At 39.2% G+C, this 139,245-nt stretch overlaps 3 protein-coding genes and 2 long non-coding RNA genes across 28 annotated transcripts in view; 2 read left to right on the top strand and 3 right to left on the bottom strand.

The window, feature by feature from the left end:
- The first annotated feature begins 9,482 nt into the window (after positions 1-9,482).
- LOC18446367 (uncharacterized) lies at positions 9,483-19,883 on the top strand. 3 transcript variants are annotated; one of them, XM_088855669.1, is made up of 4 exons: positions 9,483-9,631; positions 18,493-18,662; positions 19,175-19,349; positions 19,491-19,883. In XM_088855669.1, the coding sequence occupies exons 2-4, from the start codon at positions 18,646-18,648 to the stop codon at positions 19,560-19,562; spliced, it is 264 nt and encodes an 87-aa protein (XP_088711795.1). In that variant the 5' UTR covers positions 9,483-9,631; positions 18,493-18,645; the 3' UTR covers positions 19,563-19,883. The 3 variants fall into 3 exon arrangements, with proteins under 3 accessions (XP_088711795.1, XP_011627865.1, XP_020530598.1); XM_011629563.3 differs by lacking the exon at positions 18,493-18,662 and having other exon boundaries at positions 9,483-9,620; XM_020674939.2 differs by lacking the exon at positions 18,493-18,662.
- A 25,012-nt stretch (positions 19,884-44,895) lies between these two features.
- Positions 44,896-47,797, top strand: LOC18446365 (peroxidase superfamily protein). The gene is made up of 4 exons (XM_006856485.4): positions 44,896-45,184; positions 45,297-45,488; positions 46,315-46,480; positions 47,061-47,797. Exons 1-4 carry the CDS (start codon positions 44,951-44,953, stop codon positions 47,450-47,452), a joined length of 984 nt encoding a protein of 327 aa, XP_006856547.3. The 5' UTR covers positions 44,896-44,950; the 3' UTR covers positions 47,453-47,797.
- A 1,554-nt stretch (positions 47,798-49,351) lies between these two features.
- MAK10 (MAK10 homolog) lies at positions 49,352-108,828 on the bottom strand. 20 transcript variants are annotated; one of them, XR_016047455.1, is made up of 18 exons: positions 108,480-108,802; positions 107,840-107,946; positions 103,390-103,457; positions 91,889-92,047; positions 91,636-91,803; positions 81,338-81,485; positions 79,065-79,144; positions 64,897-65,163; positions 64,672-64,815; positions 60,035-60,171; positions 59,788-59,886; positions 51,409-51,465; positions 51,173-51,306; positions 51,025-51,095; positions 50,460-50,578; positions 50,287-50,355; positions 50,091-50,189; positions 49,352-49,838 (listed from the first exon to the last, which is right to left on the bottom strand). XR_016047455.1 is itself a non-coding variant. In XM_006856482.4 (18 exons), the coding sequence occupies exons 1-18, from the start codon at positions 108,527-108,529 to the stop codon at positions 49,599-49,601; spliced, it is 2,211 nt and encodes a 736-aa protein (XP_006856544.3). In that variant the 5' UTR covers positions 108,530-108,828; the 3' UTR covers positions 49,352-49,598. The 20 variants fall into 20 exon arrangements, 15 of the variants coding, with proteins under 15 accessions (XP_006856544.3, XP_020530592.1, XP_088711789.1 ...); XR_016047456.1 differs by having other exon boundaries at positions 50,103-50,189; XR_016047457.1 differs by having other exon boundaries at positions 81,341-81,485.
- Positions 108,829-109,949: 1,121 nt separating this feature from the next.
- LOC148779203 (uncharacterized) lies at positions 109,950-110,788 on the bottom strand. Its single transcript, XR_016047452.1, has 2 exons — positions 110,453-110,788; positions 109,950-110,357 (listed from the first exon to the last, which is right to left on the bottom strand). It is a non-coding gene; the product is annotated as an uncharacterized LOC148779203 (long non-coding RNA).
- A 28,390-nt stretch (positions 110,789-139,178) lies between these two features.
- LOC110008296 (uncharacterized) overlaps positions 139,179-139,245 on the bottom strand; it is a 16,037-nt gene continuing 15,970 nt past the window's right edge. For all 3 annotated transcript variants that reach the window (XR_016047451.1, XR_002283086.2, XR_016047450.1), the window contains one exon: positions 139,179-139,245. This exon is cut by the window's right edge and continues 171 nt beyond it. This is a non-coding gene — a long non-coding RNA (uncharacterized LOC110008296).

Genomic DNA, 139,245 nt, shown 5'->3' with positions numbered 1-139,245 from the left:
AGCTAGTGACCCTCCCCTCCTCCCTAACACTGCCATCAAAGTTAACTTTTACCCAGCTTGGAGGTGGAGGGAATCACCGTTGTTTGTCACAAATTTCTTTTTCTTCACGGCCAGAAACATATGGAAGTTGGAGTCGAAAAATGCTTTCGAGAAGTTCTTGAAGGAATTGTTTGCTTGGGCCTATGCAATAGTAGTCTTGAGAATAGAGGCAACAATGACATCAAACTGTCGAGCCTTTCCTTCAAAGCAGCGAGCATTTCTCTCATTCCAGATGGTCCAAAGGATAGCAGCAATGTTTAGGCACCAAGGGATCAGGCAACATGAAGAGAAAGGGGGGGACCAGCCATGACGAAATAAACCCTCAATATTATTAGGCATCACCCAGTGCCAATTACTTTGGAGTAAGAGCCAGCCCTAACTCTGTTTCACATGAGGGCAATGGAGAAAAAAGTGATCCACAGACTCTCCATCCTGCTCACAAAGGATGCAAACATCCACAATTGAAACCCCCTAATCCGAAGATGATCCATGGTGAGGACTTGATCCCAACTAGGCAAGCTCTCACCTTGAGGGGAGCTTTGCATGACCACACCTTTATAGAGAAGTTATTTGTAGGCGTGAATCTGTCCATCCACAGGATGTTGTAGAGAGACTTAACTGTGAAAACACCAGAAGGTTCCAGTTCCCAAATGGCCTTGTCAACTCTGCATGGGGAAAGGCACAAGTCGTAAAGCCTAGGCATCAATTGCAAGGATTGTCGTTCCACTTCAAAGCTAATCTTTTTAGAAGAGCGGGTCAGATTCCAAGTGATGTTCTCCCCTTGCCATATTGTTACATGATTGATGAGAAGGTTCTTTACGATACAATTAAGAAACAAGTCAAGGTACATGGATTTTAAAAGGCCATCACTTAACCATTTGGCATGCCAAAACTGTGTTTTTGAGCCATTTCCAACAAGAACACGACTGTAGGCCAAGAACAAAAGTTTATTAGAAGAGATTCTTTTCCACACTGCAGAAGCATACCTATTTCTTGAAAGCTTTTTAGGAATCATGTAACATTGGTCCCACCCATATTGGCAATGACGACTAGTAACCATAACTGAACGTGTGAGCATGAGGCCCTCCACCACCATTTAGTGAGTAAAGCCTCATTAACTGGTCTGAGCCTCCTGATACCTAATCTACCTTCTTTTTTTGGCAAGCAAACAATCTGCCATTTAACTAAGTAGAATTTCTTTTTGTCTTGAGATCCACTCCATAAGAAGTTATTCATCAGTCTTTCAAGAATTTTTATAACTGCTTGTGGAGCTCTAAAAAGAGAAAAGAAATAGTTGGGCAGAATTGCCCTAGTGGCATTGATGAAGGTGACTGTTGCCCCCAAGGGATAGGGATCACTATTGAGCAATGGATAACCGGCAATTAGAAAGAGGAATTTAGAGCTAGTTAATTGGCAGGGAATCAACTTTACAACCCAGCCAAGAAGCCAAGTCCAATATCTCCTCTTCCAGACAGTTAATACCCATAAGAGAAGTTTTGTGCACATTCACCTTAGTACCAAACACCACTTCAAAGCATTCAAGGAAAAGGTATACGACTCTGATTTGGGAAAAGTGTCTTTCAACCACCAAAAGAGTATCAGCAACATACTGAAGATGAGAAATAGAAACAGCCATCAGGAGAGACCGGAAGACCAGTGATCAAGTTAGATTGAACAACCCCGGCAAGCATTAGGTTGAAAGATTTAGCAACAAGCGTGTAGAGGAATGGGGAAAGTTGGTCTCCTTGTCGTGGGACTCTAGTGGCTTTGAAGTAACGACATGCTTTCTCATTTACAAGCATTGAAAAATGAGCAGAAGATAGGCACCCCAAAATCCATCTTCTCCACTTACAGGTAAAACCCATTGTTTCATGACTTTATCCAGGAAATCCCACTCCATTGTATCATAGGTTTTTTCAAAGTCAATTTTAAGAAAGACACTTTTATTCCCAAAGGACCGGGTAGAGTGTATGACCTCTTGGGCTACAAGAATACGATCCATGATATATCTACCCTAGACAGAGGCTGTTTAGGGGCCTGAAATAACTTCTCCCAAGACCTTCTTTAGTCTCTATTGGCCAAAACCTTGGCCAAAAGTTTGTATGAAGAAGAAAGCAGGCTTATGGGCTGGATATCCTGCAAAGAGTTCACGTTTTGCTTCTTGGGGACGAGAGCCAGGAAGGTAGAGTTCAAAGATTTTGGGACCACACTATCATCATAGAATTCCTGAAAGAAACTCATAAAGTCGTCTTTAAAAATATCCCTCTGTTCTTGGAAAAAAGCCATATGAAATCCATCTGGACCCGAAGCCTTGTCTATGGGGAGGCCAAAAACGATAGCCTCAATTTCCTCGGAGGAGAAAGGGAGATTAAGACCTGAGGCAATTTTTGCGGGTAGTCTTATAAAAGGCAATCGATCAAAGGAGCAAGCGATCCTAGCTTCAGAAATGAAAGCACTTTGAAAAAAAGGCAACCATTGCATTTTCAACACGAGTAGATCTCTTCTTCTTTGAGCAAACCATGCAATCTCAATTTCAAACATTCTATGTTGGCCAATTATGCAACATCCAATCCACCTTGCACTTGTTCCAGATTGTTTAGGTCCTCTAGCTGGCTTGTGACTTCCCTTTAGCGTGGCTGAATATTGCCACAATTGAACTGGACCACGTCTTAATTCTATGTTTTAGAATTTTAAGTTTTCATGCAATTCTAAAACCACTACAACCCAATCTCTCCATCTTCTAATATGGAGATCAATAAATAATGTAGTACTTTAACCAGTATTGGAAAAATTGAATCGGAATAGTTAATTGGACATGGGCCGGAAGCAGTTACTCGGTACTAACCGGGCTAGTTCTGGACGGTCAAACAAGTGTTAAAAAAATAATTAAAAAAAAGACAAAAAAAATCTAATAAAATAAGAAAAATATATTTAAAGCAAGATTAAACAAAGAAAATCCAAATGAAGTTGAAAATTAATGAAAAAAAAATAGATTTTTAAAAATTTATTTGTACCTAGGGGTAGTTTTGAACTTTTTCAAAAAAGATGAGAAAAATGTAAAAATAAATATTAATAGCCAATTTTTTTTTCAATCTTTGCCAAAATAACGAAAGGCATTAAAAAATTCTTTATAAGTAATATATATATATATATATATATATATATATATATATATATATATATATATATTGGATTTTATATAATTTGTTTTGAACTTTTTTAAAATACCCAGCTTGTTCACTATAATTGGAAGAAATCAATTGTTTGTTAGGTATTCAGGCTATGAAAGTGGAGTTCAGAGCATTGTTTTCTCCCGCTATTGTAAAATTCTTAGAACATTGACAACCAATTGTTTTATATCAAGTTCCAGAAATGTTGAGAAAATGCCATGGGTAATATGTTATGGTTCCATCTTCGTGTTGTTCTAAAACCATTGCACAGACTTGAGCACCTGAATTGTATTTGATCATCTTCTTGAATTTTTAACAGCATGAAAAATTTCCTATCACAAGTCCCCCACTTATGCCATCTCGACCGACCGCCATTATATCTGTATCACAATGCCATCTTGTATTAAATTTCATAGATTCGCTCCTTTGACCTGTGTCTCTTGTGTGTGGGATCCCTATCTTTGTTGTTTCCTCAATCGACAAAATCTAGGGCTTTTGTCGTTAGGTCCCCCAAAAAGCTCATTTTCTCAAATCATAAGTTTCTTAAACACCTGCAGTTTTCTATAGAGTTGTAGCCTTGCCTAGTATCTTCTGACTTGGCCCAGTTTCTCGGCCTCACCAGGGGACGCAAGGTGGGACCGGATAGTGTACACCTCCTTGTAAACAAGGTGGTGTACACCACACGGATGAGTGCAAAGTGTACTCACCCATTTAGTTAAAGACTCGACCGGTTAGTGATATACTCATCCGAGTTATAACAAGTAGAATGGGAATCAAAGTGATTCAGTTTTGATTCCCATTAATTATGGAGCCTACTATGTCTTGGCATCTTTCCAGCTGCATTTTTTGAGACTTTAACCTAATAATTTTGTTTTGAATAATTTTTCTTCCTTAAAAACATGCTCGGATTTGGTTTGAATCTGTTGATTTTATGACATCTTGCTTCAAAAACCCTGTGTTATGAAGCCAGACCCAACTTTTTCATGATTTCTTTTCATTTTCTCCTCCAAATTTCTTCAAATCAGATCCATTTTTTAAGGTAGTTATATCTTCTAAATAACCTTTAGCTTGACTTATTCGGTTCTAGCCTAAAACGAGATAGATCTGGCCCAAAAGCTTGGATCTATTAATGAACATTGTGTTCTTGAACTAAACCCTTCTTTTGTCATGATTTCTTTTCATTTTCTCAGCCAATATTTTTTTCGAATCAGATCCATATTTTAAGGTGATTGTATCGTCTACGAAATCCCTAGCTTGTTTCATTTTATTCTAGCCCAAAACTTGACAGCTCTGGCCCTGAAAGTTCAAATCCATTGAAGAAACATGTGTTCTTCATCCCGGCCCCATTTTTTTCACGATTCTCTTCATTTCTTAGCCAAATATCTAATCCATTTTTAAGGTGATTATATCTTCCACATAAGCATAGCTTGATTTATTCGATTTCGGTCCAATACTTAGTAAATCTGGCCCTAAAATATCTAGTTATTGAAGAATCTTGTGTTCTTGACTCAACCTGCCTTTTCTTTTTTGTGTGTGATTTCTAATTGTTTTGTCAACCAAATTTCTTAAAATCCGATCCATTTTTTAAGTTGGTTTAATCTTCTACAAAAGCCTTAGCCTAATTTATTCGTTTATATGCATTAATATATATATATATATATATATATATAATATTTTTTAAAAATAGTTTGGATCTGGATTGGATGTACCTATACTTAGATCCAAGCCAAATTACTAATCGGATCTATATTTTGAATCCAGATCATTTCGGATCCAAATCTTGGATCGACACCCGGATCTGGATAGGATCTAAATTTTGGGTTTCGGATCTAGGTTGGGTAAATTCTCAACCCTAGTCAAGATCATGCTTGGTCTCTAGGTTGTGCTTGGACTTTGCTTCGTCCCGTGTCACATTGTTGCCTTCCCCTATATACTATACGGGATTCTATACAATGAGACCATTTACCTTTGATACAAGGTGGTCACAATTACTTACAACCATCCGATATGAAGTTTTATAGCTTGGATGTGTCACAAAGTTCGAGAATTTTTTTTTAAAGATTGAGCTTGGTCAATGAAATAATTGTAGCCACCCAATTTCACATCCAATGGTCAAGATTAATATCTCACATTGTATCAAAGGTAAATTGTTTCATTCTATACATTCCCTATACTAAATCCACCCATTGGTCAATCAAATAATTGTTTCATTCTATACTTTCCGTATACTATTTACTCTTTTATGGTGAACAAGTCACATGAAATCAAGTGACGAAGAAACCTATAAAGAGATTCCAAACAATCAAATGCAAATATTTGGATAAATAGAAGAGATATGAACCATAGAAAGAGTTCCAAAATTCAAGAGTAATAATAACAAAAAATGGGAAAAAAAAATCCTCGAGATGTTTCCACAATTACCATGCAATTTTCCATCTAAATTACGTACACATGAGTCAATAGTAACCAAGCAAATGAAAAAGTAAATAAATGAATGAATAAACCCAATCCAGAACAAATTAATAAGAATAATTGACAGATTTTACAAATGTTTTGAGACTATTTTCTTCCTGAAATCAGAGGTATACAAATGCTATCGTTTGTAACAAATTTAAACATGTAGTAATTTCTCCCTTTCAAATACCCTAAAAAAAAAAAAAAAAAGGTTTGCACATTGCATTGAAGCACCAGCTCTCACTTCGAAAGATGTACATTTGAACCAGGTTTAAGATGAGAATAAAAAACTAAGTATTTTTATCCTCAACATAAAAAAGGGACTATTTTTTAAAAAATGTATATGATGTGACCGTTTATTTTTTATATGAGAAGGTCACAATCATTGCAAACCGTTCAATGTGAAATTGGATGGGTCGTGATGTGTCACTAATTAAGCACAAAAATCCAAAACAAATTTTCCCGAATGCTGTGGTATATTTTAATATATTAGATTTCACATCCATAACTAAAAAACAAGTGTGAATAAGCAAAAGTTTTCTGGTTCCTATACATGTGAAATGACAAGAATGGAGTACCAATCTTCAGACTTAATTTGTAAAGTTTCTAGGTATTGGAAGTCTCTCATCTATGTCGTTTAAGGGAAGTACTTGAATTAAGGCGTACATGTCCAATTGAATAGACTTCTTTATAACTATTATACCGATGCAATAGCATGACAACGATATATTCAGCATGTACCTCAGCCGTCCACAACAAACAACGGAGGGTTGAGATGAACAACCACTAAGAGGGCTGCATTTCCTCAAATAAACGCGAATATATATTAGGAATCTGGTATGGGCTTTGTAGTTTATAGGGTTGACATTTGCAATAATACATCTCAAGTTCGATTCCTACCATTAAACTAGCACCAAGTATCCGTTACTTGCACCAAGTAGATCTCAAGTATCCAATGACGGACAAATATCCATTACTTGCACCAAGTAGATCTCAAGTATTCCTATTGAATATTTATTTTTCTATCATAAAAAAAATCTTAACTTTCAAGGCAAAGTTTGTTCGATCTGAATCATTTTATGACATTAAGAGAATCCCTTTATACAATCAAATGACTCCCAAATGCCCACACTCAGATTTTTGACTTTGTGTGTCTTGGACACTTGTTGCTAACCGTGTGGCCAGTGTTAGAAAGGTTTACTCGGCCCGAGTACTCGGTTCAGGCCTGAGCTGAGTAGTCGGAATAGCAGCAAAAAAAAGGTTAAAAAAATGTAAAAAATTTCAAAAAATAGGAAATTTATATTTAAAGTAAGCTTAAGAAAAAGGGCGTGGTTTCTATAAGGTCGCAACTTTGAACAATCCAATTAAGGCGCACCTCTAAATTTTATCATAACATATAACTTTGGTATAAAAACTTATTAAGATTATCTGAAAATCTATGTTTATATCTACTTATCAAATTTTAAACTTCAAAACTTGTTAAAATCAAGTAGATCTATAAATATATGAAAATCTTGAAAATGGACGATCTAGATAATATGTTGCAAGATGTATTATTTTTGGGACTCAAAATCTTTTTTTTTCATATCATACATCTCAATGTCATGATGATCAATTAGAGAGGTTCTCAACATTAAAACAACCTTTTTTGATAGATTTTTGAGGTGCATATGTGATTCTATAATTTAAGGTTGCGACCTTATATAAACTTTTTCCTAAGAAAAATGCTTCAAAATGAGGTTAAAAAAGTAGTTAAAAGAATAAATTTTTTGATGGGATATTTTCGAAATAATACAAAAAATGAAAAAAATATAAAAATAAGTATTTATGGCCAAAGCACTTTCCACTCTTACCCAAAATAATAGAAAACATACAAAAAATCACGATTAATTTGACTTTCTCAGAGTTAGAACTTGTCAGAGTTATCCATTTTTTTGACTTGGTAAAAAATATCCATTTTTTTGACTAGTTAAAGGAAGTTTAATGGTGACATTCTCAAACTTCTCGTGATAGAAAATGTGAACTTATAAGAGAGAATTGTTACAAGCAGTGCTTGACTACTCGGTTCGGTCTGAGTGCCGGGTAACCAGGCCCCCTACTAGGGCTCGGCACCTTGGCGAGCCTGAGTTACCCCTAGTTGGGTGTCCCATTGGTCGATATTAAACTACTTAAATATTTTTCACCAAGTAAAAAAAAATATAACGAGAATGTCACAAAAAAACATCACGATTAATATAAGAATGTTCAAATAAAATTTTTTTTTTTTCAAGTTTTGGAAATAGTACATCCTCTAACGTATTTTGGGACCATCAATTTTCAAGATTTTCAAGATTTCATAAATTTGTTTGATCTACACTATTTTTTATGCTTTAAATTTTATAACTAAAGATGAAAATATATTTTAAGGCTATCACTAGGATTTTGAGTAGTGAAACCATATTTATCGACACTATTTGAAGGTGCGCTTGATTTTGATTGTTTAGAGCCTTGGCTGTATACAAACCACCCCTTTTATATAATTTTTATGCCATTTATATAATTTTTATTATATTTATATTTTAGAAAAATCCTATGTACAGCCGAGGCTCTAAAAAATCAAATTAGAACCCACCTCAAAAATTTCACTAGAAGAGGTTGTTTTGATGCCCAAATATCCTCAAATTGATCATCTCGACATCAAGATGCGTGGATATGAAAAAAATGGATTTCAAGTTTTGGATATAGGGCATCTTGCAATGTATTTTTAGACTGTCAATTTTCAAAGATTTCAAGTTTTCATAGGATCTACACTATTTTCTAAGTTTTAAATTTTATAATTAGAAATGAAAGTATATTCTAAAGCTATGTCAAGTATTTCTAATATTAAAATCACATTTCTAGATACTATTCGCTTTTTTTAGGGCCTCGGCTATACAAACCGCACCCTTAGTGCTTTTAGATATGTATGGCGCTTTTGAATTGCCAAAAGATATTCTACTCCCTCCGGAGTATACTATTGATTTACTCTTTTAGGCAAAACCCCATGTAGGATTAGTTTTAGAACTCAGATGGGGGATATAACTTCTTTACCACATAGATTAACCTCAATAAAATTTTTTCTAATTGCACTCTTTAAGAACTTAAAAAAATAACGGCTCGGATGTAAATCGTCCAATTTTTAGAGAGTGAGATCTAAGTACTAGAAAACTCAAAATTTCATATATTTTCTTTGAAAAATAATCACATAATGATTATAAGGTGGTTAACAAAATTTCATATGGAAAAAGAAATCCTCCCAAATAGCTCATCTGGAAATAAACTATGCTCCTGAGGGAGCATCCTATATGTGTTTTAAATTCATATTTAGGAGTGCTTTTTTTTGGTAAGTTATTTAGGCGTGGTTGATAACTAAAAGATACTCACCGGATGGAACTTACTTGCTCATGTTGGATAAAAACAAGTAAGTTAAAAGGAAAAAGTTTATATAAAGATGATATGTTATAATGTAGTACTACATATGCCTCTCAAAAGTCCATTAGAAAAGGTAGTTTTAATGTTGAAAAGCCTTTTGATTGATCATCTTGGTATTGAGATGTATGACTATTAAAAATAAAAAGATTAGTGCATTTTGTAATATATTATCTACCGTCTATTTTCAAGATTTTCATATGTTTATAAATCTATTTGATTTTAACGGTTTTTAAAATTTAAAATTTTCTAATTAGATATAAAAATAGATTTTGAAAATTCTAAAATTTGATGGGCACCGTACCTCTACACCAACGGACTCCACCCTTCTCTTAGCTATTTTGAAGCTTAGAAAAAGCTCCGTGTAAAAACACGGAGCTTGAAAAGGCATCCTAGCTGAAGGGTAGCACCTCGCGAAGAAGAGGGCATTTGCTTGCCCCCGATTGCCCTAACTACGGAGCAGAGACCATCTCGCGCCTTCTCTTTGCGCTTACGAGCCTCCTCACAAAGGTATATCTCTGGTTTTTCTCTCTCCCCTGATTTATTTTCTCTCTCTAGTTTTTTCTCTATCGCATGGTTTTTTTTTTTTTTTGCTCTCTCTGATTTTTTCTCTAGGTTCCGAACATGGTGAAAATTTCTCTATCGCATGGTTTTATTTTTTTTGCTCTGTCTTATTTTTTCTCTAGGTTCCGAACATGGTGAAAATGGATCTACGGTATTCTTTGAATATTTTTGTAATGGTAAATTGTTCTCTGTAGGGAAAAAAATAATTTGTTTTTTTGGTAAACAGTTCTCTGTAGAAACCTTGCCCCTCATCCCTCCCGTCAAACTTTCTTAGCTAAATTTCACAGTTCTCTCATTTTCCAATTCTTCTTTTCATCTGGTTACACAATCATAACCATTTGGTGTCCCCTTTTCTTTTTTTCTTTTTTTTTGTGACTGCAATCATCTGAAAATGAGATAGTCAATTAGATTGCTTAAATTTGATTCACTGTTAGCGTATTTTTTTCTTCATTGATAGTTCTTTTGTTGGTCGTGAAGAAAACAAAGAAAAGAAATTGCAGTAGGTTTAGATTAAGCTTACTTTTAAATTTTCAATATCAAGCATAGGGTTTTATCTGACCATTGAGAATGTAGTTATAGAATCGGCGAACAAGAAAACAACAACTTGTTATAGATTGACTGGAATTTTTGCAAATAACAACATTTCTCAAGGAAATCAGCAGGAAATTTGTTGAGTTTGTTGTGGAATTTTAGTTAAGGAAATGGTTGAAGAATCCAATATTCAATTTAATTAATCCTGACTATTTGATGTATAGAATAGTTTCTCTAGGAAAAACAGAACAAATCATTGCCATGAAGTTTGAATGAGAGAAAATTGATTATCTTTGATGCTTGAGGTGAATTTTAGTTATGATTGTGATTGGGGTAATTGTGAAATATTTAAAGTTTTATTGCTTCTAAAGTTTGTATAACTCTTTCATATGACTGAACTATCCAAAAAAGAATGTCAATGTTGCTCACCATTATAATGTCAATGCTGCTCACGATTATACGGTTTATAGTTTGTTATCAGTTGAAAACTGGCCCTTCATGTAGCTGTATTGGACTTATTTTCCTCACGAATGAATATATCGATAGTAACATAGCTTTAGATGTTTGATACTCTCTTTTGGTCTTTTCTAACAATGTTTTATAAACACATAATAATAATAATATGGTTATTCTGTCTGTGTGTGTAGACTACATAGTAAGGCCTGTTATGTAACTGATTAAAGAGTATTTTGTCTGTGTGTGTAGACTACATCGTTACTTTGTCTGTGTGTGTAGTCTACAGTGTAAGGCCCGTTATGTAACATAGAACTTCCTTATATTCCAAGCAGATTATCAAAGACAGAGACCCATAACTTCTTTAATGTTCCAACAGGTTATCAAACACAGAAACCCAGAACTTCTTTAACATTCCAGCAGGTTATCAAACACAGAAACCCAGAACTTCTTACAGTAACTTCTTTCTTCTCAGCAAAGAAGAACTTCCAATTTTTAAGAAACATTTACCTTCCTGTTGTCAAACACGGAGTCTCATGTATTTCATATTTTACATTCAAGTCTATTTTTATAGAACATAAAATGTATTTTAATTTTGTGCATTTTTCAAAATATTAAATTAAACTCAATTTTAGTATCTATATATTTCTCACTATTATAAAATATTAGAAAAATAATTCAAAATAAATAAATTACCAAAATTCCCAATACTTTTTTTTTGACAACTATTAAGGATCTTTATTAAAAACTAACCAATGGGGATTACATCATCAGAAACAGAGAGATAAGGTAGCGAAGAACCAAAACAACATTTGGGTAAACAATATATATATAAAAAAAAAATGCCCAATACTATTCGAGCATAGTTTGATAGTTTTATTTTTAAATTGTTTGTTAATATTTTTATAAGATTATAGTGGTGAGAAGTATGTACATACCAAATTTAAGCTTAACTCAATATATAGAAAAAGAGACAAAATCAAAATACAACTTATGTTCTAAAAAAATAGGACTCAATTTAAAATATGAAATGTGTACGACAATTTAAATATCAAAAGGAAAATAGGACTTATAAGTAAATTTCCTAAAAATACTACCAATGTACTTCCACAAAACATATTTTCCCAAAACAGTCGTATATTTCAATATAATAGGTAGAGTTAGATGAAGAGTAACCTAACGAAAAAACTTTCTTTTCTCTAAACCAATTGCATCATTACAAAAGCAAGAAAGAGACTCGGATGCATATACAGATTTTGGCAACTAGAAATTCAAAATGTCAAATATTTGGGTTTGTTTACACACATTGTTCAATTCATATATGCACTTTCTTGCTTTTGTTCTTTCTATGGAAGTTTTGTTAACTTCACTCGTTTTTTGGACTTTTTTTTATTTTATTGGTAAATACAACACAACAATTTGGATGGACCATTGTTTCACTTTTTTTAGTTTTTTGCATTTTTATTAATTGTATGCTCGTTTCTTCTTCTAATAATAATAATATTCTTATGCATTGGGTTACAATTGTTGTTATCTGTTGTCTTTAGCATTGTTGTTGTTGTTTCATTATGCACTCCTAATAAAGTCATCGTATGTTTTGTGTCGTGATAACAGAGTAAGCATTGTCATTGTATTCAACGAAAACTTAGGAAAAAATTTGTCATGCAATACCGTAAATAATATCAAGTAAGAACATTAAATTGTTGTTAATGACTAATATTTCCTAACAATAAATCATAATTTTATTTAATGTCATCTTTACATATTTGATTTTTTTACCCCATTTTTTGAGCTAAATTCATATATTCACTATTTTTAGCTTACATAATTTTGTCGATCTATGTTTTTCACCTGATTCCTTGCCTCTGATTTTTGAGATAAAACCAATTTATTACTAATATTTCGATTTGCCAATATATTGCTATTGCCAACTTGCTAACTATGGTAATATATCGTGGCGGCCCTTAGACATTATTGACCGCAACACGCTAGTCTGATCCCAGACTAGCGATGTCCCAACCCCATTCCCCTTGGTACACCTCAAAAATCCTCTAGAAGATAATACTGATTAGACTACCAAACGTTCGATCTGTCTATGATCGTGTCTAAAGTTTTTAAAGATTGGAAGAGGTCGGTTCTATCAAATTACAATTTATGATTAGATCTGCCTAGAATGAGCTCTCTTCTCACAAGTCATCGGTCTAACTGGCTTAGGTTTGTATAAAATCCAAAATAAAAGACAGAAATTGAAAGGAAAACATGAGGAACTGATTAAAAGAGAATTTTCCAAAGAAGTGAACAATAATAATAGAAATATAGGAAAATAATACAGAAAAGAAAATAAAGTGAGAACACACTCACAATCCGGGCCCTAAGGCCTAGCACCAGAAGTTGGGGTCCGGACTAGATGGAAGAACGTGAATCTGTCTCTTGATCTTCATAATTGTGATTCAGATGAATGATTCGCACTCCCGGGAAAAGAGGTCCGTAAAAAATTACATCTAGGGCTTTTGATTGAATAAATGTTGTTTTATTTACTCTGAGATTGGCTGGAAATGGTGTCCTAGATCTAGGGTTTGAGTTACCAAGGTCTAGGTTTAGGGTTTGCAAAACATTAATAGGGTTAAGGTTTGGAGGTTAGGGTTCTCGATCTCTGAATGGTAAACAATGGTTTGGAAGTCACCTATTTATAAGAAAATTCACCCCAAAATAAGTCAATGGCGGTCTAGATTAAATCTTAGTTGTCTACATGTCAGTGGCATCGAGACGCGTCACTGAGCCTTATAGATCCAGTGACGCGCTCCACATTGCTTACAACAATCCTTCTCCAATTCACATAAAATTTGCGGGCGTGCTTATTTTCAGATATTTTTGGACATATTTGACTCATGTCGTAGTTTTCATTCATTTTGAATATCGTCTTTCATTTATACACTTGGACTTACCTATTTGGATTATTTGGCTTCCTAACATAGGATATCTGGTATTTTTAATAATATTTAGGAAGATTCTGGGATGGAATATGGTCTGTGGCATAGCCTTGGTTTGGTGTATCTTTTTCTTTGACAAGGTTGCATAGGAATGGAATTTGACACGTTAGGCTATGGAAACCCAGCCTCTACCGTCTTGACCCAAGCCCGATTCCTATTGGTGTACTGAGACAATATGCTCCATTGGTTTAGCATTCAAAAATAAAATTCAATTAAGAGGGGATGTCTGCCCCTCCCCTATGTAATTTCCTCACGCTATACCGAGTAGTGTACCGTTTGCCAATCAAAAAAGAAACCAAGCAACAAGAATGAACATGAACTTCATTACTGGGTTAGAACCACTGTATCTCGAAGGGTTGGGGATGTTTCTCTTTCTTTAATTTCAATTTTTCCCACCGTCTCTTGGGAATGTAGCTCCTTCTGTCAGCAATGACCATACCTACCTTGCCTTGCACCATGCATCTTGCACAAAAGATGTTAGTGTGCAGCCATAACTCATCAACAACCTTGGGTGTAGGTCGAATCACTAGGAGATCGCTGTCATCAGGGTATGTCTCCTCTTCAACTCCCCCAATATCAGCCTCCCTCATTTCATCGGTGTGCATGTTTTCCTCCTTATTACGCTCCACGAATTCCCCTTGTAAGTGTACTCTAGCTTGATGCTTCGGGCAATCATAAGACTTGTGTCCCAGCTCACCACACTTGAAGCAAGTTGTTTGTTTACTGTTGTTGTCAGACCGTTGCTCTGTGATAGGCCTGCATTGGTAGGTTTGGCTTCCTTTCTCACCACGACTTATTAGATCTTTGCCCCACTACCTCCTTGGAGTTTGTATTAGTTGGTCGCTTATCTAATAAGTGATTCGACCTAGATCTGTGCAATCTGGTCTCGGCTTTCAAAGTGTCCTGATATACCAATCCAAAGTAAAAATTTGATGCATAGACAGCTCATCAACACTCAGCCCATTGGTATATCTTGCAATCAGCTGGTCATCAGTCTCCCGAATATCATTTGTACTCAGCTAATAGAAGGCTTCCTTATAAACTTGTATCAACCCGTTTTCTGCCATATTATGATGGAGTCGTTAGTAAAATCTTGCATAAAATCTGTGGCAGAAATTTTCCCTTCAAATGCCTCTTCATCTTCTTCCAACTGCTGGCCTCATGCTTTCGTTATACAATCAACTTGTTTTTTCTGCCACCACAACAAAGCATGGCATTTTAATCTAATACCAACAAATCATACCTTTTCATGCTCTGCCATATCCTTCCATTGAAAAAATTGTTTGACACTTGTAAACCAGTCAAGGAAGTCATCTAGATGTAATCTCCCTGTAAAATAGGCAGATCAACCCTAATACTTTGTTTAGAGCCTTCCAGCGCCCGAACCAACCACTCTTCAAACGTGATAGGTTTTCTTGCATGTGATTCCTTGTTTAGATCTGGTCTGTGCCCAAAACCCTGGGGACAAATATCATCATCTTTGCATTCACCCCTTTCTAATGCAATTCTAGGGTGATGTCTCTAATTTAGCACATCTTGGCAGCCAATGTGTCGGATCTTTAAAGAATAGCTTCAAATCCACCATCGTGGGTCTAACTCCGGCACCTCGACTGCTGCCTCCTCATACACAGCCTCTTCCTCACAACCTTTGTGCAGCCATCTTCGCATTCTCAAATAAACTTAATGCCGTGGCGCATGGAGAAAATCGATATGCTCTGATACTAATTGATGCAGCATGGAATATTGGTGCACAATAATAATCAGCAATTAGGTCTGGAATTCAATAGATTCAGCAAACGTTAAGCTCAAGATGCTTCAATGGAGAAAAATTTCTCGAAAATGATAAAATTAGCTTGCTGGGGGAGCCTCAGGCTGGCCAATCTAGCCTTGCTGGGGAAGTGGTGGTGCTGCTGCTTCGCTACTTAACCCAACCCATCTCTGGCAGGCTATCTTGAGGCATAAATACTGTATTGATCCCCCTCTGCTCTGCTCCCTACTTCCCAAACCTTCACTAGACCTCGGAGCTTGGTGGGCCATGTTGACAAACCTCAGTCACTTCGTGCCTGACATTAGGGTTAGTGTTGGGGAGGGGAGGAGGGGCAAATTTTGAGAACAATACCTGTATCCGCAATACTAGCTTACAAATTCAAATACCCCTGTCTTCCCATAGGCAATAAACCCAGAGGCCACCATAGACCAATTCGTTGAGTTGATGGAAGAAACAAGAGTTTGGGGACCCTGTCTTCAGAAGGTCACTGCAGGACCACGGACTTACTGCCGTTGCCTCTATCAGCTCTTCTCCAAAATTCTTTCCTCCCATCTTCAGGCCCAGATCACTGTATCTGGTCTCCATTAGCCTCTTGCTATTTCTCAGTCTCCTCCTTTTATGGTATTCTACATCAGCCCACTAACACCCTTCCTCCCCTCCTTGCAGTGGCAAGAAGGCTTGGCTGAACCCAATACCACCAAAGATCCAAACCTTTTACTGGATCACCATCCTCATGAAGGTCCTCACAGCGGACAAGTTGTCGTGCAGAGGGTTGCCCATTCCTGATAGGTGCCCCATATGACAGTGAGCTGAAGAGACTAATGCTCACCTGTTTCTACATTGTGAGGTTGCCACACTACTCTGGACTCAGTTGCTTCAAAGTTTTGGGTGGCGTTGGGTGGTCCCCCAGTCAATCCCTTAACTCTTCCAAGCCTTCTACTCGCTTCCTTTCCTGGCAGCAGGCATTTTTGTGTGTTCTGCATCCACAGCATCTACCATTTGGATTCTTTGGACCAAGGGAAATGGCAGAATATGCAAGGGCAGGGAGGCCAACCCCAATACCCTAATTGATTGCATCAAAACTATGCTGTTCTCTTGGACCCAAAAGCATAACAACCTCAGCAGCAGATTGGCCCCTGACTTCCTTAATTGGCAAAGCATTTTGGTTTCTATGCCTGCCTGTGTCTCTTGCTCCGTCCTATGGAGACCTCCGAAAGTCAATCGCACAAAGCTGAATCTCGATGGGTGCTCCTTAGGCAACTCGGGCCCCATGGGATTTGAAGGCTTATTTAGAGACCACATTGGTAAGACGCTCCTGTTGTACTTCCGTGACAATGGCACACTGCTGATTCGACCTTGGTGGAAGTGCTTGCACTTTTAGAAGGCATCAAGAAATACAATCATGATTGGGGGGAATCCTTGGTCATAGAAGGAGATTCGAAAAACGTCATGGCTGGGCCGGGCCTCAGGAGCCTCTCCCTCTCTATGCCCTTGGCGTGTCGAGCACATCTTTGAGCACCTTTCTTTCCTTGGCAGGCATATTCGAGTCTCCTTTCGATGTATGTTGCATGAAGCAATTCCAGAACAGACGTGCTCATAAGAGGAGCTTCTACTGAACTCAACAGGGAACCAACACAAGTTTTTTGAGCTCGATTCAGTAATTTGGGCATTTTGGTTTTCTTTTTATTTTTTGGTCTCTTATATGATGTATAGCATGCTCCTCCTGAGCACCATTTTTTGTGCATGCTCTTAAAGTTGGCCCTAGTGTGTTGGCCTATCTCGTAATTTGTCATTCTTTGATATAGTAGTACAAACTTATTTTCAACATTTCCTCAAGAAAAAGAAAAAGAAAAAGCTGAAATAAGCAAAACTACTCTCTAACTTTAAAATTTTTTAAATAGCTACTCTTCTAAGCCCTAAATTGTAATAAAACACCAAATTATCCCCCTACGAATTAATAAATACCCAAAAAATCTCAAAATTTCCATGCCCACCCTAAACAAAATTAAAAATCCCAAGAATTCCCTTGTCAACAGTAACCCGTGAACAATAGTAATTAAATCAAACAGAAATTAAATGTTGGATATTATGTCAGCATGACGTTAGCTGGATTACATCAGAAATGGACATTGACTGCAAGATAAGATGTTCTTTAGTCACATCACATGAATCATGTAATACATAATTATTGTGATGTTTGTCTTAATTCTGCAGACCTATAGCTGGCGGCCAAGCGACTGTTGTGGAAGCAGTTGTTGTTTATCTGCTTCTATTCTTGCACACACAGCATTTTACTCCTTTTACTCCTTGCTAATATTTGGCTCATAAATTCACAATATTTTATGCTTTATATTCAGTTCATTTGGATAATCTATTGAATTAGCATGTAAGAAGGTGCTTTATATTCAGTTCATTTGGATAATCCATTGAATTAACATGTAAGAAGGAAACAAGGTACAGTGCGTCATGCTAAGTAAAGAAGTTGATCATAGCATTCGATACCCTCTTAACTGCTACATTATTAATTCTTTGTTTTCGAATGTATCAACAACTTTGGTATTATCCCACAATTCCTATATCCGCTCTCATGAAAGTCGAGTGCCATAAGACTCCAACTTGGGGTTTAAAATCATTTCTTCTTAGTCCTGTTTTTCTTATTATTTTCTCTTGTGTTGGTTTGCTTATGACCCTGCAGTCCAAATTTACAAGATCCCGAAAGGGCCTCATATCATCTCTTTTTGTACTAGTGTCAGCTCCAAGAATGTATCAGTCTATCATCTCAAAAATGCTTTTAAGAACATGTTCTCTCCATAGTTTCTTTCTGAACTTGCTGAAGATGATCATCATGGCATCCACATATATATGAAGAGCCAGTGTGTTAAGGAAAACATTTGATGAAGAGTGAATTATTTGTTGGATTCCATCATTAACATGAACCCTAAGAATGTTGTCAAACCTACATCGAATTTTTCTTTGGGTACTAATGCATGGCTGACCTTTTTCTTCCTTGCTCATCTTCTTCTTTCTAGTTTTTAGTGCATGACCTCTAGTGAGTTGCTTCTCCAAAAATTGCCAGGCCCTCAACCTCTTGGTTGCTGCCTGTGGAATTTGCTTTTCACATAACCTGTAAAAAAGCCCTTCTACATTCATTTGATTATCCGACCACTTCCCATAAGCAGAGGTATAAAATGGCCATTATGCACAAAAGCATTGTGTCATTTGCTGATCTATGCTGGACAAGAAATGGTGCGTACCCCTTGTTTTCCTTCCTTTTCATTCTATTTCATCTTTTGTAAAGACATAGATGTAAAGCATATTGCACAGTACCTATGGAACACTGTTCTGTGTATTTTTTTATATGATTGAGTGTACTGTACAATAATCAATGTTCAGGGGATCATAAGAGCTAGTAATAGACCTTATTGAATACTTGTTATTATTCCATGATTCCATCTGCCTTGTACTTGACTTTATATACCCATTTCATTCCAATTACAAACTTGTCACATTATGCATTGCTAACTCTCATGTTTAAACTGTTGTGAGAAAATCTGTTAACATATAGACTTTTTCTATTGGTATCTAGTTTGCTTTCTGTGTGAAAAGTTTTTCATTGGCAAGGGCCCCCTATTGGCACGGTGGTATTGTACCATGGAATGCAGACTGGAGCATGGAATCTCTCGTGCCTTTTACCCAAAGCAATTCCCAGTCTGCAATTTGGAATTGAGGAATTAATAAAACCATTTTTTGTTATGCAGGAGTATGGGCCGGAAGGGCGGGAGTTTGTTCATAAACCCTAAGAAGTTTGCTGCTGGTTCAAAACCATGTATGAAGGAAATGCTTTCCTTCTTGAACTGCTTGAGTCTCAACCAAATGCACGATGATAAGTGTGTTCACCAGAAGGAACTTCTGAGTGCCTGCATGGATGCTCAGGTGCTCTATTCTTTTTTTTAAAAAATAGAGATTATTCCCAGTTTTCTTCGCTAATAATGCAAATGAGCTAATTAGTCGTTTGAAATTAATTAATTGGGGCTGCATATTTAAATTTCACATTGCCTGTTCTTGCTTGTGCAGAGTGGTAAACGTAAGAAGCCATTTGGCAGCATTAATTATCACCTTCAGAGGCTGAGCCGAGGCAGAAGGTAAAAGGTGTATACTCATTACCCTCCTTTTGATGCGCACTTAAAGGATGGGTTCTTGAACTTTTGTAGTATGTTATCCATAGGAAAGGATAAAATGCTCTTCCAGTTCCATTTTGTTGAATGTTCATCTTGAAACTGAGATAAGGTCTGATTTTCTGTTTTCGAACGATGTCCTTACCTTGTTTTCGAGATTGGCAAAAGAAGAGTTTGCCTCAGTGTCCAAGATGTTCTCGAGTATGAACATAAAACCATGAAGTGCATGTTGGCCCATTTTGAGTTGAAAATAGTTTGAGGTACTACTAAATATAAATCAATTTTTGCTAAATCTTCATTTAGTATGTTATATTTTGATATTGGCAAAAGATCATTGTGAGAAAGTGAAGATGATTAAAAAAGACGACGGTTAATTAGTTTGAACTTTGTGATGAATTTGTTTGGAAAATACAAAATAGGAATGGAGGTCTCTGTCTGTACAATTTTAGTGGAAATCATTTTGGGCGACTACCTAAATAAATTATTGGAAAATTTATCAAAATACACCGCACTTTAAATTATTGGAAAATTTATCAAAATAGACCGCAATTTTCAACTATTTAATATTTGGCCTTTTTTTTATTATTTTAAGTCAAAATCATGTGTATTTTGATATGCATTTTGAAATTAAATCAAAATATAGGTGTATTTTGACAGTTCTATAAATTACATGTTGCTGATTTCTTGACTGAAATGTGGTGATTGTTCTTTTGTTCTCTAATCAATCAACAGGAAGAAGAACATGTATTATAAAAAAAAAGGAAAAAAAAGGAAGAGGAGCATACGGTTTGGTTGTAATGATTAGTTTTAATTAGGGCTGGCAATGGGCCGGGCCATGCTAGCCCTAGCCTAGCCTAGCATTGGTCCCCAAAGGGCGGGCCCAGGCCCAATCTTGGCCCTATTAGGGCCAAGCTGGGCCAAATAGAAACACAGAAAACAGAACAGAAGCATAAAGAAAAAGGTTTGAGTGGCCCCTTCATGGCTTAGGCCTGGCCTGGCTTTCCGGCCACTTTTTGTGGCTTTGGCCTTAGTTTTTCAGGGCCAGGCCTACCACGCTAGGACCCCTAGTTTCAGTACAAATTTCTATAGATGCACGTGGATCTTTTCACATGTGAGACTGCGTTTCTATGATGAACTTCCTTCCACCTCGAGTTCTGGAAAATGATGAACCACATGAAAATATAAAGGAAACAAGTGAGAGAGAGAGAGAGAGAGAGAGAGAGAGAGAGAGAGAGACTTGAGCTTTAAATTCTGCATTTCAGAGTCAGATCAGGAGGAAAGAAGAGTAGATTGGGCTGTCATTGATTGTCAGGAAACAAGTCAATACCCCGCGTGATTCATGATGGTCCATGGATAGAGAGAATCAAGGGAGGAAGTTAAAGAGTCCCCGTGAGGGATTTTGTCCACGAAGGCTGGCTATTGCGGGAATGTTACAAGCAAAAATTCTTTTTAAGCCAACAAAATTTGAGCAGGAATTTGAGTTCCGAGTGCTTGAAATTTTTGAGTAAGTGGTTTTTGGGACGAAAGGGGCCAACAAAATTTAGAGTTCCGAGTGCTTGAAATTTTTGACTTGCGGTAAAGTGAGTTGTTGGGACGAGGGAAAATTTTGTAAAGCTTTCCAACAATTCAGAGCGCCCATCTCGAATTCTCAACTTTTTTCTCTTGGCAATCCAAAAACAAATTTGAGTACATCCAGAATGTCGCTAAAGTTCCATGATGGTATCAACTTCAAAAAAACATCTGCGCTAAAGTTCCATGATGGATCCCCTGCCCATTTTGGTCCGTTATGATCCCTGCCCATTTTGGTCCGTTACGAAGGGCTTCAGAATATTGCAACGTAGGCAGCCTTTCAGTCATCTAAGGCCCGAAAGAACATGTGTTGGCTAGTATTGTGTGCATTCACCATAGGCATGGCCATCGGTTCTCCACATATGAACGCTTGAAAGACAAAAAAAATGCAACTCTAATCAGAAATTTTCCGGTACAATGGAGTAACAGCTCTCCATAATACCTTATGAAATTTTTTGATCCATGCCGGCCTATAACGTCTTTCTGGAGTGTCCGTTCGAGCTGATATTTGACCCTTAGGGGTTTTCAACTGTGTCGCTTCCAATGGTGGTGGTCTCACAACAAATTGAGACACTGAAAATGTAGTTCTAGTTATATGATCCATTTCCCTCTCTCTCTTTCTCAATTTAATTCATCGGGTTTACACCTTCATGTTCATCGTTGTAAGAGATCATTTGGCAGCCGTGGAGTTTTGCTTACCAGAAAATTTTGAAGAACACGAGAGGCTGAGGCATACCCAGTTCAAAACAAAGTGGTACAAGGCCAGGCTTTTGCAACAAGCTGAACGCACAAACACCATAATAGGAATGATTGAGATCTGAATTTTGAAGAACACGAGAGGCTGAGGCATACCCAGTTCAAAACAAAGTGGTACAAGGCCAGGCTTTTGCAACAAGCTGAACGCACAAACACCATAATAGGAATGATTGAGATCTGGGAAGTCCAACAGATACTTACTGAACCCCCAAACTGAAGGCATGAAAAAGCTATTGGTAAAAAGGATAAAACCCAAAAAGAATTGCAGCATAAACTAGTAACATACTACAGGGCAACAGTACTCATAACAAGAATAAAAGAATAGTCTCCAGTCTTATCAATGAACATAAGCATAGGGTCACCAAAATTAAGCTGAACATAAGCATAGGGTCACTTAATTTGAAAGAGCAAAATTAAGCATCTTGGATTGACAAGTAAGCAGAAACTCTCGTAAAGAAATCTTGTCAAAGTGGTCAGCCCCCAACATCCTCAAAACCGCGCCAACCCTGCAATATTTTAACACAATGATCACATGTTGTTCAGCACACCGAGACCAAATTGCGCAGAACTAGGTCAAATCACTTCTTAAATAGGCGACCAACTAATACAAACTCCAAGGAGGTAGTGGGGCAAAGATCTAATAAGTCGCGGCGAGAAACCTACAAACGCAGGCCTAACACAGAGCAACAGTCTGACAACAAGTTGATTCAAGTATGGTGAGCTGGGACACAAGTCTTATGATTGCCCGAAGCATCAAGCTAGTGTACACTTACAAGGGGAATTCGTGGGGGTGTAATAAGGAGGAAAACATGCACACCGATGAGGTGGCGGAGGCTGATATTGGGGGAGTTGAAGAGGAGACATACCCTGATGACAGCGATCTACTAGTGATTCGACCTACACCAAGGTTGTTGATGAGTTATGGCTGCAAAATAACATCTTTTGTTCAAGATGCGTGGTGCAAGGCGAGGTAGGCATGGTCATTGTTGTAGAAAGAGCTACATGAACATGGTTTCCCAAGAGATGGTGAAAAATTGAAATCAACGAAAGAGAAACATCCCCAAGCCTACGAGATACAGTGATTCTAACCAGGTAACGAAGTTCCTGTTGATTCTTGTTGCTTGGTTTCTGTTTTTTATTGGCAAACGGTATACTAATGCGTATTGCTTATCACCTGTTACTGGGCAGTAGAACTGTTTTATGGTTCATGATAGCTGAAATAAAACGTGGTCATTTACCAAAGATGGTGTGAATGCGAAATTACACCATTTGAACGTGGTCATTTACCAAAGATGGTGTGAATGCGAAATTACACCATTTGAACGTGGTCATTTACCAAAGATGGTGTGAATGCGAAATTACACCATTTGAGCGATGAAGATAAAGAGAGAGTTATGCAAATCAAGTTTGGAAGATGGGCTGATTGAACATTATTTTACCTTATTTATTAATTTCTTATTGACTGAATTGAGGACTTGAAGCACGAAGGAGACCGACGCATTTTTTTTAAGAACAGACGTGATTGTTTTTTTTTCGTTAGTTAGGACTCTTTATGTCTAAAGAAACCACAAGGAAAGGGACATGATGAGGGTGAAGCGCGGGTTGAAGGGGAAGTCCTAGATTTATGGGAGTTACGTGATTTAGACAACAATAAATTTTTGGGTTTTTATTTTTGGTTTGTATTTAAGGAGGATGATAAGACGAGAGAGTAGATTTATTTTTGGGTTTTTATTTTTGGTTTGTATTTAAGGAGGATGATAAGACGAGAGAGTAGACTTAGGTGAGCTGGTCATGTGTGGCGCCGACCAAGTACAATACCTGTTAGGAAGTGCGAGTTAGTTTAAGTGGAAAGACTTAAAAAGACAAGGGGTAAATCTAAAAGAACGTGGTTGGAAGAAGTTTAAAAAGATATGAGGACTTATGACATTTAATAGAGCAGAATGGTGGACTAAGATTCGTGTAGCCGACTTCAATTATTGAGAAAAAAGCTATGATGATGATGATGTAAAGAAGACGTTCCCCATGAGACTTCAGACGAGTTTCTCCTTCTTGACTTATAGCCAAAATGAGGTCAATGAGAGTGATGATCAGCTTGTTGCATGGTGTGTGAGTGACCAGAGACTTCAAGATTTAAAATAGTTGATTTTAGCATCAAATTTTCAGTTTTGCGAATGCGCGCCGAAAGCAAGAAAAGGCCCAATAGCAAACAATCCTCTTCAGATTCGAGAACGTGCTGAAATGCTTTAAATATGGCGGGCCGGGCCTGGGCATCAATACTTGAGTGCGGCCGAGATATATCCATATGAGGTGATAAAGAATATGAGGGAGAGGTCGATGCATGACCTATTCATGATGATAGAAAACCGAAGGTCGCAACACAGAATTTGTATTGTAATGAAGCTGACTTTCTTATGATCAGGCAGTTATTATCAACCTTGAATATTGAAAGAACCATGTATTTGAACCAATATTATCTGCACAATATCTACAATCTAGGGAAAAATTTGCATGATTATTAATGGGAAAAAGTTTACATAAGGATATAACCTTATAATGTAGAACTATGGATGCACCTCAAAAATCCATCGGAAAAGATAGTTTTAATGTTGAAAATTGATTGATCATCTCGACATCGAGATGTATGACCATGAAAAATAAAAAGATTTTAAGTCTCAGAAATAATGCATTTTACAACATATTATCTACACCGTTCGTTTTCAAGATTTTCATATGTTGTTTATAGATCTACTTGATTTTAACTAATTTTGAAATTTAAAATTTTATAATTAAATATAAAAATAAGTTTTGAGATAATCCTAAGAACATTTTGCATCAAAATTATGATAAAATTTGAAGGTGCACCTTACCTCTACAGTTAGGAATGCATCCGTATGCCAACTGCATCCTTATTAATGACAGCTGGGGGTGCAACAAAATGGTGTCATAAAGAAGCTGAAATTGAAGTGCGAGAAACATCCTCAGCCATACAAGACTTCATGATTCAAAAGAGGCAACGAAACCCTAGTTAATTATCATTGCTTGGTTAATTTTTCTATTGAAAGAACGTATGAAGATAATAATTGGCGTGGATACAAGTCATGCAATTTTTGAAAAATAACTAGCACGAAGTCATGTATATATTAGTTGCTAAGGATGACGCTTATCTTAATCATATTCCTACCCTTGTTACCGAATTGATTTAGGAGTTTAAGGATGTTATGCCTAGGGATTTTCCTTACGAGTTAAACTCCTATGAGATATATTCAACATTGCATCGACTTGATCGCTAGTCCTGCTCTTCCTGACCTGCTGTACTATCTTATGTGCCCAAGAGAGCATGAATTGTATGGGAAGGTAACTGTATGAGAAGGTAACTGGTTTGTAGAATAAAGGGTGTTTACATGTGATTCTGATACTGATTAGAGTACCAAACGTTCAATCTATCTATGATCGTGCCCAAAATTTTTAAAGATTGGAAGAGGTCGGTTCTATCAAATTACAATTTATGAGTAGATCTTCCTTGAATTACATCTCTTCTCACAAGTCATTAGAGTACCAAACGTTCGATCTATCTATGATCGTGCCCAAACTTTTTAAAGATTGGAAGAGGCCGGTTCTATCAAATTACAATTTATGAGTAAATCTTCCTTGAATGACAACTCTTCTCACAAGTCATCGACCTAACTGGCTTAGGTTTGTATAAAATCCAAAATGAAAGTCAGAAATTGAAAGGAAACAGGAGGAGCATATTGAAAGAGAATTTTCCAAAGAAGTGTACAATATAATAGAAATATTGAAAAAAAAATAAAGTGAGAACACACTCACAATCCGGGCCCTAAGGCCCATCACCAGAAGTTGGGGTCTAGACAAGATGGAAGAACGTGAATCTGTCTCTTGATCATCAAGATTGTATTCAGATGAATGATTCGCACTCCCGGGAAAAGAGGTCCCTAAAAATTTACATCTAGGGCTTTTGATTGAATAAAATGTTGTTTTATTTACTCTGAGATTGGCTGGAAATGGTGTCCTTGATCTAGGGTTTGAGTTACCAAGGTCTAGGTTTAGGGTTTGCAAAACATGAATAGGGTTAAGGTTTGGAGGCTAGGGTTCTCGATCTCTGAATGGTAAAAAATGGTCCGGAAGTCACCTATTCATAAGAAAACTCACGCCAAAATAAGTCAATGGCAGTCTAGATTAAATCTGGGTTATCCACATGTCAGTGGCACCAAGAGGCGTCACTGAGTTTTCTAGATCCAGGGACACTCCACATTTCTAACAACAATCATGCTCCAATTCACACAAAATTTATGGGCATGCCTATTTTGAGATACTTGGACATATTTGACACATATCATTCTAGTTTTCATTTATTTTGAATATCTTCTTTCATTTGTACTCTTGAACTTGCCTATTTGGATTATTTGGCTTCCTAACATAGGATATCTGGGATTTTTAATAATATTTAGGAAGATTCTAGGATGGAATATGGTTTGTGGCATAGCCTTGGTTCGTCTGTGGCATAGCCTGGGTTCAATGTATCTTTTTTTTGACCAGGTTACATAGTAATGAAATTCGACATGTTAGGCAATGGAAACCCAGTCTCTACCATCTTGACCCAAGCCCGATTCCTATTGATGTACTGGGACAATATGCTCCATGTGTTTAGAATTCAAAAATAAAATTTAATTAAGAAAGGATGTCTACAAGGGGTTAATTCAAAAAATAATTCCATGTGTTGCCCCTCCCCTATCAACTCCAAAGAAATAGATGATATGTCCAGTCAAACAACACAGTTCTCACACAATTGATGATATGTGTATATTATTGTTTAGATTTTTGATAAACCTCTTATAAGAAGTAGCCAGAACTTGAAAACTTCTCACCTTTCCTATATTTCTAGGTGTAAGCTAATCCACAATTGCTTGTACTTAGATGGTGCACCCCTCATTAATTTTGCATGGAACATACGATTCTTATAAACTTCGTTCTGAGATATCTTAAAAATTAAATGAGAAGGGACATAAATAGCAATAGTTACATTCTTATTTTCAAATTAAATGAGAGAAAAAGGGCTGAAGCAAACAAACATTGTAATGTTGTTGAGAGAAATTGTAGATTGCGAATGCTAGTACACAATGAGTAAATCATTCACCCATGAGTGTCTAAAGGATGGAAGTAAAAGTATATATATCTTTAGAAATTAAGGCTCTACAATGCACAAATCTCTCTCTACCTCTAAGAAGAATATGTACAATCTCACACATCAATACTCTAAAACATAATGAAAATAATAATTATAACAATGGATATGAGAATGGCCCATGCCTATTACTCTATGCATTGCAAGGGTTATACAGTGTAAAATGACATTACGGGAAAAATAACATAGGTTTTAGAAAGGGTGAGGTTTGTATAGGCCCCTGCGCACACTGTCGAAGTAAAGCTCACCTTTAAGTTTTGATTGGAGATGTAGTTCTGGTGTCAAAGACCTTATAATGTCTTGAAAATCAGTTCTCATCCCTAGTTTTGAAATTCAAAATTTAAAAAATGGTACATATCAAGCAGATCCATAAACACTTGAAATTCTTGAAAATAGGCAGTCCAGATAATTTGCTACAAGATGCTCTATTTTTAAGACTAAAAATTCTTTTTTTTCTTCAAGTCCACATATTTTGAAGTTGGGATGATCAAATTAGAGAGTTTCCTAATGTCAAATTAGAGAGTTTCCTAATAGGGGTTCTAGAGAGAGAGAGAGAGAGAGAGAGAGGAGGGGAGAAAGAGAGATTTCATAACTGGAGCAGTAAGCTTATAGAAAGAGAGGAATGGCATGGGGGAGCAGCTGCGTAAGTTAAAAAAGGAGAGAGATGGGTGTTCTCGGATGGGTTATAGTCCCTTCGGCATTTTCACAAAAAGTTGCGGCGCAGGGACAATAATATGGGGAAATAAATTTGTATAGAGCCAAGGCTCTAACTGTCAAATAGTATCAAGAAATATGGTTTACTACTCGAAATCTTTGTGATAGCCTTAAAATATAGGGAAAATATCTCCATATCTCTTATTTTTAAGTTTTATTTCTTGATAAACTTAAGGTTTCAAAATATATCTTCTAACACCCTGGCCACTTTAAACCTTTTTTCTAACCTAAACAAATGTGAGAAAGATATACTCTTTCTATACCCAATCATTTCTCTCTTTTCACTTATATACCCCAAACTTCTATCTTTCTCTGTCTTCTTGCGTCTCTTAGTCTCTCTCTCTCTCTCTCTCTCTCTCATCCTGTATTTCTCCAAACACATCTCTCTCTCCTCTCAGTAACCTCTCACCTCTATGAAGCCCTTCTCTCTCTCTAGAAGTAAGGGAGGATGGCTTTTAGAAAAGACATGTCTTTTTAGATTTGTTTGGCTTAAACCTTGAGTCTATTGTGAAATGAAACCTAAAAATAAGGGATATGGAGATATTTTCCATATCTTTTAAGGCTAACACAAAGATTTCGAATATTACACCACATTTCTAGACACTATTTGACGGTTAGAGCCTTAGCTTTATACAAATTTAATTTTCCCATATTATTGTCCACGCGCCGCAACTTTTCGTGAAAATGCCGAAGGGGCTATAACCCCTCTGAGAACAGTCACCTTTCTCCTTTTTTTAACTTACACAGCTGCTCTCCCATGCCATTCTTCTCTCTCTATAAGCTTACTGCTCCAGGTACGCAATCTCTCTTTCCCCGGTCCTCTCTCTATCTAGAACCCCTACTTCTACTTCCACACCTCCATCAAGCCTTAGTTTTCAGCTCTCAAATGCTTTCCAAAACTAGGGTTGGTTTCATGATGAGAAAGACGCCAATTAATTATTGTAGAGAGAATTGGAACTGAAAAGGCAGAAGTTTTTCTCTTTAGCAAGCTTGGTTATCTTGTTGTGTCTGCTAGCTCAGAAGAAGATAGAGAGGCGGTGCTTTCATCAATGCTTTTCGTCTCTGATGTTGGCAATTTTGTGGAGGTTGATTATGCATCCTCTTCCTTTTAGACTAGCAGTAGCCAAAGGTGTGGGAAATAAGTCTAGAAGTCGCTTAGACCCCTTACTGATTGTTCCTCTCGCCATTATGATTGTAGAAGATGATGATGTTGCTGCAAATCCTAAGCCCCTTTCAGAAGAACGTTCCATTAGTGCTGATTCAGCGGAGGGGGACCTGGTTGTCTTAGAATCTGCGGTGGCTGTTCCCCTGAATTTCTTACCTCAGGAACTGAATCAGCCTTTACTCATGGATGCCAAGGAGTCCCCTTTGGTGGAAAAGTTGTTGGAGGATATGGGGATGGATGATGTGCCCCTTAGAGTGGTGATGGAGGAGATAAAAGAACGTCCTCGAGTGAGGATTGCTGTGGATAACGAAAAAAGGGTAGTAAAAAATAATGCAAATGAGGTTAATCTGTATATGGTAGCTGTTTCGAAGATCCCTGCGAAAGACATTATCAGAGGAAAGAAGAACAAGACCGTTGTGAAGGGCACTCATTCCTCAGCAAGACTTCAAGCTCAGGGGATTATCAAAGGTGGCTCGTCGACGACTGCGGTTGCTTTCCGTGACCTTATTGTGGTAGAGGTGGGCTCTTCTTCTTACTCCTCTTCCAATGATGAAGGACGGGATGTTACACTGAAGACGGAAGATCTTTACTTTGGCAGTGCTTCTGATGGACTAGGTTCGTCTTCTAACCCTCCCCCTTCTTCTCTCTAATGAATGTGTTATCTTGGAATATAATGGATTTAGGGCACCATAGTAGGAAAATGGATGTTTTGTTCATGGTTTTTAAGTATAAACCAGTGATTTTGGTTTTGAAAGAAACAAAATTCCCTAGCCGCAATGTTTCAGGGGTTCAAGAGATTTGGGGTTCTAGCTCTGTTGACTTTTGTAGTATTGATACGTGTGGTGCTTCTGGTGGGCTGTAGGTCCTCTGGGATCTTGTGGTTCTCCAAAAAATTGAAACTATTAAAAGGGATAACTTTGCTTTGGTGGGCTTTCGTGGTCCAAAAGCGGGTTTTCAATAGGGTTTTGTGAATGTGTATGGACCCTCGGTCCGGACTTTAAAAGAAACCGTTCTTTTTGAGTTGCACTCTGTCATTGAATCCTTTTCTTTTCCGATTGTTGTTGGTGGAGATTTTAATTTTATTCATTGGCCAGATGAATACTTAGCTGGTACGTCTATTAACAACTCTATGAGGTTGTTTAATAGGTTTATTGAGAGTAATTCCTTTGTAGACCCTCCTATTACTGGTGCAAAATTCACTTGGCCAAACAATAGTGTCAATAATCTATCTATGTCCAAGCTAGATCGATTTTTATTATCTTTGGAATGGTTGGAAGAATTTCCGTTAGCTACTATTAAAGCTTTGCCTAGATTGTCTTCTGATCATTGCCCTATTATGCTTAATACGAGAGTATAAAAAAGGGGGCCGAAACCTTTCAGGTTAAATATGGGATGGTTGGAGGAGAAGGAGGTTGTCGATTTAATTAAAGGCACATGGTAAACACTGTGGTGGAAGGAACTTTGGATTTCCAATTACATAGTAAATTGCTCAATATCAAACATAAATTGATTGTGTGGAAGAGAGATAATAAATTTGACATTAAGGCCAAAATTGATGGGGTATTATCTAATATTGAATTATTAGATCATAATATCCAATTGTCTAGAGTGCTTTCTGAGCAATTAGTTATGGACCGCAGTCAGAAACTTAAAGAATTAGAGGACTTGCGAAGATCAGAGGAAGTTTATTGGAAGCAAAGATCCAGAACTAAGTGGTTAAAAGAAAGGGATATTAATACAAAGTACTTTCATGCGATTGCAAGTGTTAGAAGAAGACAAAATGACCTTTCAGGACTATCCATTTCTGAGATTGATCCTGAAAATGATGCTGCTATTGAAGGTGCAGTGATAATCATTTCAAAAAGGCATTTTCTAAAGAAGTAAGAGTTACCCCTTCTTTAAATAGAGTCCCCTTTAAAGTTCTGACTGCAGAGATGAAGAATATGTTGGAAAGAGAGGTTATTAGTGAGGAGTTACAAAAGGCAGTATTTGCATTGCCTAGGGATAAGGCCCCAGAACCTGACGGTTTCCCTCTTGCCTTCTTTCATAGATTTTGGAATTTGGTTAAGGAATAATTATTGGAGTTGATAAAAAGTTTTATGTTAAGGGGAAAATTTTTTAAAGGGATAAATTCTACTTATTTGGCTTTGATTCCTAAGAAGTCTGTGATCTTTGAGCTTTCAGACATGCGACCGATTAACTTACTTATTAGCTTTTATAAGATCATTGCAAAAGTTTTGGCAGAAAGGTTGAAAGTAGTAATTCATGTTCTTCTCTCTAGTACTCAGTCAGCATTTATCCAAGATTGCCAAATTATTGACAGTGTGCTGATTGCCCTAGAATGTATCCATTCTAGAGTCTTGAGTAAGAAGCTGAGTATTTGACTCAAGTTGGATTTGAAAAAAGCCTATGATCGAGTCGAATGTGGTATTCTTTTAGAAATTCTCGATGTTATGGGGTTTGGTGATAGATAGAGAAGATGAATTTATGGATGTCTTTCTTCTGCGCACTTCTCGGTCTTATTTAAGGGAAGCCCCAATGGTTTCTTCAGTACTTCTAGAGGTTTGTGTCATGGAGATCCTCTTTCTCTTTTTTTATTCACTATTCTACGCAGAATGTTTTAGCTTGATGTTAAGCAAGGTGGGAATTTTGGGTCATTTTGCGAGCTTTAATATTTCTGACTCTGATATTGTTATCTCCCATATTCAATATGCTGATAATACTGTAATTTTTTGTGATGCGAACCCCTCCCAGGTTTCAAATATTTATATTCTTTGAAATTTGTGAAGTTACACTTGGCCTAAAAGTTAACTTTCACAAATCGTCCATGGTGGATATTAATTGTACAGAGGATCTGGTGCTAGATATGGAAAATAGGTTGGGTTGTAAGGTTGGATCATTCTCTCTCACTTATCTTGACCTACGTATCTCCGATTCCAGGCTATCCATTGCAGTTTGGAATATTGTACTTGAAACATGTTCCTGGCTTACAGTCGCCTTAACAATGTATAGCTTTCCCAATGGTGTGCATTGATGGAATTGCTAGATAAAGCTTATATCTCTCTCAATGCAGAGGACGAGATGATATGGGAAATTGAGAGTGATGGGGGTTTTTTGTTAAATCATGTTATAATCTTTTATTTCATGATCGGCAGAGATGGTCTTGCCCTCATATTGGCCAAATTTGAAAATGACACATTCCGCATAAAGTTCAAGTCTTTATTTGGTTGGCGACAATGAATAATGTTTTGACTATTGATAATTTGATCAAAAGGGGGAATGTTTTGCCGAATGTTTGTTTACTATGTAAAGCAGATGGAGAATCTATTCCTCATCTTTTTATTCACTGTTCTTTCACTGTGAGAATTTGGTATTGGTTAATTAGAGTTTTAGGGATTAATTTCGTGCTTCCCCAATCAGTAGAAGGGATAGTCAGACAATTTGATCTTGCACATTTGCCTAAAATCGGGAGAAGTATTTGGATAATCGCGAAAGGTGTTATCTTTTGGGAGGTATGGAAAGAAAGAAATAGAAAGACCTTTGAGGGTAGTTCTATGTCTTTTGAAAGAATAATACATATCATTAAACTCTCTGTTTGGTCTTACTTGTTTGTAACAAAGAAAGGTTGTGATATCTCCAAAATCGATGTTATGACTAATCTTAGTAACCTTTTCCTCCTTGATTGTGTTAAAACTAGACCGAGAAGCATTTGGATGGAACCTCCGAATGGCTGTTTGAAGCTCAACTTTGATGGCAGCTCGTTGATAAATTCTGGTTTAGTAGAGATTGGTGGGGTTTTGCGAGATTGCTCAGGTAACATTCTTTTTTCTTATGCTGGTCAAATAGGTATTCAAACAGCCAATTATGCTAAACTTAATGCTCTACTGTGTGAGGTGAAAATCTTTATTGATAGGGATCTTGGTAATAACTGTTGGATGGAAGGGGATTCCTTAAATGTAATTAAATGGTGTAATAGAGAGGAAAAATTCTTGAGAGCTACGCTCTATATGGTTGCATGTTTTGGATTTGGTAGATTCATTCACAGTTTCCTTCACCCAAGTTTATCGTGAAGCGAATCATGTAGCCAATGCTTTGGCTAAGGGTGGTGCGTCCTCACCTTCTATTGTTATTTCTAATGATGTAATTTTATTTTTTTAATTATTAATAAAAGTTAGGAATATTTGTCAAAAAAAGAAGAAGAAGAAACCATAAAATCATCGTTCTTTAGAGTTAATAGGGGAGGGGCAATACATGGACTTATTTTTTGAATTAACCCCTTGTAGACATCCCCTCTTAATTGAATTTTATTTTTGAATTCTAAACCCAAGTGCACCAATATGAATCGGGCTTGGGTTAAGACGTTAGAGGCTGGTTTTCCATATCCTAACATGTCAAATTCCATTCCTAAGTAACCTTATCAAAAAAAAAAAAAACACTAAACCAAGGCTATGCCATAGACCATATTCCATCCCAAAATCTTTGTAAATATTATTAAAAATACCCGATATCCTATATTAGGAAGCCAAATAGGCAAGTCCAAGTGTATAAATGAAAGAGGATATTCAAAATGAATGAAAACTAGAAGGATATGAGTCAAATATGTCAAACAATATCTCAAAATAAGCATGCCCCCAAATTTTGTGTGAATTGGAGTAGGATTGTTGTTAGCAATATAGAGCATGTCGCTAGATCTAGAAGCTGAGTGACACTTCTCGGTGCCACTAACGTGTGGACAACTTAGATTTAATCTAGTATGCCATCGACTTATTTTGGGGTGAGTTCTGTTATGAATAGATGACTTCTGAGCCATATTTTACCATTTAGAGATCGAGAATCCTAGCCTCCAAACCTTAACTCTATTCATGTTTTGTAAACCCTAAACCTAGACCTAGGTAACTCAAACCCTAGATCTAGGACACCATTTCGAACCAATCTTAGAGCAAAGAAAACAACATTTAATTCAATCAAAAACCCTAGATGTAAATTCTTAGCCGTCTCTTTTCCCGGGAGTGCGAATCATTCATCTGAATCACAATCTTGAAGATCAACAGACAGATTCACGTTCTTCCATCTAGTTCGGACCCCAACTTCGGGTGCTGGGCCTTAGGGCGAGGATTGTGAGTGTGTTCTCACTTTATTTTGTTTTCTGTATTATTTTCCTATATTTCTATTATTATTGTTCACTTCTTTGGAAAATTATCTTTTAATATATTCCTCCTGTTTTCCTTTCAATTTCTGTCTTTTATTTTGGTTTTTATGCAAACCTAGGCCAGTTAGGTCGATGACTTGTGAGAAGAGAGGTCATTTAAGGCAGATCGAACTCTTCCAATCTTTAATAAATTTAGACACGATCATAGATAAAGCGAATGTTTGGTAGTCTAATCAGTATCCGAATCACGTGTAAACAATCTCTTCTAGAGGATTTTTGACGTGCACCAAGGGGAATGGGGTTGGGACCTCGCTAGTCTGGGGTCAGATGCCTTAATATAGCATCACACCCTCCATTCCCACCATAAACATATCCAAAAAAAGAAAAGGAAAATTTTTTTTTTTTTTAGGTTCACCTTAGTTCAATAGTATGAGGTTCATAGTTTATATAATTAATAAAGTGAAGAAAAGATGAATGTCCTATGCATTATCGGCCTCATTATGCCAATTTCAGATGTTGGAGAACCACTAAATTAATAGTCAAAACAGAAATCACTATGAATAATCTTTTTTTTAAGGTGGCACTGTTATAATGTCAATAATAGATTTTAAGGATGTGATTGATAACTTTCGCTATAGTTTTCCTGAAAAAATCTATGCTGTTGACTTTCCTAGAATATGGGAGGAAAGTAAAGTAAAAATTGGTAGCTTGAGAGCTGGGAAACATGTTTAATAAATTGTGATGCTGGTATTTTCACCTATTTGGCATTAGGAAAGCTGGAAACCAGCTATATTAACCATTCATTATGTATTTCATTATTTTGATCGTGTGAAATACATATTTTGAGTAAGATTTTCTTTCTATAACCAAGCTAACACATTTTTTATAGGGTAAAATTATCGTTAATATACCCATATTTTAATAAAATCGAAAAAAACCCTCCAACTTTCCAAAATCTCGTCTACACCCTTTTTCCCAATTTTCGGCTTTTTTAAGACAAAAATACCATTTACAGTAGTCTTTTTAACATAAAACATATTAAGCTTTACAATAATTAAAATATCATAATAAGTTGAAAGATCATTAAGACAATTAAAATACCGTAATATGTTGACGTAGAATTACGGTAATTAAATTATCGTAAAGTTTCCCACATTCATTACGGCAATCTTAGTACCGTAATGTTTTTAATTTTCATAACCAGCAGAACAATGAAGAAAAAGGCTAACATAGATAAACCAATTTCCACAGAGAGAGAGAGAGCCTCAAATTCGTGACATGCCATCCCCTAGGAAGGCGTACATCTCTTCCAGAATCACTCCCTTGAAAACTCACAAAAATTTCGACGAAATCAAATCGTGAGTATCTCTCAAAATTCTCTATGATCGATGGGGCTGTTACTTTCTCTCTCTACAACTTATCCAATTAAAATGCATACTGGTTAAAAAACAGAACAACGGGTGGGTCTCACACAACAGAACAATGGGTGAGTCTCACACCCTCTGAGTAATATTGAAGGTAGATATTATTTTTGAAAGCCTCATATCCTTTGAAGCTATTGTACTTCAAAGCAATACCCTCCCTCTCTCCTGTTACTTTCTTTCTTCCTCTCAGGTAATTCTCTCTCCAGTCCATAAAATACGTGTCCTTTTGAGCCTTTTATAGAGAGAGATCATCACTTCTGTCGAGAGAGAGAGAGAGAGAGAGAGAGAGAGAGATCATCAATTCTTTAGAGAGAGAGAGAGAGGTCATGATTTTTTTTGTCAAATTTCTCTCGTCATTTTCTAATGTTGGTTTTGCTCATCCAAATTATTATTATTATTTTTTTCCTTCCCTATTTTTTTTATAAATTCTGCTATTTACAATGGTCTTTACAAATGCTGCTATGCATTAAAGTAACTCGTCTTCTCAAGTTTTCTTTCCTTTCTGCAAATGCCCATGACCCAAAGAAACCAGACTAAAACTCTAAGACTAAAAATACTATAGAGACTGTGAAATCTTGGCCAAGGTTCATCTCAAGAGTAGATCGTTACATCGTAAGAGTGAAGAGTACATACTTCCAAAGCAAGTTCATTGATCGCGGGGGAGGAGAGGGGTAACCCTGATATTAGCTTCGGTTTGAAGCTTTTCAACCAATAGGTGTTTGTAATTGACGGAAAAATTTTTACGGTAATTAAATTATTGTTATACCATTACGGTAATTAAAGTATTGTAATACTATTACGATAATTAAAGTACCGTAATACTACTTCAAGCTATTACGGTATTCTAATTACCGTAATACTCCTTCAACTTAATACGGTATTTCAATTACCGTATGACTTAGTATCTATTACGGTAAAAAAACTACCGTGAAGGATATTTTGGTTTGAAAAAAGATGAAAATTGTGAGAAAGAGTGTAGGCGAGGTTTTGGAAAAATTGGGGTTTTTTTTTTTCGATTATAGTAAAATATAGGTATATTAACGATAATTTCCTTTTTTTTATTTATAAAATGTACCTTTGAGATTGAAAATTGTTCTTATCTCCATATAAGATAAAAGTGGGAGACACCTAACAAAAAAAGTAGGAAAAGTTATTTTTTCTTTTTGAAATTGAAGGGCATAAGTTCTCAACCTCATCAAACTACACGTTCTTCAACACAACGTATCTTAATTCACATGAATATTACATGAGCTTCATAATGAATATTACATGAGAGCTAGAAACTAATGCTTGATGGAGGTGTGGAAGTAGAAGTAGGGGTTCTAGAGAGAGAGAGAGAGAGGGGAGAAAGGGAGATTTCATAGCAGGACCAATAAGCTTATAGAAAGACGAAAAACATGGGGGAGCAGCTGCGTAAGTCAAAAAAAGAAGAGAGGTGAGTGTCTTAGATGGGTTATAGCCCCTTTGGCATTTTCACAGAAAGTTGCGACGTAGGGACAATAATATGGGGAAAATAAACTTGTATAGAGCCGAGGCTCTAACTATAAAATAGTGTAACCGTCAAATTGTGTCGAGAAATATGGTTTAATTCTCAAAATCTTTGTGATAGCCTTATAAAATTTAAGGCTTAGAAAATATGTACGTTGAGCTGATGTATGAAAGTTTAAAAATTGAAAGACAGACCTATGAGATCTTTTACCAAGGAATACATTATTATTATTATTATTATTATTTTTCATTTCTTTCTTTTGGCAAAAGATCACTTACATGTAGTCTTTATTATAATAAGATAAATTTCAAAATAAAATTAGCATAACAATAAAACCAAGATATTAACAACTTGATGCCATTGAAACAACTATGCACTATGCTTGAGAATAAAAGGAAGAGTGTCGGAGATTACCTCAATCGGGCTTATTACTCTCCACACTGAGTCACCATCATCCGATGGTGCGGGATCAATGGTCTAGCTTCAATCTCGAACCAAGAGAGCAAATTCGACGAAGCCACACAAATAGAACATGAATCCCTTTAATCACAAACTCAAACCCTAGGTGAATTCTCTTAGCAACCTAGTTTGAGAGAGACGAATTCTCTTTTTGCTAAACCCTAAGACCTTTAACCGTAAATCTATATTTGAGAGATAGGAGAGAAAAACTCCATAACCTAAACCGTTAGGTTCTTTCACTATGTGGGAGAGAGAGAGATCAAACATGAGAGAGAAAAACTTTTTTAAGAGAGAGAAAATAGAAAGATAAGGCGTAGAGATTTTTTGGTAGAGACAATGCTTTTTTATATGCTTTGAATAAGATTCGACTTTCTTAGGGTTTTCTTTGGCTTGCCTCGTCTTGTGAGATTGAACATAGACCATCGATCAATGGTGACGTGTGGGGTGAGAGATCTGAGCCATCCATTCAATGGATAGGCCATCAACATTAAGGAAGGTGCATGAACCATTATCCCCTTTTTCTAAACCATTTTCCCATTAATAGAAATTAAATAAATTAAATCTAATCAAAATATTGTGCATACCATAAAATAGTACAAGTCTACTCAATCTTTCCACAAAATTTTTTCAAAGATATATCAAGTCAATATTTAGTCACTATCTTCCAACCATATGGCCACATGTTATATCACCAAAAAAAGGGAAAGAGAATAAGGGTGGCCACCCAAGGGAGGCACTCATGGGCTTCACCTTCTAAAAATATGGCGAGCCCATGTGCACAATGGGCCCCCCATGATATTTTTATATATTTAAAATTAATAAAAATATTTTAAAATATTATTTGAATATTAAACAATTATAAAATAAATATCTTTAATTTTATAAATCCAAAAATTATAAATAAAATATTCAGGGCTTCACAAAAATTCAAATAATAATATTAAAATAATTTCCATCATAAAGCAAACACAATTAAATTATTTTGATGGAAAAAAGATCTATATGGTTTAGGAATCAATAATCATGGGGGCACTCCACCTTCAAATGCGGATTACAGACTACACTTGCTTTATCAGACCGACCTAGTATTTTTCATGACCCACAGTCCAAGCAGGGGCTCATTAGCGGGTCACCAAAGTCTGACCGATGAGCCAAAGTATCGCAATCCCAGTTTGTGGATTTCAAGCCGTCCCCTAGAGACGAGTCAATGTCACTTAGACCCGATGCGATCATAGCTCCTATGGTGCATAGGAGTATATCTCGCACATGCATACGCTTCACCCTAAAAGGTAGATTTTTGGCTTTCTCGAACGATGTATCGATATGCATGCCGTGTGATGGTACATGGATGATGTTTTGGCCCCTGTCTCTGTAGGCCACCATCACACACAAGAGTCACACAATCCTTCGGCTCACTCATCCGGGCATATTCTCCGACCTCATTAAGGGCTAACCCATTAAAACCCTTCTCGATTTGTTTTTTATTCTCAGGTAACATGGGTTTTTTCCAAATGACTGGCCTAGATCGTCAAACACAGTCTGGTATCTGCAAACATCGTTTGCTTAGTATGGCCCACGAGGGACCACACTCCCACTAAGTTCATGTTCCACTCTATCATGTCATTTTACAAGCACTCATAAGGCCACATGAACCCAACAAAAATATTGCAAATTGACGATTAAAAAATGCATTACAATGCACTATTTCAAAAACTTGAAATTCATTTTTTTCTCTTATCCATGCATCTTGATGTAGAGATGATTAATTTGAGGATATTGGGTATCAAAACAACCTCTTCTAGTGAAATTTTTGGGATGGGATCTAATTTGATTGTTTAGAGCCTCGGATTTATATAAACTTTTTTCTTTTACTATTCTCACACTAAAAAAAAAAAAAAAAAAAAAATCTACAGGAAAAGTGGAATACTTTGTCAAGTTTACTTGGTTATCAGATGCTACTTGTGTCATTCACTTTTGGATGAAAATTATTATTTATTTTTATTTTTATTTTTTTGAACAGTAACGTACGACCTATCATTAATTCATATATAAAATACAAGATGTTCATGCAAAGACACAAGATTACAAAAATGAAGTAATCAACAGAGAGGGAGTATGGACTCCTCCTTTGGCAAGAATATCGGCATCTTCATTTGCCTCTCTATAACAATGTTGGACCGTTGCCATAGAGGTTGACAAAATATCCTAAATTTGATGAAAAATAATCCTTAATCTCCAAAGAATATAAACCTTTCTCTTACTCCAGGCAATGATATTTGTCGAGTCTCCTTCGATAATCCTGCCCCCTTCCAAAGTGTATAGCAATTTCAAACCTTCTAATAAACCTCGTGCTTCCGCCTCGTTTGTTGTTGTGATGCCACAAGGACCCGAGTAAGAAAGTATAATGTAACCCAATTTATTTTTGATGAGTCCACCATAGCCAGCTGGCCCTAGATTGCCAAGTGAACTTCCATCAAAATTAAGTTTGAAGGAATTCACTTATAGTGGTATCCAAACAACCTCATTACAAGTGTTGTTAGTAGCACCCATAGTCGCCACTGCCAAGGGATTGCTAATGATAAGACTTTTAGAAATAAATCCACTATCCTTATGTGCAAGGAACCAATCAGCTGCAATTGCTAAATATTTGATTTTAATGTAGACAGATCTGTACTTATACTATCAAATACTCTTTTATTTTTTTTCTTCCACATATTCCAAATAGATCTCCAAAGAATAGTTTCGATCTTTAAAATATCGGGTGTGATTCTATTGGTCAAGAAGAGCTCTAATATTTTGGGACAAAAATAATGACAGATTGAAGCACTGCCGAGCCCAATCTCAAAGATATGTAACAAAAGAGCATGAGAGGAAAATATGTTGCGAAGTTTCATCACTGTCTTTTCATATGATACATACATTGGTGATAATAAACCCCCACTTTCTCAAGTTATCAATAGTTGCTAATTTATCTTGACACAAGATCCATAAGAATAGCTGTACTTTAAGAGGCACATGCAATGTCATAATCTTGAATAAACCAGCATCCAACTCTTTCCAACGATAAGAAAATGATAGATTATAAGTTGACTTAACCGAAAAATCTCTCAAAGGGGTAAGATCCCAAATAAAGCTATCATCCATATTTGGAGTCAAATATGTGTCATTCAATAATCCCAATAATGTATGATACTCCTCAATGAATTTGTCTGTACCTCTTATGTACCTGCAAAGAATGAACCAAACAATATTAGTATTAACACCCCTACTAATCTCCTTGATAGATGCTAGCAGGTTTAAAGCTTTTGAGAAAATCTCAGGGAAAATGTATCTCAACGGTTCATCTCCAATCTATTTGTTAAACCAAAAGAGAGTGGATTCTCCACTCCCCACTATTTTTCAGAATTGCTGTAGATACACAGATCTCTCATAGTCAATAACTCTTCAAGCATGGAACAAACTTGTCTTACTTCTTGGACTTTTAATGAGAAGTTCAAATCCATTCCATATTTATCTTTCAGAACAAGAAAATTATTTCATCTAGCCTGAATGCGATCACTGTTCATAACGGGGTAGGCACCAAACCTTGGTGGATTTTTTTTATGCAAGAATATTTAAATTATCTTAAGTCATTCCTTAGTTCAATTAAAAAATATTTTTTATATGGAGCCAAAAGAATTACTCTAAATCAAAATACTACAACTAATGAAGCCGAGGTTTGAGTGAGGATAATTCGTGTCATGGTCGAAGGAGATCCTTTGAACACCATAAAATGGGAAGGAGAACAAAGTGCACCCTCACATTTTAATTAATTTCTATATAAAATTCATGATTTATGAGGGGGGAGAAATATCATATTTGTCCATCCCTACAGAGCCTAAGTAAGAAGTTGATTTTTTAACATGGCAAGGTGCTTTACCCCAAAAGTTATTTATAAAGAAATTTTGATTGTCTGTTCATTCTGATTGTCTTCTTTAACATCCAATGGCCTTTGTACAATAATCCCTTGTGAATTAAAACACAAAAATCCCTAATTGGTGTGCATTTGGGGCGGTGGACCATGTGCCAGGGGTATCTAGCCACCCCTGTATCTTTCTATTTCATATAGGGAAATATATGGGGTTGAAATCCCTTTCAAACTAGCTAAAAAGGATCACAAATTCCATTTAAGGGTTTGCTTTTAAATTTCTATTTTAATTAGGCACATCCTCTAAAAAAAAAGAAAACTTAAAAGTTCTTAAATTGCCCATGTTCAATGTTTGAAAGAATGAATAATTAAAGTTACTTTGGTAGTTTAAGCCGCAAAGAGGCCTTCATGAAATGACAAAAGTACCTCTTCCTTGTTTACGGTAATAAATGACGAACAATTTGTTCAGTATTTGAAATGATGAAACATGCCTTTTATTGTTTTTCATTTCAAATGATGAACAAGTTATTTGGTATCTTTTATCTCTGAACAAGCATGTGCATTTCTATCATTTTTTTAAGGACTCTTTTGTGGTAAAATTATCAAAGTGCCTGTAAATATTCAAGCTTTCCAATATAGAATAGGGGTAATTTGGAAACTTTTAAAGATCTTTTTTAGGATTTACCTAATTGAAATATAAATTTTAAAGCAAACATTCAAATGTTATTTATGATCTTTAAAGCAAACATTCAAATGTTATTTATGATCATTTGAGTCCTTTAATAATTTTGAAGGGGTTTCCATCCCCCTTTTTTTTTTGACCATATTATGAGCTTTTATTCATAAGTTGCTTCGCAAGCATCAATTACAAAGCAGGGATCAAGCATCAACTATTGAACAAGAAAGTAAAGAGACTCCATGTTTAGCAAGACGATCCGCTAAAGCATTGGCTTCATGAAAGATAAGTAAAGGAAAAATGAAGCTCAGGAGAGGAACACAGTCCATGATTTTAAGCCAAAAGGTGTGAAGAGTGTATGGAATCCTTTCCTGCATCAGACACGTTTTGATCACATTAAGAGAGTCACCTTTAACAAGAATAGCACCTGAAATTCCTTTGCTAACAATGTTTTCCAAACCATGAAGGAGAGAAACTATCTCAGCCCGGTTAGCCATGGTAGAGCCACAAGGTCCAGCATAAGAGAAGATTATAGACCCAGGATGATCCCTGAGAATTCCACCCACTCCACCTGATCCTGTGTTCCCAAGAGAGCTACCATCAAAGTTTAATTTGAAAGAGCCTTATGGAGGAGGCATCCGAGAGGAAACGAGCCTATATTTAAGCACAAAAGAGAAAACAAGAAGTTTCAAATTAACATATATATCCGCTCTCAAAACCCCGCGCCCTTCCTTAGTGACATAGAATCAGTCTCAAAGGCTTTTCAAAATCTTGTCCTTAATACTCTGGACATCCCGAGAGACCCCATCAAAAGTTATCCTTTTTCTTTTCAACCAAATCTGCCCGATAATGGCACTTCTAAATATCTTACAGATAAGACGACCTTTAGAAGGTAAAGATTAATTGATATTTGTGAAAGGAAAGTGTAAATTGTCTATTAGGTTAATATAAAAGGTGCGCATGGTAATCTGTATATTATAGAAAGTATACATGGTAATCTGTATATTTGAGGAAGGTTGATACATTATCTTGTATTTATGGTAAGGCTGGGTGTAGTATAGGATTTATTTATATTCTTGATTAATGGACAATGAGTCTCTTCAGAGAAACCTGAGGCTCTTCGCAATATTTTCCTGTTCCTATATGTTGTGGTCGATAATGTCTAAGGGCCGCCATAATATATTAGCAAGTCGGCAATTGCAATATATTGGAAAGTTGAAATATTAATAATAAATTGATTTTATCTCAAAAATTCGGAGGCAAGGAATCAAGTGAAAAACATAGATCGACAAAATTATGTAAGCTAAAAAAATAGTGAATATACGAATTTGGCTCAAAAAATGGGGTAAAAAAATCGAATATGTACAGATGACATTAAATAAAATTATGATTTATTGTTAGGAAGTATTAGTCATTAATAACAATTTAATGTTCTTACTTGATATTATTTACGGTAATACATGACAAATTTTTTCCTAAATTTTATTTAAACATAATAACAATGCTTATTATGTTGTCTTGACACATAATATACGATAACTTTTTAAGAGTGCATAATGAAACAATAACAATAATGCTAAACACAACAATTGCATTAACAATCATTATTAGAAGAAACGAGCATAGGATTGCAGTTAATAAAAATGAAAAAAACAAAAAAATGTAAAACAATAGTCCATCCAAATTGTTGTGTTGTATTTACCAATAAAACAAAAAAAGTCTAAAAAACGAGTGAAGTTAACAAAACTTCCATAAAAAGAACAAAAGCTAGAAAGTGCTTATATGTATTGAACAAAAAACAAACCCAAATATTTGACATTTTGAATTTCTAGTTGCCAAAATCTCTATATGCCTCCGAGTCTCTTTCTTGCTTTTGTAATGATGCAATTGGTTTAAAGAAAAGAAATGTTTTGCATTAAGTTACTCTTCATATACAACTGTTTTGGGAAAATATATTATCTGGAAGTACATTGGTAGTATTTTTAGGAAATTTACTTATAAATCCTATTTTCCTTTTGATATTTAACTTGTCGTACACATTTCATATTTTAAATCGAGTCCTATTTCTTTAGCACATAAGTTGTATTTTGATTTTGTCTCTTTTTCTATATATTGAGTTAAACTTAAATTTGGTTTGTATATACTTCTCATCATTATAATCTTATAAAAATATTAACAAAAAATTTAAAAATAAAACTATCAAACTATGCTCGAATGGTATTCGACATTTTATATATATATATATATATATATATATATATATTCCCAAATGTTGTTTTGGTTCTTCGCTACCTTTTCTCTCTGTTTTTTATGATGAAATCTCCATTGGTTAGTTTTTAATAAAAGTCCTTAATATTTGTAAAAAAAAAAAGTATTGGGAATTTTTGGTAATTTACTTATTTTAAATTATTTTTCAGATATTTTTAATATTTTATAATAATAAGAAAAATATACATACTAAAATTGAGTTTAATTTAATATTTAGAAAAAGACACAAAATTAAGTGCAGATTCCGAGTGAAAGGACAACCGCGTCATATTTTGCCACTTTAGTGGTTAGAACAAACTGGGCACCACGATGAGAGAGAGAGAGAGATAGAGAGTGTGCGTAGAATAGGAAAGCAATCCATGAAGCGACTGGTTCAAGTCATTTGACTGGGTCATTATCAAAGGACTGCACTAAAATCACACCCAAACTGCATGAAGCTTACTTTCACACCATGCTCACCTCACCATACCATGTTTTCTCTCTCTCTCTAAAAGTCTATATATATGTCCTAGTCCCAGCAACACTGTTACCAGAGAGTGCAGGTTCAATAGAGAGAGAGAGAGAGAGAGAGAGAGAGAGAGAAATGGGGTATAGTCTACTAATGGTGGTGGTGGCGGGTTGGGCAGTGGGCTTAACAGGAGCTTGCTTAGTGGGTGGAGGTGCAGGTGGAGGTTCTTTGCTGAGAGAGAATGCCTACGAGACGAGCTGCCCTGATGCTGAGTCCATAGTATTTTCATGGGTGGAGAATGCTGCGGCCCAAGACCCTCGCATGGCGGCCTCCCTTCTCCGCCTCCACTTCCATGACTGCTTCGTAAATGTATGCACATATCAGAGAGATCAAGAGAGTTGTTTCTTCTTCTTGTTCTTTGAAAGAAAAGGATTATATCATGGTGTTCTTGTTTTGTTGAAAAAATGTATATATGAATCAGGGTTGCGACGCGTCGGTGCTGTTGGATGACACTGCAACATTTGTTGGGGAGAAGAGTGCAGCTCCAAATGTGAACTCATTGAGGGGTTTTGAGGTGATCGATGGGATCAAGGGTGACCTCGAAATGGCTTGCCCTCAGACTGTGTCTTGTGCTGATATCTTGGCCATGGCTGCTCGTGACTCTGTACTCCTTGTATCTATCTATCTACCAAACCTTTTCTTTTTCATGCCATGCTCCTTCTCTCATCTATTCTATGCCATGCTAAAATCATTTCACTAGTATGCTACCCTACTATGCCATGCTACAATCGTTTCACTAGTATGCTACCCTCCTATGCCATGCTACAATCATTTCACTAGTATGCTACCCTACAATGCCATGCTTGTATAATATGGTACATTTCTACAAATTTGGTAGTCAATTCTTAGGTTTTGTGCTTGTATAATATGCTACATTTCTACAAATTTGGTTGTCAATTCTTAGGTTTTGTGCTCCATTGAGAGCAGACTGTCCATTTACTCCCCCAGGTGAGACCTAAACTATCAGTATTTTTAGGGTCTCAAATGCAACCTCTTCAACCAAACGGTTAATGCTCATTAAGAAAAAAGGAAAAAAAAAAAAAACCCTCAAATCCCACACCGTATGGGTTTGGGAAGGATAGGGTCCCAAGATTGAACATAGACGGTCCAGGTGAGATCTAGGCCTTGAAATGTTCAAACTCTTATTTTTTTATTTTTTTATTTTTTTATTTTTTTGAAAATAATCATCTAGTAGTACTTTGGTGGATCCTAAAACTTTAGGTAAAAAGGAAAATCCACCAAAGTAGGTCAGGCGCCTGAGAGAGTAGATGAATAGTATGCTCCATGGGAACAATAACATACACACTTGGTGAATTGAATTGGTTCCCTGGTAGCCAAGTATAACGTTTTGTAGTTTGGTATTATGTTAATCTTAAACGTGGGTTGTAAGTGAATAAGGAAGGGAGAGGGATTGATGGGTCGTGGTGCTGTGTTGGCAGTCGGGTGGGCCCACATGGCAAGTCCAGCTAGGACGGAAGGATAGTTTGACTGCCAGCAAGGCTGCGGCGAACAACAACATACCGGGCCCTAATTCCAACGTGGCGAACCTTGTGTCTAAGTTTCAAAATGTGGGCCTCACTCCCCAGGACATGGTCACACTCTCAGGTCACTCTGCCCTAACCAACTCACTCCTTTTTCCCTGTTTTTCCTTCCATTTTCTTTGAAGTATCTTTATGCACTTTCGATTTTGTATAGCATTAAATTACTACTAACCCCTTAACTAACTCTCTCTCACTCTTCGTGTTTATTTATTTATTTATTTATTTATTATTATTTATTCTATATTATATTAACCTAATTAAGAAAGTAATAGTTCTTTAATTTATAATTAACAGAGAAGAACTTGAGAAAAAAAAGTCAAAACCGTTTTGTGGCTTCTCGGACGAAATTAAAGCCAAATTGGGGCTTGACAAAGCATCATGGGACTGTATATGACAATACCATTTTCCCTTTCTCCTAGCCACCAAAGAGCTCACAATTACCTACCCGTTAGGTCTAAAATATGATAGTTTGGTGTGTCAAAAGTTTGAATTTTTTTTTATTTTTTTTTGAATTTTGAGCCATATCAGTACGATATGTCCAACCACCTGATTTCACATCCAATAGTTAAAACTGATTGGATTTTATTATATTGCTCTATGATATACTTTACTAAATACCACAATACCGTCACAACTGTGTGCAGGTGCACACACCATAGGCATGGCTCGGTGCTCGACCTTTCGCTCTCGTCTTCAAAGCAACTCGGGAGATGATGTGGATAGAGAATTCTTGGCTTCACTGCAACAATTGTGCTCGGTGAACAGCAACATGACATTAGCCGTGCTTGATGTGGGAACACCAGCAGTCTTTGACAACGAATATTATGCTAACCTGGCGTCTGGCCAAGGGTTGTTGAGTTCAGATCAAGCCCTTTTTGCTGAGGGTGGAATAACCCGTGAGGTGGTGGAGAATTATGCTAGTGATACCGAGTTCTTCTTCAAAAACTTCAGGATGTCCATGCTTAGGATGGGTGCTATCAAGCCTCTCACTGGTTCTAGTGGCGAGATTCGACGCAACTGCAGATCCATCAACTGATCTATTCCATTTGCTTTCTTGTGGTCTCTCTTTCTCTTCGTTGATAGGAATATAGAAAATATGTTGTGTTGGTCCTCGTTGATTCGTCTTTCATATGCAGTATGCAGTGTGTGCTAGTCTGGTTGAAAGAGTCTGTGTAGTGTAACATGCACTTGTTGCTTTTAAGTATAATGTATATTTCCTATGATGGATACATAGGGTAGGCATGTCCCTATAAGAGTGGTGTTAGTATCAAGTAGTGTTATCAAGACTGGCCCAGGTGGTCCAATGTGTGGGACTGATGACTATCTAATACTCTAATATGTGGGATTGATGACTATCTAAGACTGATATATTTTTGTTGAATCATTTGGTTTTGACCTGTTGAACTAGCTAAAATATAGTTGAATAACTTTTTTTTAATTTTTTATATTTTAAATTATTATTCATGTTTATTTTTTTTATTTGTTTTATGATCTAGTTGAATTGGTTTGACCAGTAGTAAGACGTTTTAATTGGACCGAACCCCTTCTACCCATTCAATGGCTAGTCCGATTACAATAATTGATATCAAGCATGAGAGTAGTACGAAAAAGGAAAATACATTATAAAAAACAACGGAGGAAACTATATGTATGGCCGTTATATATTCAAAGATAGTTCAACAAGTATATCGGTTTTTCATGATGGTGATTTGAGATACAATTTTCCTTTCAAAGATGCTAAGAAAAGGGCTATGATTTTCCTAGATCCAATTTTGAACGATATTAAGAAAGAGAAATTAAGCTTATCACCATGTGTCAATCTCTCGCACTATCTACCATCATTGTCCCATTCCGGATGGATTGTGAGATTAACAGCAGTTCTAAACAATGTTCTTCCTTTTTTTGGGTAAGTACAAATGTTCTACCTTGGTATGGTTAATTGGCACAATATAGCATTTAAGCAAAATCGTTAATCTGCCTAATATATTAAGGGATTGCACACCATGAGACCATTTATATTTATTATAAAGAGGTCACAATTAATTTTAGCTATCAAATATCACATTAAATGCCTTGAAGTATGTTACAAAGTTAAAAAAATATCCTTTTGAACTTTGCTCTAATCAATGATATATTCACAACTACCCGATTTGAAATCGATTGACAAGAGTGATTGTGATCTCCTTGTATTAAAAGTAAAACGAAAGAAGTTGAAATCGTGGCGACAACACCACTTGAGCCTCAACTACTATTCTAAATTTCCATTCCCACTGATGCATTCGAAAACTGCTAATTATTTCTAAAAAAGATAGGGCCTGTACTCCCCACTGATCTACCTAAAAAAAAATAAAAATAAATGACCTACCTGTATATTTTATCATTTATGTGAATACAAACAGGCAGTGGAGTATGATTTACCATCTTGTAACTCTGTAGAGGCGTATGGTATGGTACGCTCCATCCTAAAACTACATTTGGGTTGATACCATACACGAGTGTTGTATGGCACACGGGTAAATTCTGCTTAAAAACCAAGCTTTCTGATTTGGTTTTCCTTGCATAAAGCATTTTCCAGCTTTGTGATCCTTGGTCCTTGTTCTGATTTAGATGCAGTTTCTATAAACCACTAGAAGGTTTGGACAATATCTGATTGATCTGATGATACCTAGACTGTTGGAAGCAATAGGAGGCAAGGGCACAACCTTTATCAGTAAGGCGAAATTACTTTCCAATACAGAAGCAAACCCCATTAGATAAGGATCCACTTCCACAAAAATTGAAATCCATTTGCTAACTTACATAATAATTAAATATACCACACAATTCAATTCTTATCATCATCCTAACACTCTTTTTGAGAGATGGAACATTCAATTCAATTCTTATCATCATCCTAACACTCTTTCTGAGAGATGGAACATTTGGTAAACAATGGTTTCGAAGTACCTTGCCAAAGGCCATGTTTCATTGGGAGAAAAAATGTTGATATTGGTACAATTGGCATAGCCTTCTTGCTAATGATGATATAACCTTGCTTTTCCCGACAAAACTGCAATTATCTGATGACGAACCCACCTCAGAAGTTAAACAAACAATATTAAGATGGCAAATGGCTCACTGTCCCTTGCTTATATTGGGGGAACATATATTAACTTTTTTTCATTTGATCAGTAAAAAGAAGTTTAGGATCTTTTTACAACAGCAATGGCAAAGCAAGCATGGTGTGTGAACTCAAAAGAGACTTTAAGTGATGGATCTTTGATTCCAGCTTGACAAATAACGTTAAGGGCTATCTTATTGTGCTCAGCAACCTGTTCTACACGGCGAAGCTCAGACATTTTCTCAGGGTCTCCGGAGAACCTGCCCTTGAGATCCCTTGCAATTAATTGGGCAGCTCCGAAATAGTTGTATCTCATTATTGTCTGTGAAATACACCAAGAGCTATAAGAAGACGGGACAATACCTTGGAACGTAAAAAAGTACTTCAATCCAATGGGGCACGGCATAGAGTACTCCGAAGGGGCATCCACCATCCATTGCCATTGATCTACGGTGGAGATGAACCTCCCCTTTGGAGTCCCCTTTAGCATACTCATTGGATTATGTATATATTCCCTTGCGACAGTGCTACTTTTACATAGACCATGAGCAACTTTGAACATAATGATACTCACTGAGAAGTTTACATGGTTCATCAAATCCTTAAACATGATGTATGAAACGCCCTCAGGTACATGTGCCTTCTGTAGCAGCTCAAAGTGCTGAATGAACCTCTGCAAAGGCAAGGAAAAGCTCTCAAGAAGAACTAAGAAAGTTGGTCAATTCCAAGAAGAACCAGTGGAACTAAAATATAATTGCATAGCTACTTACCTCTTGCTCGGTATTAAATATACTTGGCTTCTCGAAGTTACTATTTTCATTGCTCAAAGCTGCAAGCATCTGAAGAACATGCCAACTTGGTGAAAGATCAAGAAAGGGAATCTCACATTCAGAAAGGAGAGAATCATGCAACCATGAGTGATCCAGAAGAAAGATGTGAGTACCATTGCAAGCCCCTCAGAAAGGTTAATGTAGCACTGGAGCAGTAAAATGTGTGACGGATATTGGATTTCCTTTGCCCCATCCTTTAGTGGGTCCCTTTTCTTCTTCCCCTTTTTCTTGGCTGCATAATATCACAAGTAATAATATATTCTTAGATTGGATAGCTAAAATATAACCTAAATTAAATCACACTTGCACTACATGGTTCAAGCAGTCATTACTGGAGACTCCGAACTTGCTTTGACTTGTGCAAGTTTATCATTTAAGCTTTCTAAAAGGATACAAAAATCATTGAAGGAAGATTTGAGAAATCTTGTTATACTTGAAGAAGTGTTAGAAAACACAGCCTGGGAAAGCACAGAAAGAAGACAAAAGAAGTTTCATTACAAAAGCACATTGTAGAGAAAAGAGAATGAGGATTTGGATTTCTTAACTAGCAAAGAGATTGGTTTGCTACAAAGTGCCAGGCCAAGCAGTGCAAGCATCCGGCAATTCTAAGCAGCTCAAAATGGGTTCAAATTGTGAATAATATTAAAAACTAAGAGGACTGCTACCAAAGACACTTACATGAATCATTGGTTTGTACTATCCTTAGTTGAGCTTTCTCTAGGAGTTTGAACATGACAATGTACAGATACCTGAAAAAACCATATATCAGACTTGAATGCCACCGAGACTGGAAGTAAAAGGGCATGAGGATCAAACGAAAACCCACCAGTAAACCATACAGTATTCACTAGGGGAATAGAGTTCCAGCTCAAATCCTAACATAAGGAAACGGCCAGCAATCCAGTAGGTTTGTTCTTCTGTCCAACAGAGAAGATGCTTTGAGAGCTTCATGGATTCTTCCTGGAAAAGGAGTAGAACCCAACCCAAAAAAGATCAGTTCTCTTAAAAGGGAAATCCAAAGATATTACATGGTTTGTGACTGAAGATCTGAGAGCAATGCACCTCTTCAACACGGATGTTCAAAACATTGTCTACTTCTCTCTTCGAGGACAGCTGCAGCTGCAAACCAAATACAGGTTTTTAGAAGCATATGTTAACTAGGAAAATACTTTTACGGAATAGTCCTTGAGCCTTTAAGGGTTTGAACCTTGACATTGTTCCTCATGCAAACGAAGCTAAACAAACTCATAAGGAAAGCTATTCTTTCAAACAGAATGTCCACCATGAGATAAAGAACATGCCTAACAAAAAAAGGAAGGACATCAATGGAATCCAGAGTAGATGAGCTTAGTAAGTTAAAGCTGAGGCAAAACTATTTAAGGCATCTTCTTTTTCGAAGGTAACATTTAAAGGGGAAAACATACACATCAAGTTGTATCTAACAATGTAAAACAGACACAGAGAGGGGAAATCATTTAAATATCAATAATATTAAGATGATGAAAGAAATCACCTTTGCTAATGGAGTAAAAAAAAGAAAAAAAAAAACAAAGAAATTACTTCTCCTTTAGTTTGAATATGTTAACTTGCATTAAAAGGTATGCATATACAAAAAAAGGCCCCCTGATGGGCCAGTGGCCCAAATTGAATGGCAGTATACAGTAAGAACAAGAAAACAAAACATTACAATGTTCATGCTCTCAAAAAATGGCACGTCAAGGTCAAGGGTGAGGGGATAATCTCTAACTAGGGTTAGCACCTTCTCTGGCTAAGGCATCTACAGCTGCGTTCTCCTCGTGCCAAACGTGTTTCCATGAGACTCTGTAGGCCCTGCCTCTATGCTCAATCTCGCCATAAGATGGGCCAATCTCCAAGGGGTAGGGGGCTTGGCCAGAGGCCCATGATGGAATGTTTGAGGATCTCCCTCAACTAACAACAAAGTTCCCCAACTGCGGTCAAGATTCCTGACTCCCTCTAGGAGGGCTAAGGTCTCAGCTGTGGAGTCGGTCTCCCCAATGGCTCTGGAAAAGGAGAAAAGGGTTAAGCCCTCATAGTCGCAAATGGCACCCTCAATCCCCGCAGGCACTAGTTGCTTAGCGAGCAACCGTAAAAGTCTAGCTTTATTTGGCCGGGGATGGGGGAGGGGGGGGGGGGGGGGAAAAACGAAGACTGGCGGCACAATATATTAACTCCCAATTCTGTACGAAGTCAGAGTGGGGGACGTGTTTGAAGGTCGGGCGATTCAGAGCCCAAAATATCACAGTTTCCTTCACCCTGGGCTTTAAGGTAACGATTGAGGCCACTTCCCTGCGAAAGGTCTTGTTGTTGTGCTCGATCCAGATGATCCACAGGGTGGCTGCTACAGATACACGCCAGAGGAGAATACCAGATTTGGCCCATGAACAAGAAGAAAAGGAAGAGAGAAGGTGGGGGACCGACCTAGGGGGCGACCCAGGTACAATGAAACCGCTGGAGGATGCTGCTCCATAGTTCCGTGGGCGTGTCACAATGGATAAATATAGATGTGAGTTGGTCTCAGCCTCAGTTCGGCACAACACACATCTGTTAGGAAGAGGCACCCCTCTTCTTTGAATGAGGTCTAAGGTTAGGACTCTTTCAGCAAGCGCTAACCACATAACGAATTGGAGGCGAGGGGAAATGAAAGGGAACTAAGCCTTTGACGAGATAAGGCGGGAGGGAACTGAGACAGCGTGGGAAGAAGATTAAGATAGAATGAGGCCACTGAAAAAATTCCAGCTACCAAAGAGGACCAAGTGAGCCTGTCTTCCCCATGAAGAGGAAGGAAAGTGGGCTGCCGCAGAGAAGAGAGCTCCAGGAATTCCTCCATCTCAAATTCGGTGAGGGCTCTCCTGGAATCAGGCGACCACGATCTGGACTGCCCAACAGAAGGGAAAAAGAGTGGGCAATTGAGGCTTCGGTGCCGCGGGCCACCAAGAAGAGGTGGGGGAACCGGTCTTTGAGCGGGACGTCCCCAATCCATGGGTTGGCCCAAGACTTGACTCCAATTCCACTCTAGGGCCGAAATCCAACACAATGTTTGCGGAAAATGGATTTCCACGCACCTGAGGCCCTACCTTTGGGTTGTGGGTAGGCAACCATTCAGAGGGTGTAGGTGATATTTGTGGCAGATGACAGACTGCCACCACCACTTGCTCGTGAGTACTAGATTGCACAATTTCAGGCTCCAAATGCCTAAACCACCCTGGTGTTTAGGACGGCATACTCTATCCCAAGAAACAAGGTGGTACCTCTTCTTGTCAGCGACCCGCGACCAAAGAAAATTGTGCATCAGTTGTTCTAGCCTCGAGGTGATCTGAGTAGGGATGTGCAAGAGGGACATTTGAAAGATGAGAACATTGGACAGGGTTGCTTTTATGAGAGTGAGGTGGCCTGCTGGAGAGAGAAAGCAGCCTTTCCACCCAGCCAATTTCTGATCAAATCTGTCAATGACTTGACTCCATTGGGAGATCTTGGGTTTACCAATGCACATGGGCAACCAAGGTACGAGGTTGGTAAGGAGTCGACGCTGCATCCCCACCTGGCCGCCAGAGAATTGATGGTCTGCTTGTCGGAGGCCACCCAAATCATCCTAGTCTTCGCCATGTTGACCCCGAAGCCAGTTGCTAGTTCAAAGCATTTAAAGAAAAGGAGCAGATAATCAATCTGGTGAGGGTCGGCACTGCAAAACAATTGTGTCATTTGTGTATTGAAGGTGGGATATATTTGGACCATTCTTACCAAGCTGGAAACCGTCTACCATCCCTTGGAGGTACATTCTTTCGATTGACCTACTGAAAACGTCTCAGACTATGACGAAGAGGAAAGGGGATAGGGGGTCTCCTTGACGAAGACCTTGAGAAGAAGGGAGAAACCTTTCGGTGTTCCATTGATGAGAATCGAGAAGAAAGGGTGAGAGATACAATTTGGCCATGGTTTTGTCGAGGATAGCTCAATCGATGTGGTCATAGGCCTTTTCCTAGATGATCATGATGGAGCCTGCTACAGCTGGGGAGAGCGATCCTCAAGGCATTGTGACCTGGTGCTTCAAGGGTCTAGAGTGGTGGCGTAGGCTTTTACAGTTCTCTCTCGCCATCAATGAAACGAGGACTGGCCAACCCCAAACAGGGTGAGACCGACTGGAGATGAATTCCATTCATAATGAGTGTGAGTGATAGAACCGCCTTGTGAAGCGAGACCGGATTCAAGGTCTTTAGAGTCCTAGGGGGTGGGAACCGGAGAAGCGAGAACGAGGACAACGATGGATGGTGGATGCCCAATGCTATATGTGTACGGATTGCCACAACCAATATGGAATGACGAGAATCGGATGTAGAAAGCGGCTTGCTCCATTGGATGAGGATGACAAGATTCAGTCCTTCCTCGATCTGGAGGGGGACCAATGCCCTATCAAGGATTTGCCTCTCTTTGATGAAGGCTCCTTGGTTTTGGGAAATCACCGGCCCTAGCACTTCTTTGAGTTGGGCCAAGACTTTGATAGACTTTTTTTTATGAACATCAAGGGTTAGTAGTGGGTTAACAATTTTTGAAACCATTAGTAGTTTTCGAAAGGGGTTAGCATTAGTAGGAATGGAAACCAAGACCACTAGATGAGTCACATGTGGTGAGAATTTTGTAGGAATTGTTGATTAGGCTAATGGGACGAAAATCCTTAATTTCTTCAGCTCCTTCGACTTTGGCGATGAGAGCAATGCGCGTGGCATATAGGGTAGCTGTCAGGACTAGGACCTCATCCTGTCCCAAGTCGCACATGGCCTTGAGTATCTCTGTGGTGAGAAAGGTCACTCTAACCATTGGGCCATTTCCAAGGGTAAGGTGAGGAAAGAGGGACTAACAATGGTTGGATTTGGGCCCCTGGGGGTAGCAAATACTTTATCGAAAAAATCGATAATGGCGTTCTACACAAGAGGGGGGCTGCCCAGGTACTAGTTCCCGACTTTGATCTGGGTGATGGTGTTATCACGCCATCTATAATTTGCAGTCTTATGGAAGAAGGCAGTGTCAAGATCACCACATTTGAGCCACTTAATCCTACACCTCTGATGCCAAAAAATCTCTTCCTTACGAAGGACTAACTGGAATTAGCTTTTGAGGTTGGCTCTCAGCAACATTTCCTTGATGGATAGAGCTCTATCTTCTTTGACATGGTCCCAATGAGCAATGGACGACAAGATGTCGTCCTCTTGGGCCCTGACGTTGCTCAGCAGCTGGCAGCTCCACTCCTTATGGGGGCTTTGAACATATGAAGTTTGTGTTGAAGGAAAAAACCAGCCCTGCCTTGGGTCTGGTCAGAGAAAGAAGACCACCAAGACAGAATGAGAGTGTAAATATCAGCCTCTTCAAGCCATGCCAGTTCGAATCTAAAAGGTTTTGGGCTGCTGAGAATTGGCTGGGTATCAAGGAGGATTGGGCGGTGGTCCGGTGTAGGTTTGGTAGAGCTGTGGATCTAGTACCAGAGAAGGACGCATCCCATTCAAGACAAGTAAGATATCAGTCGAGTTTTGAGATAGAAGGAAGGGTGGATTGGTTGGACCAAGTGAAATCCGCACCTTGGAGGGGAATATCAAAGAGATTGTGCATGGAGATGAAATCAGAGAAATTTAGCATACAACAGGAAACCAGGGAGTTGGAGTTCCTTTCAAAGGACCACCTGGTAACATTAAAATCTCCACCAATGCACCAGGTGGAGGGGTTGAGGGAAGCTATCTCGTCCAATTCTTCCCAAAGGTGGTGTCTGAAGTTGGGGGAACTGGGGTCATAAACCGTAGAAAACATCGAAGGAAAAGCATCAGAGGATCGAGAAAGGGCTACTGTGACAGAATAATTGACAATAACCAATGATAAGAGGGTGTGGAGAGCCAAATGACCAAAATACCCCGATGCACCTTGAGCTTCAACAACAATCCATTAGCACGGTCTTCTGCCCCAAACTTGACGGATCTGAGAAAGGGATGGGGTCGAGAGTTTGGTTTCAAGATGGCAAGGATGGAAGTGTGGTGGAAAGAGCAAAATTGGCATGCAGCCATGCGTTCTGGGACTCGCCTAGGCCCCACACATTCCATGTGAGAATATTTATGGGAGACTGTGGGAGGAGGTAACGAGTCTGAGGGATTGGCTAAGGCCTGGCCTACAGGGGTGGCCAGAAGAGCAAGGGTGTTTGTCGCTGTTGAAGCTACAATCCACCTCGTTGAACGTTTAAGGGTTTGGGGCTGGGTGCGGTTCTTGGTGCGAGCCTTCGCGTCTTCCTTGATGAAAGCTTTAATGTCTTACTCTGGGCCATCATAGCGGAATCCCATGACTTCCAAGACCTGTAGGATGTTGCCTTGGGCCTCGTCCACCTTGTTGACAAAACTGGACGATGCATAAGCAGAGTATGAGGGGATGGGCAGCGTGCTTGCAGGGGGCATTAGGAGCCAGGTAGGGTGAAGGGGGGCATCAGGAGCCGGGTAGGGTGAGGGGTACTTGCCGGCGGAGATGAGGGAGGGGGGAGGGGGGAGTGGTAGGGGTTGGAAGGGGCAAACGTGCAAGATAAGTAGGGTGTGGTAATGAATGTGGGGAGAGAGTGGGGTCTAGAGGGGGTGGAGGGGGAAGGGTGGGGACGTACGGGGTGGGGTGAGGGGCGGGGCAGGGGGGGGGGGGGGAAGGGGCGGAGATAACCAAAAGTGGTGGGAGGATTGGGCAGCTGCAGGGGAGGGTAGCATAAGTGTGTAAGAAATTCTGGTCGGGGGTGGGGGGGGGGGGGCGCTGGGGGACAGGATGAGGCTATTGCATGAGGGTAAAAGGAAGAGAGGGGGAAAGAGAAACCGAGAAGGGTGCCAAGGTAGTTGGGGAGGAGGAAAGTGCAAGAGTCGCAGGTGAGTCCATGAGAGACCTGTCAGAGAAGGGCATGGGTTCGCTTCTAGGAGATGTGGTCTCCGGGGAGAAGGTGATGAGGTTAGAGGGCAGTGTGGCCAGGCGAATCACTAGAGAGCTGAAGCTTTGCAAAGGGAGGGGTGGCGGGAGGCAAAGGGGAAGCATAGGCGAGACCTTCGACAGGGGGTCTGCGTATTAATGCAGCCCTCAACCGGAACAGAGGTGGCAGCTGGAATCGAAGAGAAGGGGCTTTCTGCTTAAGGTATGATAGGAGGGGAAGGTAGAGTGGAGGGGGAGAAGGGTGTCAAGGATGAGAAAGACAAGGAATGGGGAAGGGTGTCAATAAAGTGGCCTCGGAGGGCGCGAGCAGCCTGTATGGGGTGGTGCCAGCTGTTTTCTGAATGATGGTAGAGAGGTGCGATTAGCGTTGGATGGCTGGATGGGTGGGAATTTCGCCAGGTACGAAGAGTTGGAGGCCACATGTCTGCTAAGTGCAGGTGGCCATTGATGAGGGGGTGACTGACCAGCAGTCGGCGGACAATTTGAAAAAAGAGGGGGTGCAGCCGGCATGTTGGAGGAAGCCAGTGATAGGCCATCAACAGATGGCGTCATGTGGTAGGAAGCCGTCAATGTCTCCATGTGAAGGACAGAAGGGAACGCTGTAGATGGCATGCAAGGGGAAGAGGAGGGACCCGACTTCGTGAAGTGCAAAGGCATCATGTGCATGGAGGGCGAGCAACTTCGGTGGGGGGGCTGTGCAGGGCTCAAGGGAGGGCATGACTGTTGAGATGGGGAAATCTATGCCCACGATTAGCCTAGGGACAGCGTTTGTGAGAGACCACAGTCCAGCCGTTCTGGGAAAGCCAGAAGGTCCCTGCGAGAGTCGTTGACTGCAATTTCCAGCAGGGTAAGGGTCCAAAATCCATGCCGAAGTCACCCGGTAGTAGAAGCCGGTAAACTCCAGCCAGATAGAGGAGAGAATACGGTTTGGGTCCACTGTTTTGATGAGGAGTTGGCTGGTACCCAAAGGGAGGTGCTCCAAGCTTTTCCAATAGACAGAGATGAGTGTCCCACAAGCCTCGCCTATCTGCCGGAAAGTTTTCATTTGCCAACAATGGAGGGGGATGTCGAATTCCCTCAGCCACAATTTTTGTTTGACAAAAGCCCCTAGGTCTCCACGCCATCTAGAGAGAGAGAGAGAACGACACCTTTGAAGGTGGGGTTGGCCCATTGGAGAGCTCTAAGGGCAGAATCGAGGCAAGGAAAGGAGAAGAGGATGGCACCATTAGAAAGGGAGCGGCAGATGAGTTGAGGCTCCGACCAGAGGTTTTGGCTCCATTTTTTAATGCCTCTAAGGTCGTGCCTCCGGGGGTTGAATCTTCCAACCAAGGAGTTTTGCAGCGATGATTCAAGGGCAGAGGATTGGGGGTCACTAAGATGAATGACCCCTTCATCGACGTGGCTGTGAAGAGGAGAAAAGGGAACAGAGGCGGGGGACCGCCCGAGCATGAGAGAATGGCTGACGGTTGTGGGGTAAGTGGGCACCTGAAGAGAGAGGTCAGTAGGAGTGGGTTACAGGCAGAAGATGGAAGCGATTCATGGGTTAGTGGAGGGTTCGGAGGATTGACCTTGGAAGGACCAGCATTATAGGAAAACAAAGTGGGGGGCTGGGGTCGCAGGAGGTGGGTGTGGTTCTCATAGAGGGGTGGGAGCTTGGGAGGAGGAGGATAAGGATGAGCCCCAGATGGAGCCACAGGGCAAAAGGTTTGAGGTTTCAATCAGCAACCTATGGTCTGATGATAAGAGGTTTCCATTTCTTTCCTTCTTGTTTAAATAAGTGTGGTTTCAATCAGCAACCTATGGCTGATGATAAGAGATCTGAATCACTAGATAACATGGTAACTTGAGGGATCAAATATGAACCTATTTCATTATGCCTTTCAACAGAAAGGTCCATATCATAGGACTAAGGTGCTTGAAAGAGAAAAATACAACCTTCAATTGTGAACATAGATGTTCATGATTACGATTAATTCAAAATATTGGATAATAACATTTTTAGTTTCATATTGGTTTAATTATAATCTACCCATGAAAATAATAGAATATTTTGTTTTGGCCATGACAATTTCTATATTTCTGGGCAAGATCTGTCCTCTTTCATTCACCAGACTCTTCTAGCGAAGTAACCAGAAAAGCGTTCACATCCTTGGGAGTAGGCCATGACCAGAAAATAACAAAACCGGTGCAGAATGATGTGAAAATAGCTTCAATCCAGAATCAAAGGTATGTCAGTACAAATTTTAACGAGATCAAGTAGCAAATATGATTGGAATGATTACAAAAAGCAGGGACATGCACGACATGAGTAAAATATAAGTTTTATTCTGTTGGACAAATTTAAATTCAAGATACAGATCGATAGTCCTAGGCATGCTTAGGAATATAAGTTAATACCAACAATTAACAGAGAAAATTTAAAGAGTTAGCCCTAATAAAAGGATGAAATCCAACACATTCTAAATGGGATTCAAGAAATGCAGATCAAACCTGGGCTGCAGTAGCACCCCAGTCCTGCAAAATCTTCCCAAGCTTCCGCCTTTGCCATGCAGCATTCGTGCAAAGAATCTTAAGCAAGTTTATCACCAACTGCACAACAAAATAGCGTTTACAGAATTAAATGATCCAACCAGAACAAACAATATCAATTATCATATACAAAGAAAAGAGAGGGGCTCCCAACATTGATGTTATGATGTAGTAAAAAGCACTAAAACAGAAAGAAGACAACAGATACCTGTCCCAGCTGTATAATAAACTCATTTTTCTGAAACGATTGATCCTTTATCACTTGCGATAAAGCAGCTCTGGATATCACATCTGAGAGAGGGTCCCGTCCATAAAGCTTTCCGTCTTGAACAAGAAGTAGCTGTTCTAACAATCACAACATTTCCCACAAAAGAATAAGGATGAAAGTGCGGCATGGTGGATAAAACAAAAATATATTAGAATCCATTAAACTGGTAATGATTACAAGAATATGATAGCCTGCAAACCCCTGATTATGTTATGACTATGATGAAGGGTACTAAGCTATAATCCTGTTTTTTGAGTTTAGAAATGAAAAATAGAGCATGGATTGTAAAAGTTATGAGAACAAAATTCACGAAGCCAAGGTATCAATAAAGGCTCTATTCATTTCCAGTGATTGTATATTTCAATTGAGCTTGGTTGTTATATTAAAAATGCGTCTGCTAAAATCTCATTACAGCTACGAAAGAGCAACGTAATGCCCTGCACGCCTCTGATTTCATTGGGCAATAGAAATATTCTACGAGATGAAATACAGTAGAGCCAAGGAAAGTAATGAATAATGGAAAATAAAGAAGAAAGAGGATTTATGCCCAAAAAAGTTAATGAATGACGGAAAAAATAAAAGAAAATAAATGAGAAAGGGGAAATGGGAAATTACCATTGTGCTCTTCAAATGCTTTTGCCTGAAGAAAAATTGAGTCTTGAAGTTTTTGTACTTAGGGAATAGGCCATGGAAATCAGAATTTGTTTTATTTATCTTTTGTTGTGGATTTAGGGAAAGGCAGGGTGCGACTGCAGAGGTTGAAGTAAGGGAGTCAAATACCTACTTTATAGATCCTGATAAGGTGATACAAAACAAAAAAAAAAAAAACTAGATTTTAGTTTTAGGGACCATGACTGTTGGGTTTTGTGGACTTTAAAGGCATAGAGTGCTTGTAAAAATGATAATTTATAGTGTAATATGCACTTTAGTGGGAGTGTGTGTGTTGACTGACAATGGGTTGGACAGTTTATGGCCCTGGTTATGTCCAAAACCCCCACCCCTGGGCATGTGGCACTATTGAGAAGGGCTTACAGTGGGTCATTCCTTGTTGAGGTCAGAAAGATGCCCAGGGATGATGTTTCTAGGCCAAGAGAACTCTATATCAAGGGCCAAAGCTTCAACAAACTTCCAAATGGTATGTACACATGACAACCGTATCATTGGGAAGCAACCTTTTAGAGGGACATGTGTACATGTACATAGAGAGTGTCCCTTTTGCACTGAGGTGACAAATGCTAGACTTGCTAAAATGACAGGGGTGGGGGGCTGAAATAGTGAAATCCAGATTCCAGGATCATGGTTCCATTGTTTATTGTCCAACTTTGACAAGTCAATCATGAGCCCTAGCATTGAGACTGTGGGTTAAGGGTTTTAATGGATCCTAGTGCTTGAGTCAAGTGGAGTGCCCTTATTGTCGCTAATTTTGACCCTTCTAAAATATTTTATTTTGGTATTAGAAATGTTTTTATGATTTTTACATTTTTTTCCAGAATTTAAGATTTTATTTCTGATGTAAAATTCATTAAAAGGGTAATTTTGAAAATTTCAGAACTTGAAAAGGTACATTTGAGGACCAAGGATCCAGCCCCCACATGTGTGAGCCACCCATATGTGGGGGCATGTGACCTTGTGGGGCCCACACAATGGCCGTTGGGTGGCACAACCCACTTATTTGTTTTGTATATCACTTTCAGTTAATAATTTAATTACTAGGAATTTTTAAAAATTAAAATTTTTTAATTCCTATTCAAGTGGGAATTCGAAAAAAAAAAGATTATCTTTGACTTCCTATATATTTTAGAAGATCTAGATAATACTAAAGTGGTTATTATTTCTAAATCTAAATAGAAGTTGGACTTGAGTCAAATTATAAGGGGATAAAGTTCCTAATTGCCACCCAAAATCATGATGGATGATTTGTGGGATGGATGGCTCTGATTCAATCTCTCTCACCCCATAGATTTTTTAATTATCAAGCTGAAAAAAAAGATAAGATAAAGCATAGCAAGGTGAAATCCTACTCCAAGTAGGAAATAAATTTGTTTCTATTTAAACTTGTTTGAACCTTTCCATAAAATTGTGATAAGCCTCATTCTCTCTCTCTCTCATGCCATATTTCTTTCTCCCATACTTTCTCTCATGCCCTAATTTTTCCTCTCTCTTTGCCTTAGGGAGTCAAGCCACCCTCTCTCTCCTCTTTTATGTGTGACAATAAAGGAAAGGTGGCATTTTCAAACCCTAAGTAAGGTTTACTGTATTTTTGAAGAAAGAACGGAGATGCCCTGTCTCGAGAGAGATCAACTCACAAATTCAGCCCTAATTTGTTCCTATAGGGTTTCTACAAACCATGGTTAAAGTTTTGAGCTCTCTAAAGCCCTAGATTAAAAGGTATTATCTGATAAGTATCCCCATCTCATAATTTCCAGCAACACCTAAAGGACTAAAAATGTGTCATCGGTCAGGGAATCGCCTGTGGGGTGGATCAAGACCTATTAGGGTAACTCCAGGCACTTCTAATAAGTCTTCCCAGTAGATTTAATTATTTATCAGTAATATTTCACATTCTTCTGTGAATTTCCAGGAACATATATTGTACTCAAAACTATAGTGGAAGATTGTTTATTGCTCCTGAATGATTTTTTATTTGATTTGGTAGTGAAAGTAAAGATCCTATATTGTATCTAGAGTATTAATTTTGATTTACAGCAGCATATAGTGGCCCATGTAAATGAAATTCAGGTATATTGAATAAAAAAAGGGAAAAGTTTATATAGAGTCGAGGCTCTAAACAATCAAATTTGAGCCTACCTAAAAAATTACACTAGAAGGGGTTGTTTTGATGCCCAAATATCCTCAAATTGATCATCTCGACATCAAGATGCATGGACATGAGAAAAAAATGGATTTCAAGTTTTGGAAATAGTGTATTTTGTAACTCGTTTATAGACCGTCAATTTTCAAGTTTTCAAGTTTTCATAGATCTATTGATCTACATTATTTTTGAAGCTTTAAACTTTATAAATAAAGATGAACATATATTTTAAGGCTGTCACAAATATTTTCAGTATTGAAACCACATTTCTCGACACCATTTGAAGGTAGGCTCTGATTTGATTGTTTAGAGCCTAAGCTCTATACAAACCGCACCCATAAAAAAAAGGAAAGCTTTTGTATTTAATACCTTGAGTTCCACATAGCCACTCTTTTCAATGACAGTGTCACTCTCTTATCCTACGCCTCCCCCATCGGTCTTGCGGACTCCACCACGGCGGAAGCCCGAGCACTTTTGGAAGGCCTCAAATCTTTTGATTCGTCTTGGAGCACAATGTTGGTTGTAGAGGGTGAGTCTAAATATGTCATCTCCTGGACCTCACACGAGGCCAACCCTCTTTGGAGGCTGATACCTATTTTTGACGAGATTTTTGACGTCTGCAGGCATATTCAAGTCTTATGGACTCATACCTGGCAGGAGGCGAATAAGGTGGCCCAGATGCTGGCTAACATAGAAGACTTTGTTTCGGTTCCCTCTTGCTTTACTGATGTTTTTTGGGTTGTATAGCATTTTTTGACATGGCCTAAGGCCTTTTTCTGTCCCTCGAGGACAATCTTTTTTGTATATCATACAGCTCTTTTACTTAATACAAAGTTAACAGATTCAAAAAAAGATTTTCGTTTTCATTTAAAGAAATCGCACAGACTACAATAAGTCCCTCGATGCTATCATGTAATACATAACATTCTCCATCTGTCAATTCTCTGTTTGAGTTTCAACTGTAACTCAGATACAAGATTCCTCTTGACCTGAGTCTCAAAGGCTTGATATGGTCTCAAAACCACGGTGAAGATAGTTCACCCAACTAAGATTCTTGTATATAAACATGAAAGATGGGATCCTCAAAGGATTAATCACAGGACACATGCTGTTGTTGGAGAAAAGTGAGAGAAGTCACTTCGGTCACCAAGTAATTAATTGCATGAAATAAAGTAGTAAAATGTGGAAACAGGAATAGAAGAAATGGGTGGAGGGAGACTTGATAAGAATGAAGCATACGAAGCAGGGGGGAAGAATCACCATCTCAAAGCATCTACGAAGAACTGACACCCCATGCAAGAAAGAAAGTACAAACTTGAATTGAGTGACATTTGCCTAAACCCAAAGTGAATGCACCATTTTAGGGATAAGCAAATCCAAGCCTAGAGCAGAGCAAAGACAAGTCCGTAATTAAGGTGTGCCAACATTATGTGAGCATTGTGATTCAAAGAATGAAAAGTGTTCAATAATGCGCCAAAAGCCAGAGAGTCAAAATGCTACAGAAAGCTCAAGGATGATAGAAAGGCAAATGCCCAAGTTACCATTAGTATCCATACAAGATATTATACGGTGCAACATAACATCTTCTAAATACAGTGTAATAGGTGATAAGTGGAAGCATAGCTAAAAAATGAGTAATGATCACCGTCTATTTAAGCACAAATGTGCATAAAAAATTATAAAAAAGTCACATCAACTAGAAGTGCATTACATTGTTGCTCATGAGTAATGTCCTCACAAGATGACATAGATAACGAGAACGGACCTGTAGATGAGCTCTTGCAACCAAATCAGGCTGAGACTTCTGAAATTGAACCACAAACTGCAGAACATCCTCTAACAATGGATCTAGCCGGAATGAACATATGATATCTAAATCTTGAAGAAGCTTCTCAAAGTATTCGAGAGCCTGGTGGTAACATGAATGTAAATCTTGGATTTTAATTAAGGCACTTGGTATAAATTATGAAGTTAGTGACAAGGTGTTCACCTTTTTCCAGCTAATAATTTTGATAGCACGTGGAGGCGTTGGAGCTACATTATCTAAACCAGTATGAAAACCAATGGGTTGGCATCCAGAAGCAGTTGTTCTATCTTCAATAACAGCTTGACGAATTCCATGGGCATTTGCCATTAGGAATTCAGATGATCCATAGATACTTGCTAGCTCAGCTAAGCATGAGGCTATGTGCTTTCTAGCTAGCTCCAAACCTCGTCCTTGAGCTTTCCTCATGCACATGAGGACATGGTAGTAGTACTGAAAATAGGAGTAAACAATAATGAGATTTTCAAAAAAATGAAACAAGCACAGGAACAACATTTTACAGCTGTCACTTCCAGTTTACAGAGGTAAGCACAGTTTGATCAAGGTCCTCAACATGCACTAACAAACACATATATGACAACGACAGTATGAGAATGTCAGTCTACAGATGACAGAGGTAGGATGCTACTGAAACCAAGCACCAGTCAATTGAAAGTATATATGAATATTAGGAAAACATTACCAAAGAAAGCAAGAAAAAATTTGCAAAACCAAAAAACTGCACAACTGGATATGCAACATGTGGCTGAGCACAAATTCTTGGGAAATTATATTAGCCCACTTCAAATCCTGTGATTTCTTTCTCTTCGCACCACATGGAAATTTCAGTTAGCATTTCATAAAGCCCCCTTTTGTACACCTATCCGCTTATTGCATATTTTCTTATCGAAGTTCACCCCTCTAAACTTCCGTTTTCCACTAAAATTCAAATCCCTAACTCGTGAAATCTCCGTCTCATTCTCTCACAGGGAGTATGTCTCCAAGCCTTTCAGTTTTTCTCTCTCGTCTTCTCTCCTTACTCCTTCTCCCTTCTTAAAAGGAGCTCTCTCTCTCTCTCACTCTCTCTCTCTCCCCCCCACTCTTTCGACATCATTGCAAAACATTTCTTACTCTTTGCATCCTCAAAATGCTTATAGATTGGGCTTGGAGACAGGGACAGCAAGAAGGTAGGCAGAGAAGAAATGAGTAGGAAGGAAGGTATGGTGGTGAGACAGGGAAAGATGATAAGGGGTGGGTGAGAGCAAGCAAGAGAGTAGAAATGAAGGACATACATGGGGCCCATTCGAACTGATGCAGGGAGAACGCAAGAAGAAAATAAAACAACCTAGAAAAATAAAAGATAAAATAAATGGAGAAAATATACCCTCTCTAACGACCTGCAAGGGAGTCTACCCAAAAGATCTTTTCACAAGACAAACTAAATTCTTCTTCTCTTCTCTATTTCATTTTTCTGGTCCAATAGTTGCATGGGTTACAAAAGAAACCAACCTAAATCCTAACTTGTTCTTTAAGAATCCTAATCAATATTAGATCCTAACCCTTCATCTTTTAAAAAATAAATTTCAAGTTCTACACCTCAATTCTCCATAGCTAAAAACTGCACAAACAACTCAAAACCGTAGTTAACAAAATATCTCACCCTGTGATGATTCCACTTCAAATTCCCGTCAAGGAATCTTCATGGAACCTATTTAATTGAAGTTAGGAATCTTGAATTCCACATTTTATTAAACCTCGATTCCACAATTTCATATCTCGATTCCAACATTTACTGAATTTCGTTCCAATTTTTTTTGAAATCCAAGTTCCACAACATAATACCATATTTCATAGGTGTAAGAACCTGTGATTTGATCAACACGAAAACTTGCTTCCACCTTCACAAAATCTCGATCCGACTTTGTTTGTCTTAATCGAAATTCCATTGAATTAAATATTACGGTTCATAGGTGCACGAAACCGTGATTCAATGAACACACAATCTCACATCAAATATTTATGAAATCCGATCTGAGTTATTCCGATCCCGGATTGGAAAACATTGGAACCAATGGTTTATAGGTGCACCCAATAACAACCCGATCAACACATGGTCAACCCTTTGGTAATATTGAATCAATACTCAAATGCAAATGTAATAAGTTCTTAACAAAGTATCATAATGTCTTTTGCAGCTAAGTTAAAGCCAGCTACAACTTGGACCTTAGAGCATTAAAAATTAAGAACTTCATGTCTTCACCCTCCTTGCATAATTAGAAATCAAAAGGCCCATAAATCTCAATGTCAACGGGATTTTAAGCGTCAAAGCATCAAACAGCTCGAGCTAGACACCCTGATCTCAATGTAGAAGGTGCATTCATTTTGTCAGTAGCAAATGACTATTAAAAAGCAACAGTGGTCTACGTTCTTTATTGATTCAAGTCATTAAGTGCACATGTATGTTTTGTAAACACCATCACGATATCCGTAAAGGACTATGAGTATCTGCTTAACTCAAAATAAATATTCTGTTCTTATAAATTTCATTATTAACAAATCAAGTATTTCTTCTTTCTTTACTCATTTCAGAGCCTAAAATAACCTCAAATCTATAGGGCCACTCAACCTTGATTCCAATATTCTGATTAAAGCTCAATATATCGTTTTGAATACTCGGGGATCCCTTGTTCTAGTCTTTAGGACTCTTTAGGACATTTGAGGATCTCAATTCCAAGACTAGGGGAACCATGGGCAAGCATACTCAATACATAAATTCCAATACTAAGGGATTCTTGCATAAGTTTATTCTAGAACCTCAAACCTTTTGGCCTATGAAACACATTTCTTGTTGATTTCCATTGCGGTTCTAAGTTGTTGGGTGTGTTCGCATAGATGTAGGAATCTCAATTCAACTGGGTTGAACCTCAATCCCATAGAGGTAGGAATCTTGATTCCATGTGGATTGAAATTTGATTCCAAAATGGTGTGAATCTCGATTCCAATTAGATTCAAAACCCAATTCCAAAATGGTATGAATCTCAATTCCAATTGTACGGGCGAAGCTTGACCTCGAGCTTGTTGTTTTCATTACATCCTTCATAGGCCATTTGAATAGTTGGTGATGAAGTCCCACAATTTGCTTGAATATTTTGTCTTCTTCAATGAACCGATTAATTAAACACTTAGTCTGCAACTTGTCGAAAAACTCTGGGATGTCGAGCAAAATCTTGCTTTCAAGCTCAAATAGTTGTATTTCATATTACATAATAGACTATCGTATTATGTTCTCAACATATTTGGCATTGATGTTACCTATTATAGTATCCAATATATTCAAGTATATCATTTATTTGATCTCGAAAGTCAGGATTTCGTGTTATATCTACTAAGTTACAAGGGTACCTTCTTCTTGACGATTGGTATTTTTCCAATTGTCACAACCGTTGATTTATTTCACCATAATTTATTTCACTAATCTCTCCTCGAAGTTCGTGGATCTCGACTCAAATACCTTCCATAGCTTTTTATTTGGCAAGGTAGATTCTTATAATCCCCTGTAATTGATTTTTTTCAATAACCCAATAAAAAATGCTAAAGATCCAATGTGTTTTAATCAAGTGGGGTCAAATTCAGACGAGTGGGAACTACTTCACCGATAGGGCAGGTGCCTCCAAAAAATTATGGAGTTTGGACAGTTTTGAGAGAGAAAGAGGAGGGAAGGGTGTTAGAGAGACACCGAGAGTAAGAGAATAAGAGGGAGAAGAAAGAGATGTTGAGGATTTTAGAGAAAGAGACTGCAAGAGAGAATAAAGGAGACTTGATGAAGTAAGGGGTTTCATTTGAATGGAAATAAAAAGTCCATAAGGGTGTATTTTTTTGTAAAATAAAAAAAAAAAATAAGACATATGAATGGGGTGTACAGAAGGAAATCTGTGAAATGTAACCGCTTGAAAGAATGAAAATCATGGGGCTTCCGGTGAAATCCAATTCTTGGGGAGGGGGGTAGTATGAAGATTTCCCTAAGTTATTTGTTATTACATTATTTACAATAGCTTTCTGTGAATTAAAATATAGTATCTTTTCAACATATCTTACAAATGACGAAGGGTGAAATATGTATCGTTAAATAAAAGGTTCAACAGGAACCTTGAATTTGCGAGGCATTCACCACCTCTGCTCCTCCTTCCACAGGCATTCCTCACCTATGCATGTGAAGGGGAAGATTTAACCAAAAATTGAATCTACACAATATAGATTCAAGGACAGCTACACAAACTCCTAAGTCTTAACAAATGCAGTCTTATAGGATATATTATATATGTACTAGTAAGCTCATACTACTTGCAGGCAAAGTGATTCATGAAAGGAAGTTCATGGAACCTACATGCTCTCCAAATAGAAAATAAAAGATACACTAAGTAAAGGATGACTTTACCCCTTAACGACTAACTAATGAAGCACCGTTTAAAACCAATCAATCAAATTCAAGGGGTAGTTACTCCTTGACTGTGTCAATCTCTCCCTGCAAGAAGTCAACTCAGTGAATTTACAGCATCACAAGAATCTTCTTATCTATTGCCCTCAAGTTAAATTATGAAGTCAACATACTCTCTAACTGATGTTTTCCCATCCATTGAACATAGAACTTCCAATATTCACCTCTATAATTCTTGATGACAACACCATCAAGGATTTGCTACACTTTATCCTCAGGCACTAATGGAAATTTCTGTTGCCAATCATCATTCCTTACTTGACTACCTTGGTCATGATACTCAAGAAGATCTGCCACATTAAAAGTGGAAGATATATTAAGGTCCTTTAGGAGATCACTTTTTCAAACATTGGTTCCCATCTTACTTAGAACCAGGGTTGTTAGAAACGGACTAGACCTGCTGGTTCACACTGGAAAACGGAAAACCAATACGCTTTCCGGTTCGGTCAGGGGTCCTAAACAGGGTGGAACAAGAAACCAGTCATGCCCCTATGGGCCAGCCGATCCACCGGTCCATGGCTGAACCAGCAGGTCCACGTTAACATCACTTTTGACCTTATCACTTTTAGTTTTTACTTTATTAAAATTGCACAAAATATTTAAAAGCGGCGGAGGGCTTCATCCTTACAAATTTACAAAGGGGTACTTATGGAAATTAAAAACTCCAGGGTTTTAAATCATATACAAGCACAACCCAACTTTAGAGAGAGAAGGGCTTTCACAATTCTCTCTCCCCCCCAAAATTTTGGGGATTGCCAGCGAGATATCTGGCCATTTTCCTATCAATATCCAGCCAAAAGCCAAATAACTCAACCTCCAAGTAAGTTCTTGTTTTGGATTTAGAAAATGCATTGAGGGTCTTTTCAAATTTTTTATAAGTAGGCTCTTCACTTTAGGTTAATCCTTTTGGTTTGTTTGAAGGGCTTCTACAATTTGCAAAAGCCCTTGAAAAACCGTAGCCGAAAATGAAAACAGAAAATGCAAAAAAAAGAATGAAATTCTTATTGATCTTTTCTTTTATGTTGCATTTTCATTGTTTAAAATAGGATCTTTTATAAACTATAATTTGCAAAAACCCTTTGAAAAATGAAAACAGAAAATGTCAAAAAGATTTTGTTTGAGTATTTCTTTTTCTGTTTTAGGCTTTCAAATTCAACTTTTAAGGTCTTTTATAAGATTCAAATTGTATACTTGTAAGAGCCCTTAAAAGTAAGAACCGAAAATGCAAAAAAAAAGAAAAAAAAAATGAGAGATGCTTTTTGGTTCAGTTTTGAAATTGTTTTAAGGGACTAAAAATTCTAAAATTGTAAACACCCTTAAAAGGTAAGAACTTAAAAAAATAAAATAAAAATAATAAATAATAAAAAAAAATAATTATATATATATATATATATAGGAAAACTTTTAAAAACACCTATTGGTGAAATTGAATAGTGTTTCACCATGAACATGCTATGTCCGTTGTTGTTTTGGCTTAAAAACCGCCATGGATCTGTGGGAGCCGTCGCAATTTCCCGTGCTTTTTTGCATGAAAAAAAATACCGCCACGGACATGCTATGTCTGTTGCGGTACCGCAACGGACATAGTAGGTCTATTGTGGCCTTTTAATCCATGGTGTCCAAAAAAATCGGACGGCGCCAAGCCTATGAGCGAAAACATTGTTCATTTTCGCTCATAGGCATTGCGTAGTGGCTTCTATATATATATATATATATATATATATATATATATATATATATATATATATATATGGGAAAGTATATGATGAGACCATTTACCTTTTGTACAAGGTGGCCACAATTAATCTTGACTATTGGATGTCAAATTGGGTGGCTGCATTTATTTCATTGACCAAGCTAAAAGTTCAAAAGAAATTTTTTCGAACTTTGTCACACACCGAAGCTATCAAATTTCACATTGGATGGTTGTAAGTAATTGTGACCTCCCGGTGCTAAAGGTAAATGGTCTCATTGTATACAATCCCTATATATATATATATATGCAGTTTTGCTTACCCACCCATCCATTTCCCAACCCTTCCCTTTCGTTTTCCCCCCTTCATCGGCCCTTGCCTCCCCTTAAAAGCCCTCGGGTCTCCTTTGCACTGCCTTCCTCACAGGAGCCGCGGTTTGACCCCAATAGCCGAATTCTATGGTAGAGAACGTCAACATTTTTCTCTCCCTCATATCCCATTGTCAACATCTTCCTTTGGATAGCTTCGGTCATGGCTAACCTCTGGTCTATCTAGAGCGAGAGGAACTCCAAGGTCTTTAGAGGCATCGACCATAGCATTTCTAATATTTCTCAATCCTCTTGTAACCTAGCTATTATCTTTTGGGTTTCCAGCCAGTGTTTTAAAATGCGGCCGCATCGGATCGCATCGCGCCGCATCTATTTCCGCGAAAAGTTTTTTTGACTTTGCCCCTTGGGGAGGGGCAAAATGGTCTTTTTGTAGTTCCAAAGTTTAGGGAAACTGTTTGGGGGGTTATTATGCCCCCTAAACGAAGATTTCCAGCCACTTTTGTGGCTTTTTTTGCATCAAATCGAGCGAAAAAAAAAATTTGGCAAAAATTTTTTTTTCATCCAAATCTTTGATTTGGCGGTTGTTTAAATACTTGGATGTTCATTTGATGCCTTTGATTGTTGATTTGAGGATGTTAAGGTCAATTTATGATAAGAAAATGGGGATTTCAGAGGCCGTGAAGAAATCGAGCACTACTTCACAGAGTCGGTAACTTTTTATTCCTTCTTGTACAATAATACTGTTATACTTATTTTTGGGGCAATGTCTTCTTCTCAATCTTCTAATAACAAGGATCCGGCTTGAAAATATGCTAAACTAAAAAATCCGCAAGATAGAAATTGTGTGATATGCTTGCTCTGTGGAAATACTTATATGGGTAGTATTTTTTGACAAAAGAGCATTTAGCCGGAATTTCTGGGAATGTAAGAGCATGCCCACAAGCTACAAATGATATAAAAAAGGAGATTAGAGAATATTTGGATAGATTGAAAAATGATAAAGAGAAAAAAGAAAAGAAAAGAAAGGAATTACTTGATGATATGCAATTATTTGATGATGATAATGATGATGATAATGATGATATGTCTGAAGTTGCTATTAGGCAAAGGGGTACTCATACTCCAACCTCAACAGAGAGGGTTATAAATATTGGTGGTAGTGCTGAGAGAAGAACACCTCTCTCTAAAAGGCCAATGGATTCTTTTTTCACCCGTAGCCCCTAAATTGTGGTTCAGGAGATAAAGAAAAAAACAAAACAAACCATAATTGACAATAAATATAAGAAAGAACAAAGGAAGTTAGTATGTAAGTGGATTGCAAAGTGGATTTACATGGCTGGCATTCCTTTTAATACTATAAATCTGGATAGTTTTACGTGTATGGTCCAGGCAATTGGGCAATATGGCTCAGGACTTATTCCTCCTTATCTACATGAGGTTAGGGAGCCCTTGTTGAAGGATGTTGTATTTGATGTGAATAAAATTTTGATTTCTCAGAAAGAAGGGTGCAAGAAATATGGGGCCACTATTATGTGTGATGGTTGGTCCGATGAGAAATCAAGGGCATTCATTAATTTTTTGATTAACTGCCCAACAAGTACTTTTTGTGTTAAGTCTATTGATGCATCAGACAAGTCACATGATGGTACACACTTATATGGCTAGATGGATGAGATTGTCAATTTTGTTGGGGAGAAAAATGCAGTACAATTTATCATTGACAATGGTGCCAACTATGCTGCAGCTAGGCATTTCTTGACTTTGAAAGGAAGCATATGTTTTGGACTCCTTGTGCAGCTCACTGTGTTAATCTTATGCTTAAGAAAATGGGTACACCATCTTTATTTAGTAAGGTGATTTCAAGAACTATGTTTGTTGTTAGATTTATTTACAATTACACCATAGTCCTAAGCATGATGAAGTCTTTTACAAAGAAGAGAGAATTAGTGAGACCGGGTATCACTAGATTTGACACGTCATTTCTCACTCTTCGAAGCCTAGCCAAGCAAAAAAGTGCCTTGAGGACCATGTTTGCTTCAGTGCAATGGAGTCAAAGCAAATGGTCAAAGCATAAGGATGGGAGAAAGGCTGAAAAGATTATTCTGAATACATCTTTTTGGAGTCAAATAATTATTGCATTGAAGGTGGCTTGCCCTTTAGTGAGAGTGCTTCGACTGGTTGATAGTGATGCGAAGCCCGTCATGGGCTACATACATGAGGCAATGACTAGGGAAAGAACTAAAATAAAAGATGTTTTAAAGGATGATGAAAATATGCACAAGGCTGTACTTGAAATTATTGATAGGAGATGGGATACCCGGCTTCAAGGCACCTCCATTCAGCTGGTTATTTTCTAAACCCATCTCTTCACTACAAGCACCCATCCATTGAGTTAGATCGTGTAATAAATGGTGGGTTCTTAGATGTGCTGGAGAGGTTGGTGCCAGACAAAGATATCCAGGATGAGATCCAGAGTCATGAATTGATTAAGTTCAAGTTAGCCTTGGAAAACTTTGGGAGAGATATTGCCACTTGAAATAGGGACACTACAAATCTAGGTAAAGGCTAAAAGCCCAAAAATAATCTTACTTGTCTCTTACTTTATGTATAGTTCCATTGCTTATTTTATACCCTTAATTTTTAACTATATTCTAAATTATAAAATATTATACAGCTGCATGGTGGGCATTATATGGAAGCGAGACACCAAATCTACGTCTCGCTATTCGAGTGTTGAATCTCACATGTAGCTCATCTGGTTGTGAGCGCAATTGGAGTGCATTTGAGCATGTAAGTCCTTTACTCCTTATTCCTTAATCCTTATTTCTGGAATTTCAATTTTCTAATCTAAATTCTAATTTATCTGATTTCAAATTTCTACCACAACTCCATACAAAACAAAGAAATAGGTTGGAGCAGAAAAAGTTGAATGATTTGGTTTATGTGCGGTATAACGAGCGGCTTAGGGAGAGGTATGAAAATCGCACGAAGCTCAACCGTAGTCAATTATATGAAGCTGATGGTGATTCCATAAGTGAGTAGACCATGGATCCAAGACAAGAGCGTATGTTTGAGGGTGAGGATCTTACATGGCTTGATGTCGAGCTAGCAACAGGGGCTAATGAAAGAAGATCGACCTAACACTAGAGCACAAAGGAGTAGAGGAGCTGCTGGGTCTAGTCGTACTTGCACATTAGCTTCAAAGGTCGAGGAGGAAGCTGACTCAGAGGAGACCGATGAAGAAGAATACATGGAGGCCGTCGAGGATGATATTGATGATGCGCATGACGATTCTCAAAATGACTTGTCTGATTGATATTTGAAAAATTGAAGTTCAAATTTCAAAATTGACTCTAAAAATGGATGATTGTATTAAGTTATTATTTACTAACTATTAACTCTTCTTGAGCTTGACTTTTGATTTGTATTTTGTAATATCATTATTTTGTGCTTATGGTTGTACTTATGGTTGTGCTTAATTATAGTTGTGCTTATGGTGCAAATTTGTGCTGATGGTTGTTGATTGTTGAATGCTTTATGAAGCTGGTTTCAAGTTTTTAGTTTCTATCAGGGGATAGTGGATAACTGGATACATAATCTCTAACAACTAATAGTTTTGAAGTTAATCATTAAACTAAAATACTTACTATCACATATATCACCTTCATATTTTTTTCTATGCATTAACTTTTTTTTTTACATTTTTTAGAATTTTTTTACATTTATTGACCACATCATCGCGATGCACCCGCATCCGGGCCGCATTGAGCCGCATCGGCCCTCCACCGCATCAGAGCCACCCGCATTTTAAAACACTGTTTCGAGCTACAAACCGCTCAAATCTTTCTCCAAGTCAGACTTCATTTTGCACTGGGTTACATCATTAGTTTCTGCCCATACAAACTCTCACTCTCATCCTATTGGCATCCCCCACTCCCAAGGGGACTATCAAACTCAACTTCGATGCGCGCTTCTTGGGCAACCCTGGTTTAAGTGGTATGGTGATTCCGCCTGCGTGGAGGCAATGCTCTAATCAAAGGTCTTTCTAGATTTGACCCCTCTTGAGAGGATGAACTTATTGTGGAATGGGACAATGCTAAATCTTATTCGGTGAGCTGCTAGGATATGCTAGTCCCCATGGCTTCTTGCCGCCATTTTTTACCGCATCTTTCATTTTTGCAGTCCTCTTTGAGTCAGCTTACATCATACTTGGTGGAAGGCTAACAACAACGCAGGTTCTTTAGCAAAGGAACAAGCCTCCTTACTAGGGACCCCATCTCTCTTTTCTTTAGCAAAGTAACAAAGCCTCCTTGTTGGGGACCCCATCTCTCTTTTTTGACAAATATGCTCTACTTCTCTCCCTCTCTCTCGCCTCTACTCCTCCCACCCCCTTTTTTTCTCTCCTTTCTACTACTACTTTTTTAGCAGGTGGACTAGAGCTGCCCTTCTCTGTGATGCTCATTTTCCTGTTGGACATCCAGCCTGTGGGTTGCCCCCACCTTCTCCCAACCCTTAAAAAAATAATAAATAGATAAATCTTTGAGCACCAGGTCAATGGATCACCTCTCCCTATCTCTCTTCTTCATTCTTTGAACCCTCATGGGCCCTATCTACTTCTCTCTCCCCCCTCATCCCCTTACCTTTTATTTTTATTGTACAACCCTTATTTTTTGTATTGTGCCTACTTCTTAACAGGCTTGACTATAAGCTTTACATCTCTCCATCCCACACACAAACCATTCTCCTCTCAATTCAATTCTTACTTCTCACTCTGCTCTTTCTCTCTCGTCCCTCTATGTACTCACTTCCCCTTCCTCCATCTTCTCCTAACTTGCTCCTCTGGCCAATCCCATATCCCCGTTTCTCCCCTCCCCCCTCTTGTCTCTTCTTTTCCCTCCTTTCTGTCTTCTTACTTTTCTATTTTTTATTCTATCTTGTCTTCTTTTCGTAAAGGAGCACCCGGTTGATGGGCTGCCCTAACATCTCACTCCTCGTGGGCATTTTTCATACCCTATGATATTTTAGTAATATATTGTCACCTGTCTCCAAAAAAAGAAAAAGAAAAAGAAAAAAGATACTCCTCATGGGCCCTATCTACTTCTCTCTCCCCCCCCATCCCCTTACCTTTTATTTTTATTGTACAACGCTAATTTTTCGTATTGAGGGGCGGGAATGGTATCAAGATTGGGATCGGGATCAGGAGGGGGGGATTGTGAAATGCTAGAAGATCCCTATGGGTGGAAGCACCGTCTGTACAATGTTAGGGATCGAGATCCTCAAATATTAGGGATCGAGATCTCAATCTTTTGGGGAACTTGCTCCTAAACTTAAAGTTTATGGTAATTTAGGATTGTATATATTCTTTAAAGTAGGGATCTCCTTACTCATAGCAAGCAACACAACTACATAAAAGTATAGTTGTGTTACTAGCTGGCAATAAATAAAGAAAATCATCAGTTTGGTTGTTCTCTTGGCCTTTAAGGTTGGGATTGAGATCTCTATCAGTAGGAATCGAGATCCCCAACAGTGGGGATCGAGATCCCCAAATTTAAAAAATGCGATCCATTGAAGATCCCTTTCCTGGAGCGCCGGTGCGAGATTACAAAGCAGGATCGCGACCTATGTTGGGTATGTTTGTTCATTTACTGAAGTACACAAGGAAAATATAGAGAAGACCAAATATCCAAGAGAAATAAATGGAAAGTGAATTATGTGGATGGTATACAAATGCTGGAACCAGCTGCATGTCAAACCTCGAAATATGCTTCAAACTTGTTTAGGAACTGCAAAGGAGTTTTTACTCTTCCATCAAGTTCCAAAAAGACCCAAGAAAAATTCAATATTATATGGTAGATAATCTGCCATAAGGGCATCCAGTCCAGTGAGCATTAAGGAAAGCAATAATATGACTAATATCCAAAGTATACGAAAGAAACAAGCCCTGGACTGCAGTATATTACACATACCAAACTATTCGATCAACTGTTGTAACTTATAAGTTGAGGTTATCGGGGACAAGATGTCATTTGGTTCACAAAACAAACATGTCGTAGCTTGACAGTTTTGGATTTAGGTACACAACTGAACCAACTTCTTAGTAACATAAAATCAATTGATAAAATTTGGTGCCATTAGAGTGTCAACCTTTTTATTATCAGTTAAAATGTTCAACTAATTTAAGTCACCAGATTAGTTGTTGCAACTTCACGAACTAACAAGTACGACACCTCAACCAATCCTTTCATCAAATTGAAATCGCAACTGACTTTAAGTGCTGAACAAAAGTTGCAACATCTCCGGATCATCAAGAAGAAAGAGGGGATAAAAACAACAATGCAGCTTCAATAGACAAGGATGGAAAGATCATGACCACTTGAACAAATCACTCCTGAATCAGTCTTCCAAAGTCCCTCATATTAAGATCTAAGAGTGTGTTTAAGACCATAGAGAGATTCTATGAGTTTAAAAACCAAGAAGAGATCATGAGCATTGTGTTCTTTCAATTGACATGAATGCTTCTTCCATTAGATCTATTTCATTTTAAAAAGATTGTTCCATTAAATCCTCATGGAATAATATGCAATCTTGACATCTATTTCAGTCAAGGTCCAACAGCCTAAGGCAACTGCTTCCTTCAAGTTTTGGCAGTCATCCTTTTTGTGACTCGAAAACTGGTTTCTCCAGTGTTAATCATGGACTCCTTACAACCTTATGCCACAAGATGAGCCTCATATCAGTATAATGAGCCATTAGATTTTGAATCGACTGGTTAGATCCCATTTGTGACCAGTAAGTGGTTTTATAGGCAGTCAAGAGAACAAGATCTCACACATGGTTCTTTCAAGAGTATCAAACTTTCAAGAGCATCTAACTCATCTTGCATAACTATGCACCGACAAGTAAGACTAAGACCAATAGCTACAAAGGGAAAATGTTCTCATGTTCTGTTTCGCAGCAGACGTCTAAGTGGCTGCTAGGAGTTCTTAGGTAATAGAAGTCAAAGAAATACTTTTCTTATGAAAAGGCCCAAGGCAGGAACCAAGGTGATCCAGGTTTACCAAAATATTTTGAGCTAGTTTAATCTTTATTTATGGGTCCTCACTATTTTAACCATGACCTTTAACTAGTGAGAAGGAAATTTATATCAACATATCTTTGATGCTAATTGTTTTTATCATTAACAAAAAAATTTCATTATTTCTAAAATAGAAGTACAAAGAATCTACAAGAAAATAAAGGTCAAGAGATGTCAAGACATCATCTCAGGATTCCATCAAAGAGTCGAAAATAATATTGATGTATTTAAGCAGCTGTTAGAATCATATCAATTCATGTACCATAGAAGCCATAGTCATATAGTTGACCTCTGCACTTGATCCTGACAGCATGTTTCATTTTTGGTTTGCCATGTACCAAGGTTTCCACCAAACATTGTACAATATCCAATTGTGGATCTTCTTTCATTGGACATCCTGCCCAGCATTTGAGAACCCTTTACGAAGACAGTGTTATTTGACATCCAAATACCACTCCCAGGAGAAAATTTCAAGTGGTCTGGTGACAACATTCATGTGGGTAACAAAAAATGCATAAACTTCAATATGGTCCACATAAAGCTAAAACATTAAACAAATAATAATGATTACATTTGGAAACATAGTCTCTTGTGTGAACGCATGTCCAGACATGCATTCGCCTGCGATACAAATTTATGTTTGTGCAACCAATAAGAAATGCCACAACACCCAAAAGTGCAGAAATATTTGATCTCCCACAAGCAAAACTTATAAAAATCAAAAGAAAAAAAAAAAAGGCAAAGAAAACATTGAGAAAGACCTTACGGAAGCGTATACGAGATAATAGAGCTTTGCAATAACCTTCTTCTAAATCAGGATTAGATTGTAATGGCTCCATATCTGCATGAATGAAGTGAAGTGTTATTGTCTGCTGGATGTGATGCTTTGCCAAAATGCCATGATAAATTTAAATTATCGGCTCACAAATAATATGTACTGACTTTTAATATACTCTTAGACTTATGTTTCCCAAGGAATAGTTGTAGAAATCCAAATGATATAGGATATAAAGAAGTGTAATTATTCAAAAATAGATAAGGGAAATTAGATGAATGATCTCACTCATATGTATGTAACTAATTGTCTAATACTTTGGATTAATATATAAAGAGACCATTTACTTTTGCTTTGTCCGTTAGATTTCAAATTGGGTGGTTGCAAGAGTGTAATTGACTAGACTCAAAGTTCAAACAAAAAAAAAAAAAAATCTCAAACTTCATGACACACCCTAAGCCATTTAATTTGACATCTAATGGCTAGGAGCAATTGTGACCTCCTTGTAATAAAGATACATGGTCGAATAGTGTACAATTGATAATACTTTACACAAATAATAGTGAACATCAAAAGCTTCCAATGGAGGCAGATGTTATTGCCTTTGGATCCACAAGATAGTATTGATTTGGGATGACACTGGTTGGTTTCCAATGAGCATCGGCCCTACAAAGGGATTAGGATGGTCGACTTTGGTCTAGACTTGAGCATGGACCACTACCTTCTCACAAAGCGTACGTCTTCCAGTGGCTGGTCATTCGTTGTAAGTTGCCAAAGGCAATCATAAAAACACACTTAGAAATTAAATCTTCAGGTATATGCTTACTGTGGCATTTCTTTCTAGGGCCATCTGCTTTATAGATGCATTTTGCGAGGGCCATCTGGCTCTTCTTCCTTGAGTTGTTTGGAATTGAGTGCATTATGTTGCTTCATTGCCAGCCTGATGGATTCTTGATCTGAATCGATGAAACATAAAAGGAAATACTGCTTTAGAAAATGTGCCAATTGGCAATTGGCACATTTTCTGGAGTTTGATTGAATAAGTCGATGGGATCAGTAGAGGCAAGAGCAGATAGGAATTCTGGTATCTCAGAGTGTGCTCTTGACGTGATGTTTGCATGGCACTGACCTTAAGAAATTTAGAGCACAAGACTTGATCTAGAGACTGGCAAACTAACGATTATGAGACCCATAGTATTGGTTGACTCATTATTGAGTTAGTTTCCTCCAATGTTGCTCCTATAACTATACATTACAGAGAAAAAAAAGATATTGTCCTGGAAGCACAATCTTGAAGGCACTCTGTGTTTACACTTTGGGCCCTCACCAGTGGGATGGCCTTCTATTATATGAGAGTGATTTACCTTCAACATGACAACTGGAGTTCACAATTCTACTAAGGATATGATTCAAGTGCATCTCATGGGTATCAGACTTTACCACTAGAGTATGGTAGTTCCCTCGTATTATAAAAGATTCTCCTGGTGTTTTAGGTGCACCAGAGGTGAATCCAAACAACAGTGGAGGTTCAATGCTATTATAGAGAAGGTGATTGCATTTATCGAAAGGATGCAGGTCATTTTTTCCTGCATATGCTGAGAGATGAAACAGAGGCAGAGTCTCTAACTCGTAAGGACTCTTGGAACACTCTTTGGTGACCATTAAGCCTACTGATGAAGACTGCATGTGGCCTTGCTGACCCAGTTCTTATCCTTTCTTATCCCTTGTTCCCATTCCCTTACCCCCTTCTTTCCCTTAAATTTAAGTTTGTATGTCCATGTAACTTGAATTACATTTTCATCTCAAGTATAATTTACTAATCTTAAGAAACAAGAACTACATTCTAATTTAGTGCCCACGCGGACACACACAACACATGCAAATGGTGCTTTTAAGGCACACCTAGTAACAAGACAATATGAAAGCACTGCTTATCTAATCAAGTGCCAACGTGCTTATACTCTCTAGTCGCATATGCTTGAGCCAATATCACTTGAGCCTTAAACTTTAAATTTCCAGAATACATATATATACTGTATATTCTATTGGTGTTTCACCATATGTTATTTTACAATGTTTGTAAGTACCAAAACTTTATTGCTAGCAGTTCACCAAGGTACACATATCAAATATAGGAATATAAAACTGATGAACAAATAGCCACACAAATGCCAGTCTGACTGTTAAATAAGATTAAAGGCAAAACCTACAAGAATTTGGCAAAAGCATTAGATGAGAACATGGAGGACAAGAAGCTACCACCAAGAACCTTCTTCTTCGTTGGGTTTTTACAGGCACGGAGTTGGCGAGCAATTGTTTCTTCCACTGCACTCAACATGGACAAACACTTTTTGTCACCTTCTCCTTTCAGTGGTAGACCAAATGCCATAATGAAAAGATCCTCTTCCTATGTAAAGTGAAATACAAGTAACCTTGACAACTCAGTTTCTATAACAAAAGAATAATCAAAACCAACACATTCATTTTGTATATGACAAGTAAAAGCAACAAGAGAATATTTCGAGTCAGATCATGTTTATCTTATCGAAGACATGAACTAACAGCCAAACATGGTTTTCACTTAGTACGACATAATTTCCAAACCATCCAAGGATATCATGAGCAACCAGTGTCTTCAATTAGATAGCTTAGGAGCCCTTCTGGAGTCTGAAGCTTCCCAAGAAACTCATTCTTACACATCCAAATGTCTGACTTACCAAATTCCAGGAACCAATTCTTTGACAATTAATGGAAATTGCAACTACTTCAATTTCTGAAAATTGTATAGAAGATACCAAGGTTCTATCAATTCCATGCACATTTTAGTAGAAAATAGCGAGTATAAGGAGTCCCCTGTAACAAACCTAAACATTTATTCTTGGCCACTAGTTCGTAAGGAGAAAATTTATTTTTCAGCTAAAGAAAAACCCAAGAGCATTAGATAGAGAAATTTTTTTAAGGCAAATATCCGATAGAAGCTTGGAAGTGCATGGGGGAGATTGGCATCAACTGGCTGACGAAGTTGTTCAACAAGGTGTTGAGAACAAAGAAAATGCCAGATGAATGGAGGGAAAGTCTGGTGATACCTATTTACAAGAACAAAGAAAACATACAGAATTGTGCGAACTATCAAGAGATCAAGCTTATGAGCCATACTATAAAGCTTTAGGACAGAGTGATTGAGCAACGACTAAGCCATGAAACGAGTGTATCTAAAAACCAATTTGGCTACAATGGAGGATATTTTCCTACTTAGGCAACTAATTGAGAAGTTTAGGGTGAAGGAAAAGACGTCCACATGGTCTTTATTGATCTAAAGAAAGCTTATGATAGAATACCTCGAGATTTGATTTGGTGGGTGTTGGAAAGAAAAGAGTCTCTGAACACTATATCGACTTGATGAGATATATGTACGATGGAGTGCTAACTAGTGTACGAACAACTTGCAGAGAGACGAGTGAGTTTTCAGTGACAATAGGTCTACTTCAAGGGTCAGCATTGAGCCCGTACTTCTTTGTCTTAGTTATGGACGACTTAACTAGGCACCTACAAGATGAGGTACCGTGGTGCATGTTGTTTGCAGATGACATAGTTTTCATCAATGAGACCCGAAACAAAGTCAACACAAAGTTAAAACTTTAGAGAGATGCTCTAGAATTCAAAGGTTTCAAAATTAGTTGGACTAAGACAAGAGTATATGGAATGCAATTTAGTAATAATAGGAGTAGAGACGAGGAAGTAGTTAAGATTGACAACTAAGAAGTACAAAAAAGACCGCACTTTCAATATCTTGGGTCCATAATCCAGGAAAATTGAAAGATTAAGGAAAATATCACACACAGAGTTAGATCGGGGTGGGCGAAGTGGAGATGTGTTGGAATTTTATGTGATTGCTGCATACCAATGAAGATAAAGAGAAAGTTCCATAGGACATCTGTGAGACCATCGTTGCTTTATGGGGCTGACAAAAAGCAATATACCCATAAAATAAGTGTAGCGGAGATGCGGATGTTGAGATGGATAAGTGGCAACACAAGACGGAAGAATTTGAAATGAATCCATTCAAAAGAATTTAAGAGTGGCACCAATAGGCGATAAGATGAGAGAGAGTAGACTTAGTGGGCTGCCATGTGTGGCGCCGACTAAGTCCAACACCTATTAGGAGGTGCGAGTTAATTCAAGTAGAAGGACTGAAAAGGACAAGGGATAGACCCAAAAAGACGTGGTTAGAAGTAGTCCGCAAAGAGCAGAATGGCGAACTAGGATTCGTGTAGCCGACTCCAATTAATTAGGAAAAGGCTATGATGATGATGATGACACATAATTGCAAGTGAGTAGACCTATTATTCAACTTATTGCTTTTCACATATATTATTCAAGTAGCATGTCATATGATGACCAATGACAGGATTTGCTGCTAAAATTCAAAGTGCAGCTGCATTGTTCATCAAAGGTTCTCTTTTTTTTTTTTGAATAAATTCATCAAAGGTTCTCTTTGTTAAGCATCTAAGAGCGAAGTGATGCCCTACATTACAGTTTTATATAGTAGCACACTATAGCAGTGTGAATTCATAAGGTTCAGGGCTACTTCTCTATGTCTGTATCCTAGTTCTAGAGTATATGTCAATAGATGTGACCCATAAAGGGCATGTTGGTCCCTATAAATATACTTATGTCCTATGGGCCCATATAAAGACTTCAGTACACAATGTAATAAAATGGTTGGAATGTAGTTTTTCCATTTCTTTTCCATTTTTGTATTGTTTCTCTCCCTCAACGTTGCTATATAGGTGAGCACTAGTTCAAACCTTTCTCATCAAAAAATCTGTTAGGATCAGCAATGATATGACATTGAACAATTTCCACTTCCTTAAATATATATCTTGTTGTCAAATCTATGCATCAAGTGAGCAGATCCGGTGATTTTATTAGGCTCATTGAGCAACTTATTGAGTCATCTTATGCACAAGCCTTCAACAACAAAATTTTATTATTTAGAATATAGGGCTGATGTTGTCACTACAAACGGCTTATGTCACCTGCTCAACCACCTTACAGACCTATATTGGTTGAGGGCTTTGCATCGGCATATCAAGGTACGTTTTTTGACATACATAATGAAGGGCTTTGATATCTAATCAAATTTTTTATGAAGGAAACAAGGGTTTCACCTTGTTTTTGGGTTTTTAAAAACAAACCGCTTCTCAAAAGCTCCATCAAGTTGAACCAGTAGTGGATCTAGTTCATTTTGAGCATTCTAGCATCATTTAGAAGTTTGGGATCAAGGGAGCATAAGGTTTGTGTGTTCTCTTAATTTTTTATTATTGTCTGCTAGCCTAGAAAATGTTTTAGAAATTGAAAGTTATGTCATCATCATCATCATTTTAGCCTTTTTCCAATTAATTGGGACCGGCTACATGAATCCTGGTTCTCCATTCTACTCTATTAAAGGCCATATCCTCAGAGAGGACATAAATCCCCATATCTTTACGAACTACTTCCAACCTGGTCCTTTTGGGCCTACCTCTTACCCTTTTCAATCCTTCCACTTGAACTAACCCGCACCTCATAACAAGTGTTGTACTTGGTCGGCGCCACACATGATCAACCCACCTAAGTCTACTCTCTCTCATTTTATCACCTATTGGTGTCATGCTTAAATTCTCTCGAATAGATTTATTTGGAATTCTATCCCTTCTTGTCTTGCCACTCATCCATCTCAGCATCCTCATCTTTGCTACACTCATTATATGGGTATATTGTTTGTTATCCATCTCAACATCCTCATCGTAGCATTCTCACCTCCTAACAGGATTCATGATGAGTTTTATCAAAATTTTACGTTGGCTGCCTACCTAACACAACCATGCCCCTTTACACGGGTATGGAATGGGTTAAGGAAAAGTTTATAGTCATCACCCTTCTTAGACCAGAAATTGAAAGACATGTACAAAATCAAATTTGGACTCGAGATAGACCCCATTGGTTTTGCACAAGCCTCATGCATATGTGATTGTACGTATCTTGAATTTTGGAACTTCATAAGGATATTTCATACCTTGTGGCTAAGAGGCCTATTTTCAATCTCGACCATGCTCATATTTTATGGCCATTTTTTTGTTGGGTTTTGTGGCCTTTAAAGGTCTAGAGACCTTGCAAAAATAATACTTTATAGTGGAATATGGACTTCAGTGGGAGTGTGTGTATTAACTGACCATGGGTTGGGCGGCTTATGGCCCCTGGTTATGTTCAAAAAGCTTACCCCTGGGCATGTAGTACTATCGAGAAGGGTTTATAGTGAGTCATCCCTTGTTGAGGTCGGAAAGATGCCCAAAGATGATGTTTGTAGGCCAAGAGAATTGTGTGGTCTCATGTGTGCAATTGTAGGCCTGTGAGAACAAAAGCTAAAAGCCTCAACAAACTTTCGCATAGCATGTACTCGTAACATCAGCATTACTGGGAAGCAGTTCTATAGATGGACACGTGTACATATGTGTTATGAGAGCCCATTTTACACTATAGTGATAATGCTGGCTGGACTTACTCTTAAAGGAGGGGATTGAAATCCACATACCAAGATCATGATTCTACTGTTTATTGACCAACATTGACAAGCTAATCATGAGCTCCTACATTGAGACTGTGGGTCATGAGTCTTTGTCAGGTTGGGTGAGAAAACAGTAGTAGATCATAAGTCTTGGGTCAAATGGAGAGCCCTTATTGTCGCTAATTTTGACCCATTAGTACCAGTCCACTTCTAAATATTTTATTTTTTGCATTAAAAATGTTTTTGTCATTTTTACAATTTTTCAAAATTTTAAAAATTTATTTCTGTTGTAAATTCATTAAAAAGGGTAGTTTCAAAATTTTTAGAACAAGGAAAGACACATGTGGGGACCTAGGATCCAGTCCCCCACCATGTGTGTGCCACCTATGTGTAGGACGTGTGACCTTGTGGGGCAGTCCATAGGGTGGCACATCCCCACGTATTTTGTTTTAAGTGCCACTTTTAGTTGAATGTTAATTAGTTAGGGAATCTTTTAAAATTAAATAGATTTTTTCCCTATTAAAGTGGGAGTTTCTTGTTTTTGACCAAAATAAATAGATTATCTTTAACTTTTTATAGATTTTGAAAGATCTAGATACTAAAAGTGGTTATAACTCAAATTTAAATAGAAGTTGGACATGGGTCAAATTATAAAAGGATACGTTTCTTAATTTCCACCCAAAATCATGATGCTGATTTGGGCGATGAATGACTCAAATTTAATCTCTTTCACTATACAGATTTCCTAAAATATCCTAATGATCAAGCTGGGTAAATTAGATAAGGCATACTTAGAAGGAATCCAATTCCTAGTGGGAGAAAGACTTCTTCCTAAATAACCTTTTGAACCTCTATCTCAAATTATGATATATCTCTCTCTCTCATGCCATGACAAAAATCTCTCTCTCCTCCACACGCCAATATTTCTCTCTCTCCCCTTTGCTTAAAAGGGCCACACCACCGAAAAGAAAGCAAAACAAGGTGGCACTTTTGAAACCCTAGGTTAGAACTTTGCTGTTTTTGAAGAAAAGAGAGGTGCAACCAGCCAAGAGAGAAATAAACTCTCAAGCCTAGCCCTAATTTGATCTTATAGGGTTTCCACAAATCCTAAACAGATTTCTATGCCTTCTAAAGCTCTAGATTGAAAGGTAATGCCTAAAAAGCTTCCTAATCTCAGAAATTCTAGCAAGACCTAAAGGATTAAAAATGCGACAACGATCAGGGAATTGGGTGTGGGGTGTATAAGCTATGAGGGTGACTCCAAGCATCATCTAGTAAGTCTTCCCAATTTATTTAATTAATTTTCAGTCACATTTAGTGTTTTCTGTGAATTTCTACGAACATATTTTGTACTTAAATTTATGTTTATTGCTTCTGGATGGTGTTTATTTGTTTTGACAGTAAAGGTAAAAATCCTAAGTTGTATTTAGGATTTTAATTTTGATTTACAGCAGAGTATAGTGGCCCATATAAGTGAAATTTAAGTGTATTGAATAAAAGGAAAATAATTTTGTTTAATTTACTACGGTGAGTTCCACATAGCCACTCCTTTCATTTTTGGCGATCATCAGGGCACTTTATATAGCTCGATTTACTTTAATAAGTATGTGTGTATGTATGTATGTATATATGTATGTATGTGTGTATAAAAGTATGTACATATATATGTGTGCGTGTGTGTGTATAGTGCTAAAAGGGACACCTCATGGATAACAAGTAAGCAAATTACTGCTTTCAAATTGAATGGAAGAAATTATCCATCTTGGCCAATTGATGTATTAGGGCAACATACAATGGTTCATGTAGATGGAGCACCAAAATCCCCTAGTTCTACAAATCCAAAACTTGGTGAATGAAGAGCTAATGATGCAATAGTCATGTGAGGGTTACTTAAATCCATGGAACAAGATTTCTGAGAACAACCAAGCAAATATACGATGCCCTTCGAGAGCAATTCTCTAAAAAAGGATAATAGCACGAAGGTATTCAAACTGTTGGGGTTTGAGGTCTTTAAAAGTCTAGAGAGCTTGTAAAAGAAATTACTTATAATGATTTGTGCATTTAAGTGAGGATTTATAGTGGGTCATCTCTTGTTGAGGTTTGAGAGATGCCCAAGACCATTATTTGTAAGACAGGAGTACAAAGGAATGGCCTATGAGAGCGAGGCCCAAATCCTCAACAAAACTACCGCATGGCAGGCACATATGACAACCGCATTTTGAAAAGCAGACCTATATAGAGGAACACGTGTACATGTGCATAGAGAGAGCGTCCTCTGGCACCATAGTGATGTGTGCATTTGATTTGCACTTAGGGGGGAACCAATAATCCACATATTGGGACTCTGATTTCACTATTTATTGGGTAACTTTGACGAGCCAATCATGAGCCACTGCACTTGACTGTGGATCATGGGTCATGTTGGGTGGGCTTGAGAAAACAGTAGTGGATCATAAATTTTGGCACTGGTGAAGTGCCCTGACATTCACTGTTTTTTGACCTATTAGGTATCTATCTACTTCTAAGTTGTATTTCTGCACGTTTTAGATTTTTATGAATCTCCAAAATTATAGTTTTCAAATAAAATTTTGGTACTGTGATTTTTGGATATTTTCAGAATTTTACAATGTTTTTATTTGCTTAAAAACCCTAAAAGGGTATTTCTAGATTTTTCAAATTATGAGGGTATTTTAGTAAATCCATTTTTAAGTGAGACCCACATGGAGGGAGCTAAGGGCCAAGCCTCCCACACGCGTGGAGCCAACATGGGCCACACGCCCCACATATAGGGTTTCTTTATTTTTAAAAATATTACCTAGTTGAAAATCTTCTTTAAGAAAATCTTTTGTGAGATTGTGGTATCTAGATAATCTTGGACCAATTTTTAGTGTTATTTAATCCTTACTATCTTTGTGAGAGAAAAGGAATTCTAAATAATTCTAGAAGAATGTGTACTTTAGACCATGACGGCTGCTCTTGGAGATGAATGGCTCAGATTAATTTTCTCTTTCACCTCATAGATTGTCTAATAATTTTAGATAATGTTGAACTCCCAATCTAGTTGGAACTCCCTAAGCCCTAGAGGCCTATATAAGGCGGGGTTTCCGCCCCTCCAAAGATACATCAGACCTCTCCCTTCTCTCTCTCCTCTCCATGCCCCTCTCTAACCTCTCTCTCGTCACTCTCTAGTCCTCTCCCTCTCTCTCTCTCTTTCTCTCTCTCTCTCTCTCTCTAAAGGGGCACGCCACCCTCTCTAAGTGTCTAGCGTGGCACACCTAACACAGAGAGAAAAAGTGGGTGCACGTGCAGCCCTAAATTTTTATTCTTGGGGAGGTGCCATTTTGGCATATGCCCAAGTGAAAAAGGGTTACTTTGTGAAACCTTAATTGTGACCCTAGCTCTCTTGCCCCATGAGTTTCAAAAAGGGAGTCTCACAAGCACGTCCCTAAGTTTAGATTGGTGAATTTGGCAGGTTCTAGGATCAAGTGCGCCGTTGGTCACGTGATCGGCTAAGCCCTAAGGAGGTAACCCTAGGCAAAAGTCAGTAAACCTTCCTTCGATTATTTGATGTTACTTATTGTTATTGTCTCATTTTATTTTCTAAAATTGCTAGTTTGTATTTAGTTTGAACAAAGTTCATTTTTGGCAGTAAGTTATTAAGATCCTAGCAGTGATTCAAAAAGCAAACCGCCTAGAGCCTAGGCGGCCCACCTTGGCGGTCCACCTAGGCGGTCCAGAAGGCCTGGGCGCTGGCGGCCAATCTGGGTGGGAGTCCCTAGGCGGCGCCTAAGCGTGAGCCCAGCGCCCAGGGCGGCCGCCCAGGGCCTGCGCCCCGCCTAGGCGGTCATCCCTCCTAGGGGAGGAAATTCTGTTTTTTGTTAAAGTTCACAAAAATTGATCAAAACATCACCCATTGATATTAGATTTAATTTTGATGTTTTATAAATATATTTGGGGGTTTTTTAGAAGATTTTGAGTCTTTAGAAGCATCTTTGACTAGGCATCATTTTTCGGATTCGACAGGGCCACCCAGGTTCTGGGCGCCCGCCTGGGAACCCGCCTAGGTGCTGGGCGGCCCGGACGCCCCAAGCCGCCTAGAACCTGCCTAGCGCTTTTTGGAACTATGGATCTAGATTGTAACTAGCCTATTTTATTGTAATTGTGGTACCTATAAGCAGAATCTCCAGTAATTAACAAAAGAAAAGAATGAAATATTTGAATTTACAGCCTGAAATTCTAAATAGCCACTTCTTTCACAAATTACACCAGTGGCATCTAGCACAATCATGAAACCTGCAAATCTTTTATACTTAATACAGTAAGTCAACTTCTTTCAAAAGAACAGAATTGGTTATTTTTCCCCCCGTCAACAGTAAAAGTAGGGCTACATAACCTGGGGTGGCAAGTCATTTTCCTGGGGAAAAAAAAAAGAAGTGAGCAAAAGTTTAACGTCCCAAGATTCATGAAAATTTCATAATTTTTTCTTACACTGTATATATTAGGTTTTCTGTCATGGAACCTTATTTTATGTCAGATCCAATAAGGACAACTCTAATGCTTTTGGGGTAAAAGACTATGGGATTTTTTAATTTTTTTTAGATTTTGTAGTGACTTGTACGATCTTTGGAAAGAAGATAGGATGCAGAAGATGTGGAGGTAGATCTGCCTTCAGGTTTTTGTCCTGTCTTCTTGGATGGAGGCTTGTATAGAAGCAACTATTTATCCCATTTGTGTAATTCTGTATGATTGTTTTTATTTATTTTTTAACATATGTATGGTAGTTTTTTGTTTAAACTTTATATACTAAATCTCTCCATTTACCGAGATCCTCTGTGAACCTGCATTTCTTGACCTCTCAAATCTATATCGTCCATATCCAAAGCGTATTTGTCAACCACTTTCAAGAATAACCCACATGCCAAATGTCACTCCAAGTCCATCTCTCTCTCTTTTTCTCCTCTCTTCATAGGAAAGCATAGACTGAGTTCAGTGAGGAAGGCCTCTCTTGAGAAAGAAAACAACTTGTTCATACTCACTGCTAAGACTAGCAAATACATGTCCTTTGGATTGCAAAAATGGATTTTAATGAGAACACAATGGCGGCTTTAGTACCAAATCTATTTGTGTCCCATAGTACGTGAAGTTTTCTTCCTCTTGGTAGAAATTGACCATGCCATATTCAATGGGTACGTAAAAGAAATATTTATCTCTTTTCTGAATATTGTTAATGAAATTTCTCCTATTTTTGTTTTGTTGTATATAAAATATTAAGCCCAGTACCCACGAGTCTCTCATCAATTTCATTAACCATGACATAACTATGGAGTCATTGACACCCACTCAGTGAAATAGGGATCAATCGCCAGGTAGCTAGCTTGAATCATTGACAAGGACCAATTTACATACGTGTCTCCAAAAGAAAATGGTCACACAATGGGACCACGTAACCATAATATTCCACTCAACTTATCGAGTAATCATTCATAGGCCCAAGTTTCCAGTTGACTAACCATGGAATCTAAGTACATCGAATGACCCAACAGCTGCTAGTATTCCAATCTAGAAGACGACTACTTCTCTATACATCCCAGAATGACAACAATCAGGACAGAAATTTTTATTAGAAAACTCGGAAAATGCATTTTTTTTAAAAAAATTTATCGAGAAGTAGAAAATGCTGAAAATGTTAATTGCGTCATCATCATCCAAGTCTTATCCCAATTAATTAAAAAATGTTAATTACATAAGTGCCTAAATAAAGAGAGGAGAAAATGAATTCAAGTATGGCAGAGCCCCTTATCTTATTATTTGTGGTTGTTCAAAACATAACAACCAATATCAATTTCATAACAGTGAACTACTGAAATATATGATCTAGATGAGTGAAGTTTCAATAGACGCTAAAATAAGCTCCAGAGAAATAATACCAGGAGTTAATTCCAAAAGCTTTTTTATTGAGGTAGATAAATCCCAAGTAAATTGATATATGTCAAATCAGTCAGAAATGAACCTCATGAGTACGAGCATCAGAGACGACAGAAAGAACAGAATTACAGGTTGTGCGGATCATTCTACAATAGGAATGCAACAGAGCATGTGAGGATGTCCTCTCAAGCCTCAATAGATAGATGCATGAGAAGACAGTTTGAGCAAGTGGATAACCCTTGTGCCAGGCTGCCTGCCATATAGAATTTCAAAAAATGGTAAGGAACCATAAAAATCACTGCATGCTTAATATAAGAGCATTCTAAGGCCAACAGTACCTCACAAGACAAAAGGTGGTCCATGACATCAATAATGCATTGTATATCAGTAGTTTTGTCTGTGCTGAATGGGATTGGAGCAGCACCATTCTCAATAGCTTCTTCAACAGAGCGATACCCAAATTTTTCCATGCCAGCATCCATCTTTGGGTCCATTATCTAAATACAAAACCGGTCATAAAAAGACAGGCTCAGTGAGGACAAAAGAGTATGCAGTATTAGCCACAATATCACTTTCAGAACTTTGAGCATTTAGTATCCATTAATCAAGGACATATCAATTGCACCAAGATGTTGGAGTACCTAATAACACGGTCAACGGAATAGCTGAGGTAAAATCTCCCCAAGTCATATGCATTCCCCAATCATATTTTAAAATATATAGCATTGTACAGCCCGCACATTATCAGAACTACTTTTTTTATTGAACCATCAGTACTTCCAGAACTACTTTGACAATGGAGCTCAACACGAAGTTCTAAACCGTATAAAAAGGAAGGTAAAATAACTTATGACTCAGAATTTCAGCAAGTATGGACAATCCGATCAAACTAATTAAAAATTCAAGTTGGTCACGTTTAAGGTATAGCAGTCCATCCAGTTTACATGTAATATGGAGCACTTTGGATGGGTATGAAGTGCACAGTAGAAAGGGAGGTGTAAACATGTAAATGTCTGTTAGTCTGTATATATTAACCTTAATAAACTTCTATTAATTAAATAAACTTTAAATTAGTGATATAAATATATTTTTCAAGATAACATCATGCATGACCAGCTAAACCAATAAGAAATGGATAAGTCGCTCAAAAAAAAAATTACAATTATAGAACCAAGGGCTAGGTTTATATACAGACATGCCAAGATAGGGAGAGTAAAACTCCTCAAGGATGTTTGATTCCCCGTCTATCCTCAATAATAGAGGCAACAGAGATGCTCAGACATAAACACCAAGGATACTCTACACTTGACACCAAATTCATACAACTGAATTTTTTCATGATCAAACTTCATATAAATTAAAACTTACCATCCATGGCGTAAGCCTTGAATACCTTCGAAGGTCCTTTCATCCTTGAACTTGTCAATTGACATTTATTTAAATTTGAACATATGTGACAAACAGATATTCAAAACGCTTCCAAACCATATGCAAAATCTAATCTAATGGACATCCTAATGTATCATGACAGCCAACAAACATTAGAGCACTAAATCACCATTTTTATAGTTATATGATTGCTGGAAATTTCTTGTTAGTTTCAAAACAATCACAAATGTAGGAATTCAAGTCCTTTATCTAAGTAGAATATTTTCTAAGAGAATAAGATTATCCAAAGTGGACACTGTAAGTAAATATACCAAGTCATGTTAACACCCAAGATTTAAGAAAGAAGAACACTTCAATGCTAATATTGTACAACTTTTAACTTGAAACATCAAAACCTTCGCTAGTAGTTAATTGGTTTGAGTAATGAGAATATACTTGTAGCGTATGATGTCAATAGTGCAGTATTGTAGATGGTAAAGATACTTGTCCATCAATTTTCCAAATCAATGAAAACAGTTAACGTTAAAGAAAAATGAAGTTATTAACTCTAATAACTGTAAGATTTAACATTATATTTTAAATGCATTACCATTCAGCAACATTGAAAAGTTTCAAGCAAAGACTCAGTTTTTTGCTCGGCAGATTTCTGCAGCTTTTGAGAAAATTTACAGTGTACTTTGCAATGAAAAATTTCATATAAGGAGTCAACCTTATATAAACTTAGGGGTAGTTCCAATAGGGGATGGGATGAGGGAAAGTAGACTTTCGTGGTCTGGCTATACGCAGCGTCGACCTAGAATAGCACCAGTCAAGAGGGCAAGGGCAATGGGAAGGCCCAAAAGGATAAGGAGAAAGCCCAAAAAGACAAGAGTAAGCCCCAAAAAGACAAGTGTAAGGCCTAAAAAGACATGGCTGGAAGTAGTGAGAAGAGATATAGTGACTTGTTGTCTGATTGAGGGTATATGCTTTAACAGAGTGAAATGCCAAAACAGAATTTGTGTAGTTGACCCCAAATAGTTGGGCTAACGCTCTGATGATGATGAATGTATCAACCTTAGACTATAGAAGTCAGTTGCACCTCGACAATCCACCAAAAAAAATTGCTCCAATGCTAGAATAACTTCCAATTGATCATCTCAACTCAAGATGTGTGGTCATGGAAAAAAGGATTCTATGTCATGAAGATAGTTTTTTTTTAGAATTGTTAACATTGTATTACTAACACAGTAATAGTTACAAAATTGTGATGAACTAAAGACTCCCTCTAATTATGGGTGTCGTTCAGTAAAAAATACATTAGTCAGTCATGTATAAAAAGGCTTATACGATTCTCCCATGTATTAAGATTTACAATGGTTTTATAAAAAATAACATCGGAGTTGTTGGTTGCTCGCGTGGAAGCAAGGCTATGTAGTGCGGTTGTGGTCTTGAACACCCCCGACACTTGTCTGGCTTGGGTTTCCAAGTGAGCAACCATCGAAATTTAGCTTGATGCTGCCCTCTGGTGGCGGTTGCCAATTGCTAGCTCTTGAGATTTTTGGTGGCCTACGGTGGAGGACATTTTCCCATTGGGAAAGTAAGATGTTCCTTGATAATACCGAGAAAATTTTGTGGTTGGCGGCCCAAAACGAGGTCAGCGAGGTAACCTTATGGAAGAGAGCTCGTGGATGGAGTTGAAGTCCATTAAAAATTATGTTATTCCTTTCTATCCATACTGTCCATATGGTAGCAGCCACCGTGGCCTTCAATAAGGTTTTACAGGCCAAAGGCAACTGAGCTCCCAGATTGTAAGATTTAAGGGCCCTGACCGTGGGTGGTGTGACCCATTGGATGCCAAAGAGTTGTAGCACAAGGCTCCACAGCTTATGGGTAAATTTGCAATGAATAAGAGGTGTGGGTGGGTTGGTTTCCTCCTCACAAAAACACAAAGCGCATCTATTAGGGATCGAAATCCCTCTTTTTTTTAATTGGTCCACCGTAAGTGCTCTTTGGGAACAGGCTGGCTATCCAATTGAAAAACTGAATCTTAGGTGGGGCAATGGTTGACCATACTTTTGACAAGATTGAGGTGGGGGAGAGGAAAAGTGGGGGGTTGGCTGAGGCTTTTATAGAAGGAGGCTACTATGAAGAGGCCTGAAGGGGAAAGCTCCAAACTATAGTATCTCTCCCATTTGTTGGGAAGAAACGAGAGGAGAGAACCATCGAAAGTAGTTGGAATTGGTTGGTTTCCTCATCTGAGACGTTTCTTTTGAACGAAGGATTCCAGACTCTCCGTCCGCCTGAAAGTGGCACTTCCTCGGCGATAGTGGAGTTTTCGTTAGAGGCAAGTGAGTAAAGGGTTCGGAATGCCTAACACAGTGGAGAGTTTCCTACCCATAAATCTGTCCAGAATTTTACCCTATGTCCGTCTCTAGGATAAAATCTTATGCGTCTTCTGAACTGTGACAGGAAGGAGGCTAAAGATTTCCAAGCCCCTGACGCTCTGTCTGTGGAGCCTCTCTGGTACCCATGTTCCATCTTGGATTTTGTATTTGCAACGTAGGACCTAAGCCCAGAGAGACTCAGGTTGAGAAGCTAGGTGCCACCACCATTTGCCTAGGAGGGCTGTGTTTTGTTTACTTAGGGTCCGAATTCCTAAGCCCCCCTACTTTCTTGGTAGGCAAATGTTTTCCCAAGCTACAAGATGGAATTTGGTCTTCTCTGCCTGTTCAGACCATAGAAAATTTCATATAAGTTGTTTTATGCGGTTGGCCACTTGTGCAGGCATCTGGTATAGGGACATAAAGTAGACCGAGGTATTTGCCAAAGTGGCTTTGATCAGGGTAACTCTTGCTGGGGAAAGGTATCTACCTTTCCAAGATGCTAGGCGTCTCTCAACTTTGTCTAAAACTGGAGACCAGAGCCTCTTTTTTGGTTTCCCCAGTCCCAAAGGAAGGCCCAGATATGTTAGTGGAAGGTCTTCCACTTTACATTCCTAGTCTGGGATGAGGGCTCTTACCTCTGCATTTGTCATGGCTACTCCCATCATTTTAGATTTCTCCATGTTTACTTTGAAGCCTGTTGCTTTCTGAAAGCACAAGAGGAAAAGTTTGAGATTGTAGACTTCATTTGATGTAGCATCAAGGAAGACCAAGGTATCGTCTGCGTAGTGCAAATGAGACACCATTAGACCCTAATTACTACTTTTGAAGCCGAAAAGGAGGCCAGATTGGTAGAGATGGGATCAGGATCTAGAGAATACTTCCACTGCAATGGCAAAAAGGAAGGGGGAGAAAGGATCCCCTTGTCGGAGTCCCCTCGAGGCTAGGAAGTAGCCTTTCGGTGTCCCATTGATGATAATGGAAAAGTGGGGATGAGAATAACATCCTCTCATCCAACTCCTCCATCGCTCCCCCATTCTAACCATGGACTCTTCCAAGATGGACCAGTCTACATGGTCATAGGCTTTCTCCCAATCTATTTTGAAGATTAAGCTTTCTTTGTTAAATGTCATGTGTGAATGCACTCATCAGCCACCAAGACCCCATTTAAGATCTGTCTATCTTGGATGAAGGCTGATTGAGATCACAGAAGGGAGGACCTATTGTAGTCTAGAGGCGAGGACCTTGGCTACTATTTTGTATGTCGAGTTCAAAAGGCTAATGGGGCGGAAATCCTTGATTTCCTTTGCCCCTTCAACTTTTGGAACTAGGAATATGAAGGTGGCATTGATTGCTTTTGTGAATGATTCCCCTTTGGAAGAATTCCTCAAAGAAATCCATGAAGTCAGGATGAAAGGTGCTCCAAAAAATTTTAAAGGGTGTAATCGGGAAACCGTCTGGACCGAAAGCCTTGTCTTTAGCTAGGGCATTAATAATTTCATCTTCAGAGAAGGGTTCAGTGCTGGTTGGGCCAAGTAGTTGTTATTGACTTTAAGCATTGCAATAGTATTGTCCCCTCTACGGCAATTAGCTATTCGATGGAAAAAGGTTGTGTCTTGGTTGCCCACTTTTAACCACTTTATCCTTGAACTCTGAAACCAGTAGATCTCCTCTTTTTTAAGAGTAGACACGTAATCCAGTTTGGACTGGGTTCTGAGGTTAAGTTCGGAGGTGTCCAAAGGTCTGGATTCTTCTAGGTTGTCCAATCCTTGGATGGTATCCAAGAGGATGGATTTGGTTTGGGAATAGTTTCTAGGTATACCTTTGCTCCATGTTTTGAGAAGCTGAATTTTTGTTTGGAGTCTATAGCCTGCTCTACCCCTAACCTGGGGTCAGAAGGAATCCCACCAGGTTGGTATCACAGTGGTAAGAGACGCCTCTTCAAGCCACGCTAGTTCTAACCTTAAAGGTTTGGGCCCTCTTCTCACAATGTTGGTGTCCAGGAAAATGCGACAATGGTCAAAAATAGGTTTGGGTAGGACTAAAGCAAGGGACCCCTAGAATTGTTCCTCCCAATTTGTGGAGAACGAGAAATGATCAAGTTTTGAGAGGGAAGGGTTATGGGCATGATTTGACCAAGTGAATCGATTGCCTTGAAGAGGAATATCGATGAGTTCATTCCTGTTAATGCAATCAATGAAATCCCTCATGTCCTGAGAGATGGGGGTAAGGAAGTCTCTCTCATAAGACCATTTGGTAACATTGAAGTCTCCTCCCAAGCACCAAATAGGTTGTGGAAGAGCTGCAACGTAGTCCAGTTCAGACCACAATTTGTGTTTAAGTGAGGCAGAGTTTGGCCCATAAATGGCTGTGAAGTTCCAGTGAATACCATCAAGGACACTAGATAAGAGAATGGTCACAGAGAAATCCCGTATGTGAAGAAATGAGAGAATGGTCCAAGGGATTCCAAACCACCCAGATACCTCCAGAAGCCCCATTCGCCGGTAGTGATACCCATTAGGTAGGTTTTTTGCACCAAATTTGGCGGATGAGATGAAAGGTAGGCTCTGATTGTTTGGTTTCGATAAGGGCTAGGACAGTGGGCGAGTGTTTGAGAACTAAATCTTTGACAACGTTCATTTTGAACTGTTGTCTCAGTCCCCAAACATTCCATGTGACTATCTTCATGGGTCAGGAGGGGAAGAGGAGAAGGAGGCCAGCCTTGATGACCTCCTGGGGCAAGAGGTTAGGGAAACAGATAGGGAACCACATGAAGGCTTATCCTGAAAAGAGATAGAAGAGAATAGGCTAAGTAATTTTCTTTGTCCATTGGGTCTCACCATGAACCTGCATTGCGCATCTGTCGTTGAGAACTTGTGCGCCGGTCCTTCTGGGCCATCATGATTTTGTACATCTCCTTCATTTTTGCTTCAATGTTGTTGTTCCTGCCCCTGTCTGGCTCCTTAATGTTCGCATGGGATAGGGGGGGGAGCTGGGCAAACTTTGACCCTCCGTTGGTTATTCCGCCAGTTCCGGCTGCACCTCTGTATTGTTGGGGGGGTAGAGATCGGAGGGTAAAGAAGGAAGGGACTCAGAGACGGCCCCAGGCACAGGAATAGGGGGAGGGAGGAGGGTGGGAAGGTGATAAGGCGACATTGGGCTGAACCGGAGAGAAATTGGACTGCAGTAGTGGGACGGATGGGTAATAGGACGAGAAGAGGGTTTGGGGGTTAACCGAGGTAGGGTATTGAGGCAGGGGAGGGGACGAAAGGGATGAGGGGAAATAGGTAAGGAATTGATGTGTCTAAACCGAGGAGAGAGTAGCATAATGAACAGGGTGAGAGGGAGGCCAAGTAAAATGGAGCGTATTAACCTTGGTGATATGAACCAAGTGCGGGGTCTAGGAGAGATAAGGGGCCAGCATGGAAGAGATAGAGTCAAGATCCGGGCGGGAGCAGTCTTAGGTTTGGGTAGTCACGATGCCTTGGGGGAGGAGGTTCCTGTCCATAGTGAGGGAATGACGAAGGTCAGTGGACTCCTCCGGGCTAATTGAAGGTGTGAGGATATCCAAGAGGCAACAGGGATGGTAGATTAGGGAAAGGAGTGGGTAAGAAGAGAGAGGCACCAGAGAGGAGGAAGATGGAAAGGCTGACAAGCCTTTTGGGGGAGGGGACAAAAAGCCAATGTCCCTTTCAAGAGGAGGGAGATTTGAGGAGGCACGTTCAGGACATAACCCTACAAAGGGGTGAGGTGGGAAGGAGGACCGGAGAGCGAAGGTTGAGAGAGAGGGTGATGTGGCCATGTCAGCTAAGGAGGGGGAAACCGAAGGCGACGTTGGTGACAGACGGAGAGGGGAAGGTTGCGCAGACGGCAAGTCTCTATGATCAAGAAGGCGGGGAGCTTCGAGATCTGGGGGAGTGGATACGAGACGTGACTCATCCGTGGGGTTAAGTGAGATGGACGGTAGGGGGCAGGGGTAAAAAGGAACAGTGATGTGGCCACATCACCAGAGGGGGAGTAGGCAATGGCAGCGCAGGTGACAGATGGCCAATAAAGGTTAGGGCGGGTGATGCTTGGCGGTGGACCACAGCCGAGGGAGGCAGAGCCTACGACGGGTGGGCAGGAGTTGATTGTTAAGGGAAAAGAAGCAGCGAAGGGGGCAGGAGGGCTGCGGAAGACGACGTTGTCGCAGGGTTATCATGGGATGTCAGTGGGCGCGTTGAAGCCTCAGACGACACGTGGCCCTGGGGAACTGTGGGGAGCGGCAAGGGTGGGTGCAAAGGAGGACGTGTAGGGGAGGCCCATGTCAGGCAGGGGAGGAGGGCGGGAACACTTTTGAAATGAGGAAAGGGACAAGAGGGGGGGGATTTTGAGAATGATGGGCCCGGGTCCTTAATGGGGCCCAAAGACAGATAGCAGGGTGGTGAAACACACTGGGCCTCCTTTCTAGGTCGACGAAAGAAGGTAGGTAAACGATCAGTAGGCAAGACAAGGAGGGCAGGCTTACTTTGGATCGAGTCGGGAGTATGCAGCGGTGTCGGAGGCGGAGGGAGCTAAAGGCCGTGGCGACGTACTTTACCAGCGGCCGGATCTGGAGGTTGACGACATCTCCTTTGCAAACGAGCTTTCTTAGAAATCAAAGTCCAAGGATCAGAGCAAGCATCCAGTGATTTAGCAGCGGTATCATTGTGGAGGAAATGAGGATAAGGAGAGGATGTCGGAGACCAGGAAGTCGAGACTGGAAAGTAAAGCTTGTCTACTTCAATCCATAAGGCTTAGGGAATGAGTTTGGGGTCCAAAACTTCCACCAGCACTCGTATTGCCCAGTGGGAGGGTTTCAATCAAAATCCAATGTATTGAGATCAGAGACCTACATGCTGCCGCAAGACGCCGAAAAGTCTCAGGAGACCATGCTTGGAGTGGGATATGGTTAAAGGTAAGCCACACCCTTTGTTCCCTAACCCACTTTGGGATACCAGGCCCGAAGGTGGCACTGAGCTCCATGGAAGGTGAAACTTTTGGTTTCCTGCAATGCGAGTTGGGCTTTAATCAATGAGGGGAAGGAAAAGAGGATATCGCCACTAGCTAGGAATTTGTAGTAAAGGTTGGGTTCCCCCCAATGTTGTTGAGCGGCCTTTTCAATCCCTCTAATATTATGGCGACCAGGTTGGAAGGTTCTGATTAAAGACGCGAGAAGCTTAGGCTTGTTTTTCACAATTTCTTTATGTGGGACGAAGATGCAAAAAGGGAGGAAGGGAGACTGTTCGATAGGACGAGGTTTACCAAGCGGTAGCAGAGAGGGGTTTGGAGAAATGATGGTGGCCGACTTGGTGGAGGCTACTACCTGAGAGTAAGAAGCCCTGTGAGGAGATGGGGTGGTGCAGTAGCCGCAGATTTAGGTGGTGGTGGAAGGATTCTGGGGTAAAGTTTGTAGATGTCATTCCAACATCTCGAAGGAGGAAGGGGACGGCGACGTGCCATTGAAAACAAGTATATGTATCACCTAGACCATCCATCTTAAAGATTTTCAAGTGTTTATAGATCTACTCCATCTACAGAATTTTTTGAGCTTTAAATTTAATAATTAGGAATGAAAGTAGAATTTCAGACCATAACAGGGCTTTTAGGCCCCTATACGACATCTTTCAACACAGTTTCGGGATGTGCCTTACTTTGAATGATTAGGTTGACACCCTATACAAGCAACACCCTTCCAATAATGTGGTTCAAACAAACAAAGCTTGATCATATAGCCACGTAAATCAATGATATTTTCTCTTGAAAAGTTAAAACCAATATACCTCGATTCAACTTAAGAAGAAGGATCTCGTGGAAAAACCTGTTGGAAGGCAATTCAAATCATATATCGAGAGCAGTCCCTTAAGGGTATCCAAGGTAGTCTGTAACAGAGTATTCCTTTGGATGTTGCAATGCCTACCTATAATACTGAGGCCACAGAAAGATATTTTCACTCATTTATTAGTGGGAGCCCCTCGATGCCCAGGGTTCCTCAAGGGAACTTAGGTCAGTTAGGACCCAATAATTCACCTTTAGTCTGCAGTCCACATTGCCTCATTTTCTTCATTTTCTATTTTTCTAAAATTTTGGACTATATTGAATGGAAGTTTTATGTCCTTTATGATCCTAAGGAACCGAACCATAGGAGCCTGCTATGAGAGGAGCCCAATAGAGGTGCCTCCTTGTGGTGGCTCTTGGTGCAAGGATGGCAATTTCACTGTGATGAAGTGGTCATTTAAGCAAAGCAAAAATGGCCGTATCAAAGTCAGCATGTTCGACTTGGACTTTATTTATCAGAATAAGCTCATTGACATTCCATGCAAGGGGTTGGCTCACCTAGCCGAACCATGTGGCTAGCCCTACTTGTCCAAGTTAGACAAATTTCTCATTTTCCAAGAATGGGATGAACATTTCTTGGATACCCACTCCTACACCCTCCAAAAACCAGTCTAAGAACATAGACCTATTCCTTTTGACACTTGTCATGGGTCCATTGGACAAAGACCTTTAAGGTTCAAACTATTGAGACCCAAGGAGCCAAAAAATCACAATCTGATTCCCCAATGGTGGGCCCCCTCGGTCCATGGATGGGCCAGTTTCTGCCTTCAGAGAAATGGCAACTGCTAAAAGGGTCTCTTTTGCCATTGGAGTAGACAACTCAAAAGAGGCCATCAACAGGGAGATTAATGACCTAGACATTGTAGAAGAATCTGGGGCCCTATCCCAGGAAGAAAAGGACAGGAGAATCCCAGCAAAAATCAAAATATCAAACAACCCATAGAAAGAGGAAGTCCTTGGTATCAACCATATAGGGTGAAAAAGCTGAATGCTGGGGACAAGAAAACTGTTTTTTCCATAAAAATTGCTAAATGTAGGCCATTGTTGCCATACTATAATCCAGATCAAAGGCCACGCCTCTATGACCAACCACATGAGGTGCAGTCTGCGATTATTGAGAGGTCGAAACACTAGATGGTGATGTCTTATTCCTCTCCTTGCCTAGAGAGTGGGCTGCTTGGCTTGAACACTCTTTTTCTAATATGGAAATTTGTTAGGCCACTAAGTACCTTAGCCAGGATAAGTCCCCATGCTTAGATGGCTACTTGTTGCTCTGTTCAATCATTTTTGGGACACCTTAAGTCTGGATTTCTTTGCCATCTTCAACGAATTCCATTAGAAGATAGTTGACATGCTAAGATGGAGGCGACCAACTAGCAACTTTTTGAGTGCTGGACCCCTCTTTTATTGTTTCTCCTTTTCTTGTATTCCCCAATTTTTGGTTTCGTTGACGCTTCTCACCCTTATTTTTCGATCTACAAAGCACCCGGTTTGTGGGTCATCAATTTGCCTCTTTGTACAGGTGTCACTTCTTACAAATATACAAAACATTAACGTTTCTTCCAAAAAAATAAATAAATAAAGAATAACATATTTCAAACAATAAGTTCCGATTTAGTGTTTTTGCACAAGGGAGCACACATAGAAAAATAGGTGGCTTAACTTAAGCAGCAAAAATGAAATTTCATGCCCATATATTGCCAATGAGAACGGAATTAATAAATGAAACAGGAATTTATTCAAGATCTTCAAATAGTGAATGAATCAAACACCACTTCATTTAAAAAGAAAAGAAAAGAAATAGCCATGTATTCAAGACCATCATGTAAATCTAAAGCCCATGGCTATCTTTTATTGGTGACTAGAAGAAATTGATTAATTCTCAAGCATGCTATTATTCCCAATTGAGTATAGGAGGCCTGTTACTTTTCTCAAACGAAGATAACTCCTGAACGCGAATTGCATGCAAACGAACCACATTTTTGCGTCAGACAAGGGAAAGATTCAACCATATATGTTCATAACATGATCCATAGTGAAGTAATTATGCACTGATTATTATTACTTTCCATTCTACCAGGGAAAATTCAAAATTATTAGACGATGATGCCAACTTGTATTCTGTTGTCAAAAAGGCATTTATAGAAATGCATCAGGGTGAGACAACTAAGGAATCATAGAATCTCCGAGAGAAAAAGAAAAACAAATTAAAATAGACATAAAAAGTCGAGCACCTCCAATGCAGACATAGCGGCAAACAAACTGAAATTCTCTCCATGGATGAGTTCTCCTTCTTTCAACTCTGTGTATCACATATTTAAGCATCCACATTGAAAAGATTAGTAATACAGATGAAAATTAAATACCCAATCTGGTGAAAATGAGATAATCAAAGATGATAATAACAAGGATCCCACCAATAGAATATAAAAGGATTTTACCAAAAGCTATCCTAAACATATCAATAAACTTCAGTTGGATGAATATACAGTACAGAGACCAGATTCATTCATGCTTACCTCTCCAATAAACCAACAAGAAAAAAAAAAATTAAGGGTCAGATCAAGGGTGAGGCAATCTGATTTCAGACAAATGCATTTCGTATATAATTGTCATAATTATGAAGAGTGTTAGCAAGTCATAGTTGAACAGAATTGGAACCAGGAATCCAACATATTTTGGCCTTTATGAACTTCAATATTCTGAGCACACACTCTTGCATTAATGAGGCCAAACAAGGAGACAGCTAAGTGTTGACAAAGGTCTTAACGGACACTTCAATATCTAAATCCAAACTAAACTACGATGAAACAAGTTGAAATTGCTGGAAGAGTAGAAGGAGGAGATTCTGAGGAGGTTTTAATTTGCTTCTCTATTACCCCATGAATAATGTTTGGAATGGGTATGGCTCGAGTGAATAGCAGCATAGGTTGATAGTCGGGGATTTCATCCATAAGACAAAGGTGGAAATGGTTTCGCCATAATATCTCGAGGATAGTTTCTCCTAAAGTAAAGGTCAACTTTTCCGTTTCAAAAGAGAGTATGGATGTTAAAACTTCTACTTGTACCATTAAGAGCATTTGGCTTTCTATTTCAAACAATTAAATAATGAGTTTCAAAACCTTCCATTAGCGCTGCTAAGAGCATCCATCAATTGTGATGGCTGTCAAGCAAGAGTGAAAAGGGTCATTTTCTTTTTAATTGTTACAAGAAGGGTGTTTTCTTTTTAATTGTTATAAAGGGTTCAGTTAGGCCAGATACCTATATCTGAGAGGACTTCTAAAGAGAATGCAGGGATATTGTGCCAAGGTGGGATTGAGAGGTGATGGCGTTAGGGACAAGAACTTGACAAAATCAGAAAGGTTATGTGATAAACTTTAAAATTTACAGATGTTACGATATTGTTACTGTAAAATATTATGTTTATTAAATATTATGTTTATCAACAGTATGTCTTTCTTAATACGTAAAAGAAATATTATCAATCTGAGTTCCAATTATTCTGAGTCTAGTCAGATGGATACAAAAGTAATCTCTTTCTGATAAACTTGTCTTTATCTTGACACTCAAAAAATGAATGTGTTAATCCAGTGGAGTCCATAAGGGCATGTTAACCTCTCCCAGCAGCTGATTGTGTAAAAGTCTCTTGAGACAACAAAATACAAGCTATCACCACAGCCGATTGCTATTAATGCACCTACTTGATGCTCTACCAGTGTTTCAATTCTACATGGCCTCCATGGCTTTAAACATTCGTTTATTTGCCACTTTGCTTTTACTGTCTCACTTCTTTCTACGCAGGAGCCCTCTAACAACAAGGAAGTGAAACATCAGAATTCGCTAAGAGTCAAGCTATGAAAGAGGAGATACATTCTTTTGAGCAAAATGATTCATGGGATCTGGAGAAGGCAAATGTTAAGGCTCGTGAGGGGTGTTTCAAATGATGAACTTTTGATGATGTCAAATATAAGGAACATCCAGTTGCCAAAGAATATACTCTGACATATGGTATTGACTACAAGGAGGCATTTGGTCCCAAAGCCAGTTACAAAGAATATACTCTGACATATGGTATTGACTACAAGGAGGCATTTGGTCCCAAAGCCAATTACACTGCATCATGAGTTTCTTTATTTGTAACTGTTAAAGGATTGTAGTTGGTCCTGAACTTCACTACTATACTTTGTTGTTGTAACTTTGTGTCAAATGTGACTCAAGAATGCCTTCCTTAATGGCATTCTATAAGATGAGATTTGTGGATCCAATCTTGGGATATGTTAATGATTCCTTCTTGGCCTGCTGACTTCAAAATAACACACAACTTGTGGTATCAAACAAGCTCCTCGATCTTGGTTTGGATGATACTAAGATATTTTGCTTTAAGGCAATTTAGCCAGTGCGATATCGATTCATCATTGTTTGTGAACACACTGGTGTTAGGATTGTTACGCTGTTAGTATACATTGATAATACTTTTATTACTAGTAATGATATGAAAAGCAAATGTAAAATGAAGTGAGTACTACAATATCAATTGCTGATGAAGGACATGGGTGTCCTCTCATATTTCTGGGGGCTTACGATTACTGGGGTTTCTAAAGAAATTACACTAAGTTGAGATAGAAGTATGACCGAGAACTTATTTTCAGAGTCATTTCAAAGACACTTTAGACCCTAAACCTAAACCAAGAATCAAGTTGACTCCCCAGCTGAGTTGATTATTAAAATCAACTTATCTGACCATGATGTAATGCACAAGAAGATCCATTGCTTGATTCAAAATAAGGTAGTTACATTAGAAACGCTTGCTGCATGCACAAAAAATATATATACAGCTACATTTTTTTTGGGGTAAGTCTATGTACAGCTACCTTCATCATGTTTTTCACCTTTGTTGGACATATTGATCCACAGTTACTGTTCAAGAATGAGATACTAGGCTGCAGAGCAGGCACTCTAATATTCTTATAGGTTTAGAAAGTTCGCTTATCCAATACTAGAGGATGAGAAAACCTGATGCCTTCTAAATCTTTCACTTAAGAAACAATGAACCACCATTCCATTGAATTCCTTTTACATGGAAATTGTGAAAGGAAAGTATATATTGTATATCCGGTTAATACAGAAGGTGTATATTGTAATCAGTAAATATGGGAAGGGTAGAATATTGTGTCCCGTATTTTATGGTAAGTTTGTGTATAGTTTAGGTGTCTATGATTTATTCCTAATTTTGTCAGCTGTATTTGTCATTTGATCTGTCCTCTCTGTCGAGTTGTGTTTGACCAGAGAGCAATCTGAGCATGACAACCATTGTTTCTACTGGTCACGCCATGCACCAGAACATCCTACTCGTTTCCGCAATTAGTGTTCAAACTATGTTCAAACTCCAGCAGCTTTCTTTCATAGCATCTTGAATTTGAGAGGGTGTGTGAAAGCAAAGTATATATTGTATATCTGATTAATATAGAAGGTGTATATTGTAATCAATAAATATGAGAAGGGTAGGATATTGTGTCCTATATTTTATGGTAAGTCTGGGTAGAGCATAGGTGTTTGTGATTTATTTCTAATTTTTTCATTTGTATTTTTCGTCTGATCTGTCATCTTTGTCGAGTGGCGTTTCGACTCTCTGATCTGTCCTCTCTGTCGAGTCGTGTTTTGACTCTCTGATTTGTTTGATCTTTTCGAAGAGTTCCTAAAGTCATCTGTTCTTGAGGCTTGTTGATTCGCTGCTGCTTTATGTGCATGTTGATCAAGCAATCTGAATATGCATCTGAAGATCCAATTGCTCGTTTCCGCGACTTGGTGTTCAAACTCCAGCTGCTCTCTTTCCTAACATGTTGAGTTTGAGGGGGAATGTGAAAGGAAAGTATATATTGCATATCCAGGGGGAATGTGAAAGGAAAGTATATATTGCATATCCAGTTAATATAGAAGGTGTATATTGTAATCAGTAAATATGGGAAGGGTAGGATATTGTGCCTTGTATTTTATGGTAGGTCTGTGTATAGTTTAGGTGTTTATGATTTAGTTTCTATTAGTGTCATTTGTAATTTGTCTATAAAAGACAAATCTGTATATTCATACCAATTAATGGACGCCGAGTCTCTTCAGAGAAACCTGAGACTCTTCACAGAAATCACATAAGAACAATCCTAATCACCAAAAAATGCTTCCAAGAGGAAATTCTCAACAAGCAAGGCAAGAACGAGTGATTTCTACTTTCTAGTTTTAGAGACAAATATATATTAAAAACAAAAAAAGATTAAAGAAAAAGACACACACACAAACAAACAAAATAGAGATAGAAGGCTAACAGTACAGTCATTAGAAGGAAGTATGAAAATTAACCAAAATTTCCAAAAGGAAACATAAGCTCCTTCTTCTCAACACTCTAAACATAGCGATTAATTTTCATTATATTAGAAAGATATAGTAAAGTATTCCAAGCAAGGACTTTGCAAATATATCAGCAAGTATATAATCCTTACTATGTCTTTCAAGCAAGGACTTTGCAAATATGTCAGCAAGCATATGATCCTAAAAAGAAGACTCAAGAGCAAAGGGAAAAAAAAAAAATCAAAAGAAAGATGAGAAAAATAACAGAGCATAAGCATAAGGATAAGAAAACCAAATTCTTTATTAGACCCAAAAAACCAAAAAAATAAATAAATAAATACTTACCATTACCGGCAGCTTCCAAGAGTGGGGAGACATCGACCCAAACTGACTGCTCTCCTGAGGAAATAGGAGAGGGGGGAATCCCATTGCTCTCCATCCCTCTTTCAAACCTGAAAAGTGTTCGAGGATTGTTATCAATAAGGGTTATACTTCTCCATGTGTGAACAGTCTGTGAAGGTTATGGAGAGCCCGCTCATCATAACATGCTCGACATTGAAGCCCAAGAAACCAATTGGACACTGCCGGTATAAATGAAGTCAGAGAGAGAGAACTGCTGGTACAAAGAGAGAGAACTTGGATACCGTGGAGAGGGAGAGAGGGGGAGAGAGAGATTGCAAATCTAAAGTCAGACTAGCTTGGAGCCTTGAACACACTAGCTTGGAGCCTTGAACGATCGTACGACCGCAAGGGCCAAAAAGAACTATAGCGTAGGCTGTGGGTGGCCCGGGCCCGAAGTTTTGCAAAAGGCCCATGCTTTTGTCAGGTCAAAAATGTATTTTTGGGCCCAGCCCAAAAATATTTTTATCAGGCCGCCCAGGCCCCGGTCCTGACCGAGTTTCAATTCAAAGTAAAATTGGCACAGAAAAAAAAAAAAAAGGAAAATTAAAGAGAGGGAGTGGCCTTCTTGGTCACATGGACATACCTCGCATATCTAGAAGATCTCTCTATTTGATTTCTCCCGCCCCGGGACATTCGGGCTGAGGGGAGAAAGATAGACGTATGGTTGGGGCTTTTGCAATGGGAGAGAGAACCAAGGGAGGGGCTTTTGAGCTTTCGGACCGGGTTCACGCCGATTATAGCCCGACAATACCTAAAAGAGAATGGGCTTTCCGTTACTCGGCTCGAGGCTAGCCCGAAGCCAGAAATTTGACTGAATAGTAACCAAAACCCAGGCCCCAGCCCGAAGGCCACTGTCCCATCTGCACTGTTGGCAATCCTACATTTCTACTTTAGAGAGAGAGGAGTGCACTTTCTATAGTGAGTGTATGTTCTTAATTGAATAGGTTGGCATCTTCTCATTTAATTGTACAATGTTTAATGTACACCAGTGGTGTATAGTTTATTCATGGTATTATGCACCACTCGAGCATCCACCATTTGTTACTGGTGGCGAACAATAGAGACATATTCTTAGATGTCATTCAGTTCTATTGGGATGGTGCCGGCCCCGCTCCTGTACTGCATACCATACACAACTGTCATGGTAGCACTATTTTAGTTTTGGGCTAGCCTGCAGGCTGGCTGTCATAGTAGCACTGTCTTTTGTAGAATTGTATGCTATAAGATTATTTATACTTCGTATAAAGAAATCACAATCACTCATTATTGTCTCATCTGAAATTTGATAGCTTTGTTGCGTCATAAAATTCAAAATATTTTCTTTTAGATAATGAGTTCGATTAATAACACACCCTTAGCAACCCGATTTTGACACCCAATGATCATGCATGATGGCAACCTCCTGATATCAAAATGTGAATGGTCTTATTTTATACATTTTTAATTTATGATGATGAAAAATAAGTTTTTTCGTCAACCTATTTCTAATTAGGTAGTATCTATAAGTAGGGTACATTCAATGCTTGAATCTGACCCACTTATATGAGAATTTCCGGGTTGGGCTAGTTTGGGCACCAACGTCCCCACCACTCACTTGAAACTTTTTTTTGTAAGTATGTCAAGTTCAGATATTCAAGGTCCGAATCCATCTCACCCACTAAAATATTCTAAAAGCCAGTTTAGGTAACGAATGTCTGAAATCCAAACCTATCGCACGTAAACAAAATTACTAAGAGCCAATTCTAACATTAGGTATTTGTATCCCCCCACTAACAAAAATTTACAAAACCATCTAACAAGATGATTTTTGCGCCTCAAATTTCCAAAACAAACAAGAAAACCCTTGAATTACTACCTCTCTGTAAAAATATACAATTGCGTAGATGTGAAAAAAGATGAAGGCAATCGCATCCCTCCATAATTTGCTCCCATAAAAACCTTATGTACATGTACTTTGTTTTCTCTTGTCAGTACTGTCTCACCCAAATTTGCAGGATACCTGACATAAATTGTGTACACAATCATTCACTAACCTTCTCCAAAAAGAGAGATCTTATTAGGAAATCTCATTATTCATTGACATTGAAACACTTATTTATGTTTACAATGATAGCTTGAGCAGTGATTACAAATCTAGAACCTTCAAAAACCTTCAAAGCATTGATATTTATAGGCAAGGCTAAAGCAGCTGGACATAGAACCCAAAAGTTTCATTACATTGATTCTTCAGAAATTAAGGGAATTAACATTACAATGTTGCAATTTGACATTAAAAATTGCATAAACATCACCAATCTGATCAAATTAAAAAAAGGAGATCGAGCTCCTAGTGCAATGTGAGAAGGAAGCAGAGTGGCGGCGGTTGAAACCCAAGGCATTGACGCCTAAGGGCTCCGGGCCAACCTAGCTCAACTGGGTCAGATTCAAGATGCACAACCATTACGTGCTCGTAGGCCCAACCCTACAATAAGACATAAACGCAGGAATTAGGCAAGGCTTAGGGAAAAAAATGAAATTCGGTAAGAGTACCAAAATATAAAAATTAGGTAAGACTACCAAAATATAGATGTAGAAATTGCTTGAAGTAGAGTTGCTAAGCGACTAAGATCACCATCATCATCTTCAGAGCTTTTTCTCAACTATTTGCAGTCAACTATAGAAATCCCGATCTACCATTCTTCTCTATCTATGACCATACCCTCAATGCGACCATAAGTCTCATATGTTTTTGCTAAGCCGTTGAGATATAGGACATCAAAAAAAATCCACTGAAATATAGGGTGTGTAGATCCACAACCTTCGACAAGGCCCAATACAAAAACCCAAGGGCCGCAATATGCCTTGGGCACTTCCATGCCTGATTGAAATCCATGAAGAATTTAAGGAACATCATGGGCACTACTTTGGTTTACAAGTTGGCGAAATGGTTATGCCAACTATTTCATTCACAAAGCAAGCAAATAGACAAATTCCAAGAAAAATTACTTATTCAGTAACCGAATGATCCTAAAGGCAAATATTCCTTGTAGAAATAATAAGAAATGATTAATCAAGTCTTAAACATTAGAAATTGTTTGTCACATTAATCTTTTTACATATTGTCAAGTTCAAATGCGAAACATAGTAATCAAAACAATGGTACTCAATTAACAATCGATAAACCAACTCTCCGTCAATTTTCATTTATTTTGACATGAATGAATGAACAATGGCTTCTAGAGCGCATTGGATTACCCTCTGTTATTAAAATCGGACCGAACCAGTTATCCAACCAATAGAACTAGTGACCGGACCCCCTGTCTCCAGTCTGATGTAGGCAATAAATTGGACTGTGTTGAGAACTAGTTAAAACTAGTGGGTGACCAGTTGAACACATTTGATCGCCGGTTCTTGTGGACCAACTTACTCTACCTTTTCCCCACATTTCGTAATATTTTTTGGCTTGGCTTTTTACTTATTTTCTATTTTTTCCATTTTGATTACAGATGATATTTTAATTTCCAAAATCTTTATCCAATCAAAAAATCGTCTCCCTGAATGATTCAAGGAAGTTTTTTCTTGCTTGTTATGCTTTCCTATCTTTGTTTGTTGCATTTTGCCTTTTTATTTAAAAATATTCTTTCTAGTAGATGCATCTTCATTGTAGACGTAAATCGTACAGACAAATGCGAGAACAATTTCAAATCATAAAGGGTTAATTTCTTAATTATTTGAGCAATTTTATCTCTAAATTCTCTAGCAACTTCCCTCAAGGATTATTAAAGTGTTTTGTTTTAGAAATATGGTCCTATCTGATAATATCCTTAATCTCATTTGTTTTCTAGTTCTTAAGGGTTTTATTCAAGATGTCTACTGCTACTTATTCTAATGGTATGAGAACTAAATTTAATCTTGCTCGAGTGTATGTTTAGGAGGTAGAAGTCGAGGGAAGTGGTTGAAGAGGTGGGCCACAACATGTCATACAATTCATAATTATAGGCTTGCTAGACATATATTGCAGATGGAGTGTCCTACTGAAATTTCGTACTCAATTCACAACTCACAATTTTTTTTTTTTTTGGGGAGGGGGGGGGGGGGGGGGGGGGGGGGGAGAATGCGTTGGGGTCGTGGCGGTAGCACCCCCACACCTTAATTACCATATTGTAGTTTTCATTCCCATTGACATCACCCTATTAATACCTTCAAAAACAAACTCCTAAACTATTTGAAATAACAGGTAAGGGCATGTCTTTCCCATTGAATTACCTAAAAAAAAAGGGTGCAGTTTGTATAGAGCTTAAGCTCTAAATAATCAAATAGAGCCTACCTTCAAATAGTGCCGAGAAATGTGGTTTCAATACTGTAAATCTTTTTGATAGCCTTAAAACATATTTTCATATTTATTTCTAAAGTTTAAAGCTTAAAAAATAGTGCAGATAGGCAAATCTATGAAAACTTGAATATCTTGAAAAATGACGGTCCAAAAATGCGTAACAAAATACACTATTTACAAAACTTGAAATCCATTTTTTTCTCATGTCTATGCATCTTGATGTCGAGATGATCAATTTGAAGATATTTGGGCATCAAAACAACCTCTTTTAGGAAAAATTTTGAGTTAGGCTCAAATTTGATTGTTTAGAACCTCGGCTGCATATAAACTTTTCCCAAAAAAAAAAAAAAACTCAATTTTTTTATAAAAAATGCTCTAGCCAAGATGTAGGCTCTGAAGTACTCGGCTGCATCAATCATCTACAATTGGATACCCAAAACCAAATGAAAATCAACCAAGATATCAATTGTGTCATGAAGTGGCAGGAGCTTTTCGTCGTCCCATGGCTATTCAATCACGCAATGCCTTTTTATCGGGTATGATAATAGAACTTATAAGTTTTTTAAATGAATGTTATATTAATATTGGAATCCATAATGTTTTGCCATTAAATTGCCAATTCATTGACTCCTACTTTTACATATATGTAACTGATTGGTGGGCACATTTTGGAAGTGGCACTCCTCACCTTCAAAGAGTTGGTATTCTCATCCTTAGCTAGACTTATGATGTAGTGTAATTGGAGTATATTTGAGAATATACATACTAAGAAAAGGAACAAGGCATCAGAGATTAAATGATTTGGCAGTACTTGTTAAGTATAACATGAAGGCAAGGCAAAGGTAAGATATAATATTTCAATGAAATATTTGTCACATTATGTTAAAACTTTATTATTTATTTTGTACAACTAAAATTTGATTTTAGCATTTCACAATCAATGTATTTATGGACACTAAGCAAGATAAAATGCATGACTTAAGGAGTCCTCGAGGTGATGTAGGGAGAAATAATACCGGAATAATAAAAAATAAAACCAAAGAAGAAAAAAAAGTCGAGATAATATACCATCTCTCAAGGTCTACAAGGGAATCCATCTTAAAAACAATCTTTTCACAAGACCAAATTTACTCAATTCTCAGTCTCTAATCTTTACAATGTGTGACTCTTCCTTTAAATAGATTTTGAAGAAAATGAGTAATTAAATAAATAAAAGAACCACAAAAATTAACTCTCTCTTTCTCCCACATTTTCCTCCCTCCCTATTTTCTCTCTTTATGTCCATGTTTTTCTCTTTCTTCACGTGTCTCTCTAATCTCCTAACAACTTTTAACTCCCTCTAATTTATATCTCTTTCAATATTGGCTTTTCAATATTTCAATATTGGCTTTATTTAGATCTCCTTAAATCTCATGTTATCTTTTCTTTCTAAAAGATAATCTCTACTTATCTTAAAGATCTATTTCCTAAACTAAAAAATAGGCCTTCCCAAAGTAAATCACACACCAAACTCAAACCCACATAACTTATCTCTTCCTATCCCTACAAAAAATAAAAATAATAACACTAAATGTTTTTTTTTTTTGAACTTTTCTTATGCGTCAGATGATGAGCTTGAGTCCTACATGGAAATGGAACAACCACCATTGATTACACCAATTGGTGGAGATCGCGATGGGGGACTATTAGAATTAGGTACAAAGCCATAACCAAATTGTCATTTTTTTCAATACATCATGTTTTCTTAATTATTTATAAAATATCAAAATGGGAAAATTATCCACCAAAAGTAAACTTTCGAAACAACTTTCCCACAACCAAATTTTTTATCACTACTTTTACCCCAAAACTATGTTTTATAGCAAATACCTCCAAGTCAAAATGTTTTTTTTTACAAAAATGCCCTTTTCCATTCATAAGAAATCATGTTTTGCAGACATTGACGTGGACTGACGTTCAATACCAAAAAATAGCCAAAACTACACTAATTGTTGGACCGCAACAAGCTTTCTATGATTCTCCTACAACATAAAACTTATATACTTCTCCTTATCCAACCATCCATGCTGAATGGAGGGCTAAGATTGCCTCAATCACAATGTCACATCTCTATACTATTTTTTTTTTAATTTTTTTTTACAAACTATTTTAACATGAAATTTAATACATCAAATCCTCTATTAATTCGCACTAGCAAAAAATATAAAAACAATATTTTCAATGAAATAAAATGACCAAAATACCCCTGAAATTTTTAAGGGGTATTTTGGTCATTATATTTTATCGAAAAATTATTTTTAATATTTTTTATAAGTACGCCCCAATGAGAAGATGGCACGTACCAAATTCTACAACTTGTATAAAAAACACTAAAAATAAAATACTTTGAGACGTCAGATCTAAGATCAGACGGTGAGTGGCTCTCTTGATCAAAATTGGACGGTTGGATGGTAGGGGAAGCATAGATCTTCTATATTGTAGGAGAAGTATAGAAACCTTATCCGCAGAATAATACTGGCAGATTGCAACAAAAAAGTGCCTGATTGCTTGGGGGTTCACAAATAGTGCGAGACTGCCGTAATAGGGTGTCAGACGCCTTTTAATTCTAGTAACATTTGCTACCGGACCGCCTTTGAGAATTGTTGGACTACATTTTTAAATTGTTGGACCGCCGTTATGATTGTTGGACCCCTTTTAATTCCAGTATGATTGCCGGACCCCTCTTAATTCTAGTAATATTTTCTGTCGGACCGCTGTTTTGAATTCTCGGGTCGTCATTATAGATTGCTGGACCCTTTTTAGTTCCAGTAACATTTGCTACCGGACCGCTTTCGTGAATTGTAGGACAGCCTTTGTAAATTATCAGATTGCATTTGTGAACTGTCGAATGATCGTTAGATTGTCGACCCCTTTTAATTCCAGTAACATATGATGCCGGACCGCCATTGTGAATTGTCGAATTGCATTTGTGAATTGCTGGACCGCCGATGTAGATTGTCGGACCCCTTTTAATTCCAATAACATTTGTCGGACCGCCTTTGTGAATTGTCGGACAGCCTTCATAGATTGCCGGACCGCATTTGTGTATTGTCGAACCAAAGATAAAATTTGTTGGACCACATTTATCTTTTTGTCAGACCGCCTTTGCATTTTCCCATACCAACTCTACATTTTGCCCATTCAATTTTTTGAGCATCGTATGGAAATTGGTTTGTATGAAGCGATATTGAGCTAATGTTGTGGTTGAGAATCTTGAAGATAGAACTTTAGCTTGAGATTATTTTGGGGCCTCATATCCTTGGCATTACATTATATCATGCTTGTATTTTCAATTGGGCATCACATTATATAATGCTTGATAAATACATTGATATCACCAACGATATTGCATTATGGATTTTCAATGTAACATGATAAAGAAATAAGTTCATTGAGACATTCCAAACGAAAAAAAAATGTTTATAAGTCAATATGTTCCAGTTAATCTTTGAAGCATTGAATTTTCCTGTTAACCTCAAAAGTATATATCAAATATCTAAAATACCCTTTTAAATGTAAAATTACTTAACATCTATTTCAAAAGTAAGCATCAAACTCAATAGTATATGTTAGTCAGTTTCTTCGCCTTGGGCCTATTTTTGGTCAGGTAGGAATACCCTTTCCCTTCGTAAGAGGTTCCTCCACGGTCCTTCCCTCCTGGACATCCCCCTCTCTTCGCGATTACAAATTCCACCTTGATTCGTTATATAATGCCGATGCAGAGATATGCACTTGAAATTGATCATCTCTTATCTTTATTTTCCTCTTATTGTCCTCCACTCTCTCACTTTCCTGCTCTCCACTATCTCCCTCCTCACCATCCTCATGATTTTCAATGTCCTCTTCGAAACCTCCATCCTCATCGTCGTCCTGGTTTTCACTCTTCTCGCTTTGATTCTCCAGTTCACCCCTAGTCCACGCTGTCTTCTCAACACCTATCTCTACAATAGTATCTTGCAATAGCAAATCATGGACCGCCTATACATAATGCCTAGATTCCCCTATGAATATTTCACTATTAAGTGCATCTTGTAGCATCCCTATACAAGTATAATGCTGCAAGTAGACAATAAAAAAACAAAATAGACCATTAGTTTGAATATACATTAAACAAATAAATAAAATATGTAAATTTAATAGTATACCAATCTTTTGTCGTCATCATGGCCTATATAGCATTGTACATGTGATTGCAACTGCGAGGGTGGGCACATGGGGGTTTCTTTATATCTGTGTACAGACATGCTATACCAGGCCATGTACTCGTTTATAGGTGTTGCACTATATTTATCCACGTCTACCTTGACAACATTATGTTCTCGTTGCCGCCAGTCACTTATTAGCTTGCTCATTTCGTTGGTCGGGGCCTGATTTTTTCTAGATTCCTCGCATGGGGCGCGGGGAGCAAATCCTCTCTCAAACAACCGCAGAAGGCGCGCACGCAAGACACGTTGGGTGACGCAAGCACACATGCTTTCTCTAATGTGGATAGGCTACCAACAAAGAGAGAGATTTTACAATGAGAGAAGGTCAATTTACTCACCTCGTCGCTGCGGGACGTCCGAGAGGCCTGCCCTCTTAGATCAGTTACTAAAGCCCTGTGGCTGTTCACCAGAACGGTTTGGTCAGGGACTCTCTTCAGACGTTATTGGCTCTTTTCACCTCTCTCAAGTTTAAATTTCAATGTATGTCTTAATTCTTCTCTCTTGGGTTGGTTTTCTTTCAGCGATGTCTCTTCGAGTGGTCGAAAAGGCGAGCAGGGTGGGTTTCCTCGGTTTCGATTAAACTGACCAGGAAAAAGGGGGCTAGACACGACCGCGCATTGGTTTGAGTCTTTTGACTTGCTCGTGCCTCCGCGGTTTCACACACATGTGCGATTACGTGTTTAGAGGGGAGGAGAGAAAGTTCCTGTGGTGTTAGGTATCTTCAAGAGAAGAGAGCTACCTATCTGTGCGTCGTTGAGGTTTCGCCAACGACTGAGGCTTCGGCCACTCTTCTGCTATAGAGGAGGAGTCGCGAGCTCGTCGAGGAGTGGCCGAAAATCTCCATGGCTGTCGACTGGTTCGGTGATGTCGTATGGTGAAAGCATGCCTCTGCCCTATTTCGTGATGGGTCGGGCTTAGCACTACTGGATTGACCCGACTAAGCCTGGGCCCACTTCTTTTGGAAGACGACGACAACGACTGTTTGGAGTACGTACCCAGTTCCTATGTTCACGATGATGGCATGAGACTTTGTCTCTTGGTCGTGCAGGCATTTTCTCTTAGTCGTTTTGGTTTGAGGCTTACTCTTGGCTACTATTCCAGCACAACTGTGTCTTGTGTGCCGTTATTACTAGGTTGTAGCCAGCTCTCTCTTTTATTTTTCTTGAGGGACTAAGGTACCTCAAAAATGACATATAAGAACTTGCCCCGACGGATGCTGCGCCCCGAGAGGAGCGAGAAGTGCAACATTCGAAAAAAGAAGTGATTTTTGACGTCGAAGCTCATCGTTGGAATCCTTACTAAGAGGTTTGAGAGGCCTTTTTATGTCTTGTCTTGCGAGGAGACCTATGCCTTGGATAGACGATCAAGGGGCCCTTGGCGGGTGCATGAGTCGCCTTACCGGAGGTTTGGGTGGTTTGGAGGGGCAGGGTACCTCTTATGGTTCCCATCCTACCAGGTCCAGTCGGGGGCTTTTTCTGTGGCCTATTCTGAAAAGTCTGGTCCAGTCGATATGGAGGGTTTTTGAGGCCGCCTCTTTAGTGAGACTTTACCCTGAGTGTTTAAGGGGAGGTGCTGCTCTGGCTTGGCGATCATGTGTCCTTCGGGGGCATCTTTGACCTGTTGGTGTGATTTTCCTTTCTACTTCTTCCTTTTTTTTCTTTTTTTTTTTTCTTTTTTTACTTTTAAGCGACTTCATGGTGATGATATGGTGGTGTCACATGGTGTGTTGAGGGGGTAAAGAACACAGATGCTATCACCGATCAGGTAATGTGAAAGGCATAGCTCGGTGGCTCTGGGATTATCTTCTGAGTGCCCTTGACGAGCGTCGATCCCAGTCCGGCTGTTGGAAGCTTAAGATTCGGGAGGAATGACCTTCAACGTTCGAGGGGGGGTTTGTTGTTGCTTTGGTCAGAGCACACATTCTTGTGCTATGAGAGTTTTCTTTTGGTGGCGCTGGGCCGAAAGTTTAAGGGGTGGCACCAAGGCCAAAATTTTTTGGAGGAGTGGCGCTAAGGCTAGAACTTTTCAAGAGGTGGTGCTGGGTCAGAAATTTTTTTTTTTGAGGAGTGGCGCTAATGTTGGAGATTTTTGGAGGAGTGGCGCTGAGGCCGAAAATTTTTATTTTTTTAGGAGTGGCACTAAGGCTGGAAAGTTTAAGGGAGTGGCGCTAAGGCCAAAAATTTTTGGAGTGGTGCTAAGGCCGGAGATTTTTGGAGAATGGTGCTGAGGCCGAAAATTTTTGAGGAGTGGCGCTAAGGCCAGAAATTTTTTGAGGAGTGGCGCTAAGGCCAGAAAATTTTTGAGGAGTGGCGCTAAGGCCGGAGATTTTTGGAGCAGTGGTATTAAGGCTAGAAATTTTTGAGGATTGATGCTAAGGTCCGAAATTTTAGGGGAGTGGCATTAAGGCCGGAATTTTTGAGGAGTAGCTCTAAGGCCGAAAATTTTTGGAGTAGCTCTAAGGCTGAAGATTTTTGGAGGAGTGGTGCTGAGGCCAAAATTTTTTGAGGAGTGGCGCTTTGGCCAAACATTTTTTGAGGAATGGCGCTGAGGCCGAAAATTTTTGAGGGGTGGCGATGGGCCGAAAATTTTTGGCGTGGCGTTGAGGTTAGAAATTTTTGAGGGGGTGGTGCTGGGCTGGAGTTTTTTGGAGTGGTGTTGAGGCTAAAATTTTTTTGAGGAGTGGCGCTAAGGCAAAAAACTTTTTTTTTTTTTTTTTGAGGTGTGGTGTTAAGGCCGGAGATTATTGGAGTGGCATTAAAACCAGAAAGGTTTTGAGGAGTGGCGCTAAGGTTGGAAAAAAAAAAAATATTTATTTGAGGAGGGGCGCTAAGGCCGAAATTTTTTAAGGAGTGGTGCTAAGGCCAGAAATTTTAGGGGAGTGGTTTTAAGGCCAGAAATTTTGTAGGAGTGGCACTAAGGTCGGAAATTTTTGGAGTGGCGCTAAGGTTGGAGATTTTTGGAGGAGTGGCTGAGGCCGAAAATTTTTGAGGAGTGGCACTAAGGTCGAACATTTTTGGAGGAGTGACGCTGAGACCGAAAATTTTCAAGGGGTGGCGCTGGGTCGAAAATTTTTGGAGTGGCTTTGAGGCCGGAAATTTTTGAGGGGTGGCGCTGGCCCGGAGATTTTGGATTGACGCTGAGGCCGAAAAGTTTTTTGAGGAGTGGTGCTAAGGCCATAAATTTTTTGAGGAGTGACACTAAGATTAGAAAATTTTTTTTTTTTTTTGAGAAGTGGCACTAAGGAATGGCGCAAAGGTCAGAAATGGTTTTTTTTGAGGAGTGGCGCGAAGGTCGGAGATTATTGGAGTGGCACTAAGGCCAGAGATTTTTGGAGTGGCAAGTGAATAGCCGTATTGCTTGTGAGTTCCTTGTTTACTCCAAGTGCCCTTTTCGGGTTTTCACTTGGAGTAGAAGTGGTGTCACGATGGTGGTTTTCACCGACTTTTTTTTGTTGAGGCGCTTTACACGTGACTTCGAGGTCACGTCCACCTTTTATATCTTTCCATTTTTACTCTTAGCGCCCTTTCAGGTTTCCTCCATGCTCGGTTTTGCTTACAGAATCACTCTTACTCATGGCTTCGTGGCCATGCCCGTCTGTCGTTTTATTTTTGTGTGTGCTCACCGCAGCAGTGGGGGCCATGGGAGGAGAGCGAGGACAGAAGGCCTCGGTCTAGTTGCTTGCTTTTGAGGGCATATTGCTCGAGGGCGACATGTGGTCGGAGGGGATGATGGGATATGGAAGGGTGTGGCAGGCCTTCCCTTGGTGAGGTAATGTTTGGCAGACGAAATAGCATGAGATCTGCCTCGTGATCTGGTGATATAGGTGCATGGAAGGCGTGGCGGCAAAGACGCAGACCGTTGAGGGATTGAAGAGTCATTTGATGACGCATGTCGATGTAGTTGTACGCACTTCTTGGGAAATGGCAAGCTTTTTAATGACGAGCCTACAATTCCTTTATAAAATGGGGCATTTAGGCTGAGAGGCAGCACAAGGAGCTTTCCTTTGCTTGTTTAGAGTTGAGCTTGTTTAAAGAGCCTCGATGGGTGGCCCAACCTTTCATGGTGGGCTTGAGCCCTCTAGTTGTTTTCGTGCTCTTGAGAGCTGGAGAAGGATGCTTATGATTGTGTATACGATATTAGGTGTCGTCGCACTTAGCTCTAGTCTTGTTCATCAAGGGATGGTTCGTGAAGGTTTTGACTTGGCTGTCTCTTTGGTGGTGAAGATCAACCAAATGAGGAATTTGGTCGTGTCTACTGTCTGGTGCTTGAATAAGCCACCTATTATAACGAGAGGGGTGTCCTGTTTTGGCTTTCTTTGGATGACGCCCCTTTTTCACCTTCACTTTGTCTCGAGAAGGAACAAGGAGTTTTCTTTGGTTTTTTGAAGGCCTTACTTAGAGAGAATGAGGTTGCTCCTTGGAGATAGCTGCCAACTTAGAAAGGGGCAGCTTCATAGCTTGCACGAGGGAGGTCCTTCTATCTAGATATTTGAAGTTGTCTTTAGAGGGAAGGATCCTACCCTTGTGGAGTGATGTCTTTGATTTTTTTTTTGGTGTTCGAATCCTTTTCGAGAAGAATGACCAGTCGTTTGTGCCTTGAGGAAATCGAAGCAACTCTCATGTAGAAGCAATTTTTTATTTCTGATAAAGGGCCATTTCAAAAGTTGTAACAGAAATTTGTACTTCCCTTTATCTATGAATAAATCCTCTTTCCCTTCGCCTTGAATGCTCTCTTTTTTTCTTTTTTTTTTTAGCGTATTTTTCTCCTCGTTCCCTCTCTGACGACTTTTTTTTTTGTTTTTGGGGAGGCATGATATGCCTTACTTGGAAGGCCCAGATGCCTCCTTCTTGAGTGTGTGAGTGGTGCAAGGAATGAAGTTCCCTCGCTTGTGGACATGTGAGTGTGTGCCGAGATACACAAAGGATCATTGTGTTCCTAGGGTAGTTTGAAATCTATTGAAGCATAGAGAAAGAGTGTCGTGTACAAGAGTGTTGTGTACCAGGACTGTCCGTTGAGTAAGTATGGGTGCGCCGTCTTTTCGGGATGTCGTGCGTGAGGAATAATCGTGATTTGGGTTAGCGGCGCGCTTTGGGTTAGCATGACGCTTTTAATTGCTGCATGGCTGCTCTCCTCGGGATGAGCACGATCTTCCTCGTTCGTGCGACACTTTCATTATGCATGTGTTTAATACTACCATACCCCTGGACTGTGCGATGTTTCGCACATGTAATGCTTCTTGGGCCCTATTTTAGCGGGATGTTTCACCTCGCGTGCCGCTTGGTGTTCTTCCGTGATTGGGACGCGTGTCCTGCGGCTAGCTTCTGGGCGATTCCTCTTCCCATTTGTGATTATAAGAGGGTTGGTGAGGAACATTCCTCGGTCTTTCACCAAAGCTTTTTACTGTCGACCCAGGAGGATTAGTTCCTATTTTCCCTTTCTTCTCGCATTTTTCTTGCATTCTTACCTCCTATTTTGTTTTTTCTTTTGTTTGCACACCTTCCTTTCATTTGCCATCTATTCTGGGGTGGACATCTTTGGTGGTGCAAGTTCTCGGCAATACTGGCTGGTACGAGTTTAGCCCCTCCTCCTGGTAGGGCTTTTCTTTTCTTTAAATATGCATGGTTTTCTTGGTCTTTCTTCTTAACTTTTCGTTTGTCCTCGTTCTCCCGGTCTTTAGTCAGGCAGGCGTGGTTGTCTCATCGCTTCTCTTTTTTTTCTTTTTTTTTGTAGTGCGAGTCCTCGATGTGAACTAGCTCCCTAGCATTGGCGAGTTAGGGTCGAACCTCTACACTGGGGTATCTCTGACGATGGCAGCTTTTCTAGGAGAGCTTGAGCCTAGCTAAGAGCTCTCATGGCCTTCTCGTTTTACCTTTGCAGGAGAGAGCACGGAGCTTTGCCTGTATGAAGATGCTGACAGTGAACCTCTCATTTAGAGAGATGGCGTAGTCCTCTATCATGCTTTGCACATGCATTCTCCTTCCGACTAGATCATGCCGACATTGGGGAAGAGGATGTTGGCCAAGCCTGGTCTTTAGTGGGCTGCAGGCGCTCTTCATTTTAAAGGGGAGCATCAGCATTTGGCGGGATACAATACTTGGATGTTGGACGTGTTGGATTCTTTCACCGGCACTTTGAAGGAATATGGTATAGCCGCAGCATATCAATGCTCGGCTGGTTACTATGATCGGTGTTTAAACACCGTAAAGGCTCTTTTGGAGACATGGTGTTGTCATGCCAACAGTTGGCTTTTGCAGGAGGGTGAGGCAGGTATCACCCTGCTTGATTGTATTTTGTAGATGGCCTTGCCTTGCTGGGGGAGGAGTATGAGGAATTTGTCCCTGGCAACGGGGCCATTTTTGGGGGTGAGCCCATCAGGGGTAAGCGTGCTCCTTTGAGTCGAGTGAGTTGTTCGAGATTTATCAGTTGTTGTACTGATAGTTGCAGCCCAAAACTGGTGGGGTACATTTTGAAGCATGGCGAGATTACTTTCATGGTAACCGCCAAGAGGGTGAAGATCTAGGTTCGAGCATCTCATGGGTAGACTAGTCTCAGCAGGCGGTGGCAATCAAGGCTTCGAAGAAGTCGATTGCCCCTCCAAGGTGGAATGTCTGGGACCGAGTGTACCTGGCTACTTACTTGGCCCTCTTCCTGTGCATGTTTGCTCTTCTGGGGGCGAAGGGCTATGTCATTCGGCCTGGTTGCTTTTATGTGGCCTGCATGATGGCCTAAGGTACCGGCTTCGCGGTGGCCCAACGGGTCTTGTGTAGCATCTTCCACAGGTTAGGGTCTATTGCTCGTGGAAAGTCCCTTCGAAGGATAATAACAACTAAGGCTCCCTGGGTGAAGGCTTTTCGGGGTGCTTCACCATGAGCTTCCCAGTGCATTATGTCTTCGGGTGGCTTTCCACATATTTTCTCGGGGCGTACAAGCTCAACGGGAACCTCGCAATGGCAGCATGCCCGCACATGTTGAAGATTGCTAGGATGTGAAGGCTGTGGTTAGAGAGCCGAATGCAGTTCGTGAGCTCCTGACTGATGCATCTTTCTTTGCTCGCGAGAGGCCTTTCCCTGTTGGCGGGCCCTCCGACAACATTTTTATCGACGCTTTTGGCCTCACGCTTAATAAGGCGATTATCAAGACAAAAGAGGCCATGTACCTCATAAGCGTCCGAGGTTGCGTTCTTCTATTCAGGGGAGTGAGGTGCAAGAAGCTGGAGGGTTACTTCCCTCACCATTTTGCATGCCAACATGGCTTGGATCAGGGATGTTGCGCCACCATTTCTTTTTCAAAGAAGTATGGGAAGAAGGGGGCGTTGCATGACCATGAGGCCTCTGGGGCGAGTCGTGAGGTCTGGACTGACCTCGACATGTGGATGGCTTGGGAGACTTGTCTTTTTCTCCCTTAGCGGAGCAAGTTTGTGGTCCCCCATTATGGCCATGTAGGCAACACAACTGCGAGCTACCGACGGTGGTGGGATTTCTCTAATGCTAGGTATTGGGGCATGGATCACCCATGGCAAGCCGCCAGTGGCTCTAGTCGCGACGACAGGGCTGGAAGGTGCTTCGTCCCTCCTCCTTTCTCCGCTATTTTAGGCTTGGATCATTATCCTGCCAACTGACAGGAACTGGCCAAGCCTCGTTTATTAAGCGAGGATGAGAACGGGTGAAGCTACTCTCGTTGAAGTGAAGGACGCGATCCTTCTTTGACAACCTGGAGGTGATTTTGGTCAGAGTAAAAGGGGAGTGGACCCATCTCGCAAAGAAGGTCTTGCACCGGCTCCCCCTGCTCGAGTTGAGGGTGAATCCCATTCTGGCTTGTCCGGACGGGTTAATCGCACTCCAAGGGCTCCTGCTTCCGTTGAGCCCCAGAGCGCTCCTCCCAAGGGGAGGGAAGATAGGAAGAGAGAGAGAGAAAAATAGGGAGAGAATCTTTGCACGTCCCTTCTTCGAATAAGGAAGACTTGCGTCTAGTAATGGTGTCTTCAGTGCCCTCCGATGAGAGATGGGCTCGGTTAGGAACTTGTAGCGCTCCAGAATCTGCATCGCATTCAACTCTTGCAGTAGTACTGCGATTGGTCGATAGTTGGCCTGGGTGGTTGAGTGCGCCCTTACTTGGTTCCGGGCGTGGCTCGAGAAACCCCCATGTCAAGGGTTGAGGTTAGCGCAACTCCTGCCGCTAGTAGCCGAGTTGTGTCTTCTGCACACCCTGCGTTGTCTGTCCCTCCTGCCCCAGAAGCTATGTAGGAAGAAACAAGTACTTTGAGGGTTCGTCTTTTCGGTATGCCGGCGGCGCAGTCCTCGGATTCACCTGCATTGAGGAGGGGGGGGGGGAGGTGGCCTCTGGGAAGTCCTCCATTTGAGCTTCACGCTATTTCGAAGTCTTTGACACCACTTGTTACTACGAGACCCGTGCCTCTTCTTGACGGAAGTGGCTTTTCTAGTCCTCCGCAGTTGTGATGCTCTATTCGGGTCTTCAGAAATTAAGGGGGTGTTCTTTATCGGACCTTGGGGAAAGGATGGAGACGTTCAGGGCTTGCACAATCAGCTTAAGGGGTGTGTAGCCCAACAAGGAAGTTTTTGACTGCCTTGATGGATTGCTGCAAGATCTCAGTGACTGGAGAACCGAAGCCCTTTCGTGTGAAGATGCAACACATGCATCTTTAGAGAGGCGCTTGGATCCTTGGAGGAGGATTTGGCCGACCAGCAAGACCTTGTGCGGCAACCTACACAAACATGTGCTCTGCTTGTTTTGGAGAGGGACTCTTTGTCAGAGGAGGTTGTGAGCCTTTCTAGGGAGCTCGAGATTGTGAGGGTCGAGATGGAGGAATTGCATGCTCGGGTGGCCCCATTAAGCTCTCATCGAGACTCCAGTTGGGAGGCGTTACATTAGCAGTCGCGCGAGCTCGAGCAGTTGGATTTCGATTCGGCGGCAGTCGCCAACTTGACCAATTCGACCACCCAAGAGATCTCTTGCCTTCGAGAAGAGAAACTGATCATGCTTCGGTGCGTAGAGGAGCTGAAAGCGATGATTGAGGAGTCTCTTGATTGTTTCTGAAAGCGCGAGACTTTCCTACTCCTCTTCTTGATCTTCTTGTTCTTCTTGTTCTTCTTATTTTTTCTTTTCTTCAATGGGCTTTTTGAGCTTCACTCGGATCCTTTTGTAACCCTTTGACCATAATGAAGAGCTGTTTTTGTTTGATGATGATTGATTTTTTTTTTAGGGAAGGCGATTTAAGGTCTTGCCTTTGAGACCAATTGGGTCTTAGGTCTTCAGACTTTTCCACTCGTAGAGGGCGGAGATTGAGTCGAGTGAGACCCTTTTTGTGAGGAAGTTTGCTCTTCCTGGTTTACGTGTGGTGATGAGGGCTGTTCACCCATTAGGACTATCTGACTGATTTGGATGTAGTTTTTTAAGATAGAGCGAAATGCCCTGCAATTGGCCAAGTCATGACCCTTTTGTTGGTGATATCTGCACCAAGGGTTTTGGCTTTCTGTACGTTTGATCCTTATTTTTTTTGGGGCTGCAAGGCGCTATCATCTCATGCTGGACCATCATGTCGAATATGGTAGAAAATCGCTTGGGAGACAGTTCAGCAACAACAGAGTCGTTAGTTGACTCCTCTTGGATTTTGTCCATGTGCGAGGCTTTTGAGGCCCCGAAAGCTTTCTTGAGGCTTTCTAGATCGATCTGTCTGTTTCAAATCAGGGCCTCGATGTGCTCTTTTAGCTGGATGCAATCTTGGACTGGGTGTCCTAACATCTGATGGTAAGCACAATACTTGGGGCTATCAAAGAGTTCGGCTTGCTCTGACTTCTTGACGATGGGGAGCACCAACATCTCCTATTCGAGAAGCATTTTCAGGACGGTCGAGAACCACTCCTTATTAATGTTGTATTTCTGATTCAATATGTGCAAGAACTCCTCGGTTTGGTGATATTTGCGTGGCAGCGACATGTTATTATAATTATGTTTCTGAGGGGCTTGCTATTGTGAGTCTATCTAAGCTTTAGTCAGTAACCCTCATGGCATGTCCATGGCTGGCAGAGGGGCAGCATTAGTTGCAGGTTAGCATCGAGAGGCACGGTTGTGACGGCCACACTGATTACATTCTTCGGTTGGTTGGTGTGGGGATTCGGCCTGTTACCCCTGGTGTTTTGTGCTTGATTGGTGCCTGAGGTTTTACGACCCCGCCCCTAAGCCCTAAACCGTACGAGCCGACGACGGCAGAGAGCAGGATCACGACATGAGCTGGCAAATGTCACTCAGGTGGGAGTGGCTCAATAGCATGAAAAAGCGGAATCAAAAGCAAACCGTGAAAGAAAAACTAAAATCTACACATAAAGACAAGTAGTACATCCAAAAGTATGGTCAAACCATTCACATTGATATCCAAAAGTTCATACAATTTTCTTCAAGGCACTATTGGCCCAAAATACACAAAATAAAGTCTACATCACAGTGGTAAGTCCACCCAAAACATACTATGAAAATCTTCAAAAGATGGCTCTTCACCTCCTCAGACTTCAAGCTTCAGTTACCCAAACACGGCTTACTTGACTCCAACACAGATGTTAACACCCTTTACTCTACAATCATGTAAATAAAAAGGAGTGAGCTGAAAGCCCAGTAAGCAGATCCCTCTTCTTATGCTCTTATGGCGAGAGAATATTACACTACTATTGGGTGACCCATTGCGTAGTGCCCATAATAACCTGGGGGGTGCAACCCACCCAAATGTTCACATTCACATCCTGACTCCTTTCTTATCATGGGGAGTTAGGGAAAGTTCACAGCTGCCGTCACCATCATTCACACAGTAGGTGCCCATTCACATATCACATAAATAGCATATTAACGACATCATCATTCACACAGTAGGTGCTCATTCACATATCACATAAATAGCATATTAACGACACCATCATTCACACAGTAGGTGCCCATTCACATATCACATAAATAGCATATTAACGGCACCATCATTCACACAGTAGGTGCCCATTCACATATCACATAAATAGAATATTAATGGCACCATCTTTCACACAGTAGGTGCCCATTCACATATCATAGCAATATAATTGTGTCCGCTACAAGTGGGTGCCCCTTTGCGTAGGGACCAAAATTATAATAACAATGTCGCATTATGACAATATCAGTATCTTAACATGACAGTAGCAATATCACATCTTAACAGTGTCATAAGGACAATATCATAGTGGCACTAACGATATTCCAGTTTAAGCTTTACAGTTCAATTTCCTACAATTGTAAGCAATGACGTGCGATCACCGTTAGGGTTGTAACTTCTGGTCCATTAAAATTTTTAATATGGTTCCAAAACAAAGTTTGTATTAGACACACCTATCCCTCGTACGAAGGTGGATCGAAGACAATTGGACCTCACTGGCCCTCTTAAAAGTTCAAGAGGATGAGGATTAATTGTGGTACCCTGCTATATACATGAAACAACAAGATAACCTACTTCGCATCACTATAGCTCTTAAACCGCGAAGAATTGACACTTCCAAAAATCAAAGTTCAAGCCAAAACATATCTCTTTCTAACAAGGCCAATTTGAAAGTATTTGGACTCCATTTGGTTGTTCAAAAGTCTGTGTCAAACAAAATGATAGTTTTGGTCTTTATCAAAACTGTTCACTGTGACATCTCTTCATAAAAAGATACATAACTTCCAATCAAAGAGGAATTTGAAAATACTTTCTACATAGCCCACTCAAAGATCTTTTAAATGGTGGTGGTTTGAAAGGAAATGGACTTCGTTTGATTAGTTAAAACTAGTGGTAACAGCAGAGGCAGTGAAAAAATTCAGGAAAATAGTCAATAGTGACATGCTCATACATTTTGGAATATAACGTCATTTTTATAAAGAATTTCAGCAAAGAGAAAATACGAACATTTTACTAGACTCATATATATCTCTAATTGCAGTGACTTAAGATCAATCGGCCCCATTTGACTGTTCAAAAGCCTCTTTCAAGAACATACACACTCCTGGAATTTCACAGTAGTACAACATACTTCATAAACATGATCCATAACCTTCAGTTTTTAGAGAAAACATCCTAACATCTGTTATTACACATGTAGACACCCCATTTTAAATCTGACAAATTCTATCGTTTTTCGAACCTGTAGGGCCACATCATCCTAGTAGACTCAATGTAATTACCCCAAAACTACCCAAATCCTATCCCACGTTGAAGTAGAACCCAAGAGCTTTCCAACGGTCCAAGAATCGTCTAAATTGGACCTGCGTATAAAAAGATATAACAAATGACAATTTAGTCCATGTGAGACCCAACTGTCGGGCTGCGGGCCTAGCTGTAACGGGCCCGACAAGCCCAGATGCGGGCTGATGATGCAGTAAACGTGTTTTCTTTAATTAGATAAGGTTAAAACTTCAAGATAAATCCAAAAACTTCTGAAAAAACTTCAAAAAATTTAGAAAAAATCACTAATTGAATCTTATAAGTACCCCCTCTCCCTAACCCAAAAGGAGAGACAAAAAGAGACAAAAAATACCTTATAAATTATTGAAATTAGGAAAATTAACCAAAAATATCAAAAATACCAAAAATAAAAAAAACCCTTAAAAAATTCCTAAAAATTTAAGAAAAATCCCAAAAAATTAGAAAAATCTCACAATTCATATTCAACCTCTGGAGATCAGAAAATTTTTAGAAAACTAAGGAAATTCTCCTCCAGACCCCAGAAAGACCGATATCTTTAAAAAAATCTCTAAATTTAAAAACCTTAGAGAAAATAGAAACCCTAGCCTCCTGAAGTCCTAACCCCCAAGACTGAGAAAACCTAGACCTAGGGCACAAAAACCCTAGATCAAAACTAGAATCAGGGTAAAACAACCCTAGATCTAACCCTTTACACCAGAGATTTGCTGGTCAACATCCAAAATTAGAGAGGCAAAAGGGACCGGTCTTGATACGGGTGAGCCCTCGAAGGCTCGAGAATCCCGAGCCATCCAGCCCAGTTTGGTATTATTTCTTCCTCTCTCTTTCTTCTTCTTTTCACTATTTTGCTTCTTTTATTTATTTTTGATCTGTTAACTTGTCTTAAAAATCGTATTTTAATGCTTTGGATAATGCTGGCTCTGTCACAGATCTGAGAGTAGATCTGCTCTTTTCCTGGCAAATCTGGCCTCAAATATGAATTTGATCTGTCCCACTTATTCTACCACTTTATTTACAACTTTTTAATTAACTTAAGGTGTTAAAATTCGAGAGATCTTGATCGAAAAATCTGTCAGATTTTCATTGTAAACAGTTTGGCGCCCACCGTGGGGCTATTTCAAGCTTGATCCAAGCTTCCACATACGATTTTTATTCACTGTTTTTCACTGTTTTCAGTCACAAAAGGTCCCAAAAGTCGGTTATGACCAGAATTCAGGGTTTCGATGCTCGAAAACCCTACTTTTTTTAAGCAACACCTATTGGCGCCCAAATTCAAAAGTTCCAGAAACCTCTGGAACTTTGTGGATTTGTTCTAGGGACTCTTTTGTGATTGCACAAAAAACTTCAGATCAAAATAAAATTTTTAAAAATACAAAAACTTTATTTTCAGTTCAATCTAGGCTTTTTTATTTTATTTTATTTTAATTTATTTCATCATAAATGCTTTTATTTCCTGCTTCTTCCAAGTTTAAATTAGTCTTATTTCATCAAGATTAACAAGATAAAAATATAAAAAAATAATTTTTTGGGCGACCCAGTCGTGTCGCCCACTCTGCAAGGGCGACACCACTAGTGCCGCCTGGGCGACACCACCCGTGTCTCCCAATTGTAAGTGTCCCAGATAAGTTTTGGGACCCACAGGACCATTCCATGGACTTTTGGCTCCCAATTGACCAATTTTTTACCTAAAATAAAATTAAAAAAAAAAAAATTGCTTCAGATAGATCTGTTTTGTTTCTGCCCTTTTGAACGCATTCCTTCTCTCCGTTCGAGCTTTGCGAGACATGCCTAACCAACTGAAGGCCATCTTTTCACAAACATTGACCGATGAGGCCTTGAACTGACATCGGAGAACAATGTCTGCTCGACCACACATCACTCTAGACGAAATGTTCAACCTATCCGTCTCTCACTATGGCGGGTTGACACCAAGACCCCTCTCCCTGGGCGAACTCAGTGCAATAAAACAAAACCCTGGAGAATCCTTCGAGGATTTCATCGATCGATTCTGCGAGGTGGCAATGCGGGTCATAGAATGTCCACTTACAAACCCAGCCAAGATCTCCATAGTCTTAGAGAATGCTGCTCTTGAGTATAGGACCTTCTTCAGCCAAGGTCTTATCCTCCATTCTTTTGACTCCATGATCGAGTGAATGGCTCGACATGAAAGGGTCAGAGAGGCACCCCTAAGCACCAAGCCCGACAACAAGCTGATAACAACTCCCCATAATAAGAACAAAAATAAGGGGAATGCTTCAGGTCAGATTAATGAGATCGTCGTTAACGGATCGGTCCAAGGTTCAGTTGCTCGACGCAACAATCAGAATCAAAACCGAAGGAGTCAGCCTAGAGCCAACGCTCAAATAATAACCAAAGGCTAGAGGATAATTTCACCCCTCAAAGATCCATTAGAAAAACTGTTGGAATTACTCTTGGCTAAGAATATGGTTTATCTCTAGCCACCATCTGAACCACCATTTCAAGTCACGGATAAGAGCAGGTGGTGCAAATGGCATCAAACCATGCTTATGATACTCAAAACTGCATATATTTGAAACAGGTGATTTAAGGGTTAATCAATAAGGGAGACATCACTGTCGCACCTAGAAATCAACCTGTCGAAGAGCCCAATCAAAAGATGGTTATCTTCACAAATCATCTCCTTAAAAATATGGTCACAACGATAGAAAATCCGAGAGTTCAAGACAACTCGAAAGAGAATATTGTCATTCACATGATTGAGTGTGGAGACGAAGAAGAGGATCTCAATCAATTCACATTGACTTGTGATCATCACTTTCAAGAACCCGAAGAAGATCTTTTGAGCCTCCTAAGAAGAAGCCCTTCATCTCCAAACCTCGATAACCTTCCCAACCGATATGACGAAGATGATACACTAGAGATTGATATGGTCAGGACTAATGAAAAGACGTCATCTTCCAAATAAGGGGTCAACCCCCCAAAGGCTCCCATTACTCTTGTTAGGGCTCGCCCTATCGAACTTCAGGCTGGCGAGGTCGACTCCTTAATCCGAAGAGGCCGAGTGTTCAAACCCATTCAATTGATGACCGATACCCTCGATGAAAGAATGAGAAATACCTCAAAACCAAACAACCAGCAAGGGTCATAGATCATGAGCCGAACAAGGAAATTTAAGGATCTGCAACCACCTACGATCTACCAGCTCATCTCGAGAAGATCCAGCTCAATCTCCATCTTAGAGCTATTCGCCAATTCATCAGTACATAGAGCCTAGATCGAGAATGTCCTTGCCAAGAGATACCTCCCAAGCAACACACAACCGAATGAGTTGTGTGGAATGATGAACCAGCTGATGGCACCAACACCAATCGTGTTCACAAAAGATGACATCCCAGCCAGCTTCAACTGATTTCACGTCGTCCAAAATTGAAAACGGAGATCGAAGAGGTCTCGGGTGTTCTCTCACCTTATTGCAAAGCCAGAGGAAGCCTTCAAGCTATCAGGGCTTTGTATCTGGAGGCATTCAAAACCTCGATCCTCTTGATGCCCGTCCTTCAAAATGGCTTAAGGATATCCTTGAATCCCCAACGGGGAACAACTCTTCTTCCACATATGAGCACACACAAGAACTAGGAATTGAAGACCTTTTTGCTGACTTGGATTTGAATGTATGCACAATTGGCTCTAACACAGTCAAGCGTGTTCATCCACCGATTCAAACCCAGGAACGGAATTGGTCGATCACTCTCCTATCTCGAGAATCGCTGGAAGCATACCAGCGACACCTTCAAGTCTCGATGTTCATAAGTCAATCATTACTGACAATGGATCCAATTTCAAAAATAAAAAGGTCTCTAAGGTGTGCAAAAAGTTTGGGATAACACAGAAATTTTCTACACCTTACTACCCTTAAGGAAATTGACAAGCAGAGGCTACAAATAAAGGACTTCTTAGAATTACAGACAGAATAATAGAAAGTGGCAAAGATTGACACGAAAAGCTAAATGACGCGCTATGGGCCAACCAGACAATTGAGAAGACTCCTACTGGCATGACCCTATACTCATTGGTGTATGGTATGGAAGCAATGTTACCCATTGAAGTGAGATACCGTCTCTCCGTGTGCTTATTCATAAAGATTCAGATGAGGAATAAAATATCGAAGCACGAATCACTGCCCTCGTTAATTTAGATGAAAGACGACTACGAGCAACAAAAAATATTGTTGCTCACCAGCGTAGAATCGAGAGTGCTTACCAACGTAAAGTTGTTCCTCAATAATTCAGGGAAGCAGACATAGTACTCAAGAAAATCTTCCACGCTCCTGTAAACCCACACCCTTTAGGCAAGTGCAAACTCGTGCGACGTAAAAGAGCCGAGGTAGGTACTATCTATCCCCGTATGATGTGAAAGGTTGGATGTATCCAGGGCACAACCACATGTTCGATAGAAAATGTTAAACTCGTGCGACGTAAAAGAGTTGAGGCAGGTACCACCTAGCCCCGTAAGACGCAAAAAGGTCAGGTGTATCCTGAGCACAACTACCTTGTTCGATGGATTCCGTCTACCTCGTATTGACGTAAAATTTTCATTATATGTCTTGTGTTTTCAAAAACTTTAATTCCTTTGTTAAAATTGTAACCTGTCCTTGCTCCGGGTTCTATTTCAAATCTCCTCCTACTTTCAAAATTTCTAAAACTTCTTTTCAAATGAAGGAGCTTGGACACCCGTATATGATGATCATTACGTTGTCGCGATTACAGCGTTGTTGCCTCATCTCTCACTTCGAAATCGGTCAGACAAGTCTCTTCCAATAGAAAGCCTAAACAGCCTTTGGAAACCCTAAGGAGATAAAAGAAAATGCTCGGGTAAAAAATTCAAACTACAAAAACCCCTGAAGTTAAGTGGCATGGCTAGAAAATCCAACTCGAATTTCAAGCTTGTGTAACTCACCAACATCTCACGCCGAAAATCTTAGAAGGAAAAGTGCCCTAGGTGGGTGAGCTCGGTGAGTGCAATGACTTGGAAGGATAGTAGGTATTCCCCCTGATCACGTGACCTCAGAAAGAATCTTAAAATGTCTGCTTTATCTTTGACATTCACCTGTCCCTCGAAGGATACACAACGTACACACACAAACATGCATTTCCTAAAACCTTTATGAGCTATACATTCATTTTTAGCATCCACATTCATCATAAAATATAAACCCCAAATTTCAGTGAACAAGGGATAAGAGAATGCCACACTACATGCACTTTCATTACTCATCTCATAGACATATACTATATGCATCCTTATGACCACAATACAATGGTGATGGATCCACTTACATAAACAGTAGTGGTGTCTTCTCAAAAACTCTTCTTTCACAGCTCACTCTCACTCCCACAATGGTTGCCCACCAAGTCTTCCCCAAACCTTTGCCTTAGAGAGAGAGAGAGAGAGAGAGAGAGCGAGAGAGAGAGAGAGAGAGAAGAATGAAGAATAAGTGGCATGGGTAAGGGAGATGCTTAAATACTCAAGAAGTTGGGTGGCTGTTCACGTGGTGCCAGGGCTGGGCAAGTGGCATCCAGAACACAACAGGTGGTGGACGTCCTTCATGCACGCCAGAGCCGTCGCTGCGCCCCCTAACACTGCACGCTCTATCACCACGTGCTCTATGGTTGCGCGCTTTATTGCCGTGCGCTCTCTCGCTGTGCGCTATATCGCCGCGCGCTCTCTCTTCGCGTGCTTTATCGCCGCGTGCTCCCTCGTCACGCGCTCTCTTGCCGCCCACTCCATTCTAGGTCCTTACATCATCCCCCCCTTAAAAATATTTTGTCCTCAAAATCGTCAGTTAACTAAATAAATGGGGGTAAGAACCTCGAATTTCATCTTCTCCCACGTTGATTCGTCCTTCGAATGATACTGCCATAAAACCCAGACTAAGGGAATCTCTTTGTTGCACAGAACTTGAATCCTTATGTCCAGAATCTCAATTAGCTGCTCCACATAAGTCAAATCTTCCCTAATCAGGATCGGCTTATACTTCAAAATGTGGGACGGATCGAGCTGATATTTTCTCGATAGCGACACATGGAATACATCATAAATGTTGGCCAACTCGAGCGGTAGGGCCAATTGATATGCCACGACTCCAATCCTTTTTAAAATCTCAAAGGGTCCAATGAATGGTGGGCTTAGTTTTCCCTTTCTGCCCAATCTCATTATCCCCGTAATTGGTGATGCTTTCAAAAAGACTCGATCACCCTCTTCAAACTCAAGGTCCCTTCTCTTATTGTTGGCATAACTCTTCTGTCGACTTTGGGCCATTTTAAGTCTTTCTCAGACTAGAGCGATCTTTTCTGAGGTCATTTGAACAATCTCTAGCCCTAACAATTTTCTCTCACTGACTTCATCCCAACATATGAGTGATTTGTACTTCCTCCCATACAGTGCCTCAAATGGTGCCATCTGGATACTGGCCTGAAAACTGTTGTTATAAGCAAACTCTATCAGAGGCAGATGATTATCCCAGATTCCCTTGAACTCTGTAACATAGGCCCTCAGCATATCTTCTAATGTCTGAATGGTTCTTTCCGATTGTCCATCAATTTAAGGGTGGAAAGCTATACTGAAAGCGAGTTTTGGTCCCCATGGCCGACTATAAACTGTTCCAAAACCTTGAAGAAAATCTAGAATCCCTGTCAGACACAATACTAACAGGCACCCCATAAAGTCTTATGATCTCCTTGATGTAAAGCTGGGCCAACTTGTCCAGGGTGTAGGTAGTGTGGATCGACAAGAAATGAGCAGCTTTAGTGAGTCGGTCTACAATAACCCAAATACTATCATGCCCCATACTTGATTTAGGCAAACTAGACACAAAATTCATAGTTATGTGCTCCCATTTCCACCCCGGCACAGGTAAGGGCTGTAACTGTGCAATAGGCTTCTGATGTTCAGCCTTTACTTGCTGACATGCCAAACACTTAGAGACAAATTGTGCTACATCTTTCTTCATATTATTCCACCGAACTATTCTTTTTAAATCTTGGTACATTTCGTGCTCCTTGGACGTACCGTATAATGGGAGTGATCCGCCTCTTCCAAAACAGCCCTTTTTACCTTCTCATTGTTGGGGATACAAATCCGTCCTTCAAATCTTAACGTTTCATCACTGCCCTAGGCAAACTCCTCTTTTCCTATCGACTTTAATTCCTCAAAAATTTTCATGAGCTGAAGATCTTCCTTTTGCGCTACTTGGATTTGCTGAAAGAGATGGGGCTCTACTCTTATACATGAAATTGTTCCCTGCCCATCATCAAGGGACAGAGTTGGGTGCCATTCTACTGCATCTTCTAATAGTTTCATCTCTCAAACCATCATGTCAGCCACTAACACCACGGGCTCCCTACTTAAGGAATCTGTCACGACGTTTGTCTTATCTAGGTGGTAGTTGATGGTACAATCATAATCAGTGAGCAAGTCCATCCACCTTCTTTGTCTCATGGTTATTTCTCTTTGAGAAAACAAGTACTTGAGGCTCTTATGGTCGGTAAATACTTTAAATTGGGCCCCATATGGATAATGCCTCCAAATTTTTAGGGCAAAAACCACAACCGCCAACTCCAAATCATGAGTGGGATAGTTTTGTTCATACGACTTTAATTGCCTAGAGGCGTAGGCTAAAGCCTTTCCTCGTTGTATCAATACACGCCCAAGCCCTTTGTGCGAGGCATCCGTGTAGACTATAAAATCTTCATTTCCCTCGGGCAAGGTCAGTATCGGGGCCATAGTTAAGTCTTTTCTTCAGTTCTTGAAAACTTCTCTCACAGTTATCAGACCATTTAAACTTGACTTCTTTCTGGGTCAGGCGGGTCAGAGGAAGTGCTAACTTCGAGAACCCCTCTACAAAACGTCTATAATACCTTGCCAGTCTTAGGAAACTATAGACTTCAGATACATTTGTTGGTCTTTCCCACTTGAGAACAACCTCAATCTTACAAAGATCAACTGCTACCCCGTCTTTGGAAACAATACGCCCAAAAAAAGCCACGCTTGGAAGCCAGAATTCACTCTTACTGAGCTTGGCATATAACTTCTCTGTTCTTAGGGTCTGGAGGACAATTCTTAAATATCGTTCACGTTCTTCTTGATTCCTAGAATATATCAAAATATCATCTATAAAGACCACTACAAAGTCATCCAGATAGGGTCTAAAAACTTTGTTCATCAGATCCAATAAGATGGTTGGGGTCTTTGTTAACCCAAAAGGCATGGCTAAGAACTTGTAGTGGCCATAACGAGTCCTGAATGCGGTTTTGGAGTTATCCTCTTCCTTAACCAGCAACTGTTGGTAACCTGACCGGAAGTCAATCTTAGAAAACACTTGGGCCCCTTGTAATTGGTTAAAAACGTCATCAATTCTGGGCAATGGGTACTTATTCTTCACTGTGACCTAGTTCAACTGTTTCTAGTCAATGCATAATCTCAAGGTACCATCTTTCTTCTTAACAAACAGAATAAGTGTGCCCCATGGTGACACATTAGGTCGGATGAGCCCCTTATCTAACAATTCATGTAATTGCTCCTTCAATTCCTTTAACTCAACTGAGGCAATCCTATATGGGCCTTTATATATAGGAGTAGTATCAGGGGCCACCTCTATTTCAAATTCAATCTCCCTAACTGGGGGTAGAGAAGCTAACTCTTCTGCGAAGACCTCTAGGTAGGCTCTCACCACCGATATCTGTTCCAATTTGGACTGAACATTCCGATTTTCTACTACATAAGCCAAGTATCCCACATATCTTTTGGCCAACATGCGAGAGGCCCGAAGGGTTGAGATGATGTGTAAAGGAGAAACATCCCTAATGCCCTTAAAATGTAATTCAGGTTGGCCCGGGCGTCTATAGGTTATAGTCTTAGCAAAGCAGTTCATGGTGGCATAGTGGGTGGACAACCGGTCCATACCTAAGATAACCTCAAAGGCTTGAACATCTAGAAGTATCAAATTTATAAGCAACAAATGTCGTTCAATATCAACCCCACACTGCTTATATATTATATTAGTTTTTATCGACCCACCCAACGGTGTACATGCTACCAAAGTCCAATGAAGTTGTGCAAGCTTAACATTCAAGTGACATGCAAAGTGTAATGCAAAAAATGAATGGAAAGATCCAGGATCAATTAAAACTCTTGATTCAAATCCACATACAGAAAGCGTACCTCGAATAATAGAGGTTGACGCCTTCGCCTCTTGATTTGTCAGGGCAAACACCCACCCTTGAGCACTTGGTCTGTCCTTTGATCCTTTGACGGGACAGTCTTTTACAAGATAACCTGGCTTGCCACATCGGAAGCAGGCCCTAGTCTTCCTGTAGCCCTTCACTGTTGTATGGTTGCCCAGACCACAGTGAGGGTAGATTGGATGTCGGCTGGTCCTTACATCATTTGAAAAAACCCCTGGAATCTTGACACCGCCCTGACTATTTTTCCCCTTCAATTCTTTCCTGAGAGGCAGTCGTGTTTTCTTCTTAAAACTTCCAAGCTGTGTGACACCCAATTTCCTTTCTCTTCAAGCTTGAAAGTCTTCACAATCTCTCTCTATCTTTAGGGTCAGGTCCACCACCAAAGAGTAGGTCTTGAGGTTTGCTAAAATAACCCTTCCCCTTATATCGGGCTGAAGGCCCCTCTCAAACTTGCTAGCCTTTGGTGCCTCAGAGTTAATAATATGTGGCACATATATGGAGAGTTCAGTAAATTTCGTTGCATAATGCTCTACAGACATCCTTTCCTGTTGCAGCTCTATAAATTCTACCTCTTTCCTTTCCCTTATAGAGTCAAGAAAATACTTCTTATAAAATACTTCTAGAAAATTCTCCCAAGTAGGTACAATTCCCATCTTTTCCCACGACTGCTTTACTGAGCTCCACCAGTGCTCATATTCTCCTTCGAGCATAAACGTACCCAACCTAACCTTCTGCTCATGTGTACAATTTAAATCTTCAAAGATATTTTCTATCTGTCTTCTCCATCTCTTAGCCTTCTCTACTCCGCCATGCCCCACAAAGTTTGGAGGTACTAGTCTAATGAACCTTTCTATCAAACTGTTATCGCTCTGGTTAGGGGCCGGGGTAGACGGGGCCAGCATAAAATCTCACATTATTTGTGTCATAGCCCCCAAAGTTCTGAAGTATTCACTGAAGGCCTCGGTATTCTCATTGCTTGAACTCGCGTTGTTAGCATGAGTCTTCGACATCTTCAACCTAAAACACAAACATCCCATTACTAGCCTATCAAAGACCTATCCTACAGACACTCCTAAGACTACCTAAGCCAAGAATCCTATCCTGGCTGCTTTGATACCATAACTGTCACGACCCCTTCCCTGGGCCCTAAACTGTACGAGCTGGTGATGGCAGGGAGCGGGATCACGATGTGAGGTGGCAAACGTCACTCGGGTGGGAGTGGCTCAATAGCATGAAAACGCGGAATCAAGAGCAAACTGTGAAAGAAAAACTAAAATCTACACATAAAGACAAGTTGTACATCCAAAAGTACGGTCAAACCATTCACATCGATATCCAAAAGTACTTACAATTTTCTTCAA

Source organism: Amborella trichopoda, chromosome 13, assembly GCF_054954075.1.
Source record: "Amborella trichopoda isolate Santa Cruz 75 chromosome 13, AtrichopodaSantaCruz75HAP2 v2.0, whole genome shotgun sequence".
In the NCBI taxonomy this organism is placed as follows: domain Eukaryota; kingdom Viridiplantae; phylum Streptophyta; class Magnoliopsida; order Amborellales; family Amborellaceae; genus Amborella; species Amborella trichopoda.
The sequence above is the reverse complement of the archived record's forward strand: the minus strand, read 5'-3'. Positions and strand labels throughout refer to the sequence as shown.

Bases quoted from the DNA above. Each gene is read 5' to 3' on its own strand.
- LOC18446367 (XM_088855669.1), top strand. The intron at 19,350-19,490 runs GTGCTCTATTCT...TTGCTTGTGCAG, and splicing joins GTGCCTGCATGGATGCTCAG to AGTGGTAAACGTAAGAAGCC.
- LOC18446365 (XM_006856485.4), top strand. From the start codon at position 44,951: ATGGGGTATAGTCTACTAATGGTGGTGGTGGCGGGTTGGGCAGTGGGC. The intron at 45,489-46,314 runs GTATCTATCTAT...CTGTGTTGGCAG, and splicing joins CTCGTGACTCTGTACTCCTT to TCGGGTGGGCCCACATGGCA. The intron at 46,481-47,060 runs GTCACTCTGCCC...AACTGTGTGCAG, and splicing joins GGACATGGTCACACTCTCAG to GTGCACACACCATAGGCATG.
- MAK10 (XM_006856482.4), bottom strand. From the start codon at position 108,529: ATGTCCCGGGGCGGGAGAAATCAAATAGAGAGATCTTCTAGATATGCG. The intron at 107,947-108,479 runs GTATGTCCATGT...AACACTTTTCAG, and splicing joins AGATCTTCTAGATATGCGAG to GTTTGAAAGAGGGATGGAGA. The intron at 59,887-60,034 runs GTATCTGTTGTC...TTTGTTGTGCAG, and splicing joins TTATTATACAGCTGGGACAG to TTGGTGATAAACTTGCTTAA.